Source organism: Lissotriton vulgaris, unplaced genomic scaffold (genome assembly GCF_964263255.1).
Source record: "Lissotriton vulgaris unplaced genomic scaffold, aLisVul1.2 SCAFFOLD_2997, whole genome shotgun sequence".
Classification (NCBI taxonomy): Eukaryota; Metazoa; Chordata; class Amphibia; order Caudata; family Salamandridae; genus Lissotriton; species Lissotriton vulgaris.
The window spans coordinates 27,860-169,301 of NW_028247112.1; the positions used below are offsets into that span (position 1 = coordinate 27,860).

The 141,442-nt window shown below is 52.8% G+C and overlaps 2 protein-coding genes across 6 annotated transcripts in view; both read left to right on the plus strand.

The window, feature by feature from the left end:
• Positions 1 to 4,150: 4,150 nt before the first annotated feature.
• Positions 4,151 to 67,113, plus strand: LOC147665630 (uncharacterized). 3 transcript variants are annotated; one of them, XM_086949630.1, is made up of 4 exons: positions 4,151 to 4,250; positions 65,403 to 65,457; positions 65,674 to 65,742; positions 65,861 to 67,113. In XM_086949630.1, the coding sequence occupies exon 4, from the start codon at positions 65,897 to 65,899 to the stop codon at positions 67,019 to 67,021; it is 1,125 nt and encodes a 374-aa protein (XP_086805756.1). In that variant the 5' UTR covers positions 4,151 to 4,250; positions 65,403 to 65,457; positions 65,674 to 65,742; positions 65,861 to 65,896; the 3' UTR covers positions 67,022 to 67,113. The 3 variants fall into 3 exon arrangements, with proteins under 3 accessions (XP_086805756.1, XP_086805758.1, XP_086805757.1); XM_086949632.1 differs by lacking the exon at positions 65,674 to 65,742; XM_086949631.1 differs by lacking the exon at positions 65,403 to 65,457 and having other exon boundaries at positions 4,180 to 4,250.
• A 56,245-nt stretch (positions 67,114 to 123,358) lies between these two features.
• Positions 123,359 to 141,442, plus strand: part of LOC147665631 (uncharacterized) — a 19,151-nt gene continuing 1,067 nt past the window's right edge. The window contains exons 1-4 of one of the 3 annotated variants that reach the window (XM_086949628.1): positions 123,375 to 123,474; positions 140,649 to 140,703; positions 140,910 to 140,976; positions 141,097 to 141,442. The exon at positions 141,097 to 141,442 is cut by the window's right edge and continues 1,067 nt beyond it. In XM_086949628.1, coding sequence (XP_086805754.1) covers positions 141,169 to 141,442 — 274 coding nt within the window. In that variant the 5' untranslated portion in view covers positions 123,375 to 123,474; positions 140,649 to 140,703; positions 140,910 to 140,976; positions 141,097 to 141,168. Of the gene's footprint in view, positions 123,475 to 140,648; positions 140,704 to 140,909; positions 140,977 to 141,096 lie in introns of all 3 variants that reach the window. The other 2 variants (XM_086949629.1, XM_086949627.1) reach the window with 2 other exon arrangements.

Below are 141,442 nucleotides of genomic sequence, written 5' to 3' on the forward strand. Positions count from 1 at the left end.
GCACCCGTCTCCCCCTAAATTTGTCCTTAACTCCTCTCCCTCTTGCAACACCAACAAGGAAAACTCCCCCCTAACCTCCAACTCACTAACTCCCGATCTCAACCTCCACCTTTCCCCACCTGTGAACACCACACCCTAACTTACCTCCGGTCCCCCCACCTCTCCCTGCCTTCCACCACCAGTTCCACCCCCCCTTGTTTCAATCGAGCCACCCAACCTTTCGTGCTCTGCCTCATTCTCACTGGAAAATACGCTAGGCTCTCTTATCACCTCCATCTCCCAGCTTACAGCTGCCATTTCACTTTTATGCTCTAAGATCTCTACCCCTCCATGCACCTCTACTCATTCCCAACTTCCCACGAGATGCACCTCGCCCCCTCACCCCAATACAGCCAAGCTCAACCTATCGTCTGCAAATTTAGTTAACTCACACAAGCCCTTGAACGCCACCCCTCTTCATCCGGCATACCCTAGCAACCCCACGATCTACACTATTCCGACCATCACCTCTGTCAGAACAAAGCATCCACCTAAACCCTCCCGAGCACCTCCGCATAAGTACAATATCCCGATCACCCTTCAGAGCCCAAGTGCCCCCGTCACCAAAACAGTCTTGACAGAGCTGCGCTGTATGCTTCACAACTGCAGATCTGCAGTAAAACACAAACTTGAAATCTCTGATACCATCACCCTTCACAATATTGACATGCTCTTCCTCACAGAGACCTGGTTCAAAGATACCTCTCACTCTATGTTTGATCTCCTATTACCCACAGGCTATTCTATATTGAGGAATGACAGAACTGACAACAACACGGGGAGAGGTGTTGCAGTCATCTTTAGAAACGCCCTCCAACTTAAGGCTTCTCCTATCAGCTCCTCCCACACCTTTGAATGCCTTTCTCTTGAGCTTCAATTGCAACACCGTTCCCCCCTCAGATTCCATGTCATTTACCGCCCGCCTCGTAGTGGCCCCTCGTTTATGGAAGATCTCACTGACTTCATTAGCGACCAATACTCGCAAAGTGACAATCAGACCTTCGTGGGTGACTTCAATCTCCACTGGGGCGTACCGCAAGACTCCTCTGCGAACTCACTGGCCACCTTCCTCTCTGCAAACGATCTTATTCAACACTGTTCTGAATCAACACACTCTAAGGGTGCAATCCTGGACCTTGTTATTTCTAAAGCAGGCATGCTTTCTACCACTAACCCAATTCTTGTAGATTGGTCTGAACACCTCCTCATCCCATTCTCTCTTCAACTTTCACACTCTATAACTCTTGGCCAACCCAAGAGGGCCATCTCCTGGTTCCGTGACGCCAAAAACATTGATGTTGGTCCCCTCTGTGAATCAGCTTTGTTATCACTTCCAAGGCTAGACCCGAACCTAGCTGTTGACGATCTCACCTCCCAATGCCTCACAGTTCTTGCAGCTGAAATTAATAACGTCGCTCCACTCAAAAGCAAAAGGACAAGGCCCACTCCCTCAGCAACTTGGTTCAACAAATCCCTTTATGAGGAAAGGAAGCAGCTAAGATTCCTGGAGAAACAATGGAGGCAATTCCCCTCCACCGACAATGTGGCCATGCTTCGCTCAGCAAGATCCAAGTACCACAAACACATCTTCCTTGAGAAAGCGGCGCACTTCAAAACCCTCCTTGACTCTGCTTAAAATAGATCCAAAAAACTGTTCGATCTCATCAAGATTCCTAGCTGCTCTCCCTCAACCTCCAAGGTGGAGGATTCTACAAAGAGAGCAGCGGATTTCGCTACTTTCTTCGATGAAAAAGTGAAATCACTTGTGGATCAGGTCGCTCATCCTACCCCTCCAGAGGAGCCCAAATCCTTAGCCATTTGGCAGAGCTTTGACCCCATATCTGAGGATGCCCTTCTCAAGTGCATACGTGAAACAAAGCCCTCCAACCATTCTCTTGACCCTATCCCCAGTGCCATTGCCATTGACTTTTATACCCATTCCCTTTCTATTGGACCACTCTGATCAACCTCTCCCTCTGGCAAGGCTCTCTTCCTGTCTCCGTCAAAACTGGGCAGGTCACCCCTCTGCTTAAATAACCAACTGCTGATACTAATGACCTCAACAACTTCCGCCCCATCACTAACCTTCCCTTTCTTGCGAAGGTCACAGAAAGATGTGTAGCAAAACAACTCTATCGTCATATCAAGGACAATGATCTTCTTGACAACTGTCAATCCGGATTCATCCAAAACTGCAGCACTGAAAAAGCCCTACTGCAAGTGGTTGATGACGCGCTGAGGATACTCGATTCAGGGGGGTCCTGTCTTCTAATTCTCCTTGACCTGTCTGCAGCCTTTGACACTGTCAATCACAATACCCTCCTCAATATTCTTCAACAGAGAATGGGCACGGAGGGTACTGTGCTTAAATGGTTTGCATCGTTCCTCTCGGACAGATCTCAAATGATCAAAATAGCGAACAGTCTTTCTTCTCCTGTGGCGGTAGGTCAAGGTGTTCCCCAAGGCTCTATACTTGCACCCACATTGTTCAATCTCTATTTAGAACCACTGGGAAATCTCCTAAGCAAATCCGGGATTCACTATCATCTCTATGCAGACGACACTCAACTCTACCTCAAGGTTGCCTCCACTCACGATCTCTCCATCCAAAGTTCTACTCTCGACTTCATTCAAAACTGGATGTCAACTCATCAACTGATTCTGAATCCCTCCAAAACTGAATTCCTCCTCTTCTCCTCCTCACTCTCTCCTCCCCCGGTTCAATCATGGATGGATCAGATGAATCTACTAAACAATAAACCCATCATTGTTGACAGCGCAAAATCCCTTGGTGTCATACTAGACAAAAAACTCAATCTAACTCCCCACATCAATTCCATTGCAAAATCTGCTCGATACCAACTGCGCCTTATTTGGGGAATCCGTCGCTTCTTCCCGGAGCAGGACCTTATAACCCTTGTGCAATCGCTGGTCCTCTCCAGACTAGACTACTGCAATTCTCTTCTTACTGGCCTCCCCAAATCTCACCTGTCCTCACTTAAGTCTGTTTTCCATTCTGCAGCTCGCTTCATTTATGGGGCCAAAAGAAGCGAGCACATCACACCGATGTTATCTACCCTCCGCTGGCTTCCCTTCGAGGCTAGAGCTATCCACAAGACCGCTTGTATCACCCACAAAGCCTTGCACTCCTCCTCTCCCCGCTACCTGGCGAATAAACTGAAACTCTCTGGAGGCTCTAGACCTTCACGCAATGCTGAGAATCTACTACTTGAACCTCCCACTTTCAAGAAGGAGAGAACAATGGCCCAATCCTTTTCAGGCAACGCAGTGAGAATCTGGAACTCCTTTCCGCCTCAGCTCCGGACCACCGCCTCCTCCCAGGCCTTCAAAAGGGACCTCAAAGTTCTCCTCCTCTGGAGGCACCTCCAAAAGTAATTCACGTCCTCTTGTTATTTGGAGGAAGGCCTCCCACTACTGATATTTTCTACTCTCCATGACCATGATAGTGCCTTCCCAGTGTATTCCTGGGGTTGGAGTGTCTGCCTTTTTGCAGTATTTTCCATGTACTTGTGTTCGGTGCCCTTTTGTAACATGCACTCACCACTTTGACCCTGCAACACACGGTTTGCTACCTCTCACATGTTTTTACCTTTGATACTTGCACAAGTGCCACATTTGCCTACGTAACGCTTGTTCTTGTGTCTGAGTTATTATATACTTATTGCAGTATTATACCTCAAATTATACTTTGTTTTCTCTTGTAACTGCACACTTGTCACTTTTTCCTCCTGTGCAATTTTTACTACCTCATGTATTTTGTTTGCTCACAATTGTCACTTTTACCTTATGTAACATAACATCTACTTTTGTAATCGGTTCCTGTGTAATGTTCTCATCATGTATCATGTGGCGCTCTGACGCCTTCGGGTAAAGTCCGTGCTATATAAAAATGCATAAATAAATAAATATATAAATAAGAGCCTGACCCCCCCCCCAGGACGCCCCGCTGCCCTTGTTTCCGGTCGCTGGGGGCGTGGCGCGCGCTGATGCGCGTCATCGCTGGAGCGAGCGGGTTCCAGACGGTCTAGTGGTTGGAATCCCTTGTCCGGCGCTGCCTGAGGACGTCACTTCCGGCGCGCCGGTGGGCGAGCTCTGGTTTATTTACCTCCTCGCCCATGCGTCCCGCCATTCTTGCTGCTCGCGCCTGTCCGTCGCTCTGAGCCGTTGCGGTCGGTCCGTCTGTCCGTAGGGTAAGTACCTCCCCCCGCAGGTAGCAGCGCGGCCCGGCTCGCCGCCGGCTGGGGAACGCGTGAGGGGTCGGCAGGAGGGGCCATGCAGTCCCGGGGGGGGGGCACATTAAGCAGGGGGGGGGGGGGGGTGCCTGTGCCTCCTCGCGGGCGGGGGCAGCGCAGGCCCTCCCCGGCACGGCAGAGGGCAGGTCACGTCATATTTTATACGTTGTGTATAGCGCTAGCTAGACCCGGCGGTGTCGGAGTGGTTTACATACACAGGTGCATCACAGAGCACGACCGAGGGACGCAGACGGACCACACCCAAAGATTGGGAGGAGTCAAAGCAAAGCAGGACATAAGGGTGCACGAGGGAGGTCTGTCTGGCAGGGCTTTGGAGCAGGACGTGTATGTGAGCATGCATAGATCATGGGGGGCCTCGCTGTAGGTAGTGTGGGTCTGAGGGTGGTCTGGCAGGGCTTTGGACGTGTATGTGAGCATGCATAGATCATGGGGGGCCTTGCTGTAGGTAGTGTGGGTCTGAGGGTGGTCTGGCAGGGCTTTGGACGTGTATGTGAGCATGCATAGATCATGGGGGGCCTTGCTGTAGGTAGTGTGGGTCTGAGGGTGGTCTGGCAGGGCTTTGGACGTGTATGTGAGCATGCATAGATCATGGGGGGCCTTGCTGTAGGTAGTGTGGGTCTGAGGGTGGTCTGGCAGGGCTTTGGAGCAGGACGTGTATGTGAGCATGCATAGATCATGGGGGGGGGGCCTCGCTGTAGGTGTAGTGTGGGTCTGAGAGTGGTCTGTCTGGCAGGGCTTTGGAGCAGGACGTGTATGTGAGCATGCATAGATCATGGGGGGGGGGCCTCGCTGTAGGTGTAGTGTGGGCCTGAGGGAGGTCTGTCTGGCAGGGCTTTGGAGCAGGACGTGTATGTGAGCATGCATAGATCATGGGGGGCCTCGCTGTAGGTAGTGTGGGTCTGAGGGTGGTCTGGCAGGGCTTTGGACGTGTATGTGAGCATGCATAGATCATGGGGGGCCTCGCTGTAGGTGTAGTGTGGGTCTGAGGGTGGTCTGGTAGGGCTTTGAGCCAGGACGTGTATGTGAACATGCATAGATCATGGGGGGGGGGCTCGCTGTAGGTGTAGTGTGGGTCTGAGAGTGGTCTGTCTGGCAGGGCTTTGGAGCAGGACGTGTATGTGAGCATGCATAGATCATGGGGGGGGGGCCTCGCTGTAGGTGTAGTGTGGGCCTGAGGGAGGTCTGTCTGGCAGGGCTTTGGAGCAGGACGTGTATGTGAGCATGCATAGATCATGGGGGGCCTCGCTGTAGGTAGTGTGGGTCTGAGGGTGGTCTGGTAGGGCTTTGAGCCAGGACGTGTATGTGAGCATGCATAGATCATGGGGGGCCTCGCTGTAGGTAGTGTGGGTCTGAGGGTGGTCTGGCAGGGCTTTGGACGTGTATGTGAGCATGCATAGATCATGGGGGGCCTTGCTGTAGGTAGTGTGGGTCTGAGGGTGGTCTGGTAGGGCTTTGAGCCAGGACGTGTATGTGAACATGCATAGATCATGGGGGGGGGGCTCGCTGTAGGTGTAGTGTGGGTCTGAGAGTGGTCTGTCTGGCAGGGCTTTGGAGCAGGACGTGTATGTGAGCATGCATAGATCATGGGGGGGGGGCTCGCTGTAGGTGTAGTGTGGGTCTGAGAGTGGTCTGTCTGGCAGGGCTTTGGAGCAGGACGTGTATTTGAGCATGCATAGATCATGGGGGGCTTGCTGTGGGTAGTGTGGGTCTGAGAGTGGTCTGTCTGGCAGGGCTTTGGAGCAGGACGTGTATGTGAGCATGCATAGATCATGGGGGGCCTCGCTGTAGGTAGTGTGGGTCTGAGGGTGGTCTGGTAGGGCTTTGAGCCAGGACGTGTATGTGAGCATGCATAGATCATGGGGGGGGCTCGCTGTAGGTAGTGTGGGTCTGAGAGTGGTCTGTCTGGGAGAGCTTTGGACCAGGACGTGTATGTGAGCATGCATAGATCATGGGGGGGGGCTCGCTGTAGGTAGTGTGGGTCTGAGAGTGGTCTGTCTGGGAGGGCTTTGGAGCAGGACGTGTATGTGAGCATGCATAGATCATGGGGGGGGGGCTCGCTGTAGGTGTAGTGTGGGTCTGAGAGTGGTCTGTCTGGCAGGGCTTTGGAGCAGGACGTGTATGTGAGCATGCATAGATCATGGGGGGCTTGCTGTGGGTAGTGTGGGTCTGAGGGTGGTCTGTCTGGCAGGGCTTTGGAGCAGGACGTGTATGTGAGCATGCATAGATCATGGGGGGCTTGCTGTGGGTAGTGTGGGTCTGAGGGAGGTCTGTCTAGCAGGGCTTAGGACGTGTATGTGAGCATGCATAGATCATGGGGGGCCTCGCTGTAGGTAGTGTGGGTCTGAGGGAGGTCTGTCTGGCAGAGGTTTGTACCAGGACGTGTATGTGAGCATGCATAGATCATGGGGGGCCTCGCTGTAGGTAGTGTGGGTCTGAGGGAGGTCTGTCTGGCAGAGCTTTGGAGCAGGACGTGTATGTGAGCATGCATCGATCATGGGGGGGGGGCTCGCTGTGGGTGTAGTGTGGGTCTGAGGGAGGTCTGTCTGGCAGAACTTTGGACCAGGACGTGTATGTGAGCATGCATAGATCATGGGGGAGGGGCCTCGCTGTAGGTAGTGTGGGTCTGAGGGTGGTCTGTCTGGCAGGGCTTTGCACCAGGACGTGTATGTGAGCATGCATAGATCATGGGGGGCCTCGCTGTAGGTGTAGTGTGGGCCTGAGGGAGGTCTGTCTAGCAGGGCTTTGGACGTGTATGTGAGCATGCATAGATCATGAGGAGGGGGGGGGGCTTGCTGTAGGTGTAGTGTGGGCCTGAGGGTGGTCTGTCTGGCAGGGCTTTGAACCAGGACGTGTATGTGAGCACATGCATAGATCATGGGGGGAGGGGCCTCGCTGTAGGTAGTGTGGGTCTGAGGGTGGTCTGTCTGGCAGGGCTTTGCACCAGGACGTGTATGTGAGCATGCATAGATCATGGGGGGCCTCGCTGTAGGTAGTGTGGGTCTGAGGGTGGTCTGTCTGGCAGAGCTTTGCACCAGGACGTGTATGTGAGCATGCATAGATCATGGGGGGCCTTGCTGTAGGTAGTGTGGGTCTGAGGGTGGTCTGTCTGGCAGGGCTTTGAACCAGGACGTGTATGTGAGCATGCATAGATCATGGGGGGCTCGCTGTAGGTAGTGTGGGTCTGAGGGTGGTCTGTCTGGCAGAGCTTTGGACCATGACGTGTATGTGAGCATTCATAGATCATGGGGGGGGGGGGCCTCGCTGTAGGTAGTGTGGGTCTGAGGGTGGTCTGTCTGGGAGGGTTTTGAACCAGGACGTGTATGTGAGCATGCATAGATCATGGGGGGCCTCGCTGTAGGTAGTGTGGGTCTGAGGGTGGTCTGTCTGGCAGAGCTTTGGACCAGGACGTGTATGTGAGCATTCATAGATCATGGGGGGGGGCCTCGCTGTAGGTAGTGTGGGTCTGAGGGAGGTCTGTCTGGCAGAGCTTTGGAGCAGGACGTGTATGTGAGCATGCAAAGATCATGGGGGGGGGCTCGCTGTAGGTGTAGTGTGGGTCTGAGGGAGGTCTGTCTGGGAGGGCTTTGGACCAGGACGTGTATGTGAGCATGCATAGATCATGGGGGGCTGCGCTGTAGGTAGTGTGGGTCTGAGGGTGGTCTGGAAGGGCTTTGAGCCAGGACGTGTATGTAAGCATGCATAGATCATGGGGGGCTGCGCTGTAGGTAGTGTGGGTCTGAGGGTGGTCTGGTAGGGCTTTGAGCCAGGACGTGTATGTGAGCATGCAAAGATCATGGGGGGGCTCGCTGTAGGTGTAGTGTGGGTCTGAGGGGGGTCTGTGGCAGGGCTTTGGAGCAGGACGTGTATGTGAGCATGCATAGATCATGGGGGGCTCGCTGTAGGTGTAGTGTGGGTCTGAGGGAGGTCTGTCTGGGAGGGCTTTGGACCAGGACGTGTATGTGAGCATGCATAGATCATGGGGGGCTGCGATGTAGGTAGTGTGGGTCTGAGGGTGGTCTGGTAGGGCTTTGAGCCAGGACGTGTATGTGAGCATGCATAGATCATGGGGGGGGGGGGCTCGCTGTAGGTAGTGTGGGTCTGAGGGAGGTCTGTCTGGCAGGGCTTTTGACCATGGGGGGCCTTGCTCTAGGTACAGTGTGGGTCTGAGGGTGGTCTGTCTGGCAGGGCTTTGGAACAGGACATGTATGTGAGCATGCATAGATCATGGGGGGGGGCTCGCTGTAGGTGTAGTGTGGGTCTGAGGGGGGTCTGTGGCAGGGCTTTGGAGCAGGACGTGTATGTGAGCATGCATAGATCATGGGGGGCTCGCTGTAGGTAGTGTGGGTCTGAGGGTGGTCTGGTAGGGCTTTGAGCCAGGACGTGTATGTGAGCATGCAAAGATCATGGGGGGGGGGGCTCGCTGTAGGTGTAGTGTGGGTCTGAGGGGGGTCTGTGGCAGGGCTTTGGAGCAGGACGTGTATGTGAGCATGCATAGATCATGGGGGGCTCGCTGTAGGTGTAGTGTGGGTCTGAGGGAGGTCTGTCTGGGAGGGCTTTGGACCAGGACGTGTATGTGAGCATGCATAGATCATGGGGGGCTGCGCTGTAGGTAGTGTGGGTCTGAGGGTGGTCTGGTAGGGCTTTGAGCCAGGACGTGTATGTGAGCATGCATAGATCATGGGGGGGCTCGCTGTAGGTAGTGTGGGTCTGAGAGTGGTCTGTCTGGGAGAGCTTTGGACCAGGACGTGTATGTGAGCATGCATAGGTCATGGGGGGGGCTCGCTGTAGGTAGTGTGGGTCTGAGAGTGGTCTGGTAGGGCTTTGAGCCAGGACGTGTATGTGAGCATGCAAAGATCATGGGGGGGGGGCTCGCTGTAGGTAGTGTGGGTCTGAGGGAGGTCTGTCTGGCAGGGCTTTTGACCATGGGGGGGGCCTTGCTCTAGGTATAGTGTGGGTCTGAGGGTGGTCTGTCTGGCAGGGCTTTGGAACAGGACATGTATGTGAGCATGCATAGATCATGGGGGGGGGCTCGCTGTAGGTGTAGTGTGGGTCTGAGGGGGGTCTGTGGCAGGGCTTTGGAGCAGGACGTGTATGTGAGCATGCATAGATCATGGGGGGCTCGCTGTAGGTAGTGTGGGTCTGAGGGAGGTCTGTCTGGGAGGGCTTTGGACCAGGACGTGTATGTGAGCATGCATAGATCATGGGGGGCTCGCTGTAGGTGTAGTGTGGGTCTGAGGGGGGTCTGTGGCAGGGCTTTGGAGCAGGACGTGTATGTGAGCATGCATAGATCATGGGGGGCTCGCTGTAGGTAGTGTGGGTCTGAGGGAGGTCTGTCTGGGAGGGCTTTGGACCAGGACGTGTATGTGAGCATGCATAGATCATGGGGGGCCTTGCTGTAGGTAGTGTGGGTCTGAGGGTGGTCTGGCAGGGCTTTGAACCAGGACGTGTATGTGAGCATGCATAGATCATGGGAGGGCTCGCTGTAGGTAGTGTGGGTCTGAGAGTGGTCTGTCTGGGAGAGCTTTGGACCAGGACGTGTATGTGAGCATGCATAGGTCATGGGGGGGGCTCGCTGTAGGTAGTGTGGGTCTGAGAGTGGTCTGTCTGGGAGGGTTTTGAACCAGGACGTGTATGTGAGCATGCATCGATCATGGGGGGGGCCTTGCTGTAGGTAGTGTGGGTCTGAGAGTGGTCTGTCTGGGAGGGTTTTGAACCAGGACGTGTATGTGAGCATGCATCGATCATGGGGGGGCCTTGCTGGAGGTAGTGTGGGTCTGAGGGAGGTCTGTCTGGCAGAGCTTTGGAGCAGGACGTGTATATGAGCATGCATCGATCATGGGGGGGGGGCTCGCTGTAGGTGTAGTGTGGGTCTGAGGGAGGTCTGTCTGGCAGGGATTTGGACCAGGACGTGTATGTGAGCATGCATAGATCATGGGGGGCTTGCTGTGGGTAGTGTGGGTCTGAGGGTGGTCTGTCTGGGAGGGTTTTGAACCAGGACGTGTATGTGAGCATGCATAGATCATGGGGGGCCTCGCTGTAGGTAGTGTGGGTCTGAGGGTGGTCTGTCTGGCAGGGCTTTGAACCAGGATGTGTATGTGAGCATGCATAGGTCATGGGGGGCCTTGCTGTAGGTAGTGTGGGTCTGAGGGTGGTCTGTCTGGGAGGGATTTGGACCAGGACGTGTATGTGAGCATGCATAGATCATGGGGGGGGGGGCTCGCTGTAGGTAGTGTGGGTCTGAGGGTGGTCTGTCTGGCAGGGCTTTGGAGCAGGATGTGTATGTGAGCATGCATAGATCATGGGGGGCCTTGCTGTAGGTGTAGTGTGGGTCTGAGGGGGGTCTGTGGCAGGGCTTTGGAGCAGGACGTGTATGTGAGCATGCATAGATCATGGGGGGCTCGCTGTAGGTAGTGTGGGTCTGAGGGAGGTCTGTCTGGGAGGGCTTTGGACCAGGACGTGTATGTGAGCATGCATAGATCATGGGGGGCCTTGCTGTAGGTAGTGTGGGTCTGAGGGTGGTCTGGCAGGGCTTTGAACCAGGACGTGTATGTGAGCATGCATAGATCATGGGAGGGCTCGCTGTAGGTAGTGTGGGTCTGAGAGTGGTCTGTCTGGGAGAGCTTTGGACCAGGACGTGTATGTGAGCATGCATAGGTCATGGGGGGGGCTCGCTGTAGGTAGTGTGGGTCTGAGAGTGGTCTGTCTGGGAGGGTTTTGAACCAGGACGTGTATGTGAGCATGCATCGATCATGGGGGGGCCTTGCTGTAGGTAGTGTGGGTCTGAGAGTGGTCTGTCTGGGAGGGTTTTGAACCAGGACGTGTATGTGAGCATGCATCGATCATGGGGGGGCCTTGCTGGAGGTAGTGTGGGTCTGAGGGAGGTCTGTCTGGCAGAGCTTTGGAGCAGGACGTGTATATGAGCATGCATCGATCATGGGGGGGGGGGGGGCTCGCTGTAGGTGTAGTGTGGGTCTGAGGGAGGTCTGTCTGGCAGGGATTTGGACCAGGACGTGTATGTGAGCATGCATAGATCATGGGGGGCTTGCTGTGGGTAGTGTGGGTCTGAGGGTGGTCTGTCTGGGAGGGTTTTGAACCAGGACGTGTATGTGAGCATGCATAGATCATGGGGGGCCTCGCTGTAGGTAGTGTGGGTCTGAGGGTGGTCTGTCTGGCAGGGCTTTGAACCAGGATGTGTATGTGAGCATGCATAGATCATGGGGGGCCTTGCTGTAGGTAGTGTGGGTCTGAGGGTGGTCTGTCTGGGAGGGATTTGGACCAGGACGTGTATGTGAGCATGCATAGATCATGGGGGGGGGGCTCGCTGTAGGTAGTGTGGGTCTGAGGGTGGTCTGTCTGGCAGGGCTTTGGAGCAGGATGTGTATGTGAGCATGCATAGATCATAGGGGGCTCGCTGTAGGTAGTGTGGGTCTGAGGGTGGTCTGTCTGGCAGGGCTTTGCACCAGGACGTGTATGTGAGCATGCATAGATCATGGGGGGCCTCGCTGTAGGTGTAGTGTGGGCCTGAGGGAGGTCTGTCTAGCAGGGCTTAGGACGTGTATGTGAGCATGCATAGATCATGGGGGGCCTTGCTGTAGGTAGTGTGGGTCTGAGGGTGGTCTGTCTGGCAGGGCTTTGAACCAGGACGTGTATGTGAGCATGCATAGATCATGGGGGGCTCGCTGTAGGTAGTGTGGGTCTGAGGGTGGTCTGTCTGGCAGAGCTTTGGACCATGACGTGTATGTGAGCATTCATAGATCATGGGGGGGGGGCCTCGCTGTAGGTAGTGTGGGTCTGAGGGTGGTCTGTCTGGGAGGGTTTTGAACCAGGACGTGTATGTGAGCATGCATAGATCATGGGGGGCCTCGCTGTAGGTAGTGTGGGTCTGAGGGTGGTCTGTCTGGCAGAGCTTTGGACCAGGACGTGTATGTGAGCATTCATAGATCATGGGGGGGGGGCCTCGCTGTAGGTAGTGTGGGTCTGAGGGAGGTCTGTCTGGCAGAGCTTTGGAGCAGGACGTGTATGTGAGCATTCATAGATCATGGGGGGGGGGCTCGCTGTAGGTAGTGTGGGTCTGAGGGAGGTCTGTCTGGCAGGGCTTTTGACCATGGGGGGGCCTTGCTCTAGGTATAGTGTGGGTCTGAGGGTGGTCTGTCTGGCAGGGCTTTGGAACAGGACATGTATGTGAGCATGCATAGATCATGGGGGGGGTCTGTGGCAGGGCTTTGGAGCAGGACGTGTATGTGAGCATGCATAGATCATGGGGGGCTCGCTGTAGGTAGTGTGGGTCTGAGGGTGGTCTGGTAGGGCTTTGAGCCAGGACGTGTATGTGAGCATGCATAGATCATGGGGGGGGCTCGCTGTAGTGTGGGTCTGAGGGGGGTCTGTGGCAGGGCTTTGGAGCAGGACGTGTATGTGAGCATGCATAGATCATGGGGGGCTCGCTGTAGGTAGTGTGGGTCTGAGGGAGGTCTGTCTGGGAGGGCTTTGGACCAGGACGTGTATGTGAGCATGCATAGATCATGGGGGGCTCGCTGTAGGTGTAGTGTGGGTCTGAGGGGGGTCTGTGGCAGGGCTTTGGAGCAGGACGTGTATGTGAGCATGCATAGATCATGGGGGGCTCGCTGTAGGTAGTGTGGGTCTGAGGGAGGTCTGTCTGGGAGGGCTTTGGACCAGGACGTGTATGTGAGCATGCATAGATCATGGGGGGCCTTGCTGTAGGTAGTGTGGGTCTGAGGGTGGTCTGGCAGGGCTTTGAACCAGGACGTGTATGTGAGCATGCATAGATCATGGGGGGGGGGGCTCGCTGTAGGTAGTGTGGGTCTGAGGGTGGTCTGTCTGGCAGGGCTTTGCACCAGGACGTGTATGTGAGCATGCATAGATCATGGGGGGGGGGGCTCGCTGTAGGTAGTGTGGGTCTGAGGGTGGTCTGTCTGGCAGGGCTTTGCACCAGGACGTGTATGTGAGCATGCATAGATCATGGGGGGGGGGCCTCGCTGTAGGTGTAGTGTGGGCCTGAGGGAGGTCTGTCTAGCAGGGCTTTGGACGTGTATGTGAGCATGCATAGATCATGAGGAGGGGGGGGGGGGCTTGCTGTAGGTGTAGTGTGGGCCTGAGGGTGGTCTGTCTGGCAGGGCTTTGAACCAGGACGTGTATGTGAGCATGCATAGATCATGGGGGGAGGGGCCTCGCTGTAGGTAGTGTGGGTCTGAGGGTGGTCTGTCTGGCAGGGCTTTGCACCAGGACGTGTATGTGAGCATGCATAGATCATGGGGGGCCTCGCTGTAGGTAGTGTGGGTCTGAGGGTGGTCTGTCTGGCAGAGCTTTGCACCAGGACGTGTATGTGAGCATGCATAGATCATGGGGGGCCTTGCTGTAGGTAGTGTGGGTCTGAGGGTGGTCTGTCTGGCAGGGCTTTGAACCAGGACGTGTATGTGAGCATGCATAGATCATGGGGGGCTCGCTGTAGGTAGTGTGGGTCTGAGGGTGGTCTGTCTGGCAGAGCTTTGGACCATGACGTGTATGTGAGCATTCATAGATCATGGGGGGGGGGGGCCTCGCTGTAGGTAGTGTGGGTCTGAGGGTGGTCTGTCTGGGAGGGTTTTGAACCAGGACGTGTATGTGAGCATGCATAGATCATGGGGGGCCTCGCTGTAGGTAGTGTGGGTCTGAGGGTGGTCTGTCTGGCAGAGCTTTGGACCAGGACGTGTATGTGAGCATTCATAGATCATGGGGGGGGGCCTCGCTGTAGGTAGTGTGGGTCTGAGGGAGGTCTGTCTGGCAGAGCTTTGGAGCAGGACGTGTATGTGAGCATGCAAAGATCATGGGGGGGGGGCTCGCTGTAGGTGTAGTGTGGGTCTGAGGGAGGTCTGTCTGGGAGGGCTTTGGACCAGGACGTGTATGTGAGCATGCATAGATCATGGGGGGCTGCGCTGTAGGTAGTGTGGGTCTGAGGGTGGTCTGGAAGGGCTTTGAGCCAGGACGTGTATGTAAGCATGCATAGATCATGGGGGGCTGCGCTGTAGGTAGTGTGGGTCTGAGGGTGGTCTGGTAGGGCTTTGAGCCAGGACGTGTATGTGAGCATGCATAGATCATGGGGGGGGGGGGGCTCGCTGTAGGTAGTGTGGGTCTGAGGGAGGTCTGTCTGGCAGGGCTTTTGACCATGGGGGGGCCTTGCTCTAGGTATAGTGTGGGTCTGAGGGTGGTCTGTCTGGCAGGGCTTTGGAACAGGACATGTATGTGAGCATGCATAGATCATGGGGGGGGGCTCGCTGTAGGTGTAGTGTGGGTCTGAGGGGGGTCTGTGGCAGGGCTTTGGAGCAGGACGTGTATGTGAGCATGCATAGATCATGGGGGGCTCGCTGTAGGTAGTGTGGGTCTGAGGGTGGTCTGGTAGGGCTTTGAGCCAGGACGTGTATGTGAGCATGCAAAGATCATGGGGGGGGGGGGCTCGCTGTAGGTGTAGTGTGGGTCTGAGGGGGGTCTGTGGCAGGGCTTTGGAGCAGGACGTGTATGTGAGCATGCATAGATCATGGGGGGCTCGCTGTAGGTGTAGTGTGGGTCTGAGGGAGGTCTGTCTGGGAGGGCTTTGGACCAGGACGTGTATGTGAGCATGCATAGATCATGGGGGGCTGCGCTGTAGGTAGTGTGGGTCTGAGGGTGGTCTGGTAGGGCTTTGAGCCAGGACGTGTATGTGAGCATGCATAGATCATGGGGGGGCTCGCTGTAGGTAGTGTGGGTCTGAGAGTGGTCTGTCTGGGAGAGCTTTGGACCAGGACGTGTATGTGAGCATGCATAGGTCATGGGGGGGGCTCGCTGTAGGTAGTGTGGGTCTGAGAGTGGTCTGGTAGGGCTTTGAGCCAGGACGTGTATGTGAGCATGCAAAGATCATGGGGGGGGGGGGCTCGCTGTAGGTAGTGTGGGTCTGAGGGAGGTCTGTCTGGCAGGGCTTTTGACCATGGGGGGGGCCTTGCTCTAGGTATAGTGTGGGTCTGAGGGTGGTCTGTCTGGCAGGGCTTTGGAACAGGACATGTATGTGAGCATGCATAGATCATGGGGGGGGGCTCGCTGTAGGTGTAGTGTGGGTCTGAGGGGGGTCTGTGGCAGGGCTTTGGAGCAGGACGTGTATGTGAGCATGCATAGATCATGGGGGGCTCGCTGTAGGTAGTGTGGGTCTGAGGGAGGTCTGTCTGGGAGGGCTTTGGACCAGGACGTGTATGTGAGCATGCATAGATCATGGGGGGCTCGCTGTAGGTGTAGTGTGGGTCTGAGGGGGGTCTGTGGCAGGGCTTTGGAGCAGGACGTGTATGTGAGCATGCATAGATCATGGGGGGCTCGCTGTAGGTAGTGTGGGTCTGAGGGAGGTCTGTCTGGGAGGGCTTTGGACCAGGACGTGTATGTGAGCATGCATAGATCATGGGGGGCCTTGCTGTAGGTAGTGTGGGTCTGAGGGTGGTCTGGCAGGGCTTTGAACCAGGACGTGTATGTGAGCATGCATAGATCATGGGAGGGCTCGCTGTAGGTAGTGTGGGTCTGAGAGTGGTCTGTCTGGGAGAGCTTTGGACCAGGACGTGTATGTGAGCATGCATAGGTCATGGGGGGGGCTCGCTGTAGGTAGTGTGGGTCTGAGAGTGGTCTGTCTGGGAGGGTTTTGAACCAGGACGTGTATGTGAGCATGCATCGATCATGGGGGGGCCTTGCTGTAGGTAGTGTGGGTCTGAGAGTGGTCTGTCTGGGAGGGTTTTGAACCAGGACGTGTATGTGAGCATGCATCGATCATGGGGGGGCCTTGCTGGAGGTAGTGTGGGTCTGAGGGAGGTCTGTCTGGCAGAGCTTTGGAGCAGGACGTGTATATGAGCATGCATCGATCATGGGGGGGGGGGCTCGCTGTAGGTGTAGTGTGGGTCTGAGGGAGGTCTGTCTGGCAGGGATTTGGACCAGGACGTGTATGTGAGCATGCATAGATCATGGGGGGCTTGCTGTGGGTAGTGTGGGTCTGAGGGTGGTCTGTCTGGGAGGGTTTTGAACCAGGACGTGTATGTGAGCATGCATAGATCATGGGGGGCCTCGCTGTAGGTAGTGTGGGTCTGAGGGTGGTCTGTCTGGCAGGGCTTTGAACCAGGATGTGTATGTGAGCATGCATAGGTCATGGGGGGCCTTGCTGGAGGTAGTGTGGGTCTGAGGGAGGTCTGTCTGGCAGAGCTTTGGAGCAGGACGTGTATATGAGCATGCATCGATCATGGGGGGGGGCTCGCTGTAGGTGTAGTGTGGGTCTGAGGGAGGTCTGTCTGGCAGGGATTTGGACCAGGACGTGTATGTGAGCATGCATAGATCATGGGGGGCTTGCTGTGGGTAGTGTGGGTCTGAGGGTGGTCTGTCTGGGAGGGTTTTGAACCAGGACGTGTATGTGAGCATGCATAGATCATGGGGGGCCTCGCTGTAGGTAGTGTGGGTCTGAGGGTGGTCTGTCTGGCAGGGCTTTGAACCAGGATGTGTATGTGAGCATGCATAGGTCATGGGGGGCCTTGCTGTAGGTAGTGTGGGTCTGAGGGTGGTCTGTCTGGGAGGGATTTGGACCAGGACGTGTATGTGAGCATGCATAGATCATGGGGGGGGGGGCTCGCTGTAGGTAGTGTGGGTCTGAGGGTGGTCTGTCTGGCAGGGCTTTGGAGCAGGATGTGTATGTGAGCATGCATAGATCATGGGGGGCCTTGCTGTAGGTGTAGTGTGGGTCTGAGGGGGGTCTGTGGCAGGGCTTTGGAGCAGGACGTGTATGTGAGCATGCATAGATCATGGGGGGCTCGCTGTAGGTAGTGTGGGTCTGAGGGAGGTCTGTCTGGGAGGGCTTTGGACCAGGACGTGTATGTGAGCATGCATAGATCATGGGGGGCCTTGCTGTAGGTAGTGTGGGTCTGAGGGTGGTCTGGCAGGGCTTTGAACCAGGACGTGTATGTGAGCATGCATAGATCATGGGAGGGCTCGCTGTAGGTAGTGTGGGTCTGAGAGTGGTCTGTCTGGGAGAGCTTTGGACCAGGACGTGTATGTGAGCATGCATAGGTCATGGGGGGGGCTCGCTGTAGGTAGTGTGGGTCTGAGAGTGGTCTGTCTGGGAGGGTTTTGAACCAGGACGTGTATGTGAGCATGCATCGATCATGGGGGGGGCCTTGCTGTAGGTAGTGTGGGTCTGAGAGTGGTCTGTCTGGGAGGGTTTTGAACCAGGACGTGTATGTGAGCATGCATCGATCATGGGGGGGCCTTGCTGGAGGTAGTGTGGGTCTGAGGGAGGTCTGTCTGGCAGAGCTTTGGAGCAGGACGTGTATATGAGCATGCATCGATCATGGGGGGGGGGGGGCTCGCTGTAGGTGTAGTGTGGGTCTGAGGGAGGTCTGTCTGGCAGGGATTTGGACCAGGACGTGTATGTGAGCATGCATAGATCATGGGGGGCTTGCTGTGGGTAGTGTGGGTCTGAGGGTGGTCTGTCTGGGAGGGTTTTGAACCAGGACGTGTATGTGAGCATGCATAGATCATGGGGGGGGGGGGCTCGCTGTAGGTAGTGTGGGTCTGAGGGTGGTCTGTCTGGCAGGGCTTTGGAGCAGGATGTGTATGTGAGCATGCATAGATCATAGGGGGCTCGCTGTAGGTAGTGTGGGTCTGAGGGTGGTCTGTCTGGCAGGGCTTTGCACCAGGACGTGTATGTGAGCATGCATAGATCATGGGGGGCCTCGCTGTAGGTGTAGTGTGGGCCTGAGGGAGGTCTGTCTAGCAGGGCTTAGGACGTGTATGTGAGCATGCATAGATCATGGGGGGCCTTGCTGTAGGTAGTGTGGGTCTGAGGGTGGTCTGTCTGGCAGGGCTTTGAACCAGGACGTGTATGTGAGCATGCATAGATCATGGGGGGCTCGCTGTAGGTAGTGTGGGTCTGAGGGTGGTCTGTCTGGCAGAGCTTTGGACCATGACGTGTATGTGAGCATTCATAGATCATGGGGGGGGGGCCTCGCTGTAGGTAGTGTGGGTCTGAGGGTGGTCTGTCTGGGAGGGTTTTGAACCAGGACGTGTATGTGAGCATGCATAGATCATGGGGGGCCTCACTGTAGGTAGTGTGGGTCTGAGGGTGGTCTGTCTGGCAGAGCTTTGGACCAGGACGTGTATGTGAGCATTCATAGATCATGGGGGGGGGGCCTCGCTGTAGGTAGTGTGGGTCTGAGGGAGGTCTGTCTGGCAGAGCTTTGGAGCAGGACGTGTATGTGAGCATTCATAGATCATGGGGGGGGGGCTCGCTGTAGGTAGTGTGGGTCTGAGGGAGGTCTGTCTGGCAGGGCTTTGGAACAGGACATGTATGTGAGCATGCATAGATCATGGGGGGGTCTGTGGCAGGGCTTTGGAGCAGGACGTGTATGTGAGCATGCATAGATCATGGGGGGCTCGCTGTAGGTAGTGTGGGTCTGAGGGTGGTCTGGTAGGGCTTTGAGCCAGGACGTGTATGTGAGCATGCATAGATCATGGGGGGGGCTCGCTGTAGGTGTAGTGTGGGTCTGAGGGGGGTCTGTGGCAGGGCTTTGGAGCAGGACGTGTATGTGAGCATGCATAGATCATGGGGGGCTCGCTGTAGGTAGTGTGGGTCTGAGGGAGGTCTGTCTGGGAGGGCTTTGGACCAGGACGTGTATGTGAGCATGCATAGATCATGGGGGGCTCGCTGTAGGTGTAGTGTGGGTCTGAGGGGGGTCTGTGGCAGGGCTTTGGAGCAGGACGTGTATGTGAGCATGCATAGATCATGGGGGGCTCGCTGTAGGTAGTGTGGGTCTGAGGGAGGTCTGTCTGGGAGGGCTTTGGACCAGGACGTGTATGTGAGCATGCATAGATCATGGGGGGCCTTGCTGTAGGTAGTGTGGGTCTGAGGGTGGTCTGGCAGGGCTTTGAACCAGGACGTGTATGTGAGCATGCATAGATCATGGGGGGGGGGGCTCGCTGTAGGTAGTGTGGGTCTGAGGGTGGTCTGTCTGGCAGGGCTTTGCACCAGGACGTGTATGTGAGCATGCATAGATCATGGGGGGCCTCGCTGTAGGTAGTGTGGGTCTGAGGGAGGTCTGTCTGGCAGAGCTTTGGAGCAGGACGTGTATGTGAGCATGCATAGATCATGGGGGGGGGGGGGCTCGCTGTGGGTGTAGTGTGGGTCTGAGGGAGGTCTGTCTGGCAGAACTTTGGACCAGGACGTGTATGTGAGCATGCATAGATCATGGGGGAGGGGCCTCGCTGTAGGTAGTGTGGGTCTGAGGGTGGTCTGTCTGGCAGGGCTTTGCACCAGGACGTGTATGTGAGCATGCATAGATCATGGGGGGCCTCGCTGTAGGTGTAGTGTGGGCCTGAGGGAGGTCTGTCTAGCAGGGCTTTGGACGTGTATGTGAGCATGCATAGATCATGAGGAGGGGGGGGGGGGCTTGCTGTAGGTGTAGTGTGGGCCTGAGGGTGGTCTGTCTGGCAGGGCTTTGAACCAGGACGTGTATGTGAGCATGCATAGATCATGGGGGGAGGGGCCTCGCTGTAGGTAGTGTGGGTCTGAGGGTGGTCTGTCTGGCAGGGCTTTGCACCAGGACGTGTATGTGAGCATGCATAGATCATGGGGGGCCTCGCTGTAGGTAGTGTGGGTCTGAGGGTGGTCTGTCTGGCAGAGCTTTGCACCAGGACGTGTATGTGAGCATGCATAGATCATGGGGGGCCTTGCTGTAGGTAGTGTGGGTCTGAGGGTGGTCTGTCTGGCAGGGCTTTGAACCAGGACGTGTATGTGAGCATGCATAGATCATGGGGGGCTCGCTGTAGGTAGTGTGGGTCTGAGGGTGGTCTGTCTGGCAGAGCTTTGGACCATGACGTGTATGTGAGCATTCATAGATCATGGGGGGGGGGGGGGGCCTCGCTGTAGGTAGTGTGGGTCTGAGGGTGGTCTGTCTGGGAGGGTTTTGAACCAGGACGTGTATGTGAGCATGCATAGATCATGGGGGGCCTCGCTGTAGGTAGTGTGGGTCTGAGGGTGGTCTGTCTGGCAGAGCTTTGGACCAGGACGTGTATGTGAGCATTCATAGATCATGGGGGGGGGCCTCGCTGTAGGTAGTGTGGGTCTGAGGGAGGTCTGTCTGGCAGAGCTTTAGAGCAGGACGTGTATGTGAGCATGCAAAGATCATGGGGGGGGGCTCGCTGTAGGTGTAGTGTGGGTCTGAGGGAGGTCTGTCTGGGAGGGCTTTGGACCAGGACGTGTATGTGAGCATGCATAGATCATGGGGGGCTGCGCTGTAGGTAGTGTGGGTCTGAGGGTGGTCTGGAAGGGCTTTGAGCCAGGACGTGTATGTAAGCATGCATAGATCATGGGGGGCTGCGCTGTAGGTAGTGTGGGTCTGAGGGTGGTCTGGTAGGGCTTTGAGCCAGGACGTGTATGTGAGCATGCAAAGATCATGGGGGGGCTCGCTGTAGGTGTAGTGTGGGTCTGAGGGGGGTCTGTGGCAGGGCTTTGGAGCAGGACGTGTATGTGAGCATGCATAGATCATGGGGGGCTCGCTGTAGGTGTAGTGTGGGTCTGAGGGAGGTCTGTCTGGGAGGGCTTTGGACCAGGACGTGTATGTGAGCATGCATAGATCATGGGGGGCTGCGATGTAGGTAGTGTGGGTCTGAGGGTGGTCTGGTAGGGCTTTGAGCCAGGACGTGTATGTGAGCATGCATAGATCATGGGGGGGGGGGGCTCGCTGTAGGTAGTGTGGGTCTGAGGGAGGTCTGTCTGGCAGGGCTTTTGACCATGGGGGGGCCTTGCTCTAGGTATAGTGTGGGTCTGAGGGTGGTCTGTCTGGCAGGGCTTTGGAACAGGACATGTATGTGAGCATGCATAGATCATGGGGGGGGGGGCTCGCTGTAGGTGTAGTGTGGGTCTGAGGGGGGTCTGTGGCAGGGCTTTGGAGCAGGACGTGTATGTGAGCATGCATAGATCATGGGGGGCTCGCTGTAGGTAGTGTGGGTCTGAGGGTGGTCTGGTAGGGCTTTGAGCCAGGACGTGTATGTGAGCATGCAAAGATCATGGGGGGGGGGGGGGGGGGGCTCGCTGTAGGTGTAGTGTGGGTCTGAGGGGGGTCTGTGGCAGGGCTTTGGAGCAGGACGTGTATGTGAGCATGCATAGATCATGGGGGGCTCGCTGTAGGTGTAGTGTGGGTCTGAGGGAGGTCTGTCTGGGAGGGCTTTGGACCAGGACGTGTATGTGAGCATGCATAGATCATGGGGGGCTGCGCTGTAGGTAGTGTGGGTCTGAGGGTGGTCTGGTAGGGCTTTGAGCCAGGACGTGTATGTGAGCATGCATAGATCATGGGGGGGCTCGCTGTAGGTAGTGTGGGTCTGAGAGTGGTCTGTCTGGGAGAGCTTTGGACCAGGACGTGTATGTGAGCATGCATAGGTCATGGGGGGGGGCTCGCTGTAGGTAGTGTGGGTCTGAGAGTGGTCTGGTAGGGCTTTGAGCCAGGACGTGTATGTGAGCATGCAAAGATCATGGGGGGGGGGGGCTCGCTGTAGGTAGTGTGGGTCTGAGGGAGGTCTGTCTGGCAGGGCTTTTGACCATGGGGGGGGCCTTGCTCTAGGTATAGTGTGGGTCTGAGGGTGGTCTGTCTGGCAGGGCTTTGGAACAGGACATGTATGTGAGCATGCATAGATCATGGGGGGGGGCTCGCTGTAGGTGTAGTGTGGGTCTGAGGGGGGTCTGTGGCAGGGCTTTGGAGCAGGACGTGTATGTGAGCATGCATAGATCATGGGGGGCTCGCTGTAGGTAGTGTGGGTCTGAGGGAGGTCTGTCTGGGAGGGCTTTGGACCAGGACGTGTATGTGAGCATGCATAGATCATGGGGGGCTCGCTGTAGGTGTAGTGTGGATCTGAGGGGGGTCTGTGGCAGGGCTTTGGAGCAGGACGTGTATGTGAGCATGCATAGATCATGGGGGGCTCGCTGTAGGTAGTGTGGGTCTGAGGGAGGTCTGTCTGGGAGGGCTTTGGACCAGGACGTGTATGTGAGCATGCATAGATCATGGGGGGCCTTGCTGTAGGTAGTGTGGGTCTGAGGGTGGTCTGGCAGGGCTTTGAACCAGGACGTGTATGTGAGCATGCATAGATCATGGGAGGGCTCGCTGTAGGTAGTGTGGGTCTGAGAGTGGTCTGTCTGGGAGAGCTTTGGACCAGGACGTGTATGTGAGCATGCATAGGTCATGGGGGGGCTCGCTGTAGGTAGTGTGGGTCTGAGAGTGGTCTGTCTGGGAGGGTTTTGAACCAGGACGTGTATGTGAGCATGCATCGATCATGGGGGGGGCCTTGCTGTAGGTAGTGTGGGTCTGAGAGTGGTCTGTCTGGGAGGGTTTTGAACCAGGACGTGTATGTGAGCATGCATCGATCATGGGGGGGCCTTGCTGGAGGTAGTGGGTCTGAGGGAGGTCTGTCTGGCAGAGCTTTGGAGCAGGACGTGTATATGAGCATGCATCGATCATGGGGGGGGGGGGGCTCGCTGTAGGTGTAGTGTGGGTCTGAGGGATGTCTGTCTGGCAGGGATTTGGACCAGGACGTGTATGTGAGCATGCATAGATCATGGGGGGCTTGCTGTGGGTAGTGTGGGTCTGAGGGTGGTCTGTCTGGGAGGGTTTTGAACCAGGACGTGTATGTGAGCATGCATAGATCATGGGGGGCCTCGCTGTAGGTAGTGTGGGTCTGAGGGTGGTCTGTCTGGCAGGGCTTTGAACCAGGATGTGTATGTGAGCATGCATAGGTCATGGGGGGCCTTGCTGGAGGTAGTGTGGGTCTGAGGGAGGTCTGTCTGGCAGAGCTTTGGAGCAGGACGTGTATATGAGCATGCATCGATCATGGGGGGGGGGCTCGCTGTAGGTGTAGTGTGGGTCTGAGGGAGGTCTGTCTGGCAGGGATTTGGACCAGGACGTGTATGTGAGCATGCATAGATCATGGGGGGCTTGCTGTGGGTAGTGTGGGTCTGAGGGTGGTCTGTCTGGGAGGGTTTTGAACCAGGACGTGTATGTGAGCATGCATAGATCATGGGGGGCCTCGCTGTAGGTAGTGTGGGTCTGAGGGTGGTCTGTCTGGCAGGGCTTTGAACCAGGATGTGTATGTGAGCATGCATAGGTCATGGGGGGCCTTGCTGTAGGTAGTGTGGGTCTGAGGGTGGTCTGTCTGGGAGGGATTTGGACCAGGACGTGTATGTGAGCATGCATAGATCATGGGGGGGGGGCTCGCTGTAGGTAGTGTGGGTCTGAGGGTGGTCTGTCTGGCAGGGCTTTGGAGCAGGATGTGTATGTGAGCATGCATAGATCATGGGGGGCCTTGCTGTAGGTGTAGTGTGGGTCTGAGGGGGGTCTGTGGCAGGGCTTTGGAGCAGGACGTGTATGTGAGCATGCATAGATCATGGGGGGCTCGCTGTAGGTAGTGTGGGTCTGAGGGAGGTCTGTCTGGGAGGGCTTTGGACCAGGACGTGTATGTGAGCATGCATAGATCATGGGGGGCCTTGCTGTAGGTAGTGTGGGTCTGAGGGTGGTCTGGCAGGGCTTTGAACCAGGACGTGTATGTGAGCATGCATAGATCATGGGAGGGCTCGCTGTAGGTAGTGTGGGTCTGAGAGTGGTCTGTCTGGGAGAGCTTTGGACCAGGACGTGTATGTGAGCATGCATAGGTCATGGGGGGGGCTCGCTGTAGGTAGTGTGGGTCTGAGAGTGGTCTGTCTGGGAGGGTTTTGAACCAGGACGTGTATGTGAGCATGCATCGATCATGGGGGGGCCTTGCTGTAGGTAGTGTGGGTCTGAGAGTGGTCTGTCTGGGAGGGTTTTGAACCAGGACGTGTATGTGAGCATGCATCGATCATGGGGGGGCCTTGCTGGAGGTAGTGTGGGTCTGAGGGAGGTCTGTCTGGCAGAGCTTTGGAGCAGGACGTGTATATGAGCATGCATCGATCATGGGGGGGGGGGGGGGGCTCGCTGTAGGTGTAGTGTGGGTCTGAGGGAGGTCTGTCTGGCAGGGATTTGGACCAGGACGTGTATGTGAGCATGCATAGATCATGGGGGGCTTGCTGTGGGTAGTGTGGGTCTGAGGGTGGTCTGTCTGGGAGGGTTTTGAACCAGGACGTGTATGTGAGCATGCATAGATCATGGGGGGCCTCGCTGTAGGTAGTGTGGGTCTGAGGGTGGTCTGTCTGGCAGGGCTTTGAACCAGGATGTGTATGTGAGCATGCATAGATCATGGGGGGCCTTGCTGTAGGTAGTGTGGGTCTGAGGGTGGTCTGTCTGGGAGGGATTTGGACCAGGACGTGTATGTGAGCATGCATAGATCATGGGGGGGGGGGCTCGCTGTAGGTAGTGTGGGTCTGAGGGTGGTCTGTCTGGCAGGGCTTTGGAGCAGGATGTGTATGTGAGCATGCATAGATCATAGGGGGCTCGCTGTAGGTAGTGTGGGTCTGAGGGTGGTCTGTCTGGCAGGGCTTTGCACCAGGACGTGTATGTGAGCATGCATAGATCATGGGGGACCTCGCTGTAGGTGTAGTGTGGGCCTGAGGGAGGTCTGTCTAGCAGGGCTTAGGACGTGTATGTGAGCATGCATAGATCATGGGGGGCCTTGCTGTAGGTAGTGTGGGTCTGAGGGTGGTCTGTCTGGCAGGGCTTTGAACCAGGACGTGTATGTGAGCATGCATAGATCATGGGGGGCTCGCTGTAGGTAGTGTGGGTCTGAGGGTGGTCTGTCTGGCAGAGCTTTGGACCATGACGTGTATGTGAGCATTCATAGATCATGGGGGGGGGGGCCTCGCTGTAGGTAGTGTGGGTCTGAGGGTGGTCTGTCTGGGAGGGTTTTGAACCAGGACGTGTATGTGAGCATGCATAGATCATGGGGGGCCTCGCTGTAGGTAGTGTGGGTCTGAGGGTGGTCTGTCTGGCAGAGCTTTGGACCAGGACGTGTATGTGAGCATTCATAGATCATGGGGGGGGGGGCCTCGCTGTAGGTAGTGTGGGTCTGAGGGAGGTCTGTCTGGCAGAGCTTTGTAGCAGGACGTGTATGTGAGCATTCATAGATCATGGGGGGGGGGGGCTCGCTGTAGGTAGTGTGGGTCTGAGGGAGGTCTGTCTGGCAGGGCTTTTGACCATGGGGGGGCCTTGCTCTAGGTATAGTGTGGGTCTGAGGGTGGTCTGTCTGGCAGGGCTTTGGATCAGGACATGTATGTGAGCATGCATAGATCATGGGGGGGGTCTGTGGCAGGGCTTTGGAGCAGGACGTGTATGTGAGCATGCATAGATCATGGGGGGCTCGCTGTAGGTAGTGTGGGTCTGAGGGTGGTCTGGTAGGGCTTTGAGCCAGGACGTGTATGTGAGCATGCATAGATCATGGGGGGGGCTCGCTGTAGGTGTAGTGTGGGTCTGAGGGGGGTCTGTGGCAGGGCTTTGGAGCAGGACGTGTATGTGAGCATGCATAGATCATGGGGGGCTCGCTGTAGGTAGTGTGGGTCTGAGGGAGGTCTGTCTGGGAGGGCTTTGGACCAGGACGTGTATGTGAGCATGCATAGATCATGGGGGGCTCGCTGTAGGTGTAGTGTGGGTCTGAGGGGGGTCTGTGGCAGGGCTTTGGAGCAGGACGTGTATGTGAGCATGCATAGATCATGGGGGGCTCGCTGTAGGTAGTGTGGGTCTGAGGGAGGTCTGTCTGGGAGGGCTTTGGACCAGGACGTGTATGTGAGCATGCATAGATCATGGGGGGCCTTGCTGTAGGTAGTGTGGGTCTGAGGGTGGTCTGGCAGGGCTTTGAACCAGGACGTGTATGTGAGCATGCATAGATCATGGGAGGGCTCGCTGTAGGTAGTGTGGGTCTGAGAGTGGTCTGTCTGGGAGAGCTTTGGACCAGGACGTGTATGTGAGCATGCATAGATCATGGGGGGGGGCTCGCTGTAGGTAGTGTGGGTCTGAGAGTGGTCTGTCTGGGAGGGTTTTGAACCAGGACGTGTATGTGAGCATGCATCGATCATGGGGGGGGCCTTGCTGTAGGTAGTGTGGGTCTGAGAGTGGTCTGTCTGGGAGGGTTTTGAACCAGGACGTGTATGTGAGCATGCATCGATCATGGGGGGGCCTTGCTGGAGGTAGTGTGGGTCTGAGGGAGGTCTGTCTGGCAGAGCTTTGGAGCAGGACGTGTATATGAGCATGCATCGATCATGGGGGGGGGGGGGGCTCGCTGTAGGTGTAGTGTGGGTCTGAGGGAGGTCTGTCTGGCAGGGATTTGGACCAGGACGTGTATGTGAGCATGCATAGATCATGGGGGGCTTGCTGTGGGTAGTGTGGGTCTGAGGGTGGTCTGTCTGGGAGGGTTTTGAACCAGGACGTGTATGTGAGCATGCATAGATCATGGGGGGCCTCGCTGTAGGTAGTGTGGGTCTGAGGGTGGTCTGTCTGGCAGGGCTTTGAACCAGGATGTGTATGTGAGCATGCATAGATCATGGGGGGCTCGCTGTAGGTAGTGTGGGTCTGTGGGAGGTCTGTCTGGGAGGGCTTTGGACCAGGACGTGTATGTGAGCATGCATAGATCATGGGGGGCCTTGCTGTAGGTAGTGTGGGTCTGAGGGTGGTCTGGCAGGGCTTTGAACCAGGACGTGTATGTGAGCATGCATAGATCATGGGAGGACTCGCTGTAGGTAGTGTGGGTCTGAGAGTGGTCTGTCTGGGAGAGCTTTGGACCAGGACGTGTATGTGAGCATGCATAGGTCATGGGGGGGGGCTCGCTGTAGGTAGTGTGGGTCTGAGAGTGGTCTGTCTGGGAGGGTTTTGAACCAGGACGTGTATGTGAGCATGCATCGATCATGGGGGGGCCTTGCTGTAGGTAGTGTGGGTCTGAGAGTGGTCTGTCTGGGAGGGTTTTGAACCAGGACGTGTATGTGAGCATGCATCGATCATGGGGGGGCCTTGCTGGAGGTAGTGTGGGTCTGAGGGAGGTCTGTCTGGCAGAGCTTTGGAGCAGGACGTGTATATGAGCATGCATCGATCATGGGGGGGGGGGGGGGCTCGCTGTAGGTGTAGTGTGGGTCTGAGGGAGGTCTGTCTGGCAGGGATTTGGACCAGGACGTGTATGTGAGCATGCATAGATCATGGGGGGCTTGCTGTGGGTAGTGTGGGTCTGAGGGTGGTCTGTCTGGGAGGGTTTTGAACCAGGACGTGTATGTGAGCATGCATAGATCATGGGGGGCCTCGCTGTAGGTAGTGTGGGTCTGAGGGTGGTCTGTCTGGCAGGGCTTTGAACCAGGATGTGTATGTGAGCATGCATAGATCATGGGGGGCCTTGCTGTAGGTAGTGTGGGTCTGAGGGTGGTCTGTCTGGGAGGGATTTGGACCAGGACGTGTATGTGAGCATGCATAGATCATGGGGGGGGGGGGCTCGCTGTAGGTAGTGTGGGTCTGAGGGTGGTCTGTCTGGCAGGGCTTTGGAGCAGGATGTGTATGTGAGCATGCATAGATCATAGGGGGCTCGCTGTAGGTAGTGTGGGTCTGAGGGTGGTCTGTCTGGCAGGGCTTTGCACCAGGACGTGTATGTGAGCATGCATAGATCATGGGGGGCCTCGCTGTAGGTGTAGTGTGGGCCTGAGGGAGGTCTGTCTAGCAGGGCTTAGGACGTGTATGTGAGCATGCATAGATCATGGGGGGCCTTGCTGTAGGTAGTGTGGGTCTGAGGGTGGTCTGTCTGGCAGAGCTTTGGACCATGACGTGTATGTGAGCATTCATAGATCATGGGGGGGGGGGCCTCGCTGTAGGTAGTGTGGGTCTGAGGGTGGTCTGTCTGGGAGGGTTTTGAACCAGGACGTGTATGTGAGCATGCATAGATCATGGGGGGCCTCGCTGTAGGTAGTGTGGGTCTGAGGGTGGTCTGTCTGGCAGAGCTTTGGACCAGGACGTGTATGTGAGCATTCATAGATCATGGGGGGGGGGGCCTCGCTGTAGGTAGTGTGGGTCTGAGGGAGGTCTGTCTGGCAGAGCTTTGGAGCAGGACGTGTATGTGAGCATTCATAGATCATGGGGGGGGGGGGCTCGCTGTAGGTAGTGTGGGTCTGAGGGAGGTCTGTCTGGCAGGGCTTTTGACCATGGGGGGGGGCCTTGCTCTAGGTATAGTGTGGGTCTGAGGGTGGTCTGTCTGGCAGGGCTTTGGAACAGGACATGTATGTGAGCATGCATAGATCATGGGGGGGGCTCGCTGTAGGTGTAGTGTGGGTCTGAGGGGGGTCTGTGGCAGGGCTTTGGAGCAGGACGTGTATGTGAGCATGCATAGATCATGGGGGGCTCGCTGTAGGTAGTGTGGGTCTGAGGGTGGTCTGGTAGGGCTTTGAGCCAGGACGTGTATGTGAGCATGCAAAGATCATGGGGGGGTGCTCGCTGTAGGTGTAGTGTGGGTCTGAGGGGGGTCTGTGGCAGGGCTTTGGAGCAGGACGTGTATGTGAGCATGCATAGATCATGGGGGGCTCGCTGTAGGTGTAGTATGGGTCTGAGGGAGGTCTGTCTGGGAGGGCTTTGGACATGTGAGCATGCATAGATCATGGGGGGCTGCGCTGTAGGTAGTGTGGGTCTGAGGGTGGTCTGGTAGGGCTTTGAGCCAGGACGTGTATGTGAGCATGCATAGATCATGGGGGGGGGGGCTCGCTGTAGGTAGTGTGGGTCTGAGGGAGGTCTGTCTGGCAGGGCTTTTGACCATGGGGGGGGCCTTGCTCTAGGTATAGTGTGGGTCTGAGGGTGGTCTGTCTGGCAGGGCTTTGGAACAGGACATGTATGTGAGCATGCATAGATCATTGGGGGGGCTCGCTGTAGGTGTAGTGTGGGTCTGAGGGGGGTCTGTGGCAGGGCTTTGGAGCAGGACGTGTATGTGAGCATGCATAGATCATGGGGGGCTCGCTGTAGGTAGTGTGGGTCTGAGGGAGGTCTGTCTGGGAGGGCTTTGGACCAGGACGTGTATGTGAGCATGCATAGATCATGGGGGGCTCGCTGTAGGTAGTGTGGGTCTGAGGGAGGTCTGTCTGGGAGGGCTTTGGACCAGGACGTGTATGTGAGCATGCATAGATCATGGGGGGGGGGGCTCGCTGTAGGTAGTGTGGGTCTGAGAGTGGTCTGTCTGGGAGGGTTTTGAACCAGGACGTGTATGTGAGCATGCATCGATCATGGGGGGGCCTTGCTGTAGGTAGTGTGGGTCTGAGAGTGGTCTGTCTGGGAGGGTTTTGAACCAGGACGTGTATGTGAGCATGCATCGATCATGGGGGGGCCTTGCTGGAGGTAGTGTGGGTCTGAGGGAGGTCTGTCTGGCAGAGCTTTGGAGCAGGACGTGTATATGAGCATGCATCGATCATGGGGGGGGGGCTCGCTGTAGGTGTAGTGTGGGTCTGAGGGAGGTCTGTCTGGCAGGGATTTGGACCAGGACGTGTATGTGAGCATGCATAGATCATGGGGGGCTTGCTGTGGGTAGTGTGGGTCTGAGGGTGGTCTGTCTGGGAGGGTTTTGAACCAGGACGTGTATGTGAGCATGCATAGATCATGGGGGGCCTCGCTGTAGGTAGTGTGGGTCTGAGGGTGGTCTGTCTGGCAGGGCTTTGAACCAGGATGTGTATGTGAGCATGCATAGATCATGGGGGGCCTTGCTGTAGGTAGTGTGGGTCTGAGGGTGGTCTGTCTGGGAGGGATTTGGACCAGGACGTGTATGTGAGCATGCATAGATCATGGGGGGGGGGGGCCTCGCTGTAGGTAGTGTGGGTCTGAGGGTGGTCTGTCTGGCAGAGCTTTGGACCAGGACGTGTATGTGAGCATTCATAGATCATGGGGGGGGGGGGCCTCGCTGTAGGTAGTGTGGGTCTGAGGGAGGTCTGTCTGGCAGAGCTTTGGAGCAGGACGTGTATGTGAGCATTCATAGATCATGGGGGGGGGGGGCTCGCTGTAGGTAGTGTGGGTCTGAGGGAGGTCTGTCTGGCAGGGCTTTTGACCATGGGGGGGCCTTGCTCTAGGTATAGTGTGGGTCTGAGGGTGGTCTGTCTGGCAGGGCTTTGGAACAGGACATGTATGTGAGCATGCATAGATCATGGGGGGGGGGCTCGCTGTAGGTGTAGTGTGGGTCTGAGGGGGGTCTGTGGCAGGGCTTTGGAGCAGGACGTGTATGTGAGCATGCATAGATCATGGGGGGCTCGCTGTAGGTAGTGTGGGTCTGAGGGTGGTCTGGTAGGGCTTTGAGCCAGGACGTGTATGTGAGCATGCAAAGATCATGGGGGGGGGGGGGGCTCGCTGTAGGTGTAGTGTGGGTCTGAGGGGGGTCTGTGGCAGGGCTTTGGAGCAGGACGTGTATGTGAGCATGCATAGATCATGGGGGGCTCGCTGTAGGTGTAGTGTGGGTCTGAGGGAGGTCTGTCTGGGAGGGCTTTGGACCAGGACGTGTATGTGAGCATGCATAGATCATGGGGGGCTGCGCTGTAGGTAGTGTGGGTCTGAGGGTGGTCTGGTAGGGCTTTGAGCCAGGACGTGTATGTGAGCATGCATAGATCATGGGGGGGGGCTCGCTGTAGGTAGTGTGGGTCTGAGGGAGGTCTGTCTGGCAGGGCTTTTGACCATGGGGGGGGCCTTGCTCTAGGTATAGTGTGGGTCTGAGGGTGGTCTGTCTGGCAGGGCTTTGGAACAGGACATGTATGTGAGCATGCATAGATCATGGGGGGGGGGGCTCGCTGTAGGTGTAGTGTGGGTCTGAGGGGGGTCTGTGGCAGGGCTTTGGAGCAGGACGTGTATGTGAGCATGCATAGATCATGGGGGGCTCGCTGTAGGTAGTGTGGGTCTGAGGGAGGTCTGTCTGGGAGGGCTTTGGACCAGGACGTGTATGTGAGCATGCATAGATCATGGGGGGCTCGCTGTAGGTGTAGTGTGGGTCTGAGGGGGGTCTGTGGCAGGGCTTTGGAGCAGGACGTGTATGTGAGCATGCATAGATCATGGGGGGCTCGCTGTAGGTAGTGTGGGTCTGAGGGAGGTCTGTCTGGGAGGGCTTTGGACCAGGACGTGTATGTGAGCATGCATAGATCATGGGGGGCCTTGCTGTAGGTAGTGTGGGTCTGAGGGTGGTCTGGCAGGGCTTTGAACCAGGACGTGTATGTGAGCATGCATAGATCATGGGAGGGCTCGCTGTAGGTAGTGTGGGTCTGAGAGTGGTCTGTCTGGGAGAGCTTTGGACCAGGACGTGTATGTGAGCATGCATAGATCATGGGGGGGGGCTCGCTGTAGGTAGTGTGGGTCTGAGAGTGGTCTGTCTGGGAGGGTTTTGAACCAGGACGTGTATGTGAGCATGCATAGGTCATGGGGGGGGCTCGCTGTAGGTAGTGTGGGTCTGAGAGTGGTCTGGTAGGGCTTTGAGCCAGGACGTGTATGTGAGCATGCAAAGATCATGGGGGGGGGGGGCTCGCTGTAGGTAGTGTGGGTCTGAGGGAGGTCTGTCTGGCAGGGCTTTTGACCATGGGGGGGGCCTTGCTCTAGGTATAGTGTGGGTCTGAGGGTGGTCTGTCTGGCAGGGCTTTGGAACAGGACATGTATGTGAGCATGCATAGATCATGGGGGGGGGCTCGCTGTAGGTGTAGTGTGGGTCTGAGGGGGGTCTGTGGCAGGGCTTTGGAGCAGGACGTGTATGTGAGCATGCATAGATCATGGGGGGCTCGCTGTAGGTAGTGTGGGTCTGAGGGAGGTCTGTCTGGGAGGGCTTTGGACCAGGACGTGTATGTGAGCATGCATAGATCATGGGGGGCTCGCTGTAGGTGTAGTGTGGGTCTGAGGGGGGTCTGTGGCAGGGCTTTGGAGCAGGACGTGTATGTGAGCATGCATAGATCATGGGGGGCTCGCTGTAGGTAGTGTGGGTCTGAGGGAGGTCTGTCTGGGAGGGCTTTGGACCAGGACGTGTATGTGAGCATGCATAGATCATGGGGGGCCTTGCTGTAGGTAGTGTGGGTCTGAGGGTGGTCTGGCAGGGCTTTGAACCAGGACGTGTATGTGAGCATGCATAGATCATGGGAGGGCTCGCTGTAGGTAGTGTGGGTCTGAGAGTGGTCTGTCTGGGAGAGCTTTGGACCAGGACGTGTATGTGAGCATGCATAGGTCATGGGGGGGGCTCGCTGTAGGTAGTGTGGGTCTGAGAGTGGTCTGTCTGGGAGGGTTTTGAACCAGGACGTGTATGTGAGCATGCATCGATCATGGGGGGGCCTTGCTGTAGGTAGTGTGGGTCTGAGAGTGGTCTGTCTGGGAGGGTTTTGAACCAGGACGTGTATGTGAGCATGCATCGATCATGGGGGGGCCTTGCTGGAGGTAGTGTGGGTCTGAGGGAGGTCTGTCTGGCAGAGCTTTGGAGCAGGACGTGTATATGAGCATGCATCGATCATGGGGGGGGGCTCGCTGTAGGTGTAGTGTGGGTCTGAGGGAGGTCTGTCTGGCAGGGATTTGGACCAGGACGTGTATGTGAGCATGCATAGATCATGGGGGGCTTGCTGTGGGTAGTGTGGGTCTGAGGGTGGTCTGTCTGGGAGGGTTTTGAACCAGGACGTGTATGTGAGCATGCATAGATCATGGGGGGCCTCGCTGTAGGTAGTGTGGGTCTGAGGGTGGTCTGTCTGGCAGGGCTTTGAACCAGGATGTGTATGTGAGCATGCATAGGTCATGGGGGGCCTTGCTGTAGGTAGTGTGGGTCTGAGGGTGGTCTGTCTGGGAGGGATTTGGACCAGGACGTGTATGTGAGCATGCATAGATCATGGGGGGGGGGGCTCGCTGTAGGTAGTGTGGGTCTGAGGGTGGTCTGTCTGGCAGGGCTTTGGAGCAGGATGTGTATGTGAGCATGCATAGATCATGGGGGGCCTTGCTGTAGGTGTAGTGTGGGTCTGAGGGGGGTCTGTGGCAGGGCTTTGGAGCAGGACGTGTATGTGAGCATGCATAGATCATGGGGGGCTCGCTGTAGGTAGTGTGGGTCTGAGGGAGGTCTGTCTGGGAGGGCTTTGGACCAGGACGTGTATGTGAGCATGCATAGATCATGGGGGGCCTTGCTGTAGGTAGTGTGGGTCTGAGGGTGGTCTGGCAGGGCTTTGAACCAGGACGTGTATGTGAGCATGCATAGATCATGGGAGGGCTCGCTGTAGGTAGTGTGGGTCTGAGAGTGGTCTGTCTGGGAGAGCTTTGGACCAGGACGTGTATGTGAGCATGCATAGGTCATGGGGGGGGCTCGCTGTAGGTAGTGTGGGTCTGAGAGTGGTCTGTCTGGGAGGGTTTTGAACCAGGACGTGTATGTGAGCATGCATCGATCATGGGGGGGGCCTTGCTGTAGGTAGTGTGGGTCTGAGAGTGGTCTGTCTGGGAGGGTTTTGAACCAGGACGTGTATGTGAGCATGCATCGATCATGGGGGGGCCTTGCTGGAGGTAGTGTGGGTCTGAGGGAGGTCTGTCTGGCAGAGCTTTGGAGCAGGACGTGTATATGAGCATGCATCGATCATGGGGGGGGGGGCTCGCTGTAGGTGTAGTGTGGGTCTGAGGGAGGTCTGTCTGGCAGGGATTTGGACCAGGACGTGTATGTGAGCATGCATAGATCATGGGGGGCTTGCTGTGGGTAGTGTGGGTCTGAGGGTGGTCTGTCTGGGAGGGTTTTGAACCAGGACGTGTATGTGAGCATGCATAGATCATGGGGGGGGGGGGCTCGCTGTAGGTAGTGTGGGTCTGAGGGTGGTCTGTCTGGCAGGGCTTTGGAGCAGGATGTGTATGTGAGCATGCATAGATCATAGGGGGCTCGCTGTAGGTAGTGTGGGTCTGAGGGTGGTCTGTCTGGCAGGGCTTTGCACCAGGACGTGTATGTGAGCATGCATAGATCATGGGGGGCCTCGCTGTAGGTGTAGTGTGGGCCTGAGGGAGGTCTGTCTAGCAGGGCTTAGGACGTGTATGTGAGCATGCATAGATCATGGGGGGCCTTGCTGTAGGTAGTGTGGGTCTGAGGGTGGTCTGTCTGGCAGGGCTTTGAACCAGGACGTGTATGTGAGCATGCATAGATCATGGGGGGCTCGCTGTAGGTAGTGTGGGTCTGAGGGTGGTCTGTCTGGCAGAGCTTTGGACCATGACGTGTATGTGAGCATTCATAGATCATGGGGGGGGGGCCTCGCTGTAGGTAGTGTGGGTCTGAGGGTGGTCTGTCTGGGAGGGTTTTGAACCAGGACGTGTATGTGAGCATGCATAGATCATGGGGGGCCTCACTGTAGGTAGTGTGGGTCTGAGGGTGGTCTGTCTGGCAGAGCTTTGGACCAGGACGTGTATGTGAGCTGTTGGACTTGGCCCGTCTGGCAGGTCCGCCCCTGAAGTTTGGTGCTTAGTATATGTGTCCGGGGAATGGTGATTCCCCCTCTGAGTGTGTGTGTGGTGAGAGAGACCTGCCTCCCATAGGAATGCATGGGGAATGGATGTGGCCCTGGTAGTTCCTGATGCGTGGGGGCGTGCCGGGTCGTGTTTGGTATGTGTGCGCTCGTGAGGTTGAATGCTACAAGATGATGTATGCATCATGTGTGTGACTAGAAGGGAAGTGCCACTTCTAGACTTGGGTGCATGTGTGCAGTAGGTGTGCTGGTGTATGATTGGCTAAAGCCGCCTGGGCCTTCCCCACCAGGCTGGCCCCACCCCCTAGGGTGCGTCCAGTGCCCCTGGCCTGGCCAGTAGCATGAAATTCCTTATAACCAGTTCTGGCTGGTTCTCTCCCTGCCTGCCCCTTTTGGAGACAAAGGGAGCTCCTGTATAAAAGGGGGGTGGGCCCTCTTCTCTCTCTCTTCCTCTCTTCCTGCTCGTCCTGCCTGGAACCCTCCCAGGGTCGTGCTGCTGCGTGGGCTCAGGGTTGGCTGGCCTCCCTGGGCCCTGCCCTGCTCCTGCACTGCTGATGTCCCTTTTTCCCTTCTACAAGCTGATGTGCTCCCCCCTGAACTCCTGGACTTCCTATGGACCCTGCTTTCTATGGCCCTAGCGCTTGAGAGCGTTCTCCTGCTATCCTAGTGCCTTGTGGCGCTCATTCCCGCTTCTAGCGCTTGGGAGCGCTTTCCTGTCGTCTTAGCGCCTTGGGGCGGTGCCATCCGGCTGTCCTAGCGCCTCGAGGCGCTGCCGTTCTGCCCCCAGCGCTAGGAGCGCTCTATTCCTCCAGCCGGTGCCCACCCGGCATATGCCTGTCGTGGGAGGGGGCCCGAGCCCCCAGCGAGTGCCTACCTCGCGTTATTGCCTTCCTGGCTGCCTTATCGAGGGAGCCGGGCCCTCGTCAATTTCCCCTGTGTTTCACCGCCGCAGCCCGGGACCCTGCGTGAAGCCCGCCCCCGGGCCGCGCTCTGATTGGCTGTCGGCCCGGGCTGAGCTGATGACGTTTCCCCGGGCCGCGCTCTGATTGGCCGGCGGCCCGGGGAGCTGTGGGGACGACCGGAGAGAGCCACGAAGGCAGGGGTCGGCGGGAGCCTACTCCGCGCCCCTGCGTTCCACCCGAACCACTGCCGCTTCCCCCCCGGGGGCCCCCAGGAGCGAGAGGGAGCCCCGGAGAGCGAGGAGGACCGGCGCGTCTGCCCGCCGACGGTGAGTGCTGCCGGAGGGGAGGCGGGGCGTCGGAGCACATTGTCGGTGCTCGCCCCTCCCCTCCAGCGCGAGCACGCGTGTGCCTCGAGGCCCGAAGGGCCCCCAGTGATGCCGGGTCCCCCGAGGGGGGCCCCGCCTGCCCAGTTCTGATCCCGAGCCCGCGAGGCTCCGTCACGGCCCCCATTGATGCCGGGTCCCCCGAGGGGGGGCCCCGCCTGCCCAGTTCTTGCCCTGAGCCCCGTGAGGCTCCGTCACGGCCCCTGGGGCCCCCAGTGATGCCGGGTCCCCCGAGGGGGGCCCCGCCTGCCTGCAGTTCTTGTCCCTAGCCCTGCCTGGGCCCCGAGTGGCCCCACCACGTGTCCCTGGCCCTGCCTGGGCCCCGAGTGGCCCCACCACGTGTCCCGGACCCTGCTATGTCCAAGTCCCCCAGCGGCCCAGCACTTAGTGGGCCGCTGCCACGTTTAGGTTTGCCCTGGGCCCCTTGCCGCCCACTCAGGACTCCGAGACTCTAAGGCGCCCTCGCCCCAGGAAGGCCATCTGGCCTAGGGGGCGCTACTGACTATTATCAATGTGTTGCTGAGACTGATTATGTGTTGCCCTGCTGATGGGGGCCTCTGTTGTGTTATGTACCTTGCCATTCCTTCCCTCCTGTATAACCTTGCCTCATGTATGTCTATGCTGGTTAGAGTGAGTTCTATTGCTGGTTCTATGAGACCCCGGGGCGGGACGTATTCTATGCTAAGCTCCTGGTGATTGTGTCCTAGTCCTAGTCCGAGGAAGCTCCCAGTGAACATGTGTTCTAATGCTAGATCGATCATGTGCCTACTCCTGGCAGGGGCCCCTTGGCCCTGCCCTGTTCTTTCCCCTTGTAACCCCTGCCGTACCTCGAGCCCCTTGTAAGGTGTATGTTCCTATGTGTCCTTCGTAATACAAAGACTATTTTCATATATATATTTGGTGTGGAGTTCCTTTTGTGGGGGGGCCCGGGAGGTTGTTGTTGGTGGGTGCGTGCGCAAATGCTTCACACATGTCCTCCGAGATAGGCCTGACTGCCCGCGCCGCGTTACCTAGAGGGCGAGCAGGGGTCGACTTTACATAGGAGTGGTGGTCTCTGACTGGCTGTGGCGCAAGCCCTGGCCGGCCGGGGGTCCCATTTCCTACACTGGTGGCAGCGGTGGGATCCGGACTTGTGTTTGCGCAGTACCACAACGATAACTGGCCTCCCTACAAAACTCTGCATTGTAAATGGTCGCAAAGAAAGGAGATTATTGCTTTTAAGAGGTTACTTAAATGTCTGTTCTGTGAAAAATGTATTCTGGTACGCTATGGGTTAGGTGGCCCTAGCTCGGGAGGGTAGATCAACTCCCTAGTGCAATGGGTTTTTCTGGATTCACCAGAAGGGTGGGATCCAGTGGTGGCAGCGTAATTGTGTTCAATGTGCATGGTCCCTGTCCCTTCCCTGGAGTAATGATACCTGTGCCACATGGGTCGGGTCAGGTTGCTGAAAATGTCTGTTCTGTGGAAATGTTTAATGATTAATAGAAATACCCGTTCTGTGGAGAGTTTTTTTAAGGTTACTTAAATGTCCGTTCTGTGGAAAAATGTGTGCGTATGCACTGTGAGTTAGGTGCCCCTAGCTTGGGAGGGTAAATCATCTCCCTAGTGTAATTTGGTTTTCTGGATTCACCAGGAGGGTGGGATCCAGTGGTGGTTGTGTAATTGTGTTCAAATGTGAAGGGTCCTTGTCCCTAGAGTAATGGTACCTGTGCCCCGAGGGTCGGGTTGAGGAATCAGGGGCGGTGGAAAACTGTCTTACCAGTCTAGGGGACGGTGTGTGGATGAATGTTGAGGTGCACGGAGTAATGGAGTGTAAGTTCTCTGGGATGGGGAGCTTGCTGAATCACCGATAATCCTGTCCTTCCTTACCCCGTTGAATGTGGTTGACGCATCATGTGTTCCGTATCCCGCTGGATGCGTTTTAGGCGTCAGGTGTCGCCCTGGCTGAATTTATCTTAAGTGGTATCCCTGTTGTGTTCTAGGCGTCAGGTGTCGCCCTGGCTGAATGTATGTTAAGTTGTATCCCGGACAAGGAAGACCTGCTGGCGCGGCCGCGGCTTGCCTTGGGGAGAGCTGAACACTGAGACTCCTCTTGTTGCGTTTTAGGCGTCAGGTGTCGCCCTGGCTGAATTTATCTTAAGTGGTATCCCTGTTGTGTTCTAGGCGTCAGGTGTCGCCCTGGCTGAATGTATGTTAAGTTGTATCCCGGACAAGGAAGACCTGCTGGCGCGGCCGCGGCTTGCCTTGGGGAGAGCTGAACACTGAGACTCCTCTTGTTGCGTTTTAGGCGTCAGGTGTCGCCCTGGCTGAATTTATCTTAAGTGGTATTCCTGTTGTGTTTTAGGCGTCAGGTGTCGCCCTGGCTGAATGTATGTTAAGTTGTATCCCGGACAAGGAAGACCTGCTGGCGCGGCCGCGGCTTGCCTTGGGGAGAGCTGAACGCTTAGTTCCCAGGTGGAAGACCAGTGGAGGGAGGAAGTTCCAAGACTGGTAGGAAAGTGTGTTCTGAGGGTGTTTCTCCTGGGAGAACGCGGAACCTCAGAAGTAGAGGTAGGGTGGGGCATTCTTGCCCGTGACCTCTGGCAAGCCTGGGGGTGCGGACCCTAGGTGGAAGGAACAGTGGTAGTCGTGGCTACCCTGAGAAAGGGAGTGGAGAAGGGCTATTGTGGGCCCGGGGTTACCACCCCCCACTTCGGATTAGCAGGGACCAGTGGTATCTGGATGGCTTAGGGCCTGGTCCTAGTCATGGACAACTCAGGAGTACCAGGTGGGTAGCCTGGTTGGGCCTATGTCTTCATTTTTTTTCCTTTTTTTTTTTTTTTTTGTTGTTGTTTTGTTTTGTTAACTTTTATTATTTTTAGTCTGTGTATGTCTATCGGTCCGGCGGTGCGGGCCGCGTCCAAATTCTATCGCCCTGCAGCAGGGAAGTCCATCACGGTAGTGATTGGTCTGCCCTGCGTTTGGGCTGGGAGGGGCATGTGTTGGACTTGGCCCGTCTGGCAGGTCCGCCCCTGAAGTTTGGTGCTTAGTATATGTGTCCGGGGAATGGTGATTCCCCCTCTGAGTGTGTGTGTGGTGAGAGAGACCTGCCTCCCATAGGAATGCATGGGGAATGGATGTGGCCCTGGTAGTTCCTGATGCGTGGGGGCGTGCCGGGTCGTGTTTGGTATGTGTGCGCTCGTGAGGTTGAATGCTACAAGATGATGTATGCATCATGTGTGTGACTAGAAGGGAAGTGCCACTTCTAGACTTGGGTGCATGTGTGCAGTAGGTGTGCTGGTGTATGATTGGCTAAAGCCGCCTGGGCCTTCCCCACCAGGCTGGCCCCACCCCCTAGGGTGCGTCCAGTGCCCCTGGCCTGGCCAGTAGCATGAAATTCCTTATAACCAGTTCTGGCTGGTTCTCTCCCTGCCTGCCCCTTTTGGAGACAAAGGGAGCTCCTGTATAAAAGGGGGGTGGGCCCTCTTCTCTCTCTCTTCCTCTCTTCCTGCTCGTCCTGCCTGGAACCCTCCCAGGGTCGTGCTGCTGCGTGGGCTCAGGGTTGGCTGGCCTCCCTGGGCCCTGCCCTGCTCCTGCACTGCTGATGTCCCTTTTTCCCTTCTACAAGCTGATGTGCTCCCCCCTGAACTCCTGGACTTCCTATGGACCCTGCTTTCTATGGCCCTAGCGCTTGAGAGCGTTCTCCTGCTATCCTAGTGCCTTGTGGCGCTCATTCCCGCTTCTAGCGCTTGGGAGCGCTTTCCTGTCGTCTTAGCGCCTTGGGGCGGTGCCATCCGGCTGTCCTAGCGCCTCGAGGCGCTGCCGTTCTGCCCCCAGCGCTAGGAGCGCTCTATTCCTCCAGCCGGTGCCCACCCGGCATATGCCTGTCGTGGGAGGGGGCCCGAGCCCCCAGCGAGTGCCTACCTCGCGTTATTGCCTTCCTGGCTGCCTTATCGAGGGAGCCGGGCCCTCGTCAATTTCCCCTGTGTTTCACCGCCGCAGCCCGGGACCCTGCGTGAAGCCCGCCCCCGGGCCGCGCTCTGATTGGCTGTCGGCCCGGGCTGAGCTGATGACGTTTCCCCGGGCCGCGCTCTGATTGGCCGGCGGCCCGGGGAGCTGTGGGGACGACCGGAGAGAGCCACGAAGGCAGGGGTCGGCGGGAGCCTACTCCGCGCCCCTGCGTTCCACCCGAACCACTGCCGCTTCCCCCCCGGGGGCCCCCAGGAGCGAGAGGGAGCCCCGGAGAGCGAGGAGGACCGGCGCGTCTGCCCGCCGACGGTGAGTGCTGCCGGAGGGGAGGCGGGGCGTCGGAGCACATTGTCGGTGCTCGCCCCTCCCCTCCAGCGCGAGCACGCGTGTGCCTCGAGGCCCGAAGGGCCCCCAGTGATGCCGGGTCCCCCGAGGGGGGCCCCGCCTGCCCAGTTCTGATCCCGAGCCCGCGAGGCTCCGTCACGGCCCCCATTGATGCCGGGTCCCCCGAGGGGGGGCCCCGCCTGCCCAGTTCTTGCCCTGAGCCCCGTGAGGCTCCGTCACGGCCCCTGGGGCCCCCAGTGATGCCGGGTCCCCCGAGGGGGGCCCCGCCTGCCTGCAGTTCTTGTCCCTAGCCCTGCCTGGGCCCCGAGTGGCCCCACCACGTGTCCCTGGCCCTGCCTGGGCCCCGAGTGGCCCCACCACGTGTCCCGGACCCTGCTATGTCCAAGTCCCCCAGCGGCCCAGCACTTAGTGGGCCGCTGCCACGTTTAGGTTTGCCCTGGGCCCCTTGCCGCCCACTCAGGACTCCGAGACTCTAAGGCGCCCTCGCCCCAGGAAGGCCATCTGGCCTAGGGGGCGCTACTGACTATTATCAATGTGTTGCTGAGACTGATTATGTGTTGCCCTGCTGATGGGGGCCTCTGTTGTGTTATGTACCTTGCCATTCCTTCCCTCCTGTATAACCTTGCCTCATGTATGTCTATGCTGGTTAGAGTGAGTTCTATTGCTGGTTCTATGAGACCCCGGGGCGGGACGTATTCTATGCTAAGCTCCTGGTGATTGTGTCCTAGTCCTAGTCCGAGGAAGCTCCCAGTGAACATGTGTTCTAATGCTAGATCGATCATGTGCCTACTCCTGGCAGGGGCCCCTTGGCCCTGCCCTGTTCTTTCCCCTTGTAACCCCTGCCGTACCTCGAGCCCCTTGTAAGGTGTATGTTCCTATGTGTCCTTCGTAATACAAAGACTATTTTCATATATATATTTGGTGTGGAGTTCCTTTTGTGGGGGGGCCCGGGAGGTTGTTGTTGGTGGGTGCGTGCGCAAATGCTTCACACATGTCCTCCGAGATAGGCCTGACTGCCCGCGCCGCGTTACCTAGAGGGCGAGCAGGGGTCGACTTTACATAGGAGTGGTGGTCTCTGACTGGCTGTGGCGCAAGCCCTGGCCGGCCGGGGGTCCCATTTCCTACATGAGCATTCATAGATCATGGGGGGGGGGCCTCGCTGTAGGTAGTGTGGGTCTGAGGGAGGTCTGTCTGGCAGAGCTTTGGAGCAGGACGTGTATGTGAGCATTCATAGATCATGGGGGGGGGGCTCGCTGTAGGTAGTGTGGGTCTGAGGGAGGTCTGTCTGGCAGGGCTTTGGAACAGGACATGTATGTGAGCATGCATAGATCATGGGGGGGTCTGTGGCAGGGCTTTGGAGCAGGACGTGTATGTGAGCATGCATAGATCATGGGGGGCTCGCTGTAGGTAGTGTGGGTCTGAGGGTGGTCTGGTAGGGCTTTGAGCCAGGACGTGTATGTGAGCATGCATAGATCATGGGGGGGGCTCGCTGTAGGTGTAGTGTGGGTCTGAGGGGGGTCTGTGGCAGGGCTTTGGAGCAGGACGTGTATGTGAGCATGCATAGATCATGGGGGGCTCGCTGTAGGTAGTGTGGGTCTGAGGGAGGTCTGTCTGGGAGGGCTTTGGACCAGGACGTGTATGTGAGCATGCATAGATCATGGGGGGCTCGCTGTAGGTGTAGTGTGGGTCTGAGGGGGGTCTGTGGCAGGGCTTTGGAGCAGGACGTGTATGTGAGCATGCATAGATCATGGGGGGCTCGCTGTAGGTAGTGTGGGTCTGAGGGAGGTCTGTCTGGGAGGGCTTTGGACCAGGACGTGTATGTGAGCATGCATAGATCATGGGGGGCCTTGCTGTAGGTAGTGTGGGTCTGAGGGTGGTCTGGCAGGGCTTTGAACCAGGACGTGTATGTGAGCATGCATAGATCATGGGGGGGGGGGCTCGCTGTAGGTAGTGTGGGTCTGAGGGTGGTCTGTCTGGCAGGGCTTTGCACCAGGACGTGTATGTGAGCATGCATAGATCATGGGGGGCCTCGCTGTAGGTAGTGTGGGTCTGAGGGAGGTCTGTCTGGCAGAGCTTTGGAGCAGGACGTGTATGTGAGCATGCATAGATCATGGGGGGGGGGGGGGCTCGCTGTGGGTGTAGTGTGGGTCTGAGGGAGGTCTGTCTGGCAGAACTTTGGACCAGGACGTGTATGTGAGCATGCATAGATCATGGGGGAGGGGCCTCGCTGTAGGTAGTGTGGGTCTGAGGGTGGTCTGTCTGGCAGGGCTTTGCACCAGGACGTGTATGTGAGCATGCATAGATCATGGGGGGCCTCGCTGTAGGTGTAGTGTGGGCCTGAGGGAGGTCTGTCTAGCAGGGCTTTGGACGTGTATGTGAGCATGCATAGATCATGAGGAGGGGGGGGGGGGCTTGCTGTAGGTGTAGTGTGGGCCTGAGGGTGGTCTGTCTGGCAGGGCTTTGAACCAGGACGTGTATGTGAGCATGCATAGATCATGGGGGGAGGGGCCTCGCTGTAGGTAGTGTGGGTCTGAGGGTGGTCTGTCTGGCAGGGCTTTGCACCAGGACGTGTATGTGAGCATGCATAGATCATGGGGGGCCTCGCTGTAGGTAGTGTGGGTCTGAGGGTGGTCTGTCTGGCAGAGCTTTGCACCAGGACGTGTATGTGAGCATGCATAGATCATGGGGGGCCTTGCTGTAGGTAGTGTGGGTCTGAGGGTGGTCTGTCTGGCAGGGCTTTGAACCAGGACGTGTATGTGAGCATGCATAGATCATGGGGGGCTCGCTGTAGGTAGTGTGGGTCTGAGGGTGGTCTGTCTGGCAGAGCTTTGGACCATGACGTGTATGTGAGCATTCATAGATCATGGGGGGGGGGGGCCTCGCTGTAGGTAGTGTGGGTCTGAGGGTGGTCTGTCTGGGAGGGTTTTGAACCAGGACGTGTATGTGAGCATGCATAGATCATGGGGGGCCTCGCTGTAGGTAGTGTGGGTCTGAGGGTGGTCTGTCTGGCAGAGCTTTGGACCAGGACGTGTATGTGAGCATTCATAGATCATGGGGGGGGGCCTCGCTGTAGGTAGTGTGGGTCTGAGGGAGGTCTGTCTGGCAGAGCTTTAGAGCAGGACGTGTATGTGAGCATGCAAAGATCATGGGGGGGGGCTCGCTGTAGGTGTAGTGTGGGTCTGAGGGAGGTCTGTCTGGGAGGGCTTTGGACCAGGACGTGTATGTGAGCATGCATAGATCATGGGGGGCTGCGCTGTAGGTAGTGTGGGTCTGAGGGTGGTCTGGAAGGGCTTTGAGCCAGGACGTGTATGTAAGCATGCATAGATCATGGGGGGCTGCGCTGTAGGTAGTGTGGGTCTGAGGGTGGTCTGGTAGGGCTTTGAGCCAGGACGTGTATGTGAGCATGCAAAGATCATGGGGGGGCTCGCTGTAGGTGTAGTGTGGGTCTGAGGGGGGTCTGTGGCAGGGCTTTGGAGCAGGACGTGTATGTGAGCATGCATAGATCATGGGGGGCTCGCTGTAGGTGTAGTGTGGGTCTGAGGGAGGTCTGTCTGGGAGGGCTTTGGACCAGGACGTGTATGTGAGCATGCATAGATCATGGGGGGCTGCGATGTAGGTAGTGTGGGTCTGAGGGTGGTCTGGTAGGGCTTTGAGCCAGGACGTGTATGTGAGCATGCATAGATCATGGGGGGGGGGGGCTCGCTGTAGGTAGTGTGGGTCTGAGGGAGGTCTGTCTGGCAGGGCTTTTGACCATGGGGGGGCCTTGCTCTAGGTATAGTGTGGGTCTGAGGGTGGTCTGTCTGGCAGGGCTTTGGAACAGGACATGTATGTGAGCATGCATAGATCATGGGGGGGGGGGCTCGCTGTAGGTGTAGTGTGGGTCTGAGGGGGGTCTGTGGCAGGGCTTTGGAGCAGGACGTGTATGTGAGCATGCATAGATCATGGGGGGCTCGCTGTAGGTAGTGTGGGTCTGAGGGTGGTCTGGTAGGGCTTTGAGCCAGGACGTGTATGTGAGCATGCAAAGATCATGGGGGGGGGGGGGGGCTCGCTGTAGGTGTAGTGTGGGTCTGAGGGGGGTCTGTGGCAGGGCTTTGGAGCAGGACGTGTATGTGAGCATGCATAGATCATGGGGGGCTCGCTGTAGGTGTAGTGTGGGTCTGAGGGAGGTCTGTCTGGGAGGGCTTTGGACCAGGACGTGTATGTGAGCATGCATAGATCATGGGGGGCTGCGCTGTAGGTAGTGTGGGTCTGAGGGTGGTCTGGTAGGGCTTTGAGCCAGGACGTGTATGTGAGCATGCATAGATCATGGGGGGGCTCGCTGTAGGTAGTGTGGGTCTGAGAGTGGTCTGTCTGGGAGAGCTTTGGACCAGGACGTGTATGTGAGCATGCATAGGTCATGGGGGGGGGCTCGCTGTAGGTAGTGTGGGTCTGAGAGTGGTCTGGTAGGGCTTTGAGCCAGGACGTGTATGTGAGCATGCAAAGATCATGGGGGGGGGGGGCTCGCTGTAGGTAGTGTGGGTCTGAGGGAGGTCTGTCTGGCAGGGCTTTTGACCATGGGGGGGGCCTTGCTCTAGGTATAGTGTGGGTCTGAGGGTGGTCTGTCTGGCAGGGCTTTGGAACAGGACATGTATGTGAGCATGCATAGATCATGGGGGGGGGCTCGCTGTAGGTGTAGTGTGGGTCTGAGGGGGGTCTGTGGCAGGGCTTTGGAGCAGGACGTGTATGTGAGCATGCATAGATCATGGGGGGCTCGCTGTAGGTAGTGTGGGTCTGAGGGAGGTCTGTCTGGGAGGGCTTTGGACCAGGACGTGTATGTGAGCATGCATAGATCATGGGGGGCTCGCTGTAGGTGTAGTGTGGATCTGAGGGGGGTCTGTGGCAGGGCTTTGGAGCAGGACGTGTATGTGAGCATGCATAGATCATGGGGGGCTCGCTGTAGGTAGTGTGGGTCTGAGGGAGGTCTGTCTGGGAGGGCTTTGGACCAGGACGTGTATGTGAGCATGCATAGATCATGGGGGGCCTTGCTGTAGGTAGTGTGGGTCTGAGGGTGGTCTGGCAGGGCTTTGAACCAGGACGTGTATGTGAGCATGCATAGATCATGGGAGGGCTCGCTGTAGGTAGTGTGGGTCTGAGAGTGGTCTGTCTGGGAGAGCTTTGGACCAGGACGTGTATGTGAGCATGCATAGGTCATGGGGGGGCTCGCTGTAGGTAGTGTGGGTCTGAGAGTGGTCTGTCTGGGAGGGTTTTGAACCAGGACGTGTATGTGAGCATGCATCGATCATGGGGGGGGCCTTGCTGTAGGTAGTGTGGGTCTGAGAGTGGTCTGTCTGGGAGGGTTTTGAACCAGGACGTGTATGTGAGCATGCATCGATCATGGGGGGGCCTTGCTGGAGGTAGTGGGTCTGAGGGAGGTCTGTCTGGCAGAGCTTTGGAGCAGGACGTGTATATGAGCATGCATCGATCATGGGGGGGGGGGGGCTCGCTGTAGGTGTAGTGTGGGTCTGAGGGATGTCTGTCTGGCAGGGATTTGGACCAGGACGTGTATGTGAGCATGCATAGATCATGGGGGGCTTGCTGTGGGTAGTGTGGGTCTGAGGGTGGTCTGTCTGGGAGGGTTTTGAACCAGGACGTGTATGTGAGCATGCATAGATCATGGGGGGCCTCGCTGTAGGTAGTGTGGGTCTGAGGGTGGTCTGTCTGGCAGGGCTTTGAACCAGGATGTGTATGTGAGCATGCATAGGTCATGGGGGGCCTTGCTGGAGGTAGTGTGGGTCTGAGGGAGGTCTGTCTGGCAGAGCTTTGGAGCAGGACGTGTATATGAGCATGCATCGATCATGGGGGGGGGGCTCGCTGTAGGTGTAGTGTGGGTCTGAGGGAGGTCTGTCTGGCAGGGATTTGGACCAGGACGTGTATGTGAGCATGCATAGATCATGGGGGGCTTGCTGTGGGTAGTGTGGGTCTGAGGGTGGTCTGTCTGGGAGGGTTTTGAACCAGGACGTGTATGTGAGCATGCATAGATCATGGGGGGCCTCGCTGTAGGTAGTGTGGGTCTGAGGGTGGTCTGTCTGGCAGGGCTTTGAACCAGGATGTGTATGTGAGCATGCATAGGTCATGGGGGGCCTTGCTGTAGGTAGTGTGGGTCTGAGGGTGGTCTGTCTGGGAGGGATTTGGACCAGGACGTGTATGTGAGCATGCATAGATCATGGGGGGGGGGCTCGCTGTAGGTAGTGTGGGTCTGAGGGTGGTCTGTCTGGCAGGGCTTTGGAGCAGGATGTGTATGTGAGCATGCATAGATCATGGGGGGCCTTGCTGTAGGTGTAGTGTGGGTCTGAGGGGGGTCTGTGGCAGGGCTTTGGAGCAGGACGTGTATGTGAGCATGCATAGATCATGGGGGGCTCGCTGTAGGTAGTGTGGGTCTGAGGGAGGTCTGTCTGGGAGGGCTTTGGACCAGGACGTGTATGTGAGCATGCATAGATCATGGGGGGCCTTGCTGTAGGTAGTGTGGGTCTGAGGGTGGTCTGGCAGGGCTTTGAACCAGGACGTGTATGTGAGCATGCATAGATCATGGGAGGGCTCGCTGTAGGTAGTGTGGGTCTGAGAGTGGTCTGTCTGGGAGAGCTTTGGACCAGGACGTGTATGTGAGCATGCATAGGTCATGGGGGGGGCTCGCTGTAGGTAGTGTGGGTCTGAGAGTGGTCTGTCTGGGAGGGTTTTGAACCAGGACGTGTATGTGAGCATGCATCGATCATGGGGGGGCCTTGCTGTAGGTAGTGTGGGTCTGAGAGTGGTCTGTCTGGGAGGGTTTTGAACCAGGACGTGTATGTGAGCATGCATCGATCATGGGGGGGCCTTGCTGGAGGTAGTGTGGGTCTGAGGGAGGTCTGTCTGGCAGAGCTTTGGAGCAGGACGTGTATATGAGCATGCATCGATCATGGGGGGGGGGGGGGGGCTCGCTGTAGGTGTAGTGTGGGTCTGAGGGAGGTCTGTCTGGCAGGGATTTGGACCAGGACGTGTATGTGAGCATGCATAGATCATGGGGGGCTTGCTGTGGGTAGTGTGGGTCTGAGGGTGGTCTGTCTGGGAGGGTTTTGAACCAGGACGTGTATGTGAGCATGCATAGATCATGGGGGGCCTCGCTGTAGGTAGTGTGGGTCTGAGGGTGGTCTGTCTGGCAGGGCTTTGAACCAGGATGTGTATGTGAGCATGCATAGATCATGGGGGGCCTTGCTGTAGGTAGTGTGGGTCTGAGGGTGGTCTGTCTGGGAGGGATTTGGACCAGGACGTGTATGTGAGCATGCATAGATCATGGGGGGGGGGGCTCGCTGTAGGTAGTGTGGGTCTGAGGGTGGTCTGTCTGGCAGGGCTTTGGAGCAGGATGTGTATGTGAGCATGCATAGATCATAGGGGGCTCGCTGTAGGTAGTGTGGGTCTGAGGGTGGTCTGTCTGGCAGGGCTTTGCACCAGGACGTGTATGTGAGCATGCATAGATCATGGGGGACCTCGCTGTAGGTGTAGTGTGGGCCTGAGGGAGGTCTGTCTAGCAGGGCTTAGGACGTGTATGTGAGCATGCATAGATCATGGGGGGCCTTGCTGTAGGTAGTGTGGGTCTGAGGGTGGTCTGTCTGGCAGGGCTTTGAACCAGGACGTGTATGTGAGCATGCATAGATCATGGGGGGCTCGCTGTAGGTAGTGTGGGTCTGAGGGTGGTCTGTCTGGCAGAGCTTTGGACCATGACGTGTATGTGAGCATTCATAGATCATGGGGGGGGGGGCCTCGCTGTAGGTAGTGTGGGTCTGAGGGTGGTCTGTCTGGGAGGGTTTTGAACCAGGACGTGTATGTGAGCATGCATAGATCATGGGGGGCCTCGCTGTAGGTAGTGTGGGTCTGAGGGTGGTCTGTCTGGCAGAGCTTTGGACCAGGACGTGTATGTGAGCATTCATAGATCATGGGGGGGGGGGCCTCGCTGTAGGTAGTGTGGGTCTGAGGGAGGTCTGTCTGGCAGAGCTTTGTAGCAGGACGTGTATGTGAGCATTCATAGATCATGGGGGGGGGGGGCTCGCTGTAGGTAGTGTGGGTCTGAGGGAGGTCTGTCTGGCAGGGCTTTTGACCATGGGGGGGCCTTGCTCTAGGTATAGTGTGGGTCTGAGGGTGGTCTGTCTGGCAGGGCTTTGGATCAGGACATGTATGTGAGCATGCATAGATCATGGGGGGGGTCTGTGGCAGGGCTTTGGAGCAGGACGTGTATGTGAGCATGCATAGATCATGGGGGGCTCGCTGTAGGTAGTGTGGGTCTGAGGGTGGTCTGGTAGGGCTTTGAGCCAGGACGTGTATGTGAGCATGCATAGATCATGGGGGGGGCTCGCTGTAGGTGTAGTGTGGGTCTGAGGGGGGTCTGTGGCAGGGCTTTGGAGCAGGACGTGTATGTGAGCATGCATAGATCATGGGGGGCTCGCTGTAGGTAGTGTGGGTCTGAGGGAGGTCTGTCTGGGAGGGCTTTGGACCAGGACGTGTATGTGAGCATGCATAGATCATGGGGGGCTCGCTGTAGGTGTAGTGTGGGTCTGAGGGGGGTCTGTGGCAGGGCTTTGGAGCAGGACGTGTATGTGAGCATGCATAGATCATGGGGGGCTCGCTGTAGGTAGTGTGGGTCTGAGGGAGGTCTGTCTGGGAGGGCTTTGGACCAGGACGTGTATGTGAGCATGCATAGATCATGGGGGGCCTTGCTGTAGGTAGTGTGGGTCTGAGGGTGGTCTGGCAGGGCTTTGAACCAGGACGTGTATGTGAGCATGCATAGATCATGGGAGGGCTCGCTGTAGGTAGTGTGGGTCTGAGAGTGGTCTGTCTGGGAGAGCTTTGGACCAGGACGTGTATGTGAGCATGCATAGATCATGGGGGGGGGCTCGCTGTAGGTAGTGTGGGTCTGAGAGTGGTCTGTCTGGGAGGGTTTTGAACCAGGACGTGTATGTGAGCATGCATCGATCATGGGGGGGGCCTTGCTGTAGGTAGTGTGGGTCTGAGAGTGGTCTGTCTGGGAGGGTTTTGAACCAGGACGTGTATGTGAGCATGCATCGATCATGGGGGGGCCTTGCTGGAGGTAGTGTGGGTCTGAGGGAGGTCTGTCTGGCAGAGCTTTGGAGCAGGACGTGTATATGAGCATGCATCGATCATGGGGGGGGGGGGGGCTCGCTGTAGGTGTAGTGTGGGTCTGAGGGAGGTCTGTCTGGCAGGGATTTGGACCAGGACGTGTATGTGAGCATGCATAGATCATGGGGGGCTTGCTGTGGGTAGTGTGGGTCTGAGGGTGGTCTGTCTGGGAGGGTTTTGAACCAGGACGTGTATGTGAGCATGCATAGATCATGGGGGGCCTCGCTGTAGGTAGTGTGGGTCTGAGGGTGGTCTGTCTGGCAGGGCTTTGAACCAGGATGTGTATGTGAGCATGCATAGATCATGGGGGGCTCGCTGTAGGTAGTGTGGGTCTGTGGGAGGTCTGTCTGGGAGGGCTTTGGACCAGGACGTGTATGTGAGCATGCATAGATCATGGGGGGCCTTGCTGTAGGTAGTGTGGGTCTGAGGGTGGTCTGGCAGGGCTTTGAACCAGGACGTGTATGTGAGCATGCATAGATCATGGGAGGACTCGCTGTAGGTAGTGTGGGTCTGAGAGTGGTCTGTCTGGGAGAGCTTTGGACCAGGACGTGTATGTGAGCATGCATAGGTCATGGGGGGGGGCTCGCTGTAGGTAGTGTGGGTCTGAGAGTGGTCTGTCTGGGAGGGTTTTGAACCAGGACGTGTATGTGAGCATGCATCGATCATGGGGGGGCCTTGCTGTAGGTAGTGTGGGTCTGAGAGTGGTCTGTCTGGGAGGGTTTTGAACCAGGACGTGTATGTGAGCATGCATCGATCATGGGGGGGCCTTGCTGGAGGTAGTGTGGGTCTGAGGGAGGTCTGTCTGGCAGAGCTTTGGAGCAGGACGTGTATATGAGCATGCATCGATCATGGGGGGGGGGGGGGGCTCGCTGTAGGTGTAGTGTGGGTCTGAGGGAGGTCTGTCTGGCAGGGATTTGGACCAGGACGTGTATGTGAGCATGCATAGATCATGGGGGGCTTGCTGTGGGTAGTGTGGGTCTGAGGGTGGTCTGTCTGGGAGGGTTTTGAACCAGGACGTGTATGTGAGCATGCATAGATCATGGGGGGCCTCGCTGTAGGTAGTGTGGGTCTGAGGGTGGTCTGTCTGGCAGGGCTTTGAACCAGGATGTGTATGTGAGCATGCATAGATCATGGGGGGCCTTGCTGTAGGTAGTGTGGGTCTGAGGGTGGTCTGTCTGGGAGGGATTTGGACCAGGACGTGTATGTGAGCATGCATAGATCATGGGGGGGGGGGGCTCGCTGTAGGTAGTGTGGGTCTGAGGGTGGTCTGTCTGGCAGGGCTTTGGAGCAGGATGTGTATGTGAGCATGCATAGATCATAGGGGGCTCGCTGTAGGTAGTGTGGGTCTGAGGGTGGTCTGTCTGGCAGGGCTTTGCACCAGGACGTGTATGTGAGCATGCATAGATCATGGGGGGCCTCGCTGTAGGTGTAGTGTGGGCCTGAGGGAGGTCTGTCTAGCAGGGCTTAGGACGTGTATGTGAGCATGCATAGATCATGGGGGGCCTTGCTGTAGGTAGTGTGGGTCTGAGGGTGGTCTGTCTGGCAGAGCTTTGGACCATGACGTGTATGTGAGCATTCATAGATCATGGGGGGGGGGGCCTCGCTGTAGGTAGTGTGGGTCTGAGGGTGGTCTGTCTGGGAGGGTTTTGAACCAGGACGTGTATGTGAGCATGCATAGATCATGGGGGGCCTCGCTGTAGGTAGTGTGGGTCTGAGGGTGGTCTGTCTGGCAGAGCTTTGGACCAGGACGTGTATGTGAGCATTCATAGATCATGGGGGGGGGGGCCTCGCTGTAGGTAGTGTGGGTCTGAGGGAGGTCTGTCTGGCAGAGCTTTGGAGCAGGACGTGTATGTGAGCATTCATAGATCATGGGGGGGGGGGGCTCGCTGTAGGTAGTGTGGGTCTGAGGGAGGTCTGTCTGGCAGGGCTTTTGACCATGGGGGGGGGCCTTGCTCTAGGTATAGTGTGGGTCTGAGGGTGGTCTGTCTGGCAGGGCTTTGGAACAGGACATGTATGTGAGCATGCATAGATCATGGGGGGGGCTCGCTGTAGGTGTAGTGTGGGTCTGAGGGGGGTCTGTGGCAGGGCTTTGGAGCAGGACGTGTATGTGAGCATGCATAGATCATGGGGGGCTCGCTGTAGGTAGTGTGGGTCTGAGGGTGGTCTGGTAGGGCTTTGAGCCAGGACGTGTATGTGAGCATGCAAAGATCATGGGGGGGTGCTCGCTGTAGGTGTAGTGTGGGTCTGAGGGGGGTCTGTGGCAGGGCTTTGGAGCAGGACGTGTATGTGAGCATGCATAGATCATGGGGGGCTCGCTGTAGGTGTAGTATGGGTCTGAGGGAGGTCTGTCTGGGAGGGCTTTGGACATGTGAGCATGCATAGATCATGGGGGGCTGCGCTGTAGGTAGTGTGGGTCTGAGGGTGGTCTGGTAGGGCTTTGAGCCAGGACGTGTATGTGAGCATGCATAGATCATGGGGGGGGGGGCTCGCTGTAGGTAGTGTGGGTCTGAGGGAGGTCTGTCTGGCAGGGCTTTTGACCATGGGGGGGGCCTTGCTCTAGGTATAGTGTGGGTCTGAGGGTGGTCTGTCTGGCAGGGCTTTGGAACAGGACATGTATGTGAGCATGCATAGATCATTGGGGGGGCTCGCTGTAGGTGTAGTGTGGGTCTGAGGGGGGTCTGTGGCAGGGCTTTGGAGCAGGACGTGTATGTGAGCATGCATAGATCATGGGGGGCTCGCTGTAGGTAGTGTGGGTCTGAGGGAGGTCTGTCTGGGAGGGCTTTGGACCAGGACGTGTATGTGAGCATGCATAGATCATGGGGGGCTCGCTGTAGGTAGTGTGGGTCTGAGGGAGGTCTGTCTGGGAGGGCTTTGGACCAGGACGTGTATGTGAGCATGCATAGATCATGGGGGGCCTCGCTGTAGGTGTAGTGTGGGCCTGAGGGAGGTCTGTCTAGCAGGGCTTAGGACGTGTATGTGAGCATGCATAGATCATGGGGGGCCTTGCTGTAGGTAGTGTGGGTCTGAGGGTGGTCTGTCTGGCAGAGCTTTGGACCATGACGTGTATGTGAGCATTCATAGATCATGGGGGGGGGGGCCTCGCTGTAGGTAGTGTGGGTCTGAGGGTGGTCTGTCTGGGAGGGTTTTGAACCAGGACGTGTATGTGAGCATGCATAGATCATGGGGGGCCTCGCTGTAGGTAGTGTGGGTCTGAGGGTGGTCTGTCTGGCAGAGCTTTGGACCAGGACGTGTATGTGAGCATTCATAGATCATGGGGGGGGGGGCCTCGCTGTAGGTAGTGTGGGTCTGAGGGAGGTCTGTCTGGCAGAGCTTTGGAGCAGGACGTGTATGTGAGCATTCATAGATCATGGGGGGGGGGGGCTCGCTGTAGGTAGTGTGGGTCTGAGGGAGGTCTGTCTGGCAGGGCTTTTGACCATGGGGGGGGGCCTTGCTCTAGGTATAGTGTGGGTCTGAGGGTGGTCTGTCTGGCAGGGCTTTGGAACAGGACATGTATGTGAGCATGCATAGATCATGGGGGGGGCTCGCTGTAGGTGTAGTGTGGGTCTGAGGGGGGTCTGTGGCAGGGCTTTGGAGCAGGACGTGTATGTGAGCATGCATAGATCATGGGGGGCTCGCTGTAGGTAGTGTGGGTCTGAGGGTGGTCTGGTAGGGCTTTGAGCCAGGACGTGTATGTGAGCATGCAAAGATCATGGGGGGGTGCTCGCTGTAGGTGTAGTGTGGGTCTGAGGGGGGTCTGTGGCAGGGCTTTGGAGCAGGACGTGTATGTGAGCATGCATAGATCATGGGGGGCTCGCTGTAGGTGTAGTATGGGTCTGAGGGAGGTCTGTCTGGGAGGGCTTTGGACATGTGAGCATGCATAGATCATGGGGGGCTGCGCTGTAGGTAGTGTGGGTCTGAGGGTGGTCTGGTAGGGCTTTGAGCCAGGACGTGTATGTGAGCATGCATAGATCATGGGGGGGGGGGCTCGCTGTAGGTAGTGTGGGTCTGAGGGAGGTCTGTCTGGCAGGGCTTTTGACCATGGGGGGGGCCTTGCTCTAGGTATAGTGTGGGTCTGAGGGTGGTCTGTCTGGCAGGGCTTTGGAACAGGACATGTATGTGAGCATGCATAGATCATTGGGGGGGCTCGCTGTAGGTGTAGTGTGGGTCTGAGGGGGGTCTGTGGCAGGGCTTTGGAGCAGGACGTGTATGTGAGCATGCATAGATCATGGGGGGCTCGCTGTAGGTAGTGTGGGTCTGAGGGAGGTCTGTCTGGGAGGGCTTTGGACCAGGACGTGTATGTGAGCATGCATAGATCATGGGGGGCTCGCTGTAGGTAGTGTGGGTCTGAGGGAGGTCTGTCTGGGAGGGCTTTGGACCAGGACGTGTATGTGAGCATGCATAGATCATGGGGGGGGGGGCTCGCTGTAGGTAGTGTGGGTCTGAGAGTGGTCTGTCTGGGAGGGTTTTGAACCAGGACGTGTATGTGAGCATGCATCGATCATGGGGGGGCCTTGCTGTAGGTAGTGTGGGTCTGAGAGTGGTCTGTCTGGGAGGGTTTTGAACCAGGACGTGTATGTGAGCATGCATCGATCATGGGGGGGCCTTGCTGGAGGTAGTGTGGGTCTGAGGGAGGTCTGTCTGGCAGAGCTTTGGAGCAGGACGTGTATATGAGCATGCATCGATCATGGGGGGGGGGCTCGCTGTAGGTGTAGTGTGGGTCTGAGGGAGGTCTGTCTGGCAGGGATTTGGACCAGGACGTGTATGTGAGCATGCATAGATCATGGGGGGCTTGCTGTGGGTAGTGTGGGTCTGAGGGTGGTCTGTCTGGGAGGGTTTTGAACCAGGACGTGTATGTGAGCATGCATAGATCATGGGGGGCCTCGCTGTAGGTAGTGTGGGTCTGAGGGTGGTCTGTCTGGCAGGGCTTTGAACCAGGATGTGTATGTGAGCATGCATAGATCATGGGGGGCCTTGCTGTAGGTAGTGTGGGTCTGAGGGTGGTCTGTCTGGGAGGGATTTGGACCAGGACGTGTATGTGAGCATGCATAGATCATGGGGGGGGGGGGCCTCGCTGTAGGTAGTGTGGGTCTGAGGGTGGTCTGTCTGGCAGAGCTTTGGACCAGGACGTGTATGTGAGCATTCATAGATCATGGGGGGGGGGGGCCTCGCTGTAGGTAGTGTGGGTCTGAGGGAGGTCTGTCTGGCAGAGCTTTGGAGCAGGACGTGTATGTGAGCATTCATAGATCATGGGGGGGGGGGGCTCGCTGTAGGTAGTGTGGGTCTGAGGGAGGTCTGTCTGGCAGGGCTTTTGACCATGGGGGGGCCTTGCTCTAGGTATAGTGTGGGTCTGAGGGTGGTCTGTCTGGCAGGGCTTTGGAACAGGACATGTATGTGAGCATGCATAGATCATGGGGGGGGGGCTCGCTGTAGGTGTAGTGTGGGTCTGAGGGGGGTCTGTGGCAGGGCTTTGGAGCAGGACGTGTATGTGAGCATGCATAGATCATGGGGGGCTCGCTGTAGGTAGTGTGGGTCTGAGGGTGGTCTGGTAGGGCTTTGAGCCAGGACGTGTATGTGAGCATGCAAAGATCATGGGGGGGGGGGGGGGCTCGCTGTAGGTGTAGTGTGGGTCTGAGGGGGGTCTGTGGCAGGGCTTTGGAGCAGGACGTGTATGTGAGCATGCATAGATCATGGGGGGCTCGCTGTAGGTGTAGTGTGGGTCTGAGGGAGGTCTGTCTGGGAGGGCTTTGGACCAGGACGTGTATGTGAGCATGCATAGATCATGGGGGGCTGCGCTGTAGGTAGTGTGGGTCTGAGGGTGGTCTGGTAGGGCTTTGAGCCAGGACGTGTATGTGAGCATGCATAGATCATGGGGGGGGGCTCGCTGTAGGTAGTGTGGGTCTGAGGGAGGTCTGTCTGGCAGGGCTTTTGACCATGGGGGGGGCCTTGCTCTAGGTATAGTGTGGGTCTGAGGGTGGTCTGTCTGGCAGGGCTTTGGAACAGGACATGTATGTGAGCATGCATAGATCATGGGGGGGGGGGCTCGCTGTAGGTGTAGTGTGGGTCTGAGGGGGGTCTGTGGCAGGGCTTTGGAGCAGGACGTGTATGTGAGCATGCATAGATCATGGGGGGCTCGCTGTAGGTAGTGTGGGTCTGAGGGAGGTCTGTCTGGGAGGGCTTTGGACCAGGACGTGTATGTGAGCATGCATAGATCATGGGGGGCTCGCTGTAGGTGTAGTGTGGGTCTGAGGGGGGTCTGTGGCAGGGCTTTGGAGCAGGACGTGTATGTGAGCATGCATAGATCATGGGGGGCTCGCTGTAGGTAGTGTGGGTCTGAGGGAGGTCTGTCTGGGAGGGCTTTGGACCAGGACGTGTATGTGAGCATGCATAGATCATGGGGGGCCTTGCTGTAGGTAGTGTGGGTCTGAGGGTGGTCTGGCAGGGCTTTGAACCAGGACGTGTATGTGAGCATGCATAGATCATGGGAGGGCTCGCTGTAGGTAGTGTGGGTCTGAGAGTGGTCTGTCTGGGAGAGCTTTGGACCAGGACGTGTATGTGAGCATGCATAGATCATGGGGGGGGGCTCGCTGTAGGTAGTGTGGGTCTGAGAGTGGTCTGTCTGGGAGGGTTTTGAACCAGGACGTGTATGTGAGCATGCATCGATCATGGGGGGGGGGCCTTGCTGTAGGTAGTGTGGGTCTGAGAGTGGTCTGTCTGGGAGGGTTTTGAACCAGGACGTGTATGTGAGCATGCATCGATCATGGGGGGGCCTTGCTGGAGGTAGTGTGGGTCTGAGGGAGGTCTGTCTGGCAGAGCTTTGGAGCAGGACGTGTATATGAGCATGCATCGATCATGGGGGGGGGGGGGGGCTCGCTGTAGGTGTAGTGTGGGTCTGAGGGAGGTCTGTCTGGCAGGGATTTGGACCAGGCCGTGTATGTGAGCATGCATAGATCATGGGGGGCTTGCTGTGGGTAGTGTGGGTCTGAGGGTGGTCTGTCTGGGAGGGTTTTGAACCAGGACGTGTATGTGAGCATGCATAGATCATGGGGGGCCTCGCTGTAGGTAGTGTGGGTCTGAGGGTGGTCTGTCTGGCAGGGCTTTGAACCAGGATGTGTATGTGAGCATGCATAGATCATGGGGGGCTCGCTGTAGGTAGTGTGGGTCTGAGGGAGGTCTGTCTGGGAGGGCTTTGGACCAGGACGTGTATGTGAGCATGCATAGATCATGGGGGGCCTTGCTGTAGGTAGTGTGGGTCTGAGGGTGGTCTGGCAGGGCTTTGAACCAGGACGTGTATGTGAGCATGCATAGATCATGGGAGGACTCGCTGTAGGTAGTGTGGGTCTGAGAGTGGTCTGTCTGGGAGAGCTTTGGACCAGGACGTGTATGTGAGCATGCATAGGTCATGGGGGGGGGGGCTCGCTGTAGGTAGTGTGCGTCTGAGGGAGGTCTGTCTGGCAGGGCTTTTGACCATGGGGGGGGCCTTGCTCTAGGTATAGTGTGGGTCTGAGGGTGGTCTGTCTGGCAGGGCTTTGAACCAGGACGTGTATGTGAGCATGCATAGATCATGGGGGGGGGGGCTCGCTGTAGGTAGTGTGCGTCTGAGGGAGGTCTGTCTGGCAGGGCTTTTGACCATGGGGGGGGCCTTGCTCTAGGTATAGTGTGGGTCTGAGGGTGGTCTGTCTGGCAGGGCTTTGGAACAGGACATGTATGTGAGCATGCATAGATCATGGGGGGGGGGCTCGCTGTAGGTGTAGTGTGGGTCTGAGGGGGGTCTGTGGCAGGGCTTTGGAGCAGGACGTGTATGTGAGCATTCATAGATCATGGGGGGGGCCTCGCTGTAGGTAGTGTGGGTCTGAGGGTGGTCTGTCTGGGAGGGTTTTGAACCAGGACGTGTATGTGAGCATGCATAGATCATGGGGGGCCTCGCTGTAGGTAGTGTGGGTCTGAGAGTGGTCTGTCTGGGAGGGTTTTGAACCAGGACGTGTATGTGAGCATGCATCGATCATGGGGGGGCCTTGCTGGAGGTAGTGTGGGTCTGAGGGAGGTCTGTCTGGCAGAGCTTTGGAGCAGGACGTGTATATGAGCATGCATCGATCATGGGGGGGGGGGGGCTCGCTGTAGGTGTAGTGTGGGTCTGAGGGAGGTCTGTCTGGCAGGGATTTGGACCAGGACGTGTATGTGAGCATGCATAGATCATGGGGGGCTTGCTGTGGGTAGTGTGGGTCTGAGGGTGGTCTGTCTGGGAGGGTTTTGAACCAGGACGTGTATGTGAGCATGCATAGATCATGGGGGGCCTCGCTGTAGGTAGTGTGGGTCTGAGGGTGGTCTGTCTGGCAGGGCTTTGAACCAGGATGTGTATGTGAGCATGCATAGATCATGGGGGGCCTTGCTGTAGGTAGTGTGGGTCTGAGGGTGGTCTGTCTGGGAGGGATTTGGACCAGGACGTGTATGTGAGCATGCATAGATCATGGGGGGGGGGGCTCGCTGTAGGTAGTGTGGGTCTGAGGGAGGTCTGTCTGGCAGGGATTTGGACCAGGACGTGTATGTGAGCATGCATAGATCATGGGGGGCTTGCTGTGGGTAGTGTGGGTCTGAGGGTGGTCTGTCTGGGAGGGTTTTGAACCAGGACGTGTATGTGAGCATGCATAGATCATGGGGGGCCTCGCTGTAGGTAGTGTGGGTCTGAGGGTGGTCTGTCTGGCAGGGCTTTGAACCAGGATGTGTATGTGAGCATGCATAGATCATGGGGGGCCTTGCTGTAGGTAGTGTGGGTCTGAGGGTGGTCTGTCTGGGAGGGATTTGGACCAGGACGTGTATGTGAGCATGCATAGATCATGGGGGGGGGGCTCGCTGTAGGTAGTGTGGGTCTGAGGGTGGTCTGTCTGGCAGGGCTTTGGAGCAGGATGTGTATGTGAGCATGCATAGATCATAGGGGGCTCGCTGTAGGTAGTGTGGGTCTGAGGGTGGTCTGTCTGGCAGGGCTTTGCACCAGGACGTGTATGTGAGCATGCATAGATCATGGGGGGCCTCGCTGTAGGTGTAGTGTGGGCCTGAGGGAGGTCTGTCTAGCAGGGCTTAGGACGTGTATGTGAGCATGCATAGATCATGGGGGGCCTTGCTGTAGGTAGTGTGGGTCTGAGGGTGGTCTGTCTGGCAGGGCTTTGAACCAGGACGTGTATGTGAGCATGCATAGATCATGGGGGGCTCGCTGTAGGTAGTGTGGGTCTGAGGGTGGTCTGTCTGGCAGAGCTTTGGACCATGACGTGTATGTGAGCATTCATAGATCATGGGGGGGGCCTCGCTGTAGGTAGTGTGGGTCTGAGGGTGGTCTGTCTGGGAGGGTTTTGAACCAGGACGTGTATGTGAGCATGCATAGATCATGGGGGGCCTCGCTGTAGGTAGTGTGGGTCTGAGGGTGGTCTGTCTGGCAGAGCTTTGGACCAGGACGTGTATGTGAGCATTCATAGATCATGGGGGGGGGGCCTCGCTGTAGGTAGTGTGGGTCTGAGGGAGGTCTGTCTGGCAGAGCTTTGGAGCAGGACGTGTATGTGAGCATTCATAGATCATGGGGCGGGGGGGGCTCGCTGTAGGTAGTGTGGGTCTGAGGGAGGTCTGTCTGGCAGGGCTTTTGACCATGGGGGGGGGCCTTGCTCTAGGTATAGTGTGGGTCTGAGGGTGGTCTGTCTGGCAGGGCTTTTGAACAGGACATGTATGTGAGCATGCATAGATCATGGGGGGGGCTCGCTGTAGGTGTAGTGTGGGTCTGAGGGGGGTCTGTGGCAGGGCTTTGGAGCAGGACGTGTATGTGAGCATGCATAGATCATGGGGGGCTCGCTGTAGGTAGTGTGGGTCTGAGGGTGGTCTGGTAGGGCTTTGAGCCAGGACGTGTATGTGAGCATGCAAAGATCATGGGGGGGGGCTCGCTGTAGGTGTAGTGTGGGTCTGAGGGGGGTCTGTGGCAGGGCTTTGGAGCAGGACGTGTATGTGAGCATGCATAGATCATGGGGGGCTCGCTGTAGGTGTAGTATGGGTCTGAGGGAGGTCTGTCTGGGAGGGCTTTGGACCAGGACGTGTATGTGAGCATGCATAGATCATGGGGGGCTGCGCTGTAGGTAGTGTGGGTCTGAGGGTGGTCTGGTAGGGCTTTGAGCCAGGACGTGTATGTGAGCATGCATAGATCATGGGGGGGGGGGCTCGCTGTAGGTAGTGTGCGTCTGAGGGAGGTCTGTCTGGCAGGGCTTTTGACCATGGGGGGGGCCTTGCTCTAGGTATAGTGTGGGTCTGAGGGTGGTCTGTCTGGCAGGGCTTTGGAACAGGACATGTATGTGAGCATGCATAGATCATGGGGGGGGGGCTCGCTGTAGGTGTAGTGTGGGTCTGAGGGGGGTCTGTGGCAGGGCTTTGGAGCAGGACGTGTATGTGAGCATGCATAGATCATGGGGGGCTCGCTGTAGGTAGTGTGGGTCTGAGGGAGGTCTGTCTGGGAGGGCTTTGGACCAGGACGTGTATGTGAGCATGCATAGATCATGGGGGGCTCGCTGTAGGTGTAGTGTGGGTCTGAGGGGGGTCTGTGGCAGGGCTTTGGAGCAGGACGTGTATGTGAGCATGCATAGATCATGGGGGGCTCGCTGTAGGTAGTGTGGGTCTGAGGGAGGTCTGTCTGGGAGGGCTTTGGACCAGGACGTGTATGTGAGCATGCATAGATCATGGGGGGCCTTGCTGTAGGTAGTGTGGGTCTGAGGGTGGTCTGGCAGGGCTTTGAACCAGGACGTGTATGTGAGCATGCATAGATCATGGGGGGGGGGCTCGCTGTAGGTAGTGTGGGTCTGAGTGATCTGTCTGGGAGGGTTTTGAACCAGGACGTGTATGTGAGCATGCATCGATCATGGGGGGGCCTTGCTGTAGGTAGTGTGGGTCTGAGAGTGGTCTGTCTGGGAGGGTTTTGAACCAGGACGTGTATGTGAGCATGCATCGATCATGGGGGGGCCTTGCTGGAGGTAGTGTGGGTCTGAGGGAGGTCTGTCTGGCAGAGCTTTGGAGCAGGACGTGTATATGAGCATGCATCGATCATGGGGGGGGGGGGGCTCGCTGTAGGTGTAGTGTGGGTCTGAGGGAGGTCTGTCTGGCAGGGATTTGGACCAGGACGTGTATGTGAGCATGCATAGATCATGGGGGGCTTGCTGTGGGTAGTGTGGGTCTGAGGGTGGTCTGTCTGGGAGGGTTTTGAACCAGGACGTGTATGTGAGCATGCATAGATCATGGGGGGCCTCGCTGTAGGTAGTGTGGGTCTGAGGGTGGTCTGTCTGGCAGGGCTTTGAACCAGGATGTGTATGTGAGCATGCATAGATCATGGGGGGCCTTGCTGTAGGTAGTGTGGGTCTGAGGGTGGTCTGTCTGGGAGGGATTTGGACCAGGACGTGTATGTGAGCATGCATAGATCATGGGGGGGGGGGCTCGCTGTAGGTAGTGTGGGTCTGAGGGTGGTCTGTCTGGCAGGGCTTTGGAGCAGGATGTGTATGTGAGCATGCATAGATCATAGGGGGCTCGCTGTAGGTAGTGTGGGTCTGAGGGTGGTCTGTCTGGCAGGGCTTTGCACCAGGACGTGTATGTGAGCATGCATAGATCATGGGGGGCCTCGCTGTAGGTAGTGTGGGTCTGAGGGTGGTCTGTCTGGCAGGGCTTTGAACCAGGACGTGTATGTGAGCATGCATAGATCATGGGGGGCTCGCTGTAGGTAGTGTGGGTCTGAGGGTGGTCTGTCTGGCAGAGCTTTGGACCATGACGTGTATGTGAGCATTCATAGATCATGGGGGGGGGCCTCGCTGTAGGTAGTGTGGGTCTGAGGGTGGTCTGTCTGGGAGGGTTTTGAACCAGGACGTGTATGTGAGCATGCATAGATCATGGGGGGCCTCGCTGTAGGTAGTGTGGGTCTGAGGGTGGTCTGTCTGGCAGAGCTTTGGACCAGGACGTGTATGTGAGCATTCATAGATCATGGGGGGGGGGGCCTCGCTGTAGGTAGTGTGGGTCTGAGGGAGGTCTGTCTGGCAGAGCTTTGGAGCAGGACGTGTATGTGAGCATTCATAGATCATGGGGGGGGGGGGGCTCGCTGTAGGTAGTGTGGGTCTGAGGGAGGTCTGTCTGGCAGGGCTTTTGACCATGGGGGGGGGCCTTGCTCTAGGTATAGTGTGGGTCTGAGGGTGGTCTGTCTGGCAGGGCTTTTGAACAGGACATGTATGTGAGCATGCATAGATCATGGGGGGGGCTCGCTGTAGGTGTAGTGTGGGTCTGAGGGGGGTCTGTGGCAGGGCTTTGGAGCAGGACGTGTATGTGAGCATGCATAGATCATGGGGGGCTCGCTGTAGGTAGTGTGGGTCTGAGGGTGGTCTGGTAGGGCTTTGAGCCAGGACGTGTATGTGAGCATGCAAAGATCATGGGGGGGGGCTCGCTGTAGGTGTAGTGTGGGTCTGAGGGGGGTCTGTGGCAGGGCTTTGGAGCAGGACGTGTATGTGAGCATGCATCGATCATGGGGGGCTCGCTGTAGGTGTAGTATGGGTCTGAGGGAGGTCTGTCTGGGAGGGCTTTGGACCAGGACGTGTATGTGAGCATGCATAGATCATGGGGGGCTGCGCTGTAGGTAGTGTGGGTCTGAGGGTGGTCTGGTAGGGCTTTGAGCCAGGACGTGTATGTGAGCATGCATAGATCATGGGGGGGGGGCTCGCTGTAGGTAGTGTGCGTCTGAGGGAGGTCTGTCTGGCAGGGCTTTTGACCATGGGGGGGGCCTTGCTCTAGGTATAGTGTGGGTCTGAGGGTGGTCTGTCTGGCAGGGCTTTGGAACAGGACATGTATGTGAGCATGCATAGATCATGGGGGGGGGCTCGCTGTAGGTGTAGTGTGGGTCTGAGGGGGGTCTGTGGCAGGGCTTTGGAGCAGGACGTGTATGTGAGCATGCATAGATCATGGGGGGCTCGCTGTAGGTAGTGTGGGTCTGAGGGAGGTCTGTCTGGGAGGGCTTTGGACCAGGACGTGTATGTGAGCATGCATAGATCATGGGGGGCTCGCTGTAGGTGTAGTGTGGGTCTGAGGGGGGTCTGTGGCAGGGCTTTGGAGCAGGACGTGTATGTGAGCATGCATAGATCATGGGGGGCTCGCTGTAGGTAGTGTGGGTCTGAGGGAGGTCTGTCTGGGAGGGCTTTGGACCAGGACGTGTATGTGAGCATGCATAGATCATGGGGGGCCTTGCTGTAGGTAGTGTGGGTCTGAGGGTGGTCTGGCAGGGCTTTGAACCAGGACGTGTATGTGAGCATGCATAGATCATGGGGGGGGGCTCGCTGTAGGTAGTGTGGGTCTGAGAGTGGTCTGTCTGGGAGGGTTTTGAACCAGGACGTGTATGTGAGCATGCATCGATCATGGGGGGGCCTTGCTGTAGGTAGTGTGGGTCTGAGAGTGGTCTGTCTGGGAGGGTTTTGAACCAGGACGTGTATGTGAGCATGCATCGATCATGGGGGGGCCTTGCTGGAGGTAGTGTGGGTCTGAGGGAGGTCTGTCTGGCAGAGCTTTGGAGCAGGACGTGTATATGAGCATGCATCGATCATGGGGGGGGGGGGGCTCGCTGTAGGTGTAGTGTGGGTCTGAGGGAGGTCTGTCTGGCAGGGATTTGGACCAGGACGTGTATGTGAGCATGCATAGATCATGGGGGGCTTGCTGTGGGTAGTGTGGGTCTGAGGGTGGTCTGTCTGGGAGGGTTTTGAACCAGGACGTGTATGTGAGCATGCATAGATCATGGGGGGGGCCTCGCTGTAGGTAGTGTGGGTCTGAGGGTGGTCTGTCTGGCAGGGCTTTGAACCAGGATGTGTATGTGAGCATGCATAGATCATGGGGGGCCTTGCTGTAGGTAGTGTGGGTCTGAGGGTGGTCTGTCTGGGAGGGATTTGGACCAGGACGTGTATGTGAGCATGCATAGATCATGGGGGGGGGGGCTCGCTGTAGGTAGTGTGGGTCTGAGGGTGGTCTGTCTGGCGGGGCTTTGGAGCAGGATGTGTATGTGAGCATGCATAGATCATAGGGGGCTCGCTGTAGGTAGTGTGGGTCTGAGGGTGGTCTGTCTGGGAGGGTTTTGAACCAGGACGTGTATGTGAGCATGCATAGATCATGGGGGGGGGCTCGCTGTAGGTAGTGTGGGTCAGAGGGTGGTCTGTCTGGGAGGGTTTTGAACCACGACGTGTATGTGAGCATGCATAGATCATGGGGGGGCTCGCTGTAGGTAGTGTGGGTCTGAGGGAGTTTGTCTGGGAGGGCTTTGAACCAGGACGTGTATGTGAGCATGCATAGATCATGGGGGGGCCTTGCTGTAGGTAGTGTGGGTCTGAGGGTGGTCTGTCTGGCAGGGCTTTGAACCAGGACGTGTATGTGAGCATGCATAGATCATGGGGGGCCTTGCTGTAGGTAGTGTGGGTCTGAGGGTGGTCTGTCTGGGAGGGTTTTGAACCAGGACGTGTATGTGAGCATGCATAGATCATGGGGGGGCTCGCTGTAGGTAGTGTGGGTCTGAGGGAGGTCTGTCTGGGAGGGTTTTGAACCAGGACATGTATGTGAGCATGCATAGATCATGGGGGGGGGGGGGAGGGGCTCGCTGTAGGTAGTGTGGGTCTGAGGGTGGTCTGTCTGGCAGGGCTTTGAACCAGGACGTGTATGTGAGCATGCATAGATCATGGGGGGGCCTTGCTGTAGGTGTAGTGTGGGTCTGACGGAGGTCTGTCTGGCAGGGCTTTGGAGCAGGACGTGTATGTGAGCATGCATAGATCAGGGGGGGGGCTCGCTGTAGGTGTAGTGTGGGTCTGAGGGTGGTCTGGCAGGGCTTTGGAGCAGGACGTGTATGTGAGCATGCATAGATCATGGGGGGGCCTCGCTGTAGGTAGTGTGGGTCTGAGGGTGGTCTGTCTGGCAGGGCTTTGGAGCAGGACGTGTATGTGAGCATGCATAGATCAGGGGGGTGGGGCTCGCTGTAGGTAGTGTGGACCTGAGGGTGGTCTGTCTGAGCTTTGGAGCAGGACGTGTATGTGAGCATGCATAGATCATGGGGGGGCCTTGCTGTAGGTAGTGTGGGTCTGAGGGAGGTCTGGCAGGGCTTTGAACCAGGACGTGTATGTGAACATGGATAGATCATGGGGGGCTGCGCTGTAGGTGTAGTGTGGGTCTGAGGGTGGTCTGGCAGGGCTTTGGACCAGGACGTGTATGTGAGCATGCATAGATCATGGGGGGGCCTTGCTGTAGGTAGTGTGGGTCTGAGGGAGGTCTGGCAGGGCTTTGGACCAGGACGTGTATGTGAACATGGATAGATCATGGGGGGCTGCGCTGTAGGTGTAGTGTGGGTCTGAGGGTGGTCTGGCAGGGCTTTGGACCAGGACGTGTATGTGAGCATGCATAGATCATGGGGGGGCTCGCTGCAGGTATAGTGTGGGTCTGAGGGAGGTCTGTCTGGCAGAGCTTTGGACCAGGACGTGTATGTGAACATGGATAGATCACGGGGGGCTCGCTGTAGGTATAGTGTGGGTCTGAGGGTGGTCTGTCTGGCAGAGCTTTGGACCAGGACGTTCTCCATTCTTGGCGTGGGGTCTGAATGGCCAGTTCAAGGTTTTGGGACTAGGGAGATAAAGCAAAAACTCATCACCAGGGACTGCCTGTCCGCCGGGTGATGTCTCGTGGCTGCTTCCCCAGTAAACAGTTAGGCCTGGGAGGGGTGTAGAGGACAAGGCCCTCCCTGCGTGGTAGCTGCAGGCGGGTGCAGGATACCTCCAGCACCTTGCGCACGGGAGGGGGAGTTGAGCATTAACTGTTATCTTTATTTCACCAACTAGCGTTTGCGGTCCTGCACTGATCAAGGTTGCCACAGCAGGTATAAGTTGAGCGTTGTGGAAACACCCTGCAACGCTAACAGCGGCGTAGGGAGGGCAATATGGGTCAGGCAAAGGGACTTGAGGGAATTTAGTAATCAAATAATTTATTACAGGAGCAGCACATCCAAGAGGAGTGACCCAGGATAAAGCGGCCATCTCACAGGAAAGGTAAATCACAGGGGTTTCCCCAGGTATGCGTATGCAGGCGCGCAAGGCGGGGGTAGTGAGAGCAAGCGACTACCCCAGAACACCGTACGGGGAGGGCGGAGTGGTGTGGCAGGAGAGAACGAGCAGGGCGTTAACAACCCTGTTAGACCAATGTAGAGTGGCTGCACAAGAGCGGGGATTAAGTGGCTAATGTGTGCTTTTCATCTTCGCATTCAGATTAATCGTTGACCTTTCAGTAGGGCGAACACCAGCATCGGGTTACAACAAAGTCAATACACGGAATAAGTAAGTACAGGGAAGCGGGGCGTGAGAGCGTGGTGGAGACGTGGGTCGCACTTTGGGCCAGTCTGCATCAGCCGTGAAAGTGTGGGTTTTGTCTTACATGCAGTTTTTTCTCCCTCAGATTGCTCGGGTGGTGTCCTTCGTCCCAAAGAGTGGCATGGATAGCCAGGGTTCCCCCTCCCTATTTTCCCAGATGTCCCCGGTGGAGGATTCACTCCCAGACACGTCACAGGATGCTCTACGGGCTGCTTTCATGCAGCTTGCCAAGACCAAGGGGATGGTGTGGGTTAAGGGACTCTTGAACTTACACGAGCAGGAAGATTCGGGGGTTGTCGTCGACGGTCCTGTCCCCGAGCAGCAGACTGACACAGACTCTGGTCCTTCTAGGCCGAAATGGCCACGCATACCCACCAACAAAGACTTTCCCACTGAACCACTGGCACCTAGAGGCATAGCACAACCGACCCCTCGGGAAGTTACCCCATCAACGACAAGCCCCCCATCCTCATGGCTGGGGTCAGGGGCCAGGATGGACAGTGCTGACCCCCAGGTGGTATTGCCGTCTGCACCAGTCCCCCCACCTCCCATTACTGTTGCCCCCAAAATGTCTGCTGCTTTTTCCCTTGCATCGCAGATCCCCCAGGCAGCCAAGGAAGGGATATGGCGACGGGAGTTCATTAACATCTTCACACTTCTGATGCATGGGTCGGATGGTTTGGACACGAGGACGATGGGCGGGAAGGAGGGGCAGAAAAGGGTCCAACATGAAGTCTGGCCAGAGAAGACCATCGAAAACTGGCTTCATGCTTTTAACATAATGTCTGCAGTAATAGCGGAAAAAAACCCTGAATTGAGCCTAGGTTTATTCGAATACTCCCAGGATATACGGAAGGTGGCTCGCAAATGGGGAGGCATTGGTTGGTATAAATACGATCAGGAGTTTAGACGAATGATGGCCATATTCCCCCAGATGAGATGGGACCAGTATGAGGTGAATTTATGGCTGAAGTATATGGGGCGGCACATTCCGCCGGACAGGGAATACGAAGACCAATTTCCAGGAGGTTACTCAGTACGAAGACATCCCTTTCGAGGCGCACAGGAGGGAGGGAGCCAGAGGGGAGGTTTCAAACGCACATACTCTGGGATTTGTAGGCTGTTCAACGCTGGAGCCTGCTCTTGGGGCAAGTCGTGTAAATTTGCACACACATGCAACAAGTGTGGGGCTTCTTCAGGAGGAGAACAACAAGGGTGCAAATGCCAAACCCCAGGAAGTCCTTAGGGGAGGGCTCCGGAGGAACGATGGCGCCCTATTGGTCTTTCAGGGGGTTGTAAACCTGAGCAACATGATGTGAGGGATTTAACCCCCCCCCCCCCCCCCCAAAAAAATTGGTGAGCACCGATGGGTAGGCCATAGTGAAATTTGACTCTTAAGGTGGGCCGGGCAGCTTAGGAGTGTCTGCTGCTTGCTCTTGGCTCGCCTGTATGTTGATCCATCATGTTTGCATATTTCTAATGCAAATAAACCTGCAGAAATGCTTTCTTCAAACAATGTCTTGCGTGTTCTTTGTGATGAGTGTGTTGTGGGTGGGCTCTGTTGCTGATATTGGCACTAAGAAACCCTTTGGAACAAGGCCACTAAGTGAGAGCTGTGGCCAATGCTTTGTCATTACAAGAGCACTTTGATGTGCGTGCTCTGCCCATGGTCTGGTTACTGGTTGAATCTGCTCTGGGAATATTTGCATGCATGGAGCTGTGAAATTGAAGAATTTCTTGACAGCCGTGTCTAGGGATTTTCTACAGATTGGACGGGCACTGGTTTGTGGTGCATCTTGAAGATGGCTTTGAAGCTGTTCAGGGGTGCACATGGCATCATCGCTAGCAGCAGTTCCCAGTAGGCTCCTGACCGTAATGTATGCAGGGCTGGAGGTGTCTTGCAGCTTCTCTGAGCCAGTGCCTTGTGGCCCAAGCCCCCTATTTCGACGATGCCTGTGAAGAGCCTGTCTAGCGCTTGATTTCAGAAATGTGATTGTGGCACAGCCGCATTAACAGTGGTACTTCCCACAGGTGTCTCGTTCTGGTAGCATGGGGCGAGTATACAGCCAGTGCACAGGCTGTAGTTGTTTCTTAATGAGCCTTTCAGAAAAGGAACCATATCGGTGGGCAGCTGTGGTCATGTGAATCGCTTGTCCAGTGTCCTTCACCTTATAGTGCTTTCTCCTACTTGTGTGATATCACAATGCATACATAGGCTTTCAGATCTCATTTGAAATGTGACTAAGAAGGTGTGTTTGTGTCCTGGCAATAGCCAGAAAATTTATTAAAAAGTGGGCAAATGGTGCTTTTTCGTTCAAATTTGAGAAAGCAGGAAAGTGAATAAAGCAATTGTGAATCTGTTCTAACAAAGACATTGACTGGCAAAACTGGGTGTAAGGTTAGGTTTGTGCCTGACACAAGAATATAGTCGTGCACAAATTGGCACATGCCCCAGGGATTTATGGCACAAAAAGGGCGGGTGCACGCACTGCCGGCCCTTTCAACCATGCACAAAGTCCACCTGCTACCTTGCTGAATATGAGGTATACAAAAATCTGTTCAGGAAGGCAGAATTGTGAATGGTAAAACAATCATGCAATTCAGCCGGTCTCTGTGCATTGAACTCAGGTGGGACCGCACTCCTCAGCGTGCCAAAAGCCAACAGAAAATAAGATGAGTCATGTGTTTTTCCTTTCAGCACTTTGAGGTAAAATCTTACGTTGCACTGTACAAGGTGTTGAACATGGTAAAATTTGGGGTGCTATGTTAAGAACCAAAAATGGTAATTTTGCTCAGAAATTGGTAAAACAAGGTTTATAAAAAGTGTTATGCACTAAGTCGAGATTATGTAAACTGTGAAGATATGAACTGAGACCATTGTGAAGACACGACACCCCACCAAGTGTATTGTGGTGAATTACAGGACAAAACCAACTATGAAGACAGACACAATGAACCGTCATGCTATTAATAATGGGACCGAGACAACTGTGAAGACGTGGAACCCATCAACTGTGAGGTCACAACATCACCAAGTGTCATTTTTACAGACTAATGCACACTATAATAAACCATGCCTACTTTGGCATCACTGACGCCAACCAAGTGTGACAATCAAAGAACACTAAAACAGTCATTTATTTTTGTGACACTTTCAACTTGACCGTTTACATTTAACATTTGGTAGAGTATGCCAGCAAAATGCTGCGTTTATTTTTGTTTCCCATCACAGAAACCCCAATCCTGCGGCGACATTGGTAACAGTGAAGTTAATAATTTGTACTCTTCACTTAATCTTTTACAAAGTACGCTCACTTTGCGTTCAGGGAAATAAAAGTAAACGCCCAATTTCCAAACAAGCAGCAATTGTGGGAAGACAGTCTGACATTTGATGAGGAGGAAGCAAACTGTGTGCAAGAGCTGATGGCAGATAAGGACAGAGCACACAAGGAAACACCACAGAAGGAGGAAGAGCAGTATGACTGGGGGCAGATAAGGAGAGCACACCGTGACTACAGTACACTAACCTGTAAGGACTGGGTGCACCAGAACTAACTGCAGATAAAAAGAGGGCATCAGGACAGGCTGCAGCTAAAAAGACTGTGTACAAGGGAGGACAGCAAATAAAGACATATGTATATGTCTGCCTTATCTGCTGTCAGTCCTTGTACACTGTCTTTTTAGCTGCAGTTATATACATATGTCTGCAGTTTAAAGGAGTGTACAAGGGCTGACCGCACATGAGGACAGAGTGCACTAGAAGTAACAGTCTGTACCAGGACTGGTTGAAACTTAAATGACAGTGTAAAAGGGCTGACTGCAGCAGAAAGAGTGCACTACAGTTGGGGACAGATAAGGGCATTTGCTGGGGACCGAGAAGGACAGAGTTTGAGGAGCAGCTGCAGAGGGAGCAAGAAGCGGACCATGTGCAGCTCCATTATTGCACACAGCACACACCTGCAGCCACATTTCTGGGACGGATGTAAATAAACCAGAATAAGTTCAAATAATTAACAGGGCAGTCTAAGGCGTAAGGACAGGATGTGGCAGCGCATGCCCAGGGCGCCGGAATGCTGGGTTGGGGTACCACAGGGCGCGGGAGGTCAGTGTCCTGTCAGAGGGGAAGGGTGGTCTGTGTCAACAGTCACACACCTGAGATGAGGTGTGTTTATTAACTCTCACCCGAGTGGAGCAGAGCGCAAGCTGCATTATCCGCACAGGTGCCTAAGGAGCTGTGCAGCCACTACAGTTCTCACAGGCGCTGGTGTTGCCACTCCCTCCCAATGTGCTGCCCCCGGTGCTGAAGGAGGTGCATCACTCTTACAGAGAGCTTTAAGTGGGCCGCGTCCTGCTGGTGCTCGTCTAAAGGTCTCCCTCTCCTGTCTACACATACATCTGGCGTACGAACTGGGCAGCACCGATGTCATTCTGAGACACACCCACCATTTGCAGGTGACAGAGTTTAGAAAGCTCTGCCGTAGGTTGTGTTGGAGGGGGCACGTTAACTTGAACCGGGGTGCCCAGTCTAAAACGAGGGAATGCACCTGTGAGGCAGGAACTGAATCAAGAGTTTGCCTGTACTTTATTACAACGAAACCATTTCAAGAAGTAGTGAATAGACACACCGATCAATGGTTATGCTGTCTCAGCAAAGACTGTATCAAACACACTTTTAAAGTACAAAACTCATGCAATGCAAACATTTCTAAACCGTGTTTTACGAATGGATCAAAAAACCAGTATACGCCAGTCTCACTCTGGGGCATATTAGCAAGGGCAATATCGCAGCTTTAGCAGCACTTTTTGCCGCTAAAGCAGCAATATTTTTATCGCCCTATTAGCAAGCTGTCGCTAACAGCAGTTAGCCACAGCTTTTAGGCGATAGCCTAATAAACGACTTACCTGTTTATCCAATGGGAGGTGGATTGTCAGGTTAAGTCCCCATTGGCGTTAATGCGTGAATATCGCTGGATTTCCAGCGATATTCGCGCATTTTGCCGCTATCGCTGGATATTTTAGCACAATGGAGAAAAGCGTTGCTAATAGCATGTTTTCTCTGCTAAAATATCCAGGGATAGGCAGTGATGTTCGTCTCCAATGTACACAAAGAAAAGCGGGGTGTGCTTTCTCACTTTGTTTAACTTCCCACCACATGAAACTGAAGTAGTTTAAATCTGATATCAACTTTACAAGGTTTTTATAACGGACCAATCTTGCATTCTGCCAAAATAAGGGCCTCATTAAGACGTCCTCGTTAACTTTGAGGGGGATACCAGCAGGTGACTCCCCAGGATTGAACAGGGGACCCCCCCCAAGTGAACTACAGAGAAACTGAAAACTTAGCCGGGGCTTCCAGTACAGAATTAACAAGAACATTGGGACCTTGCAAGGGTGTGCACCCGTGTGGGGCCTTGTCCCTAATGTGAATGAGGCCGGTTGGAGGCTCCTCGCCAGCTGGCACTGGTCGGCCTGTTGGCGGCGCTGTTGCTGTGGGATCAGCTGGTGTTCAGCTGCACTCTTCGACATGCTCTATCCCAACTGAGACATAAGGCGAAGAGAGCCCCAGAGACGTCTGAAAATGCATAAATATGTACACACAATATTTATGGAGATAATTGAATGAGGAGAAAAATGGCTGTAAAATCAGAACTTAATTATCCCAGTTAATTACGTCCTCCTCTCTTCCGTCCCCCGTTTTGTTTTTTCTCTTTAACCAATTAATTCTCTCACCCTTAGTTTGCCATTTTGCGCTCTGGTTTTTGCCCCACACCTTTTCACTTTCCCCTCAGGCTCTCTACACCCCCTCGCCTCCCCCACCCCACCTCCTGTGCTGGGGGTCACCCAGCATGTTGCTGCTGTGTTTCAGCCTTCAAACAGTGGACAGGGGTTCAAATCCTTCCTTGCACTCAGGTATTAGGTCATGTAATTTCTGTGTGTATTAAGGTATGCTTGGATTGTCTTTTCTTTACCTAGATAGGTAGGTCTCTGCTGCTCTAGTGTCTTTTTTTGCAAATATTACCAGTAGTCCACTTAAGGTCCCAAAGGCGAGGCCTATTAGTTATGCCAATGCTTGTTTTAATTTGGTGTTACTCTATTCAGTAGTTTTGGAGTCCATTAAGAAAAAGGTATCTAGATATCTAGGGACGCGGGTCCTCCAAAGCTCCATGCAGCACTAGCAATGCTGTGATTGGCTGGCTGCAACATGAGAGGAAAGTTGCAGCCACCTTTTTATATATCTGGACATGGTCCGGGGCATGAAAATAAAAGTGAAAACTGATGGAATGGGTCACAGTAGAGGTACCCTGTCCCCACGGGTGTGATAGAGGGGGTCAGTCAATTGCTCAAAAACTTTTAGAATTACACGCACGAGGATCCACAGATCCATTGCGCAGCTCGGCGCCGTGTGGATCCACATATCCAGGGGCCAATGAAAAGCAGCTTTCGGGACAGCTCCAACCCGGCTATGACAAATGGGATACTATTGGGCATTCCGTGGTCAGGGATTTGATTAAAAAAGGTTAGAACCTAAAGGTTTGAAGAGCTTCGAGGACAATACGAAATGGCCCAAGGGGAAATGTTCAGGTACCTGCAAATTAGACACGCCCTCACCACAGCTTTCCCCGTTCTCACAGACATACCGGAGTCGTCACCGCTAGAAGATCGATTGCTTGATGGACCGCTACACTCAAAAGCCATATTGCTGACCTACAAGAAACAATGCAACAACCTACCTGACATGTTCCACAAACTTATAGAGCAGTGGCAGGGAGACCTAGGACCCATGGGCGATGAAGACTGGCAATCCGCACTAATGTCCCCTGGGGAAGCGGCTATCACCCTCCGCTTTATACTGATACAACTCAGAATTCTACATGGATCATACTTAACAGGGTCACCTTGGTGAAGATTGGCGCTAGGTCAGATGCAGTTTGCCTTAGGAGATGCCAGCAAACCGCTACCTTCTAGCACACTATTTGGGAATGCCCTAAGCTACAGCGAATATGGGAAGGGGCCACGACTCATATCCAGAATGCTCTGGGAAAATAACTAATCCTTACACCAAGACTAGGCCTACTCAACATTTGGGCACCGACTAACCTCATGGAGGTGGAGCAACAACTGACAACACCAGGCTATACTCTGGTTAAGTAGCAAATAGCAAGGGGTGGGGTGGGGTAAGGCAGATGCATCTTCTACCCAAATGTGGGTGAAAGAGTTAGACAAGTGTATGATTGCAGTAACGGAAGAATTTAAAACACGAGGATGTCCAAGGAAATGGGGCAAGTGGAATGTCTATTGATGAAACCTGTGTATATCCCCTTCGGTGAAACTTGAAATGCAGCGTGGTGGAGAGCGAAATATTGTAATTATTGCTTTTCTCCCCCTAGATATTGTAATTAATCAGTATGTGGTTATTTGAAATAGCAAATGGAATGTGTATGTGCTTATGCTGTTGAAATTAATCCATCTATACTATTATTATAAAGAGAGAACTGTGTCCTTTGAGCCAGGTAAACTCGAAAAGAACACCACCAATCGCAACACCCAATACAGCGTTGGAAAGGGGGGGGGGTCCAGCAGATGGACATAGGCTATAAAAAAAATAAACGTTATTTAAAAAATAAACAATAAAAAAAGTAGTCCCAACGTGCGTGCTGACCTCATCGGAGGACAGGAACGAGAGGAGGAGCGGACAACAGCGCGGGGAGAAGCGGAAAACTTAGCCAGACTGGAAGGAATAAGGTACGTGAACCGCGGGGAAGAGCGGCGAAGTAAGGCGGACTGGAGCGGAATGGAGGACAACAGCGCATGGAGGAGCGGAGAACGTAGCAAGACTGCAGCGCCATGAGGTATGTGAAACGCGGGGAGGAGCAGTGAAGTACGCGGGGAGGAGCAGTAAGTGAGGCGGAATGGAGCGGGATAGCAGACTGCAGCGGGCGTGTAGACTGACTTGCTGTAGTGGCGGGCGGTGAAGTGAGGCGGACTAGAGCGGGATAGCAAAATAAATGATAGGTTTTAAAACAGCTTTCACATTTGGTGCAGACATTTAAGTGAGAGTAGTGGGGGGCGGTGAAATGAGGCGTACTGGAGCGGGGGCCTGGGTTTGTGCGACTGGGACCAAGCGCTGAGGTAAGGTGCACGCAAGCATGAAATGCTGCCCCCAACCCCCTTCTGCCCCGGGCAACGCTGGGGCGGGCTGCTAGTACTAATATAATAAAGAGAGAGCCCAAACCTTTGAGGCGGGTAATCTCCGGAACCACAGCACCAATCACAACACCCAATACAGCATTGGAAAGGGCAGTTGCAGCAGAAGGACATAGGCTATGCAGATGCCCACCATATACATTTAAAAGGTAAAAGAACAGTGCCAGAAAAGTATTCCCTTGTGGGCGTGTCTGCATTATGCTTTGGGCGAGTGCTGTAGGCGTGACAAATGCTGGGGGCGTTTGGTATTTTCCGCCCTTCATGCCATGTCTCATATCTTGTGCTAATCCCACCCTGCTCCCTTTAAATACCCCTGCACCCTATAATCATAACCCACCCTTACTCGTTAAAATACCCCAACACCAACCCATCTTAACCCTATAAATACACCCTGTACCCTGAGGTAATAGAAAATTCAGGTAGCCAATGTGTCCCCAACTCGCACCCTATCCATGTACCCATGTTCCTTGTATGTCGTGTAACTTCTGTTCTGTTCATGCTAGAAAGACGCATATGGATTTGCGTTGATCCTTAACATGTTAGCTATCCAGTCATGCATGAATATCCAGTTAATTAGGTTTCTAAACCTATGGTGCCAACGTCTTTACATGGTGCACTTTTGGATTTCAGCTCACGTTTTTTCCATGTTTCCTGGCCCAGTCGAGCTTGGCCCTTAAACGAGGCCCCGAGCCTCATCTCTCCTGTCTCTGAAAACTGTATGCATCCCTGACCTCTACCTTACATCCTGCACAGACGAGCGGTGCCCGGCTCGGCCTGTTTGCCTGCCAAAACGTTATTTTGCCTACAGTTATCTGATCAGCCTCCGCGAAAACACATTCCAGTCTAGTGAAATAGGTAAACATATTCCCGGCTGCAGAGCAAAGGGCCCTGCCTTCCTGTCTCCATGCAAGTAATTTACTGCTCCCGTTACCATGGTAGGCCTATGGCCCCCGCACTCTACATGAAGATCCCTTTGCACGCACTAGCATTCAGTGATGAACGGCCTCTGCCCGAGAGACCTTTTACTTCAGACTCTACATCCTCCAAACATGAGATACCAGATATGCTATAGGTGCAGGTCGTTCTGACACCCCAGACATTAGTCTCCTCTACTCGTGCAAAAGTCAAAGCCCCCAGTTCTCCCCAGTTACACGTCATGCTCAGTTGCGCGCGCATATAGGTTAGAAGTTTCTGCCGACTCTGTAAACTTTCACTAAGCATCCACCCACTTGTGACGTTTCATGTTACGTTTCTCTGACATATCAAGTGCACGCTCATGTGTGCGCCTTCTTACGCGCCTCCTGTTACGTACATGTGTTCTTATCTCTCTCTTTTCACCTGTTACGCCTACTGTTTTGGCTCCAATTGTACCGTTTTACTATATATAATGTGTACTGTTAATAAAAAGTTGAATGTCCCTTCCTGAACCTTAGTGGTGATGGAACATGATGTCCCATCCTCGAGGATTGTCCATTAAAGCCCGTATGACTCAGATCCCACGGACTCTGCCTCTCATTTGAATGAGCTGTCTCGTATTGATAATTATATGGCAAAAATGATTCGGTAAAATTATTTACCACATAATTTGGTGCCCGAACAGGGACCCCACTCGCCGGTGATGACCCACAGGCCTTGACCCCTTCTGCGGCTGCGACGGAACTAGTGCACTTCCGCGGGTTTTCCTGCTATTCTCCCTCGGGCCTACGGAGGAGACGGTGACTGCGGCCCAGCATCCAGACGAGGCGGTGAGGAATGCGGAGGATCCCGACCAGAGCCCCTAGTCGAGAGAGCAAAGTCCGAGGTGTCCAGAGACCCACCTGTTCCGAAGCGCATGCGTAGGAGAATCGTCACCTGACGCAGTCCAGTCCAGTTTCCGAGGCCTTCAGTTTCTGCTTCCCGGTGAGTACCGTTATTGGGAACGCATCTAGACGGGTTCATTAATTTGTGCCCGGTCAAGACAGGTCTGGGTACACAGACCTGGTCCGGACGTGTTTATTTAGGTAAATACGACAACACGTGTCTCTTTATGGGACCGGTCTGTACTGTTTTAGCAGTGCATCTAGAAATCCAGCGCATCTAGTATATAGAGTTTCGAGAATAATCCAGTATTGTGTTTTCATGTAACTGTTCGAAAATGTTTTAATGTGTTTCATGTCGTGGTATGAATGATTGTTTGCAATCCATTACTGTGTTTATTGTGTTCACGCTCGAATCCGTCTCATTATGCCGCTGTTCTCAAAGTTACGTCAGATAGGAACTAGGAAAGGGATACTCGAAGAAGCAGTTCCCGTCCCGCCTAGGGACACTCCTGGACATTTTATGTATAATAAGCATGGCTTAGATGCCATACTGTACCTAGATTTGTGGGTTGATTACACTAAGGGTCTGGAAGAAAAGTATAGATGGCCTGTCTCAGGGACATGGGATGCTGATTGCATCATGAGAGTAGAAGAAGCATTGTGGAAAAAGAAAGCCAGAAAATCCCAGAAAGATGCCATAGAATTATGGCGTAAAGAAGCGCATAGACGAAATGAAAAAGAAATCAGGAAAGCAGAGAGAAGTAGAGAAGAATCCGAAAAAGCTAGAGAAAAAGAGTTACTAGAAGAAGGAGAACGAGTCAGAATAGAACAACAAGACAGACAGAGAAATGCCCTTATTACAGGACTGTATCCAGTTCTAGCCGAGGGCCTGCCCAAGGCGACCCCGGAAGTACCACGTAACTTGCCACCACCATTGGTTCCGACTAAGCTCTGTCACAAACAAACCGCAGCAGACATTTTCCTTTCTAGCTATTTAGACGATGTAGCTCCAGCATATACTAATATACCCGTACCACCCGTTAACAATGCACAGCAGCCTTCTCCGACTGTTCAACCTACTGTTCAAGCCACGACCCCTCCACGTTCCCAAGTCACGCTTCCCGCATCGGTTACTTCCCCTATTGCTACTGCTTCTGTAACTGTCCCACCTACTATTGGTCCCCTTAATCCTTTCGCGACAGATGTGGCACAGAGTGCACATCCGTTACAATTGACACCTATACCCGCTATGACGTCATCTGCAGCTACTGCCCAGTCAGGCCGTGCCCACGCTTCCGCTTCAGGAGGTGCTGTAGGCCACCTTCGCACCCCACCTCCAATTAGACGAATGACAGCCAGAGAATTCGCAATGCAACGTACGCCGAAAGCGACTGCATACGAAAACCTTAAACAGTATCTAACAGATTGTAGATATGACCCAGTACCTGGCAAGGAAGGAGACATGATGTTAGTCTCGTTACGTCTACGACGTGTTCCAGGATATTTGATGCTTTTACCAGAAATGACTAACCATCTAGATAAAATATATCATTTCATTAGAATAGGGGAGGGACCAGGAAGTATTCGCGAGGCCATGGCATACCAGAAGGTTGAGACACAGAGTATGATCTTACGGTTTTTGATTAATTGTTTGATAAGGGAACGAGATCGGCCAGGTGCTGTCAAAGAAGAGATGGACGCATTGATGAAATGGAGTAATAATATTGCAGATTGTAAACATGATAAACAAAATTGCATAGATGCCATGTACAGAAAGATTCGCAGAGACATAGTGATAATGCACGAAAAAGAGAAAGAAGCTAGGGGAGACGAGAAAGAGAGTGAAACCGAGGAAGAAGAGAATGAGGATCAAGAGTTAGATGAGCCAGATCCCCCCAAGACGATGGCATACGTAGGTAGAGTGAAACTCCCTAAACAGTATTCTTCTGATAGACCTTTCGATAGACCTATACGCCTAGAAAATAAAAGACGTTTTCTTACTCCCATACCAGAAAAATGTTCTCTTGAACATTTATTCCAAGCCACTGATAAAATCCTGAAAGATAGAATAGGTTACAACGAACTTAGTACAATGCGTGAACAAGAACTAGCACGGTCCGCAGTACAGTGGGCTGATAATAACAGCGTATATAAAGATGATTCAGTAGCGCAAACATTTTTGAGTCTTACTCCAACTGAACAACGTTTAGCTGGTATGTACATGATCCAGCATATCATTATGCTATATGAGAGTCAGCATTCTGATCCAGGTCCCCTATACAACATATTAGATGAATTACTCCTGAATAGATGGAGAGGCCTAGGTACCGATTTGATTAATGTGATTCTTGAACAACGTCATAAATACAGAGCATTTTTGACTCCACATTTTGTTTCAGTTCCACCCCCAGTAAACCATCCTTTTCACATAGACAGACAGAATCCTTTACGAGAAGTTCATCCCGTCCAGGCTCCAGGGGGTACGCTTCAACGCGTATTTGTATACACGCCCTTAAGTAAAATGGAATTATTGGAAAAGAAGAAAATAGTGCCTTGTCATGATAAAGATCCAGCAGGGTTTCACCGTGAATTAAAAGACATGTTACTCATGGGAGATTACACATATCCCGATATTATGAAAATGTTAAAAGTACTGTTGCCTGCAGGTATTTACGAGAAACTCAAAGAAAAAGAATGGGAGGTGGGAGATAAAAAGATTAATTGGACTGAATTAGAAAACGAGGAAAACACACGTACTCCAGGTTTAGGTCTTGGGGACAAAACTAAAGCATTACCAGGATTATTAGTACAGGTTTTGCCGAGGTTATTGACCACTAAAAAGGAAGACTGGGATGCAATCTCAGCCTGCAAACAGAAACAGGACGAAGACACTAGTGATTTTTATTCCAGATTTGAGAAATGTTTTGTTATTAATAGTGGCCTGAAAACAAGTAGTGAATCTTATCCACATCTTTTTGTGACCAAATTAGTTGAGAATTCCTTACCCCAAGTCAAGAATAGAGTCCTGAAATTCGAAAGCACATGGCAAGCAAATACACCTTCCCAAATGTTACAAATGTTACAGTACCACCAAAACCGAATTAGAGAGGAACATGATCATGAACAGAGACGTATGAAAGACACGAAAATGAAAGTACTAGTAGCCCAGACTGTTCCAGCAGACGGTCAAAGAAAGGGTACAGCTCCTCCAGGTCAGTCTGCAGCTCCCGTTAAAGGGAATTGCAATTACTGCAAACAGCCAGGTCACTATATTAGTGAATGTTTGGTTTTGAAACACAATATTGCTACCGGTAGGACGAAAGAAAGGCCGCGTCCTCCTAGACAGGAACACGTTCCACAGCATGTCCCACAGAATACACAACAGCAGCCACAGCAAGCACAACAGACAGTAGCTCAACCCCAACCCCAACCTCAACCACAGCCTATTGCTGCCACTCAACATGTCACGCAACAAATGTACCAGTATGCACAGTCAGATTACCCCGATTACCAGCAGTACACATGAAACAGCCTAGAGAGGGAGGTTGGCTTGCCTCTTATTGAGGTTCCTGTAGATCAAGATGGTCCCTATGTACATAGTCAGATATTAGGGAAAGACAGAAAATTTTTGATTGACACAGGGGAAAGTAGAACGACCATCAGTCATGACGAAGTTCCAGGGGCACCCCTCTCAGGCTCACAGAATGTTTCCCTGGGTTTTTCAGGAAAGCCTATTGTTAATGAAGTATCAAAGCCAGTTTCCCTAGAAGTTGGTCCATTATCATGAACTACTGACCTGTTACTTACGAAAACATGTCCTGAAAATCTGCTTGGTATTAAAACGTTGAAAGCTTTAGGAGCTGTGATATGTTGTTCTCCGGAAGGAGTGAGATTGTTCTTACGTGACTTCAAGGGTCACTATGTGTTACGAGATTTTGATCCAAGATTGAAAAATGTACCAGCACATTTATGGGCAAAAGGTCCAACTGATGTAGGTTGTATGCACATTACACCTTATTGTGTCACTCTCAAGCAAGGTGTTGTACTGCCCCGAATCCGACAATACAAATTGCCCCCGAGGCTGTAGTGGCCTTATTGAAAATTATTGACGAATTGATTGCCCAAGGAGTAGTTATAGAAACTGACTCTAATGTATGTAATTCTCCAATCATTCCGATTCTTAAACGAACTGACCCAAATGCACCGACTGGTGATCGATCTTCGCGAGCTAAATAAATGCATCGTTCCCCAGTATCCAGTAGTGCCAGACATATCTTCTTTGTTGACTGCCATTGATTCCGAATCTGCGTTCTTTACTGTAATTGATCTTAAGAACGCCTTCTTTAGTGTCCCCATACACCCGGAAAGCCAATTTTTGTTCGGATTCTCATTAAATGGCCGAAGTTTTAAATTTGCACGTGCACCTCAAGGGTTCACGGAAAGTCCCAGTATTTACAGTCAAGCCCTGAAAAGACAACTAGACAGTATTCACATGCCTGCTGACACTGCTCTGCTCCAATATGTAGATGACTTGTTGATAACTGCACGGACCGAACGTGACTGCGAGCACGCGTCATTGATTGTCCTATGTTTCTTGGCCGAAAAGGGGCATAAAGTGTCCCCTTCAAAGCTGCAATTCTGTGCCCAGCAAGTGGTATACCTTGGGCACTTGCTGTCCAAATGGGGGAGACAACTGACACCAGAACGTATACAGTTAATCGCACATCTGCCACAACCCAAGACACAAAAGGAGGTACGGGCCTTTATTGGCCTCACTTCTTACTGCAGACAATGGATTCCTCAGTATGCATATCTAGCCTAACCACTCATACAGTTGACAACACAGGAGGCAGCGACTTCGACTGTCCTCCCTTGGACTCAGGAACACACACAAGCTTTTGACGAGTTAAAGAAAGCCTTATGTCAAGCACCTGTTTTAGCGACACCATGTTACAGCAAGCCTTTTACACTTTTTGTTACAGAACGCGATGGCACAGCATTGTCTGTTCTCACACAAGATCAAGCAGGACACCACAAGCCTTGTGCTTATTTTTCGAGTACATTAGATCCAGTGGCCCAGGCTCTTCCTGTGTGCCTCAAATCAGTTGCAGCAACAGCTCTAGCGATCAGACAAAGCGATTCAATAGTGTTAGGACATCCCCTGACAGTACAAGTTCCACACTCTGTGGAAGTTCTTTTGAACAGAACCCAGACTCAACATCTGACCATAGCAAGACTGACTGGATATGAATTGACATTGTTTCAGCCACACATAGAAATCAGACGCTGCAGCATTCTAAATCCTGCCACATTGTTACCCTCAAGTATGATTGACCCGACACCACATGACTGCGTAGAAGTCATCAATACTGTAACGAAGCCCAGACAAGACTTGACAGACATTGCATTACCCGATCCAGACCTGACACTTTACTTGAATGGTTCATGTATGAGAGCAAGCACAGGAGAGTTAGTGGCCGCCTATGCAGTGACCACTGAAACTGAAGTCTTAGAAACACATCGCATTGACACACTGTCTGCCCAAGCAGCAGAGCTCATCGCTCTGACCCAAGCCTGTATACTAGCCAAGAACAAGAAAGTAAACATATACACAGATTCACAGTATGCATTCGGAGTCGTTCACGACTTCGGTGTCCTTTGGGAAGAAAGAGGTTTTTTAACTTCTCACGGTACCAAGATCAAGCATGGTCCCCTTATTCAAGCTCTGTTAGAAGCAATACACTTACCTGCATCCATTGCTATCATGAAGTGCAAAGCACATACGAAAGTTACTGATACTATTTCACAGGGTAACGACCTGGCAGATCAAACAGCTAAACTTACAGCTCAGACTCAGACAAACCTGACAAAGACCATAGCACCAACACAGACACATTGTATGACAGTGAAGGATCCCATACTGGAAGTACTCGATATACAGACACATGCCACACCAGACGAAATCAAGAAATGGACTGAACAAGGAGGGATCCAAACAGATCAGGGATGGATGACGAAGGGAAGAGCCACATGGTTCCTCCCCGACTCTATGGTTCAAGTTATCATTAACACTGCACATAGTCCAGCACACTTAGGAGAAAAAGCTATGTTAGACAGCATCCAGAATCTATGGTTCAACAAACATTTACGAGCAGCAGCAAAACAGAAAGTGCGTACCTGCATGATCTGTTGTCAGTTCAATCCAGGCAAAGGTGTTCCCGTGGAACAAGGTGGTTTACACCCTCCCGATCATCCTTTTGAAGTCCTACAGATGGATTATATCCAGATGGACCGATGTAGAGGATTTAAATATGTCCTTGTAGTTGTATGTGCCCTCTCCAGATGGACAGAAGCATATCCAGTCCCAGATTACACTGCCCCGACCACTGCCAAGCAGCTGGTTCGTGAATTTTTCCCGCGATACGGCTTGCCCCGTGTCGTGTACTCAGATAATGGACAGCCATTCTCGTCCGAGCTCATGAAACAGGTATCGCTCCTGTTAGGTTACCAGTGGAAGTTCCACTGTGTACGACATCCCGAAGCAGCTGGTTTGGTCGAAAGACACAACCAGACCCTGAAAACACAGTTAGCCAAAATATGTGCAGAAAAAGGTGTAGATTGGATCGTATCACTGCCAGTTGCACTCTTCTATATGCGTATGGTAGCTCACTCCAGAACAGGATTGTCACCATATGAAGTAGTTTTTGGGCGGCCTCCCAATATGTGGGGTACGCCTATGCCGAAGAAAATCACTGATGTTGACAGTTTTATGCTGACAGATTATTTGGCCTCCTTGATGTCTGCACTACAATCTTGTCGTTCACAGGTCGCAGCTGCTTTCCCAGACAACACCCAAGTGAAACTGCATGACGTTGTCCCCGGCGAGCATGTCCTCGTGAGAAACTTCGACAGGAAAAGTCCGCTGGAGCCCAGATGGAAACAGCCTAAGTTGGTGCTGATGACGACGAGGACCGCTGTGAAGCTGGAAGGAAGAAAGGGGTGGCTGCATTCCAGCCACATAAAGAAGATTCATGGACTGTGCCCAGATACTCTGAATAAAGACTGCCCCCTCCCGGACATTGACTCAAAACTTCCCATGATAGAGAAAACTCCCCAAGAGGAGTACCGTTTAAAACTAAGGTCTAGTAAGTCAGACAGCGTTTAATTGTTTAAGTCCCCCTCGGGTGAAGCGGTTAGACAGGTTTCTGACATGAATAAGATAGACCCCAGTAGTCAGAGAGATAGGCGTATCAAAAAGAGAGAACAGTATTGTAAAAACTTGCACAGTCGTTGTGTGATAACATTAATTCTCATGTTTCTTCTGAGCATCTTGATAATATGTGCAAGCTTCTGGTTACATGATTTCTTTCCTTTCAATTCACATGTACATGCTTCCTCTAATGATTCCGCAGAGCACACTTTCAGCGACCTGCCACCACATGAGCTATCCTATCGACTAGCAATGCGCAATAATACCTTCATTCGTATGTTACACCATACTCACCAGACCAGCAATGCCACTAATTGTTGGGTATGTGGCCGACTCCCACCTTACCAGAAATACAAGGGAGCTCTGCCTCTCTTTCCTTACCCGTTCACACATAATGGTTCATGTGGTGCATGGTTCACTTTAATGTCTTCCCTAGATAGTAAGTCCAAAGTTTCCCAAGACAATTGGATATGGGGGAACCTGAATACAGTCATGAATAAAGCATGTTTCCCAGATGCTGACGGTCTCCCACAAAGGGTAGGGACTGATCTAGAAAATGAAGTGTATGCATTAGGTAACTTTTCCCTCAATCTCATGATCCTGAACGTCCAGTCCGAGACTAATTCGAACTTGCCGTCTATTTCAGTCTTACCAGTGAAAGGTAAATTATGTGTTAAAAAGAGTGGTTCAGTACATCTAGGACACAGTGATTGTGATACTGTGGTCGAATTCAGCGATAAGGGAAAATCTACTTTCAAAGCCTCACGCCATTCTTATTTTATTTGTGGACATACAGCTTATGTTCATCTGCCCCCTGATTGGGATGGGACGTGTTATATTGCGTTCCTATTGCCACCTGTTTTTCTAGCCCTGCCTGATTATCATCGAAATTCACGGCTTGTGAATATAAGACATAGAAGGGAGATCAAGACCCCAATTGTCGATCAGACTGAGACCACATGGGAACAATATACAGATTTCAATAAAGGATTCTTTTTCTTTGTAGGTCCTGTCCAGAATAGTAAAGAAATACGCAAATTAACAAGAACACTTGAAGCGGTAGTGAACGAAACTACCTCTGCCTTAGGTAACCTGACTGAAGAACAATCTGCTATGAGACTCGTAGTTCTTCAAAATCGCCTTGTCCTTGACGTCATACTGGCCGATAGGGGCGGGGCTTGTAGAGTCATCGGATCCAGTTGTTGCGTTTTTATTCCAAACAACGCGCCATCCGTGTATAAGGCTATTACTAGGCTCCACGAAATAGCTCACCTGATTCACCAGAATCCAGGCACCTGGACTTGGTCCGGTTGGCTCTGGAGTGTGTTGTCCGCCTGGGGATGGAGATTGCTATCCTTCCTAGGAATGATACTGCTTATTGTATTCAGTTGTTGTCTATGTCTGCAATGTGGGCCAGCGATTTGCGGCTTGTGCGCCACAGCTTGTATTCCCCGTCCAAGTTCCCGTTCCCGTTCCCGAATAAAAAAAGAAGAGCAAATGATGTTATATGAACAGATAGATGGTCTCATGAATATAGATATATCCTAAAGGGTGAAGTAGGGGCCAAGGAGGGAATGAGGTAATAGAAAATTCAGGTAGCCAATGTGTCCCCAACTCGCACCCTATCCATGTACCCATGTTCCTTGTATGTCGTGTAACTTCTGTTCTGTTCATGCTAGAAAGACGCATATGGATTTGCGTTGATCCTTAACATGTTAGCTATCCAGTCATGCATGAATATCCAGTTAATTAGGTTTCTAAACCTATGGTGCCAACGTCTTTACATGGTGCACTTTTGGATTTCAGCTCACGTTTTTTCCATGTTTCCTGGCCCAGTCGAGCTAGGCCCTTAAACGAGGCCCCGAGCCTCATCTCTCCTGTCTCTGAAAACTGTATGCATCCCTGACCTCTACCTTACATCCTGCACAGACGAGCGGTGCCCGGCTCGGCCTGTTTGCCTGCCAAAACGTTATTTTGCCTACAGTTATCTGTTCAGCCTCCGCGAAAACACATTCCAGTCTAGTGAAATAGGTAAACATATTCCCGGCTGCAGAGCAAAGGGCCCTGCCTTCCTGTCTCCATGCAAGTAATTTACTGCTCCCGTTACCATGGTAGGCCCATGGCCCCCGCACTCTACATGAAGATCCCTTTGCACGCACTAGCATTCAGTGATGAACGGCCTCTGCCCGAGAGACCTTTTACTTCAGACACTACATCCTCCAAACATGAGATACCAGATATGCTATAGGTGCAGGTCGTTCTGACACCCCAGACATTAGTCTCCTCTACTCGTGCAAAAGTCAAAGCCCCCAGTTCTCCCCAGTTACACGTCCTGCTCAGTTGCGCGCGCATATAGGTTAGAAGTTTCTGCCGACTCTGCAAACTTTCACTAAGCATCCACCCACTTGTGACGTTTCATGTTACGTTTCTCTGACATATCAAGTGCACGCTCATGTGTACGCCTTCTTACACGCCTCCTGTTACGTACATGTGTTCTTATCTCTCTCTTTTCACCTGTTACGCCTACTGTATTGGCTCCAATTGTACCGTTTTACTATATATAATGTGTACTGTTAATAAAAAGTTGAATGTCCCTTCCTGAACCTTAGTGGTGATGGAACATGATGTCCCATCCTCGAGGATTGTCCATTAAAGCCTGTATGACTCAGATCCCACGGACTCTGCCTCTCATTTGAATGAGCTGTCTCGTATTGATAATTATATGGCAAAAATGATTCGGTAAAATTATTTACCACAACCCTAAAAATACCCCTGTACCCCAAAACTAGCCCTGAACCCTAAAAATACCCCTGTACCCCAAAACCTAACCATGAACCCTTAAAATACCCCTGTACCCCAAAACCCAAACCTACCCCTGATCCCTAAAAATACCCCTATACCTCAAAACACAAACCTAGCCCTGAACCCTAAAAATACCCCTGTACCCCAAATCCCATACCTATCCCTAAACCCTAAAACTACCCCTGTACCCCATAACCCAAAACTATATCTGAACCCATAAAATACCCAAACACCCCAAAACATATACCTCAGTACCCCAAAACATATATCCCTATACCCATACTTACCTTATCCAAACATAAAAAACATGCTTTTACCATTCATGCATTTACAACGAATTTCGTTGTAAATGTATGCGTGGTAAAAGCATATGAAATGTAATGCCATGCGTTATAATGGCATTCCGGAGTCATGGTACTTTCGTAATGAAAGTATGCGGAGTGATGGTATGCGGAAAGAAAGTTGTGAAATAATGGGTGTATACCCTCCCCCGGTAAGTACATTGGTGGCACGGCGGCCCACATCTCCAGCAACATACTCATATTTTTCACCACCCATTTGATAAATGCACAGGTCTCTCTCATTGATGGCCAGCACCGACATACACTTTTAGACACACCTCCTCCACAAGTTCTAGAATTGTGAACTTTAGAGTTGGGGAGCTACGTTCGAATCTCGGCATCAGCTCAACATCCTGTGATTCCAGGCAAATCACTTTGTGTCCCTGTGCCTACCACAAATAAATGTGTTCTTCTGTAATGTAAATTGTGCTCATGCCATGTTGTCGAGTTCGCGCTATATAATATTGGAAGGAAAAATAAAGTAGGGAAATTCGAGAACTATTTTGTCTGATGCCTGATGGAGCTACCTGGTTTAGCTACAGGGGAGATGGGCCGTGGATTCCCTCCTTGGTCGTCACCTACCAGTCGGTCTTTAGACAGACTTCCTTTCGTCTCTACGGTTTTTCTCTTCCCTTATCCTCACTTTCCCTCCTCCCCTACCCCCCACTACTCTCTTTCTCCTTTTTCTCCATCTCCTTTCTCTCCTCCCCTAATGTATTGCTGATTGTTTGATATATTGTTTACTTATTGATCTTTTTCTGGTATATTGTTGAACCACATTGTTGCACTTCCTTTCGTCTCTCCTACCGCATCCTCCCTCTATTTATGTCTCTCCTTCCCTCCTCTCTCAATGTATTGAGACTGAACTATTTTGTCTGATGCCCGATGGAGCTACTTGGTTTAGCTATAGGGGAGATGGGCCGTGGATTCCCTCCTTGGACGTCACCTACCCAGTCGGTCTTTAGGCAGACTTCTTTTCGTCTCTGCTTATTGTCTCTTCCCTAGCTACTATCCTCTCTCCCCGAAATCTCTCCCCCTGCCTGCTACTCACCCTAAACCCCTGTCCTTTGTACCCTTTGACTAAGCACTCCTCCTCCCCTTGTTGGGGAAAGACCCAATATTTATACTCTGGAGTCTCAGCGAACCCGCTGAGTGAGTCCATGGCGCCAAGGGAGCAACTCACACTTGAGGTATGGTATGGCACCCCTTGCCAAAGCACTCTCCCCTTTTTGGGGAAGGATCCAGTGTGTAGGCCTTGGAGTCTTAGAGACCCTTCTGAGAGAGTCCACTGCGTAAAGGGGGGCTCTCACAACAGAGATAGGGAAGTGATACCACTTCCCCAGGGATCACAGCTTACTGGACTTTGCCTTGACTTGTCTACTGGTTTGTGTCCCCGTCACCCTTCCCCTCCTCTTCCCATGCTGTGTCTCTCACCCTCCCCTCCTCTTTCCCGCCTTCATTACCTGTCTACTTCTCCTGCTCCAACCCCCCCTCCCCTGAATCTCTCACCTTGCCTGCTGTTTCCCCTTACGTATTTGTGCTTATTGTTTATCTCTACCTTACAAGTAACCATGTTGCCATGCTCTAAGAAATGTGTAACCTTTGTAACGATGTAACCTGTAACTATGATCTGATGCTCATGTAAAGTGCTCTGATACCTCCGGGTCTAGCCAGCGCTATATAAAACTTTAAATAAATAAACGCGCACTCTTAAGTGCATCAGCAGTGCACTTTGAATCGGAGCGTTTCACAGGCCTGTAACAGATAAGAAATGCTATCAAAACGAAATCCTACAAAACAATATACTACTGGCCGGCAGCAATTCATACCCAGACAACGTCGGGACGGGCTGCTAGTAAAGAGATAAAAAAAATAGACTGGGGGTACTGCTCTCCGGATCTGCACTTGCTGGTGCGGAAAAAAAATGAACTGAAGTCGGTGCGCGTGAGTGGCACCTAGGTAGCTGCCGCGACGGCATCTGTGTGACGTGCAGGGGTACTGCTGACGAAAACTTTCAGAATACAGTCTGACGCCTGGGGGCAATTCTAAGGTAAGGAATCTATCACTATGTGTTTCTTTCAAATACGTGACGTCATCAACAGTGCATTGGCGGGGCGCGAGTTATAGTTCACTCGATCGAAAACAAGAGAAATTTAACAGTTCTCGTTAGTTGAGCTAACTGTCCAACTAACTAGATCGACCCTGAAACCTGTGGTTTTTCAATGAATATCTGTGCCACGAACAAACTGCATGATGGGATTTGCAGTCTTTAAACACTGAACTGCTTGAGTGTTCTCCGATGAAATGTGGCTCAGGTGTGCACCCGCTACTTTAGAAGCAGGGGCCAAATATGAAAGACTTAAAAAAAGAAACCCCAAGCACCTGAGGCATTTGAGGGAGGTTATAGCCGAAACGGGTCATGCCAGCATTCTGAGTAAATGGCTTCATGAAGCACGCCGTGTCTACTTCTAAAGGAGGAGGTGATTTTTTTGATATTTAGTGGGCAGCCAGTCACACGCAGGGGGGACCTTCCAAAAAGAGTTCCGGATTCAGTGACTTTAACCTGGAACCACCGTCCGACCCAAGGAAGCAGAGGCACTGCTGTCATCTGACAGTCCATGACCACATAAAGAGACGTAGTCACTGAACCGGTGTCTCCAGGCATGCCACCAGTGGGAAAGTGTGACTGGAAGAGAGGGCTCAGAGACGGTCTGTTTTCCAGCACAGTACTACGGTTTCAACCTAACCGCATTCAAAATCAGCCTCTTCAAGTAATTAAAAAATTCAGCTGACAGACACTCATCCGAGCCACGAACAAACTGCATGATGGGATTTGCAGTCTTTAACCACTGAACTGCTTGAGTGTTCTCTGATTAAATGTGGCTCAGGTGTGCACCCGCTACTTTAGGAGGGGCCAAATATGAATGACTGAACAAAAGATACCCCAAGCACCAGAGGCCATCACTGAAGCGCGTCATGCCAGAATTCTGAATAAATGGTTTCATGAAGCCCCGCTGTGACCCCTGGTCTCATTCTAAAGGCGGAGGGGATGTTATTTCATATATAGGACTAAAAAGAAAAGTTAAAATGACATATTTAGGTGACAATATGGGTTAAAACATACCGTTTTAATGGGGGGGGGGGACACAAATTCACCAGTTATAGTTAACTCAAGTAACTATGACACATGCCCCATACTTCCTATACTTGTAATCAATTATGTAATGTCTGGAGGAGGAGCTACGACAGCAAGCAAGATGGCCGCATAGTCTCTCGGCTCCGCTGACCTTCGTCTTACGCTCCAAGATCCTGTCACTTATCCCGATTTCCTGCCCCGGATCCGTGTGTGTGAACTAATCCGCACTCCGATGGTGTGATCCCGGGGTTTTTCTGACATTGTGGAGAGGAGTAACGTTGAGGACCGATTTGTGGCCTAACCCAGTCTGGAAGCCGGGGTCTCGAGTGCTGGCCTAGCCGGGTCCGAGTTGAACGACAGCGGACTGTTGAGGACGTCCGGGTCCGGTCTCTGGAACTTTCGGAATTTTTGGATTGCTTTGCTACCATCTGCAGCCTGGTGTTGTGTTGGAGACGAGTGACGCACAGTGCTGTGTTGCAGGGGTCCCTGACCCGGAGGCCCGGCACTTACATCGCCGGCGCACCTTGGGTTGGAGTCTCGTCGCGCACTAATGCATGCTGCCGGTTGGTCCCTCACGGCTCAGTCCTGCTCCGGCTGATCTTACCCCGGAGAAGGCGCCTCTCCGTGGAGATCATTATGCCTGAGGAAATATGGAACCGGGCGGAGCAGGCCCAAAGTGGCACGTCATTGCGGGCGGTGCTGGCGGCCCTAGAAGCACTTCAGGCGACTGTGGCAGCCCAGACTGCAGCCTGTTGGCGGCGGCAGATGGAATTAAAGGACTGAGACCGGAGCCTGACTGGATGCCTGAGACCCGGCAGCCAGCTTGCCTTTTGATCGATGCCCCAGTGGCGCACTTAGACCCGGTGCTGGAAGCTGTGCCTGCCCCTACAGAAGTGGATCTACTCGAATGGGCTGTGATCGGTGACTTAACTAATCTTTTGGAATCCCCGGTTTTGCAGCTGTCGGAACATTCAACTGCTGTCCCTATCCTGGAACCTTTTAATTGGTACTGTGAACTGTTTTGGATTGTGTCGAACCCCCTCCCCAGTCGGTTTATCAAGATGGCGGATGTGATAATGCCGGGCTTCGGAGACGGGGAGGGGCATCATTGGTACCAGCTGATTACTTTGGGATCTGCTGTTCTTTTTCCATCTACTGAACCATGTTCCGACCACTTCTGTGTATCTTTTGACATTTTGATGATGGAGCTTTATTCGTCTGAGGGACTTGGCGAATTTGATCGACGGGGCCAAGGCTGAGTTTATTGTTTGGGTTGTTCATTGTGGTTTTATCGGTAACGGGACTGCTTCATTAGATTAACGGAGTCCGGGGCAGGGTTGGCGGTTCCCCCCGGGGTGCTTTTTCAGTTTGGACTATTCAAATGCAACAGTTTCGGGGGGACCCCTTTGTTAGGGCGGGGGGGGGAGAGACCGGAAGCACGTAGAAGATAGCCCTCCTCCATTTCCCCTCTTTGGGTGGGGTTTAATTTCTTTCTGTCTTTCTCTGGGTCTTTCTATATTTCGGGTTTCAGTTCTTGGGCGACAGGCACGCTGCTAGGGGGGTAGGCCGTAGTCATCTGCAGGGGTGCAGGGTGGGGGGTTGGGGGATGGGAGTTTTGTTTTTCGTTTTTTTTCTATGGCCTTTTTTCTTCTTATCTTTCTTTGTCCTTTTCTTTTCTTCTTTTCCGGGTCAGTGTAATGGGTTCATTTTTATGTCCATCTCTGCTTTTTCATATGTACCTCAATTCTCGCGATGTTTCAGTGCTACTGGGCGGACATTTAGCTGGCGCAAACTGTACTTGTACGCTCGCTTATCCTGTATAGTATGTCTTAACGCCGCTGACTTACACGAAGATGATTTCACTGTGGACATATTGCTATTTCGCCCCCCCCTTTTTCGCAACTTGAGATATTGTATGGCACCTGATCCTTCTATCTTATATTATAAAATGGAACCTTTTGTATCCTGTTACCAACTTGATATGTTTTACAACCAGTACGTATTGTGGACGTGGCGAATCTGCTCCCCGGGATGCTGAGTCTGGGTTTTATTTTGTTGCAACTGTTTAGCGGCCTGCCCTGGGGGTTGTAGGCCCGTCTTTGTACCTGGTTGAAATGTCCAATAAAGGTTTCCCGCCCCCCCCCAAAAATTTTTTTTTATGTAATGTCTGATGTTATCAGTGTTGTCATGAGTCATGTAATATGGGAGGTAATTAGCAGTGTATGTGGCCAGGCCCTGCATCCAGCTTCTCGTTCATTTAAAAGTCAGTTTTTATGTGGGAGGGGAGTGAGGGCATAAAGACCTTTCTTCCACAGCCTTCTGAAGGTCCCAGGAACCCAATTACCCCGGGGCAGATCGGTTTTTGATTCTTTTATGGATCGGGGTACCCACAGCAACTCAAGTTGTTTTGGCCTTGGAGTCCCCAGGGTCTCACACTGGCTAGTGGAGAGGCACCGCATGCCCCCCCCCCTCCCCAAATAACATTGTGCCAACCCCCCCCTGGACAATGGCCCACATCAGGAGTCATATATTAAAGGGGCTTTTTTTTTAATTATAAATAAAGGGAACACTGATTTGCGGTCCTATTAAAAAAATATAGATTTTCTTGGCCCCCACCAGGCCTATGGGGCATCTTTGTTGATGTGGTGGCAGCAATTCAAATCATATTTTTAGATCTGTCACCTCCACAGACTCTATGATGTGATATACACACACATTTTGAACCTTAATTTCTCAAAAACGAATTAACGGATTTACTCCAGATGACTGTGGCGCCTCGGGGTCGCCCTGCTCGGTGGCCGTATGTGTAGTCGGGGGCGTGGGAGTGGGCGGGGCTACCGTCCCCTCAAAGAGACTAACAGACACTGGTAATCGGGGTAACGCCGGCTTTATTAACTTAAAAGTGCGCTTCCGATGAATGGTCTTTCTATAGTAAGGAAGTGCTGTCTCTGCCTCTTCCGTGAGTCTTTGCAGGCGTTTCTCAGCTGCTGTTTTCCTCTCGTCCCGGTGCCTTCTGGGACTGGGAGTTCGACCCTTCTCCTCCGCGGTGTCGGGCCGTCACGTCCGTGTAGGAAGAAAAGATAGCAGAGTTTTAGGCTACTGGTCAGACCGATAGCACAGGGGAAAAGGAGTGAGGAATCACACGTGCACAACTCTCCTTCTTGTTATCTAGCGTGCTGGGTAGTGAGGGAGGGGTGAAGTGCTTAGGGTGTGAGTGTGAATTCGCTATGGGGGTTTCGCCCACTTAAAGCCCGCCCAGCCCGCAAGCCGTGACCGTACCTCTGGTAGCCACACTTCCCTCGATGAAGTGTGACTTGGCGAAGAGCCTTCCTGTTGGCCTCCTGGCTTTCCCCGTCGTCCTCTCTCCGCCTCTCTCGTCTCCTCTCCCGCCTCCTGCCTCCGATGGTAACTCGTCTCCTCGCCCGTCTCCTGCCTCCGATGGTAACTCGTCTCCTCTCCCATCTCCTGCCTCCGATGGTAACCAGCCTCCTCTCCTGTCTCTGTCTCCTGCCTCTGGCGTTCCTCTCCTCCTACACCTTCTCTCCTCCGCTCCCGCCTCTCAGTCTCCGTTCCCGGTCTCCTCTCGTCCTCTCCTCCACTTCGCTCGCCGTCGCTCTCTCCTTCACCTCCTCCGAGTGCATAACACACCTGAGTGTTCCTGGTCGGCATTTACCTGAGCCGATGGGGCATTTCCGGTGACGATGTCGTTGTCCAGCTCCGCCCAATTAAAGAAACAGGGTCCACGGATCTCGTCCGTGTCCGTCTCTTCCAGTTCTTCAGCTCCTCTCCAGGCCCCTGTATGCTGGTCAAAGAGAGGTGAGACAGGTAAGCCACGCGGACCCGAGTCCTCCCCGTCACACACCTCCCCCCTACTTTTCTCCCGATCGGGGAGAGGAAACCTGGATAGAAAGTCCGCACTAGTATTGTCTTTCCCTTTTCTGTGCAAGACTTGGAAGGAAAAGGGTTGCAATGATAAGAACCACCTCATGACTCTCGGGTTATTGGATGCGTTGCGGCTCATCCACTGGAGAGGGGCATGATCGGTGTACAGTTTAAAGGTGTGACCCTCGAGGTAATACCGCAGTTTATCCACCGCCCACTTGATCGCCAGGCATTCTTTTTCGATCGTAGGGTACCTCACCTCCCTAGGGAACAATTTCCTGCTTATGAACAGAATGGGGTGTTCTAGCCCTTCCCCCGTCACTTGAGACAAGACTGCCCCGATCCCGAAATCGGAGGCGTCGGTGTGTAATATGAAGGGTTTGGTGAAGTCGGGAGACGTAAGCACCGGGTGTGAGGTTATCGTCTTTTTGAGGGAATGAAAGGCCCTTCTCATCTCAGGGGTGGGATTCTGAAACTCGGTTTTCGGGGTTTGTTTCCTCAAGGTATCCGTGAGGGGCGCTGCAACGTCCGAAAAGGAGGGTATGAATCTTCTGTAGTAACCCACCAACCCCAGGAAGGCCCTCATGTCTCGGAGGTTGGTGTCTGCGATGGCCCGGACCTTCTCGTCTTGGGGCTCAATGAGTCCATGCCCCAACACGTATCCTAAGTATTTTACCTTTTGGAATCCGATCCTTGATTTTTTTGAATTGACGTGGAGGCCTGCTTTGGTTAACTGAAGCAGGACGGTTTCTAGGTGTCGGAGGTGTGTCTCCCAGTCGGGGCTGAAGATGATGATGTCGTCCAAGTAAGCTGAACTGTAGGCCTGGTGTTCCCGGAGCACCTCATTCATCAGCCTCTGGAACGTTGCAGGGGCTCCGTGCAGTCCGAACGGAAGTACGGTAAATTCGTATAAACCGTTGGGGGTTGAAAAAGCGGTTTTCTTGTGGTCTTCTTCGCGCAATGGCACCTGCCAGTAACCCTTGGTGAGATCCAGGGTACTGATAAATCTGGCTTCCCCCAACTTCTCGATTAACTCATCGATCCTTGGAATCGGGTAGGCATCGAAGGATGATACCGCGTTCAGGGCCCTGAAGTCCATGCAGAACCTACTGCTCCCGTCTGGTTTAGGCACCATCACAATGGGCGACGACCATTCGCTTTTTGATGGACGAACGACTCCTAGGCGGATCATTTCCTTTACCTCCCTGCTTATGGCCTCCCTTTTGGCGGCTGGTATTCGATAGGGTCTTTGTTTGACGATGATCCCTTTCGGGGTCTCGATTCTGTGTTCGGCCAGGTTCGTGGACCCCGGGAGGTCGGAGAAGACGTCCGCACATTTTTGTAGGACTCTTTGTAAACCTTCTTGTTGTTCTTGGTATATCTCTTCGTTGATGACCAGGTTTTGTACCGTGCTTTCCTTCTTGTAGTCTTTATCGGGGATGGTATATGCGGTGAGGGGAGGCGCCCCTAGCCATTTTTTTAGGACATTGATGTGGAAGATCTGACTCTTCCTTCCTGGTAACCGTAGCCGGTAGGTGGTGTTACCGATGGTGTCCAGGACTTGGTATGGCCCCTGCCACTCTGTTTGAAACCTCTTTGTGGTTGAGGGTAACAACACTAAGGCCCAATCGTTGATCTCTAGTTTTCTCCACTTCTTCCCCTTATCATAGTGGGTTTTTTGTTTGTTTTGACTTTTCTCCAGTTGGGAATAAGCCAGTTCCCTTATTTTTCCGATCTGATTTCTGAGAGTCTGGCTGTATTCAAGTAGCGTTTTCGTGTCTCTTGTGGGTTCGGCCTCCCAATACTCCTTGGTCATGTCGAGCAGGCTCCTGGGCTGTCGTCCATATAACATTTCAAAGGAAGAACAGCCAAGACTGCTCTGTTTTTGCCCTCGGATAACGTAGAGGGCCAGGGGAAGCAACCGGTCCCAATCGGTCTGGTTGGCCGCAAGCATCTTCTTTAAAATGCTTTTTAGTGTCCCATTATAACGCTCCACAAGACCGTCCGTTTGGGGATGGTAAATCGATGTCTTGATTTGATGGAGGTCTAGCATGAGGCACACCTCTTTCATTACACAGGACATAAAGGGAGTTCCCTGGTCAGTGAGTACCTCCTTCGGGAATCCCACCCGAGAAAACAGTTCCAGGAACTTCTCCGCAATGTTCTTGGAGGTGGGTGCTTTAAGTGGAAAAGCCTCGGGGTATCTGGTGGTGTAATCCACAATGACCAGGGCGTATTGGTTTCCTCTACCGGTCTTTGGTAGAGGGCCGATGAGGTCCATCGCCACCCTCTCAAATGGGGTCCCTATGATCGGTAGCGGCTACAGTGGAGCGGCCGGGGGTCTGTGTACGTTCTTGCGTTGACACACGTCACAGGTTTGGCAGTGGGTCTTGGTATCCTGATAGACTCCTGGCCAGTAGAAATTCCTTAAGATGTTCTGAGTGGTTTTCTCACTGCCGGTGTGTCCTGCTAGGAGATGCGTGTGGGCATAGAACATAACCTGTTCTCTGAAACAAACCGGGACAAGAAGCTGTTTAGGTTCATCCTGCTTCCCCTGCCTATAAAGTAAGTCCTCCTGTATCAGAAACCGGGAATATCTAGGATTTGGGTTATCCTGGTCTGCATGAGCCTGTTCCCAGGCATTAAACAACGTAGAGTCGTTGGCTTGGGCGAATTGAAAGCTTCCGTCGCCCTCCCAGGGTTCAGGGGCTATGAGCACTGTCTTTGGGCTCGTCCTCCCTCTTTTCAGGGTCTCGGCAAAAAGGTCCAGGAAGTGGGGGTTATCGGCCCCTAATATGAGCTCCTCTGGTAAGCTGTCCAACATCCCCACCTTCACCACTATCTGCCGCCCTCCCCCTAACTCTAAGGGGACACAAGCAACCCGGTAGCTCTTTACATCCCCATGGACGCATTTAATATGCACTAGGGATTCTGGTATTACCTGGGAGTCACACACAAACTTACCCTGCATCACCGATTGTTTGCAGCCCGAGTCCAACAGAGCCTTGACGTTCCTACCATTCATTCGGACACTTACGTGGTATGCCCCTCCCAGCTCCGCGGAAAACATCACCGCTCGGGGTAGATAGCCGACGTCCATGGGTTCCTCTTGCATTCTCTTCTTTGGGCAAAATCTAGCAATATGCCCCCATGTGCCGCAATCGAAGCATTGAGGGCCTCTCAATGGGGCTACGTCTGGATGCAGTGGTCGGGGTGCCGGTAGCCCGGGAGGGGGTCGGGGTTTCCGGTCCACTCGCAGAGGAACTCTTAAGTTTTTTTCGGATTCCATAGGGTGTAGCCGGGGTTGGGCCCTTGAAAACGTTGATGCCATTTCTATAGCTTGGGCTGTGGTCAGGTTGGAGTGCTGCCTTAACCAACGTTGTGTCCCGAATGGCAGCGCCTCCAGATATTGCTCTAGATAAATTTTGTCCATTATGGCCTCCTTATTGCTCTGGGCGGGGGTTAGCCACTTATCGGCTGCAGCCTTCAGGCGAAAGAACAGGGTCTTGGGGTTCTCGCCTGGGGTCCCTCTTTCCTTGCGGAAGCGTACGCGATATGCTTCCGCGTCTAACCCTAAATGGTCCAGGATAATGACTTTAATCTGTGCATAGGGTGTCTGCCCATTCCCATTGGCGACCTGATAGGCGGCCTGGGCTTCACCTGTCAGCAGAGGGGCCAGAAAAAACGGCCATTTCTCCAAAGGCCATCCACACGCGAGGGCAACTCTCTCGAAATTTACGAGGAAGGCGTCAGGGTCCTCTCCTGCAATATACTTTTGTAGGGATATGCCTGAAGGGGTGGGGGGTTGTCTCACTTCCCGCACTGGGTTGCCAGCTTGATCAATCCGTATCGGCTGTAGCTCCCCCAGGCTCTTCACTACAGAGTCTCTGAGTGCGTCTCGGTCTGCTTGTGCGGTGGCTATCTGCTGTTCTATCGCCCACCCCAACTGCTCCTGCCCTTTCACTAGCCGCTGCAGCAATTCCCCCATCTTCGTGTCCCAGATGGCTAGAGATGTGCCCGCATTCTCCACCACTTGTGGCGCCTCGGGGTCGCCCTGCTCGGTGGCCGTATGTGTAGTCGGGGGCGTGGGAGTGGGCGGGGCTACCGTCCCCTCAAAGAGACTAACAGACACTGGTAATCGGGGTAACGCCGGCTTTATTAACTTAAAAGTGCGCTTCCGATGAATGTTCTTTCTATAGTAAGGAAGTGCTGTCTCTGCCTCTTCCGTGAGTCTTTGCAGGCGTTTCTCAGCTGCTGTTTTCCTCTCGTCCCGGTGCCTTCTGGGACTGGGAGTTCGATCCTTCTCCTCCGCGGTGTCGGGCCGTCACGTCCGTGTAGGAAGAAAAGATAGCAGAGTTTTAGGCTACTGGTCAGACCGATAGCACAGGGGAAAAGGAGTGAGGAATCACACGTGCACAACTCTCCTTCTTGTTATCTAGCGTGCTGGGTAGTGAGGGAGGGGTGAAGTGCTTAGGGTGTGAGTGTGAATTCGCTATGGGGGTTTCGCCCACTTAAAGCCCGCCCAGCCCGCAAGCCGTGACCGTACCTCTGGTAGCCACACTTCCCTCGATGAAGTGTGGCTGGGCGAAGAGCCTTCCTGTTGGCCTCCTGGCTTTCCCCGTCGTCCTCTCTCCGCCTCTCTCGTCTCCTCTCCCGCCTCCTGCCTCCGATGGTAACTTGTCTCCTCTCCCGTCTCCTGCCTCCGATGGTAACTCGTCTCCTCTCCCGTCTCCTGCCTCCGATGGTAACCAGCCTCCTCTCCTGTCTCTGTCTCCTGCCTCCGCCGTTCCTCTCCTCCTTCACCGTCTCTCCTCCGCTCCCGCCTCTCCGTCTCCGTTCCCGGTCTCCTCTCGTCCTCTCCTCCACTTCGCTCGCCGTCGCTCTCTCCTTCACCTCCATCGAGTGCATAACACACCTGAGTGTGTTCCTGGTCGGCATTTACCTGAGCCGAGGGGGCGTGTCCGGTGACAATGTTGTTGTCCAGCTCCGCCCAATTAAAGAAACAGGGTCCACCGATCTCGTCCGTGTCTGTCTCTTCCAGTTCTTCAGCTCCTCTCCAGGCCCCTGTATGCTGGTCAAAGAGAGGTGAGACAGGTAAGCCAGGCGGACCCGAGTCCTCCCCGTCACAATGACAAAATTCACTTTCTGGACCAAGATTCAGCTTTCTGCCAAATTCGGGGCAATTCAGTTCAGCCGTTTGTTTTTGCAGCGTTGCTGTTCAATATTCCTATGTAAAAGTGCATAGGGAAAGGGCATTTTGGGATCCTCTCTCATCCACAGCTTGACTGAATATCTTAAAGCTTTCCAGGAAGAAGCTGAGGTGGGTGCGACGTTTTTGGAAAGTTTGGTGAAGATTCGTCAACAGCGCCAGAGTTATTAGCAAACCAAAAAAAATCTGTTCCCTAAGGAAACCTGGTCCTGACCATTTGTGTTTGTATGTGTCCTTATATTTGAAAACATCAAAATATTCTCTACCCATCCATGAACAGATGAGCCGCTTCCACTCTGCCCCTCAGTGAACATATAACAAACTGATGAGGCCACCTGTTTTGTTTACCCTACCAGTCTACAAGTCCTAATCTTACTATGTATTGTTACAGTTTGTTTTCTGTAAAGTGTTCCAACACACACTAGCTTTGCACAAGCTCCGTAAAACAAAAAAACACATTCCATGCCCTCAACCAATTTATGTTTCTTTTTTTATTTCACTCGTTGGAGTTCTACATTTCCTGTGTTTGTGAGACACACACTTTCTCCTAAAGTCCAGATTTGCTGGTTAAGCCAGCTTACTAAAGGCTAGCCAAGGTTGCCTTATGAAAAATAAAAACGATTTGCTTTTACGAATCGCACTTTAAGACATATATTGAAGGGATGGCTCCAACACTGGCATATGATGTGGAATCCTGGGACCTAGAGGAGATTACCATGCCTTCCATGGAGAAGGAAGAGGCTGGCGTTACTCTATATGTTCCTGTTTTTCAATAAATCGCTCGGAGTGCTTATCAGTCTCGCTCTGCAGAACAGGAGGTATTGGAATACTTAATAAGGATTACAAACCAGCACATAGTGTTGCTCTAGATCAGGGGTACTCATAGTACGGCCCGCGGGCCGGTGGCGGCCCGGCAAGCCTGCCCTGGCGGCCCGCGGGCCTTGCAGACATCGTACCCGTGTTTTAAGAACACATTTTTAAAGAATGTCTGCAAACACTGACGGGTGCAGCAGCGACACTCAGAGAGACTCTGCTGCTCTGTGGGGGCCGGGTGATTCAAACCAGCGATAGGCAGAGCAGCAGAGTCTCTCACACACACACAGCCGCACCCGAGCACTTCACACGTCTTTAGAAAGACCATTTGCATGTTAGTAAAGCTTTGTGAATTTCACCTCTTCTTAGGCCCCTGCAGCTCCGCTCTGAGGGCGCCGGGTGATTAATTCCAGTGATAGGCAGAGCAGAGCTGCAGGGGCCTAAGAAGAGGTGAAATTCACAAAGCTTTACTAACATGCAAATGGTCTTTCTAAAGACGTGTGAAGTGCTCGGGTGCGGCTGGAAGCGGGAAGCTGTCTCAGCCCTGGCAGACACAGTCTGTTAGCATTCTACAAAAGGTGACATTTTACCACAGAGCTGCACTGCTCTAAATGTAATGCAGCTAATTCCTTCAGTATCGAGTGAAGGGCAGTTTCCGATATGGTGGTGGGGGTCATGCGCTTCTTCATCCTGCTTGGGAGTGCCCAAGAAGAGCATTTGTCTATGCTGCTTTTTGAGAGACATGCAATGATTTTAGCATAGAATATAATGCATCATAGTGTGGCAAGGGTCTCGGAACACCTCAGGGTTCACAAGGTTGGTGGCACTCTGTATGGAGTGAGGGCACGTAAGAGATGCTACTTCCAGAAAGTGAAATGAATCAAGATTAGCCACTGCTGAGAATTAGTCCTATTGAATAGGAGTTCATGGGGCAAGAGCATTCTGAAGGTAGTGAAACTCTTTACGTCAAGGGAGGTAGAGGGAGGGAGACTGAGACAGAGGGAGAGGGTGGGAGACAGAGAAATGGAGACAGAGAAAGGGAGACAGACAGCCGGCGGAGGTCGACAGAGGGAGGGAGGCGGGGGAGGGAAGCAGAAGTGAGGGAGTGAGGGAGGCGGGGGAGGGAAGCAGAAGTGAGGGAGTGAGGGAGGTGGGGGAGGGATGCAGAAGTGAGGGAGTGGGGAAAGGGGAGTGAGGGAGTGAGGGAAGGGGAGAGAGTGAGGGAGGCAGAGGGAAAGGGAAAGGGAAAGAGAGGGAAGGGGATTGAGGGAGGTAGGGTAGGGGAGAGAGGGAAGGGGAGTGACGGAGGGAGAGAGGGAAGGGGAGAGAGGGAGGGAGAGGTAAGAGGAGGGAGGGAGAGAGGGAATGGGAGAGAGGGAGGGGGAAGGGGAGTGAGAGGGAGAGGGGAGGAGAGAGGGAAGGAGAGAGAGGGGAAGAGAGAGGGAAGGAGAGAGAGGGAAGGAGAGAGAGGGATGGAGAGAGAGAGGGAAGGGGAGTGAGGGAGGGAGAGGGGAGGAAAGGGAAGGAGAGAGAGGGAAGGAGAGAGAGGGAAGGAGAGAGAGGGGAGGAGAGAGAGGGAAGGAGAGAGGGGGAAGGAGAGAGAGGGAAGGAGAGAGAGGGAAGGAGAGAGAGACAGTCAGAGTGAGGGAGAGGCAGTCAGAGTGAGGGAGAGACAGTCAGAGTGAGGGAGAGAGAGTCAGAGTGAGGGAGAGAGAGTCAGAGTGAGGGAGAGAGAGTCAGAGTGGGTGAGACAGAGACAGTCAGAGTGAGGGAGGGAGAGTCAGAGTGGGTGAGACAGAGGGAGACAGTCAGAGTGAGGTAGAGACAGTGCTTAATTTGTGCCGGTGCTTTCCGGTGCTTAGCACCGGCACTTAATTCTCAGGGCCGGGTCTACCCTCCACATGGGTCTTTCCGGTAAATGCCGTAAAAAAAATTAATTGGATGACTAATGAGGCGCATTCATGCTCCGGCCTAAGGCTGCTGAACATCGTTTTCTCCGGTTGCAATGTAGTTCTTTCCTCTGTCCTGCTTAAAAAACTGCGTAGTCTCCGAGGCGAACTGAGCCTTCCGGAACATGCACCTTCCCCCACTCTCTACCTTCCGCCCGCCTCTCCGCTTCCTGCCCCTGACATCACTCAATAGTATCCAAGTTGTAGAGGAACGTGGCGCCGAAATTAAACGGATGTCACTGCAGCAGTGCCCACTGGTGAAGTTAATTGACTTCCTGCTGCCCGCGCTTTCGAAGTTCTGCAAAGCTCCGGCTCCTCCTGACCTCGCCGGGCTCACCGCAGCAGGGAGGCAGGATGAGGTGATAATCGCTCTTGTGTATTGGCGCTTTTGTTTTTGAGCCGAGAGTACCTTCAAATAATCACTGCATCAATGCAGGGCAGGCCCGCCCTGCAGTCGGCTTCCTTATTTTATCGGGGGCTGGGACAGCAGATTGAGGAGGTCTGCTCCCAGACTCCAAGGGTCGAGACCCCGGGGAGTTCGAGGCAGTAAATTTATTTGAACAGCGTGTCACTGATAGCCAAGGAGACGCCGGTATAAACTGCCAACCATTTGCTCACTTTAGTTCAAAACGGAGGTCTGGTCACTGGAGCCCTGATTCCACGCAGGTATGTGTAATGAAGGACAGGAATAACTTCATTTATTTTGGGCTTCGCTGGAACACCCGATATTTAAAAAGTGGTGCCGTGCTTGTGCTAATAGCATTGCTCATCAAACTCTTTCTGTGGCGCATAATTCAGTCTAATTCTTTTAAGTGTTTATTGGCTCTCCAGTCCTTACCCATGCCGGAGTCTCGTCTGTTTTGCTGAATATTCACAAATCCATGCGTTTTCATGCCCTGGTAGAGCTGAGCTTCTGAAAGGGTAGTAGTCTTAAGTATATGTACTCATTTTTTGCCTAGTCCAAAACACTGCTTCCAAGAATATCTGCTACATAATTAAATCACCAAAATATGTTTCAAAACTCTGAAAGGAAACCCACCGTTCCTCCGTCTTTTTAAGTATATGCATTTATGTTTTGCCTATTCCTGAGCACTTACTTCCAAGATTTTTAAGATCATCTTAGAGTTTCTAGTTCTCAAATGGGTGTAATTTCGTATAATTATAGGTTTCCCTCCTCTTCATTGCTGGATTTTGCTTGCGAGGAACAGTCACTCATAGTCATTGAAATGTCAGTCATATTTACAGTGAAATTATGAAATTGTCACACATAGCAATCTGAAACCTTGGCAGCTTTAATAATGCAGTGGCTCCTGACCTGCTCCTCCCGAACCCTCTCTGCCACTTTCTTCTAAATCGCAGACACACTTTTGGACTCAGAAACCCTGGTCTAATCAAAGACTGTGAGTGTCTCTCTTTGGCCCCAGGGGTCACCTGCCTGCGGGTAGCTATTCTCCTGTAGTTTCTCTCCCTGCGCCAGTGTCATCCTAAACCCAGAAGGCGGTCTCAGGAGATTCCATGCTGCACGTAGGGAGACCGGCCTTCGTGGTGTCTTTCACTTTCAATAAACCGTGAGTTGTGTTTGTGGACTAGAGGCCTGTCGTGTTTGTTTCTGATGTGCAGTGAGGGAAGGGAACGAGGTCTAGTCGTGGGCACAGGGAATGTTCTCAAAGATGGGTGCAGGGGCAGTAATTGAAAGCGCGGGAGAGCCGGTAAGTTTGTCTTTAATTCAATCTGTTTACGCGTTAATGGTTCTAGGAGGGAGTCCTCTTGGTTATTGTGTGAATGAGTAAAAATACAGGGGAGTGTGAAAAACTGGGACTTTGAATTCTAAAGGCGAGAAGAATTCAAAGTGCCATCTATTCACAGTAGGGGAAGTCACTTTAAAGCAGATTGGCTGACATGTAAATATTTGCTTGTGTTTAAATTTCTCTGCACACCACGTACATGGTGTCACCTTGTTGTCCGTTGCTTCGCAGCAGAGGACGTTTCAAGCATAATTACATTGATAAACATCTCCAAGGAGAGCAGCATGAAAAAGAGTCCCCATTGGAGGGGCAAGTCAATTGTGATGGGTTGTTTAGCCGGGCACAGAATGTGACGAAGGGGCCTTGAGATTCCCAAATCAGCAATGTAGCTTCCATTGATGCAGCGGGCCAGAGGCACGAGGGGCCACTGCACTTTAATGAAATAATGTATTTTAACATTCGAAAAGCAGCCAGAGGCCCGTTCCCTTTTTTGCACTAGGGCCCACAACACACTGGCTACACTACTCAACTGTATCACACAATTTTTCATTGGTCTCCGATTTCATGGGTAGAGTTGCCATGTCTTAACTCCCTTGCATGTACGGGTGCAGGCTCAATTTGAAGTGGAACAGGATGTTTTTTATTTGATTAATAAAGTGTAATGCTGCCATACTGGGCGGGTGGTGTTTGTGCTGGTTTTCACGTCGTAGTTGTGTTTCTCTACCATTCTATTCTGCCCTGCATTAACTGTGGGAGTCCTATGCTTTCGTTACCAGAGTAAAGCAAGTTTACTGTTGAGGTGCATTAGCAAAGGAGCTGCGTGTCGGTGTCATGTTTTGATGCTGGACACGATTGAAGTGCATTGTGCTCAATGCTTGTCTTCTAAACTATTAAGCATAAGGGTCTCAAGGATTTCTAGGGCCTGTCGGCGCAGCCCAATGGCAAGGTTCCTTAATTTTCCTCATTCCTCTTTCTGCACCTTGCTCCACTTCTGTTCATATTTCTCGCTCTTGCAAGTGCTCTATTCTTCACAGTCCTTTTCCCCAATCATCACAACCCCCTTATTTCTCCCTATTCTGCCCCTCTCTTTCTATTTCTGAGGCCAGCACTGCCCCTTACTCAGTGAAATAAATATTCCTTTACTTGAACTTAATTTCTAATTCTGGAAGGTTAAATACAAACTTGTGTACAGTCCTCTCCCTGTCTCACCTTTTTACACGTCTGTTCTGTTTTTGTTTGCCTTACTAATCATTTATGGATAGATGAGACAGGTCTAAAACAGATTTGAATTGTATATTTTTTATTTAAAGTATGTTACAAAAGGGAAAACGCCGGTTTTGGATGATTTGCTCACATTTGTTTTCTTTCTCTCTATTTTTATTAACCTTAAAATTAAAATCCCAACCATGCCTGCAAAATATTGCCCACAAGAGCACAGCAACTGTGTTTAATAAGTCAGAATACATTAAAAAAAAGCCTGAATTGTATCACTTTTAGGAGTGAGATGGTATGTAGTTGTGTTGGAACTCTCATTGGCAGCGCTGGCATGAGCAATGTGTGGTGCAGGCTGTCGTGATCTCCCGAAAAGGGCCCTGGCATTTATTTTGACAAATTAAGCACTGGGGTGGAGTAAGTGGGTGGAGCCATTGGTTAAAGTGGGTGGAGCCAAGGGAAGTGGGTGGAGCCAAGGGAAGTGGGTTAGAGCACCTGCACTTCATATTTTACAAATTAAGCACTGGGTAGAGAGAGTCAGAGTGGGTGAGATAGAGGGAGACAGGGAGACAGAGAGACCGTCAGAGTGAGGGAGAGAGTCAGAGTGGGGGAGACAGGGATGGAGGGAGGGAGACAGAGAGAGAGAGAGAGAGATATAGAGGGAGTGTGACCGAGATAGAGGGATGGAGGGAGGAAGACAGAGAGAGAGAGAGAAACAGATAGAGAGAAAGATGTGTGTATGCCGGGTCTGGTGGCTCAGTGGACGAAGGCGTCCGCTGCAGGGACCTGTGTTCAACCTCATGGCCACAGTTTTTGTTGTTGTTGCTCTAGCCCTGCCCCTCCCCCTCAGACCCCGCCCCCACCGGTGCGGCCCTCTGACCCAAACCACAATGTAAATTTGGCCCCCGAGAGAAAGTTTGTGAGTACCCATGCTCTAGATGCACTGAACCCAAAGGACTCCAAACCACAGTCCTAGGAGATGTTATGCAGCAACACAACTATCTGGTCACATGCAAGGATGGGTCAGATGACAGACTGACTGGTGGCCAAAGGTTTTTTTGAAACAGATCTGTTCCTTTTACTTAAAGGAAGTATCTTTGGCTTTATTAAGTAGAGGAAACTGGATTGTACAGAACTCACACCACCCAACTGGGAGTAGAAAATAGCTCTCACTAGATTGTAAGCCAAGACGGAGAGAGCAGGTTATATCTTTGGCTTTTACAACATTTAGTAAACTTGTGTCTTAAGCAGCCAGGGCGAAAAGTGGTAGGGGTGGGTGATTGTCATAGGACTCTCTGCCGTCTGACAGGCAGGTGGGCTAGGCAGTGCGCTGCTAGGAGACGGCACTTTGTTTATGAGTCGATGAGTGCTGGTGGAAGAGTCCTTGTCCAGGCACCGTGGTCGACTTGGTCATCTCCCCCTTTCTCCAGCTGCACCACCAAATGAAAGCCACAGCTCCCATCTGAAGATCTCACTGATGCCCTTAAATGAACTCAGATACTTTGTATGGAATAAAAAGAAGGGCAGACCCCCATGTAGCGCCACATGGTAAGGGAACTTCACTAGATAGTGTCTGATTTTAGACCGAATCAATCCAACTCTCAGCTGTCAACAGAAAAAGAAGAATAAGGGCCCAAGTCTTGGAAAATCCTTCGAATGATCCTGTTTGGGGGAGATGAGAAGACTGGTTGGGTAACTGTCAAACAGGGCAGGTTCACATCCTAGTTTGATGATGAAATATGTTTATCGTTACAAGGTAAGTTCTTCATTTCTGGCTGACAGACCACATACCGAATGTCTTTAGCGGACACACTCGCCACATTCAAGATGGTACCTCAGAAATTAGACAGGAACCATAAAACCATTAGGGCAGCCAATACGTCCTTGGATGTGGGCTCCTGCGCACGTTGCAAGCATCCCGGCCCCCTCCATGAGACAACTGTCCGACACGGACATGGACCGCAGAGGGGGGCACCAGCCGCCATGTTAGTCAATTTGGCCCCGTCCCTCTTCACCGCACTCAGGGACCAGACACCAGTGCGGGGCTCCATGGGACAGACCACCGGGGCTCAAAACAGTGAGGCAGGCTCCCCAAAGGAGAGTCACCAAAAGGCTAAAATCCCTGCCGCACCCCGGGAGTCTCCCGCCTATATCGGGGGCAATCCTTGGCTATGCCCGGGCAAAGGGTTTGGGGAGGGGGCAGGAGTCATGCGCCCCCTCTGACCCTGCTTCGCCACATTGCCCCTCAAGGGTCACCGTCAAGTGGACCGGGCCTTCGCCGCTTTCAGCGGCCCTTCAAGTCAACGGCACCCTCCGGCCGGCTCTTCACCGCCACCCACGGCCGTTGTTGTTGCAGTCGCGGCCGGATGCACGTCCAGGTCAACGCCCCGGTCTCTTCACCACGTGGGCCGCAGAGCAGTCGGGGACAGTTCTCAGGGCCTACCGCACGCAGGAGCCTCAGGAGCAGACGGTAAGTGCTCGTTATTCTTCTCCTACTAAAGTATGCCTCCGTAGCTCAGGATAAACGCCAGGATATACGTGTGGGGCGAAAGGGTTCACGGAGCTGAGCGATTATGCGGCCATTTCGGATGCCCGCTTGGCTCCTCCTCTCTGACCTTGTATTCTTGATCTCACAAGCTATCCCTCACATCCTCTGGCCACTGAATTATGTTTTCCCCTTACCGATGACTATGAACATGAATAGGAAAAATCATACATTTTAAAGCAAACTCTCAAAATCTGGTCACTTGTGTAGAACCAAAAAAGATCAGGACTGCCAAGTTATTGTAGGCAGCATGACCTGTTCTCTGGTTGTAGGATAGCATCTCCGTAGTTTATGAATCTTCAAATACCCCTTGATGTGCATCAGGGGAAAGCTGTGGTACCAGGGCTCTGCATGACCTGTTAATTGAGAAGATAGCAGAGTCCATTTGGCTCAAGGACAACTTTATCCAGTGTTTAAGAAAAGTTCTATTCTGGATTGCAGTGCCCTCTCAGAGATTCCTATGAAGCAGATATTATTTCAAGAACCCTTCACCTCTCTGTTGTAGCAATAGTGCACCGATCACTGGCTTTTTGACAACATCTAGCTTTTTGACATGGACTATGGCTATAGACCTGGTTTTATCACTCCAACCTTCTCACAATAGTAGTCTAGAAGTCTGGTAGCATAAGTTGATTTTTGTTGTCGTAGGACCGCTGTGGAGTTAGTTACTACTGACAGAATGTCTTTCATAGAAGGCTGAGAGTCAGCTGTCAATGTTGTGGAAGTCAGTGCCTCATTTGGTGTCCTCCCTTCCTCTCCCCTCTATCCTGTGACTCTTTTAAAAAAAGTATACTAGGCCTTTAGATTAGGTTATGTTGGCATAGCCCCCATCTGTGCACATTTTTGGGACCCTTTGTAGTCACAGGTGTTGTGCTCAACGCTACTACTTTAGGAGTGTAGCCAAAGGACAATCTATCTAGAATGTAAAACTGAATAAAGTTACAGGTTTGCTAAGTTCTTCTGGAAGACTATTAGGGATCATAAATGATGCAATAGTCGCCAGTAGGTGTTTATAGTTAGGACCTAGTTTCTAGGCCTGGGCGTAGTTCGCAGAGTTTTGCCACGTGGAACTCCGCGAAGTTACAAATTTCCGCAAACTTCTGCGAGTGGCGTAGTGCAGTGCGAACTGCAGTTTGTGATGGTTTTTATGCTGCTCGGGTAGAAATTCTACCTGAGTGGCAGCTCGCGAACTTACTGTTCGCGAGCAGGGAAAAAACTCTGCTGCACATCCCGAAGCGGAGTTTTCTGCACTCTGCGAGCTCCGCGGAGTGCAGAAAACTCCACAAACGCCGCGAACAGAGCGAGGTTAACTGCCCAGGCCTACTGGTTTCCATAGGAAAAACTTTTTTTCTTTTGCCAATATATTTGGTGCCGTTTGATAAATCTTCGCGAAATTTTCAAAACTAATGGTCTACTCAGATCAGCTCTTGTCTTGATAATTTCGGGGTGATTCGTCGAGCGGGGGCCGAGAAAAAAGGGGGGTCCCAAAACACGTTTTCTTCATGTTAATGTCAGGATTCCCCGGCCGCTGGTAGATCACTGCCTGCAGTCCGAGTCTGTAATGGGCTTGAAAACTACAATACCCATGATTCCTAGCGCGGCCTGTCGGAATGACGCTATGCGACCGGAAATGGGATATCCCGGCACTCGCGGAGAGAACGCTGCCGATTATTCCTACCGGCGAGCAAGTGGGATTGCTCGAGTTACCTGTTCCTAGTCGGTGCCTTGTTGCGGTGGGCTGACTTAAGCTCACGCCGTTTGCTCCGTGGACCTTGTGGATTACTTTGGAGGGGCTTAGGAAGCGCCCGCATCGAGAGTTGAGAACTTCGTATCAGGTTTCCTCCGGTTTGGGGGGGTGCTTGTGTTGTGTACATTCTGGCGAAAACTACGTTTCGTACAAAGCTCACTCTATTGAGAGAGAGCACCTCTGTGCACAACAAAAAGGACCCGTAGGTCTAGTTCATTTAAACATCAACGGGTAATGAAGATTAAACGACGAATTGTTCATAAAGTATTCACTGTTTATTCAACAGTTGTTGAAATTGCTGCTTCATAATTCAATCAACGTAAGATATCCAAAATTAAAATTCCATCATCAGATAAGTCATTTTGAAGCAGATTATCACAAATCCCAATGCATTTCGGGCCACGCCCTTCTTCAGGGGATTACTCTTTTGCCTTTTTGTATATTTTTCACCGTAGTTGGATGAGCTACCACCTTGTGTCAACCGGCTTCAAAGAGAACAGATCTCTTTGAAGCCGGTTGACACAAGGTGGTAGCTCATCCAACTACGGTGAAAAATATGAATTATGAAGCAGCAATTTCAACAACTGTTGAATAAACAGTGAATACTTTATGAACAATTCGTCGTTTAATCTTCATTACCCTTTGATGTTTAAATGAACTAGACCTACGGGTCCTTTTTGTTGTGCACAGAGGTGCTCTCTCTCAATAGAGTGAGCTTTGTACGAGTTCCTTGGATTTCACACTGCTTGGCCAGACAGTGTTTCCTCTCGTAGCACACTACACATGTACAAAACGGATCACCTTCAAAAACCTAAGCTGTGCGAGCTCCCCCTTCACTCTCGAAAACTAAGTTTCCTCTGCTCTATAACCAAAGTAGGGGTTGGATCCTATCCCTACCGGACACCTAGGTTGAGGTGCCTCTTGACTTGTGAGGAAGTTTAGTCCTTGCTTGCGCATGCAGAGACGTATCTGCATTGACGCTGAGTTTACTCCATTTGCTTTGTGCTGGGCAGCTTTTCTTTTGTTAAATTGTGTTCAGGAAAGTACATTACTGACTCCATTTAGGTGGTTTATGAAACATGTAGGGTGTTAGAAACATTTAAGGCTTCTGTTCTGACCCCTGACGGTGCTGTTCGTTTATCCACCTCGGAGGGGAAAATATTTATGTGAACAGTATTTAAGTAACTGGAAAAGAGTGATAGGTGATTATTATTCATCCAGGGGCTTTCTGGTCTTCATCATTCCCCTTTGGGTAGGTGTACCTATATATCCTATTCTCTTGAACACTCTGACCAGAGGTGGGAAGGAAGTGGTATATTTATGTTTTTTCTTTGTTTATTTAAGTAGGAAAACCTGGGGATTGAGAAGACGCCCATTCTATTACTCTTTGCTTCAGCATACCTGTAAGATATTTCAGGTGAGGAAAAGCGTGGCATATTGTGTGGATAGGGTATCATTCTAGGGTTACAATTCCACTTATCCCTTGCTTTATATATTTACAGGTTTCCAGTTCCAGCCGCCCAGCTGTTCCCTTCCGGACCTATCTTTTTTCCCCCGCTTGATCTCCTTAATAGACTGCGAACTTGATAGCCAGACTTGTGATGATCTAGAGGAGGGCCCCCTTTATAGCATCAATCCAATCCTGAGGGACAACAACGAAAGACCTGACAGAATAATCGGCCCAAGAGTTCTTATCCTCCTGGTTGGATTGATCAAAGGGATGGCCTCCTTAGATGACGTGCTGGCAGCGTTAGGCCTAGTGCAAACGGAATTAGCCTCCTCTCGTCAGGAAACAGCCGCGCTGCAAGCTTGGGTGGACGCCTTACAGCGAAACCCTTTTGACGTAGGGCCCCCTCAACCTGCCTCAGTAGTGGTAGAGATGCCTTCCCCTGTTCCGTTGGTTCCCCCTGAACGATTTCTGGGAGATAGAAAAAAGGTGCAAGTATTCATGACCCAGGTGCTGTTACATTTCACATGTAAACCCAAATGTTTGTTAACCAACCAAGCCAGGGTTTCTTTTCTGATTTCATATCTGGGTGGAGAAGCAGCTCAGTGGGCGGTCCCTATAGTCAAGAGTAATGACGCAATCCTTTATGATTGGGATCTGTTTCGAACAGAATTCGAAAAGACCTTTGACCGGAGAGCGGAAACCTTTTCCGCTAATAAGGAATTGCTTGTCCTCAAACAGGGTACTTCCGATTTAGTCACATACTTGAATCACTTTAGGAGGTAGATAGCGGAAACAGATTGGCCTGAGGCAAAGCAAACAGTCCTGTTCTACCAGGGACTCACAGAGAATCTAAAAGATGTCATAGCCCAGGTTGAACCCCAACCTACGACGTGTGCTGCTCTTATTGATTTGGCCTTGCGTTTGGACCACAGGTTACGCAAAAGAAAAGGAGAGCAAGGAAGAAAAGACAGACCGTTACTATTGGGGGACAAACCGGCCAGTGGGGAAAAGCATGAGGGAAAGACAAAACCAATGGAAATCGGAGTGTTACGCGCGTCCCTAACCCCGAGCGAAAGAGATCATCGCCACAAATTTGGGCTCTGTCTTTATTGTGGGAAAAAAGGACACTTCTTACGTGAATGCCCAGTGAAGCCTAAGGGAGGTCGCTATCGTACAGGACAAGTAGCAGTATCCACAGTTGAAAAGGAGTCAGAAAACTCCAACGCTTGAGTTTAAAGGAAGGGAGGAACTTGAGCATGCACTTCATCCCTTCAGTAACAGAAGAGGACTTCGTGGGAAACCATCTATTCTTTCTGGACATGGAATTGTGGATAGACCAAACTCCCAAGAACATCAGAGCCATGGTAGACTCAGGAGCCACAGGTTGTTTTATGGGTTTAGCGGAGGCTCGTCGATTGGGGGTGACTCCTGTCACAAAACCTGTCCCTGAAGCTGTCTTTGCGGTGGATGGACATGAACTGGAATCTGGCCCTATCAACCAACATACGCCTGAGTACGAGCTGTGGTATGGGGGTTACCATACAGAGCGTCTTTCGTTCAACCTTATTCATGCCCCTAATTATGGGGTGATTCTGGGACTCCCATGGTTGAAGAAACATGAACCCACCATCCGGTGGACGGATCAGTCTTTGGATTTCATCTCCCCTTATTGTCAAGAACAATGCCTCAGAGAGACTCCCCGACCTTCCACGGTTCTGGCCACTACACATCTAATTTCTACCGCAGCAGAAAAGGATGTAGTATTACCTTGTTGTTACCAGGAATATGGGGAGGTTTTCAGTAAAATAAAGGCCGAGGTGCTCCCTCCACATCGAGAATATGACTGCCGTATCGAGTTAACGCCGGGGTCTGTGATTCCATGTGGCAGGATATACGCTCTATCACAACCCGAAACTGAACATCTCCGGGAATACCTGGACAACCTCCTTAACTTGGGATTCATCCGACCTTCCAGGTCTCCAGCGGCTTCCCCGCTTTTCTTTATCCCTAAAGCTAATGGGGAATTACGCTGTTGCATTGACTACAGGGCATTAAATGCCATAACTATAAAGAACCAATACCCGCTCCCCTTGATACCAGTGTTATTGGAGCAAGTGAGATCAGCTAACATCTACACCAAATTGGACCTTAGAGGGGCCTATCATTTAGTACGCATGCGAAGCGGCGACGAGTGGAAGACTGCCTTTAAGACGAGGTATGGGCTTTTTGAGTACCTGGTGATGCCCTTTGGGCTCTGTAACGCCCCAGCTTCCTTCCAATTCTTCCTGAATGAGGTTTTAAGGGACTTCTTAGACATCTCTGTAGTAGTCTACATAGATGATATCCTGATATAATCCAACGATGAACCAGAACACCAACGACATGTATGTCAAGTGCTTCACGCTTTACAACAGAACCATCTGTACTGCAAATTAACAAAGTGCGAATTCCATGTTACCACTGTCGAATTCTTAGGAGTCATGCTCACTCCCTCAGGTCAAGTGATGGCAGAAAGAAAAATCCGTGCAATTGTGGAGTGGCCTAGACCCAACAGCGTCAAGGACATTCAAAGACTCCTTGGATTTGCAAACTTCTATAGGAGATTCATTTCCCACTTCTCTGACATGGTAACTCCACTCACTAAGTTGACCAGGAAGAACACCCCTTTTGTGTGGGGCATAGCCGAACAAACCGCCTTTGACCGAAAAAAAACTGCGTTCACTTCCGCACCGGTACTAACCCATGCCGATCCGAAACTCCCCTTTGTGGTGGAAGCCGATGCTTCAGACCTGGCAGTCGGGCGGTTCTCTCCCAAAGGAACGAGAGTACAGGTCATCTTCATCCCATTGCCTTCATGTCTCGCAAATTGAACATCGCGGAACGCAACTACACCATTGCGGAAAAAGAACTGTTAGCAATCAAGGACGCCTTCACTGAATGGAGGCATTGGTTGATGGGCGCTTCTCAGCAAATCACGGTGTACACTGACCATCGTAACCTGCAGTTTATGCGAGCAGCACGCCATCTCACCCCCAGACAACTTCGATGGATGCTGTTTTTTGCTGAATTTAATTTCGTGGTTACATTTCGTCCGGGATGTGACAACCGGAAGGCGGATGCTCTCACGCGTCAGGAAAATAACCCAGTGGTCACATTAACACCAGAGAAAAGCATCATTGAACCCAAGAAGGTGGTGGGAGTGATACACACCGAGGAGTTTCTTCTCAAGGTCAAGAGGGGTATACAAACCTTTGCTTGGAAAACATGGATCCGTCTACATCCGGAGTGGAGAATCCGACAAGGGTTGCCAAGAAAAGGCCCGCAGTTGCTCCTTCCTACGCTAGCCTTGAGACAACAGGCTTTCAAATGGTGTCACGATCTGCCATGTGCTGGACACACTGGAGGAAAGAAAACCCTAGAGAAGATGCTACGCACTTACTGGTGGCCTACTATCCGCCCTGATGTGTTTGCATGGGTACAACGGTGTGCCACTTGTTCTCAGGCCAAGAGCGATCGTCGTCCTGCACAAGGTCTTCTGCAAAGTATGCCCACTCCTGTGAGTCCTTGGGAGAGCTTTTCTGTGGACTTTGTAGTGGGTCTCCCTAAAGATCAAGGCATGACAGCTATTGTAGTAGTAGTGGACTACTTAACTAAAATGGGACACTTCATTGCTTGCAAAGGGGTTCCAACAGCTAGCCAGCTTGCACATTTATTGCTCCTTCATATAGTCAGGTTGCATGGACTTCCAAGGGTCATTGTTTCGGACAGGGGAGCCCAGTTCACAGCTAAGTTTTGGAAGGTCTGGTGTGACAGGTTAGGCATTGCTTCTTCCTTATCCACCAGCTTTCACCCCAAACGGACGGTCAAACCGAACGGTTAAATCAAACCCTTAAACAATACCTGAGATGTTTTGTAGATACCACTACTGAGGCATGGGTTGACTGGTTATGGACGGCGGAGGTAGCATATAACGATGCTACACATTCCTCTACTTCGTACACCCCGTTTTTCTGTACCTACGGGTTTCACCCTAGATTTGCCCCTTTGAGTGTCCCGTCCACAGAGGTTCAGATTCCTCAGTTGCAGTCTCGATTGGTGCAGTTACGGAAAACCGTTCTGCTAGCCAGGAAGAACCTTGAGAAAGCCAAACAGAAATATAAGGCACAGGCTGATAAACATTGCAGGTTTTGTCCTGAATATAGGAAAGGGGATTGGGTTTGGTTGCCCACTCGTAACATCCGTTTCCGCAAGTATAGTGTCTTCAACCCTAGGTTTTTTAGGACCATACCAAGTGATTCGCCACATCAACCCTGTGGCTGTGAAACTGAGTCTTCCAGCACATTTTAGGGTACATCCGGTGTTCCATGTATCACTGCTCAAACCGGCGAAGTGTCCCCGTTCTAAAACCCCTGCGCCTGTGAGAGTACAACAGGATGTGGAGTACGAAGTGAGGGGCATCTTGGATGCACGTAGAGTGCGGGGCAAGCTCCAGTACTTGTTGTCCTGGAAAGGATATGGACCTGAGGAAGACTCCTGGGAGCCTGTAGGTGCTGTACATGCCCCTAGACTTGTGAGGAAGTTCCACCTGTCTCATCCTGGCAAACCTGGTGGCAGTCAGTGAATGTTGCAAGTGGGGGTGTCCTGTCAGGATTCCCCGGCCGCTGGTAGATCACTGCCTGCAGTCCGAGTCTGTAATGGGCTTGAAAACTACAATACCCATGATTCCTAGCGCGGCGCGTCGGAATGACGCTATGCGACCGGAAATGGGATATCCCGGCACTCGCGGAGAGAACGCTGCCGATTATTCCTCCCGGCGAGCAAGTGGGATTGCTCGAGTTACCCGTTCCTAGTCAGTGCCTTGTTGCGGTGGGCTGAGTTAAGCTGACGCCGTTTGCTCCGTGGACCTTGTGGATTACTATGGAGGGGCTTAGGAAGCGCCCGTGTTCTGGGTATCTGCGAGCCCGCTTCTTGGAGATTTTGTGTCACCTCCACCGATGTGACACAGTACCTTGGATTACTTTGGAGGGGCTTAGGAAGCGCCCGCATCGAGAGTTGAGAACTTCGTATCAGGTTTCCTCCGGTTTAGGGGGGTGCTTGTGTTGTGTACATTCTGGCGAAAACTACGTTTCCTCTGCTCTATAACCAAAGTAGGGGTTGGATCCTATCCCTACCGGACACCAAGGTTGAGGTGCCTCTTGACTTGTGAGGAAGTTTAGTCCTTGCTTGCGCATGCAGAGACGTATCTGCATTGACGCTGAGTTTACTCCATTTGCTTTGTGCTGGGCAGCTTTTCTTTTGTTAAATTGTGTTCAGGAAAGTACATTACTGACTCCATTTAGGTGGTTTATGAAACATGTAGGGTGTTAGAAACATTTAAGGCTTCTGTTCTGACCCCTGACGGTGCTGTTCGTTTATCCACCTCGGAGGGGAAAATATTTACGTGAACAGTATTTAAGTAACTGGAAAAGAGTGATAGGTGATTATTATTCATCCAGGGGCTTTCTGGTCTTCATCATTCCCCTTTGGGTAGGTGTACCTATATATCCTATTCTCTTGAACACTTTGACCAGAGGTGGGAAGGAAGTGGTATATTTATGTTTTTTCTTTGTTTATTTAAGTAGGAAAACCTGGGGATTGAGAAGACGCCCATTCTATTACTCTTTGCTTCAGCATACCTGTAAGATATTTCAGGTGAGGAAAAGCGTAGCATATTGTGTGGATAGGGTATCATTCTAGGGTTACAATTCCACTTATCCCTTGCTTTATATATTTACAGGTTTCCAGTTCCAGCCGCCCAGCTGTTCCCCTCCGGACCTATCTTTTTTCCCCCGCTTGATCTCCTTAATAGTCCGCGAACTTGATAGCCAGACTTGGGATGATCTAGAGGAGGGCCCCCAGCATCAATCCAATCCCGAGGGACAACAACGAAAGACCTGACAGTTAATTTCCATAGGAAATTTTAGACAACCCAAACTGCTGAACGGAATTACCCCAAATTTGGCAAAAAGGGTAGCTCTTGGTTCAGAAAGCGTTCTGTTTGTTAAAAGGTGTAAATCCATTCAGTAGTTCCTGAGAACTTAAAAAAATTAAAAATATCGATACCTGGTGACCATGGTGGATCTGCGAACCCTCCCGATCACGAGCTTGTCTCTGGCAGCCATCTTGTGACACGGTACTGAGTCACAAGAAAAAGGGAAGAAAGGGATTAAAAAAAGAAAAGGGGGCATGCTAGAAACACCCTGCCCCCTAGGCCTGGTCAGGAGGTCCCTGGGACCCTTAGAGCCAAAAAAGCATTTTTTTCAAATATTTTTGGCAGGATTCGTGAATACCGCAGAAAATGTTTTACAAAATGAAGCGCGGACTTCCGCGCTATGTTGTTTTTAAGCCCCCGGGTGGGCCACATCCCGGGGAAATGTATGATTGTGATACTGGATGGCCGTAGGAGGATCTGTTGGCCAAGGAGTTGAAATGATCTGGTTGTTCCCCCCACTTGCTTTCCTCCCCCTAGAGCTGTGTGATTCAGCCTCCATCCCCTCCCCAACTCGCAGGCAGAGAGCCGTTCAAGCGGTGCCTACTTTGAAGTGGCTCTGGAGCGCTGCTGCTGATACCCCGGTGGGTACGGTGGTGGGGGTCTTCTGGGTGAGGGACCGGGATTCTGGACAGAAGGGGCAGGTGCGTCTAGAAATCTTCTTTGGGTGAAGTCTTTGGGCAATCACTACTCGCTGGTCACAGGGGAGGCTTTGGACATGGAGAGTGTGCCTCAGTAAACCCTAGAACTGGTGTTTACAGATCTGGGGACCCCCCGTGGGCACACAGAAGAAAGTGGTTGTGAACATTTCTGACATCACTGACAACCCTCTGCGGTTCTCGCACCCCTCCTTAAGTTCCCAAATCAAGGAGAATAACAAGCCTGGCGCTCTGCTATGCACTGTGTTCGCCTCGGACCAGGACTACAAAGTTTGCATCACATACACCATAGCGGAGCGGCACCTGGACGGCTCCCCGTCTCCTCCTTCACCTAGATCAGCTCCAATATGGGCAACATCAACAACAAAAGCATTCAGATTCTGCAGGTCACTGGGGTCGCAAAGGACGCTGGGAGTCCGAAACTTGGATCCAACATGTCCGTGGACAATTATATCTGGGATCAAAACGACAACCCCCCTGTGGTGATGTACCCCGTGCCCTCCAACGAGCTCACACTTGATCAAAGAATCTGGCCCTCTTTCCCCGTAGTGTTCCTGGTCAGCTAGGTGATGGCGGTGGACGCGGACTCCGGCCACAACGCCTGGCTTTCCTACAGCCTACTGCAGTGTACAGACCCATCTCTGTTCCGGATATCCCTGTACATCAGAGAGCTCTGGGCTGCCAGGGGCTTCCAAGAGAGAGATAACCTAACCCAATGAATCCTCATCCTGGTCAAGGACAACGGGACCCGCCGCTGTCCACCACTGTCACCATTGCTGCTGTCCCTGGAAGACGACATCCGGGAAGAGAGCCACACGTCTTGCGATTTCAAGATCAATCCCAGGGGTAAATCAGATATGACGCTCTACTTAATCATTTCTTTAGTGGCCCTGAGTGTGCTGGCACTGCTGACCTTCATAGCCTTGTCAGCTAAGTGCATCTTGAAGGACAACACTGTGGCCTCTGGCTGCTACCCTGAGAAGCCACAGCCAGCAGACTTCCAGAAGCAAGTAGCCACCCCACCCTTACCCTGAACCCCGATGGCACCTTGACGTTTGTGGATGTCAATGTGAGGCCGAGTGACCCTCATGCTCAGCACTATGGGGCCTATCTGCCCCCCGAATCGGACACAAGTGAGTTCACATTTAAGCGACCCCTGAACTTTCCTGAGCTCGTAGAATTAGTGAATGAAACTGAGTCTTGTGTCTCTGATCTAGATGGGTCAAATGAGTCCTGCCAGGTGAGATGGTAACCTGCCATTGTTGTCTCAAACATAGGATTGTAGCCCTCTGGGTCAACGCGTGCCCCCTGTTCTAGGCCATTGAGTGTCGCTGGATCAACAAAAACTGCACAATGGTATAGTCCGTCAGTGACCAGTGCCAGAAGAAGGTGTCCATTAAAAGATTACCACACACCAGCAATATACACAGACGTCGAGACACACTGGTCAATAGAATGTGCATGTTGTAAATAAACGTAGCGTAGTCCTTGTAGTTACTTTATTCATGTAAGATGGTAAGTTAAGAATAAGATAGGGAAACCCCACCAGGAACAGCCTCCTGCCACTCAGCCCTTCATCCAACTGACCGTCTTACACACTCAACATTCCAACAAGCTCTCACACCAACATTCTAGGCTGAGCAGCAGGAATAAGTACAACAGTGCAGTTGTTGTATTGCACTTTCATTTACACCTGCTCTTTAGCAAAAATATCACTTTAGTAGGTGTGAAGGAGGGTGTTATCGTTTTTTAATTGACAATGTTACTGTTGTAGAAATACTAATATACATGATAGCCTGCTAGCAATTGTTTTTGTTTGTTTATGAGTTATTTTTAAGGTTGTTTTTTAGATCGATTCTTTTTATTTTTTTAAATAGACTTTACCTTTCTGCACTGTTTTGTGGGTCAGATTAAGTAAGATTGCGTGCAGGGACACGGTGTAAGGTGGATGAAGCCGGCTGCTCTCCTGGTTTTCAGGCAGCTCTTTTTGAGAATTTAAATGGTTTAATTTGCTAAAGAGTCCCTTATCCTTTCATTAAAGGACACGTGTTAAGATGGCGCCACCCTTTCCTCGTCGGTGACCTCGAGTCTGCGTGATGATGTCACGGCTCACGTCAGCCATGACGTCAGGCCGTCTGTACCTGCGGCAGGTGCACCTGAGAGCAGTCACTGTCATGCGAGGGCCCGGGCATCAAACCGGTGCTGGCAGAGAGAGGGGGCCCCGGGCCCCATGAGACGCTGTGACTGCTCCTCGCCCCATCTGCACCATCCCGTTACTCCAATCTCTTCTCCTCCCCCATATTTCTCCCCATCACCTCCCTTTTTAGTCCACCTCTCCTCCAACCCTCTCCCCCAATGAACTTTCCATATGCTCCCCTTATCCCTCCTTCCATCCCCTCGTTATTCACCCCGTTTTCTCCACAATCCCACTGCATCTCTCTCCTCCCTCCTACTCCTCCAGTAATGCTGCACTACTCCCTTTCCCCTCCTAGTAACCCCTTCCACTTCCCTCCCCCGGGCCCAGCAGTACCACTTCCTTTCCTCAACTTCCCTTTCTCTCAACCCCCCTCACTCTGCCAGATGCCCGTTCCCTCACAGCCGCCTCTCCTAACTGACAGGACCTCCACACCCACTGCACTTCTTTTACTCCCAAACCTCCCACATTCCCATGACTCCACACAGGCCTCCCCTCTCCTTCTTCCCTACCGCCGTGTTCCGCACCCGTCTCCCCCTAAATTTGTCCTTAACTCCTCTCCCTCTTGCAACACCAACAAGGAAAACTCCCCCCTAACCTCCAACTCACTAACTCCCGATCTCAACCTCCACCTTTCCCCACCTGTGAACACCACACCCTAACTTACCTCCGGTCCCCCCACCTCTCCCTGCCTTCCACCACCAGTTCCACCCCCCCTTGTTTCAATCGAGCCACCCAACCTTTCGTGCTCTGCCTCATTCTCACTGGAAAATACGCTAGGCTCTCTTATCACCTCCATCTCCCAGCTTACAGCTGCCATTTCACTTTTATGCTCTAAGATCTCTACCCCTCCATGCACCTCTACTCATTCCCAACTTCCCACGAGATGCACCTCGCCCCCTCACCCCAATACAGCCAAGCTCAACCTATCGTCTGCAAATTTAGTTAACTCACACAAGCCCTTGAACGCCACCCCTCTTCATCCGGCATACCCTAGCAACCCCACGATCTACACTATTCCGACCATCACCTCTGTCAGAACAAAGCATCCACCTAAACCCTCCCGAGCACCTCCGCATAAGTACAATATCCCGATCACCCTTCAGAGCCCAAGTGCCCCCGTCACCAAAACAGTCTTGACAGAGCTGCGCTGTATGCTTCACAACTGCAGATCTGCAGTAAAACACAAACTTGAAATCTCTGATACCATCACCCTTCACAATATTGACATGCTCTTCCTCACAGAGACCTGGTTCAAAGATACCTCTCACTCTATGTTTGATCTCCTATTACCCACAGGCTATTCTATATTGAGGAATGACAGAACTGACAACAACACGGGGAGAGGTGTTGCAGTCATCTTTAGAAACGCCCTCCAACTTAAGGCTTCTCCTATCAGCTCCTCCCACACCTTTGAATGCCTTTCTCTTGAGCTTCAATTGCAACACCGTTCCCCCCTCAGATTCCATGTCATTTACCGCCCGCCTCGTAGTGGCCCCTCGTTTATGGAAGATCTCACTGACTTCATTAGCGACCAATACTCGCAAAGTGACAATCAGACCTTCGTGGGTGACTTCAATCTCCACTGGGGCGTACCGCAAGACTCCTCTGCGAACTCACTGGCCACCTTCCTCTCTGCAAACGATCTTATTCAACACTGTTCTGAATCAACACACTCTAAGGGTGCAATCCTGGACCTTGTTATTTCTAAAGCAGGCATGCTTTCTACCACTAACCCAATTCTTGTAGATTGGTCTGAACACCTCCTCATCCCATTCTCTCTTCAACTTTCACACTCTATAACTCTTGGCCAACCCAAGAGGGCCATCTCCTGGTTCCGTGACGCCAAAAACATTGATGTTGGTCCCCTCTGTGAATCAGCTTTGTTATCACTTCCAAGGCTAGACCCGAACCTAGCTGTTGACGATCTCACCTCCCAATGCCTCACAGTTCTTGCAGCTGAAATTAATAACGTCGCTCCACTCAAAAGCAAAAGGACAAGGCCCACTCCCTCAGCAACTTGGTTCAACAAATCCCTTTATGAGGAAAGGAAGCAGCTAAGATTCCTGGAGAAACAATGGAGGCAATTCCCCTCCACCGACAATGTGGCCATGCTTCGCTCAGCAAGATCCAAGTACCACAAACACATCTTCCTTGAGAAAGCGGCGCACTTCAAAACCCTCCTTGACTCTGCTTAAAATAGATCCAAAAAACTGTTCGATCTCATCAAGATTCCTAGCTGCTCTCCCTCAACCTCCAAGGTGGAGGATTCTACAAAGAGAGCAGCGGATTTCGCTACTTTCTTCGATGAAAAAGTGAAATCACTTGTGGATCAGGTCGCTCATCCTACCCCTCCAGAGGAGCCCAAATCCTTAGCCATTTGGCAGAGCTTTGACCCCATATCTGAGGATGCCCTTCTCAAGTGCATACGTGAAACAAAGCCCTCCAACCATTCTCTTGACCCTATCCCCAGTGCCATTGCCATTGACTTTTATACCCATTCCCTTTCTATTGGACCACTCTGATCAACCTCTCCCTCTGGCAAGGCTCTCTTCCTGTCTCCGTCAAAACTGGGCAGGTCACCCCTCTGCTTAAATAACCAACTGCTGATACTAATGACCTCAACAACTTCCGCCCCATCACTAACCTTCCCTTTCTTGCGAAGGTCACAGAAAGATGTGTAGCAAAACAACTCTATCGTCATATCAAGGACAATGATCTTCTTGACAACTGTCAATCCGGATTCATCCAAAACTGCAGCACTGAAAAAGCCCTACTGCAAGTGGTTGATGACGCGCTGAGGATACTCGATTCAGGGGGGTCCTGTCTTCTAATTCTCCTTGACCTGTCTGCAGCCTTTGACACTGTCAATCACAATACCCTCCTCAATATTCTTCAACAGAGAATGGGCACGGAGGGTACTGTGCTTAAATGGTTTGCATCGTTCCTCTCGGACAGATCTCAAATGATCAAAATAGCGAACAGTCTTTCTTCTCCTGTGGCGGTAGGTCAAGGTGTTCCCCAAGGCTCTATACTTGCACCCACATTGTTCAATCTCTATTTAGAACCACTGGGAAATCTCCTAAGCAAATCCGGGATTCACTATCATCTCTATGCAGACGACACTCAACTCTACCTCAAGGTTGCCTCCACTCACGATCTCTCCATCCAAAGTTCTACTCTCGACTTCATTCAAAACTGGATGTCAACTCATCAACTGATTCTGAATCCCTCCAAAACTGAATTCCTCCTCTTCTCCTCCTCACTCTCTCCTCCCCCGGTTCAATCATGGATGGATCAGATGAATCTACTAAACAATAAACCCATCATTGTTGACAGCGCAAAATCCCTTGGTGTCATACTAGACAAAAAACTCAATCTAACTCCCCACATCAATTCCATTGCAAAATCTGCTCGATACCAACTGCGCCTTATTTGGGGAATCCGTCGCTTCTTCCCGGAGCAGGACCTTATAACCCTTGTGCAATCGCTGGTCCTCTCCAGACTAGACTACTGCAATTCTCTTCTTACTGGCCTCCCCAAATCTCACCTGTCCTCACTTAAGTCTGTTTTCCATTCTGCAGCTCGCTTCATTTATGGGGCCAAAAGAAGCGAGCACATCACACCGATGTTATCTACCCTCCGCTGGCTTCCCTTCGAGGCTAGAGCTATCCACAAGACCGCTTGTATCACCCACAAAGCCTTGCACTCCTCCTCTCCCCGCTACCTGGCGAATAAACTGAAACTCTCTGGAGGCTCTAGACCTTCACGCAATGCTGAGAATCTACTACTTGAACCTCCCACTTTCAAGAAGGAGAGAACAATGGCCCAATCCTTTTCAGGCAACGCAGTGAGAATCTGGAACTCCTTTCCGCCTCAGCTCCGGACCACCGCCTCCTCCCAGGCCTTCAAAAGGGACCTCAAAGTTCTCCTCCTCTGGAGGCACCTCCAAAAGTAATTCACGTCCTCTTGTTATTTGGAGGAAGGCCTCCCACTACTGATATTTTCTACTCTCCATGACCATGATAGTGCCTTCCCAGTGTATTCCTGGGGTTGGAGTGTCTGCCTTTTTGCAGTATTTTCCATGTACTTGTGTTCGGTGCCCTTTTGTAACATGCACTCACCACTTTGACCCTGCAACACACGGTTTGCTACCTCTCACATGTTTTTACCTTTGATACTTGCACAAGTGCCACATTTGCCTACGTAACGCTTGTTGTTGTGTCTGAGTTATTATATACTTATTGCAGTATTATACCTCAAATTATACTTTGTTTTCTCTTGTAACTGCACACTTGTCACTTTTTCCTCCTGTGCAATTTTTACTACCTCATGTATTTTGTTTGCTCACAATTGTCACTTTTACCTTATGTAACATAACATCTACTTTTGTAATCGGTTCCTGTGTAATGTTCTCATCATGTATCATGTGGCGCTCTGACGCCTTCGGGTAAAGTCCGTGCTATATAAAAATGCATAAATAAATAAATATATAAATAAGAGCCTGACCCCCCCCCCAGGACGCCCCGCTGCCCTTGTTTCCGGTCGCTGGGGGCGTGGCGCGCGCTGATGCGCGTCATCGCTGGAGCGAGCGGGTTCCAGACGGTCTAGTGGTTGGAATCCCTTGTCCGGCGCTGCCTGAGGACGTCACTTCCGGCGCGCCGGTGGGCGAGCTCTGGTTTATTTACCTCCTCGCCCATGCGTCCCGCCATTCTTGCTGCTCGCGCCTGTCCGTCGCTCTGAGCCGTTGCGGTCGGTCCGTCTGTCCGTAGGGTAAGTACCTCCCCCCGCAGGTAGCAGCGCGGCCCGGCTCGCCGCCGGCTGGGGAACGCGTGAGGGGTCGGCAGGAGGGGCCATGCAGTCCCGGGGGGGGGGCACATTAAGCAGGGGGGGGGGGGGGGTGCCTGTGCCTCCTCGCGGGCGGGGGCAGCGCAGGCCCTCCCCGGCACGGCAGAGGGCAGGTCACGTCATATTTTATACGTTGTGTATAGCGCTAGCTAGACCCGGCGGTGTCGGAGTGGTTTACATACACAGGTGCATCACAGAGCACGACCGAGGGACGCAGACGGACCACACCCAAAGATTGGGAGGAGTCAAAGCAAAGCAGGACATAAGGGTGCACGAGGGAGGTCTGTCTGGCAGGGCTTTGGAGCAGGACGTGTATGTGAGCATGCATAGATCATGGGGGGCCTCGCTGTAGGTAGTGTGGGTCTGAGGGTGGTCTGGCAGGGCTTTGGACGTGTATGTGAGCATGCATAGATCATGGGGGGCCTTGCTGTAGGTAGTGTGGGTCTGAGGGTGGTCTGGCAGGGCTTTGGAGCAGGACGTGTATGTGAGCATGCATAGATCATGGGGGGGGGGCCTCGCTGTAGGTGTAGTGTGGGCCTGAGGGAGGTCTGTCTGGCAGGGCTTTGGAGCAGGACGTGTATGTGAGCATGCATAGATCATGGGGGGGGGCTCGCTGTAGGTGTAGTGTGGGTCTGAGAGTGGTCTGTCTGGCAGGGCTTTGGAGCAGGACGTGTATTTGAGCATGCATAGATCATGGGGGGCTTGCTGTGGGTAGTGTGGGTCTGAGGGTGGTCTGTCTGGCAGGGCTTTGGAGCAGGACGTGTATGTGAGCATGCATAGATCATGGGGGGCTTGCTGTGGGTAGTGTGGGTCTGAGGGAGGTCTGTCTAGCAGGGCTTAGGACGTGTATGTGAGCATGCATAGATCATGGGGGGCCTCGCTGTAGGTAGTGTGGGTCTGAGGGAGGTCTGTCTGGCAGAGGTTTGTACCAGGACGTGTATGTGAGCATGCATAGATCATGGGGGGCCTCGCTGTAGGTAGTGTGGGTCTGAGGGAGGTCTGTCTGGCAGAGGTTTGTACCAGGACGTGTATGTGAGCATGCATAGATCATGGGGGGGGGGGGGCTCGCTGTAGGTAGTGTGGGTCTGAGGGTGGTCTGTCTGGCAGGGCTTTGCACCAGGACGTGTATGTGAGCATGCATAGATCATGGGGGGCCTCGCTGTAGGTAGTGTGGGTCTGAGGGAGGTCTGTCTGGCAGAGCTTTGGAGCAGGACGTGTATGTGAGCATGCATAGATCATGGGGGGGGGGGCTCGCTGTGGGTGTAGTGTGGGTCTGAGGGAGGTCTGTCTGGCAGAACTTTGGACCAGGACGTGTATGTGAGCATGCATAGATCATGGGGGGCCTTGCTGTAGGTAGTGTGGGTCTGAGGGTGGTCTGTCTGGCAGGGCTTTGAACCAGGACGTGTATGTGAACATGCATAGATCATGGGGGGGCCTCGCTGTAGGTATAGTGTGGGTCTGAGGGTGGTCTGTCTGGCAGAGCTTTGGACCAGGACGTGTATGTGAACATGCATAGATCATGGAGGGGCCTCGCTGTAGGTATAGTGTGGGTCTGAGGGAGGTCTGTCTGGCAGGGCTTTAAACCAGGACGTGTATGTGAGCATGCATAGATCATGGGGGGGCTCTCTGTAGGTATAGTGTGGGTCTGAGGGTGGTCTGTCTGGCAGGGCTTTGAACCAGGACGTGTATGTGAGCATGCATAGATCATGGGGGGCTCGCTGTAGGTAGTGTGGGTCTGAGGGAGGTCTGTCTGGGAGGGCTTTGGACCAGGACGTGTATGTGAGCATGCATAGATCATGGGGGGAGGGGGCTCGCTGTAGGTATAGTGTGGGTCTGAGGGTGGTCTGTCTGGCAGGGCTTTGGAGCAGGACGTGTATGTGAGCATGCATAGATCATGGGGGGCTTGCTGTGGGTAGTGTGGGTCTGAGGGAGGTCTGTCTGGCAGGGCTTTAAACCAGGACGTGTATGTGAGCATGCATAGATCATGGGGGGGCTCTCTGTAGGTATAGTGTGGGTCTGAGGGTGGTCTGTCTGGCAGGGCTTTGAACCAGGACGTGTATGTGAACATGCATAGATCATGGGGGGGCCTCGCTGTAGGTATAGTGTGGGTCTGAGGGTGGTCTGTCTGGCAGAGCTTTGGACCAGGACGTGTATGTGAACATGCATAGATCATGGAGGGGCCTCGCTGTAGGTATAGTGTGGGTCTGAGGGAGGTCTGTCTGGCAGGGCTTTAAACCAGGACGTGTATGTGAGCATGCATAGATCATGGGGGGGGCTCTCTGTAGGTATAGTGTGGGTCTGAGGGTGGTCTGTCTGGCAGGGCTTTGAACCAGGACGTGTATGTGAGCATGCATAGATCATGGGGGGCTCGCTGTAGGTAGTGTGGGTCTGAGGGAGGTCTGTCTGGGAGGGCTTTGGACCAGGACGTGTATGTGAGCATGCATAGATCATGGGGGGAGGGGGCTCGCTGTAGGTATAGTGTGGGTCTGAGGGTGGTCTGTCTGGCAGGGCTTTGGACCAGGACGTGTATGTGAGCATGCATAGATCATGGGGGGAGGGGGCTCGCTGTAGGTATAGTGTGGGTCTGAGGGTGGTCTGTCTGGCAGAGCTTTGGACCAGGACGTGTATGTGAACATGCATAGATCATGGAGGGGCCTCGCTGTAGGTATAGTGTGGGTCTGAGGGAGGTCTGTCTGGCAGGGCTTTAAACCAGGACGTGTATGTGAGCATGCATAGATCATGGGGGGGCTCTCTGTAGGTATAGTGTGGGTCTGAGGGTGGTCTGTCTGGCAGGGCTTTGAACCAGGACGTGTATGTGAACATGCATAGATCATGGGGGGGGCCTCGCTGTAGGTATAGTGTGGGTCTGAGGGTGGTCTGTCTGGCAGAGCTTTGGACCAGGACGTGTATGTGAACATGCATAGATCATGGAGGGGCCTCGCTGTAGGTATAGTGTGGGTCTGAGGGAGGTCTGTCTGGCAGGGCTTTAAACCAGGACGTGTATGTGAGCATGCATAGATCATGGGGGGGCTCTCTGTAGGTATAGTGTGGGTCTGAGGGTGGTCTGTCTGGCAGGGCTTTGAACCAGGACGTGTATGTGAGCATGCATAGATCATGGGGGGGCCTCGCTGTAGGTAGTGTGGGTCTGAGGGTGGTCTGTCTGGCAGGGCTTTGGACCAGGACGTGTATGTGAGCATGCATAGATCATGGGGGGAGGGGGCTCGCTGTAGGTATAGTGTGGGTCTGAGGGAGGTCTGTCTGGCAGAGACCAGGACGTGTATGTGAGCATGCATAGATCATGGGGAGTTGCTCACTGTGGGTGTAGTGTGGTTCTGAGGGTGGTCTGTCTGGCAGGGCTTTGGAGCAGGACGTGTATGTGAGCATGCATAGATCATGGGGGGGCCTTGCTGTAGGTAGTGTGGGTCTGAGGGTGGTCTGGCAGGGCTTTGCACCAGGACGTGTATGTGAGCATGCATAGATCATGGGGGGGGCTCTCTGTAGGTATAGTGTGGGTCTGAGGGTGGTCTGTCTGGCAGGGCTTTGAACCAGGACGTGTATGTGAGCATGCATAGATCATGGGGGGGGCCTCGCTGTAGGTATAGTGTGGGTCTGAGGGTGGTCTGTCTGGCAGGGCTTTGGACCAGGACGTGTATGTGAGCATACATAGATCATGGGGGGGGGGCCTCGCTGTAGGTATAGTGTGGGTCTGAGGGTGGTCTGTCTGGCAGGGCTTTGAACCAGGACGTGTATGTGAGCATGCATAGATCATGGGGGGGCCTCGCTGTAGGTAGTGTGGGTCTGAGGGTGGCCTGTGGCTGAGCTTTGGACCAGGACGTGTATGTGAACATGCATAGATCATGGAGGGGCCTCGCTGTAGGTATAGTGTGGGTCTGAGGGTGGTCTGTCTGGCAGAGCTTTGGACCAGGACGTGTATGTGAACATGCATAGATCATGGAGGGGCCTCGCTGTAGGTATAGTGTGGGTCTGAGGGTGCTCTGTCTGGCAGGGCTTTGGACCAGGACGTGTATGTGAGCATGCATAGATCATGGGGGGGCCTTGCTGTAGGTAGTGTGGGTCTGAGGGTGGTCTGTCTGGCAGAGACCAGGGCTTTGGACCAGGACGTGTATGTGAGCATGCATAGATCATGGGGGGGCCTCGCTGTTGGTAGTGTGGGTCTGAGGGTGGTCTGTCTGGCAGGGCTTTGGACCAGGACGTGTATGTGAGCATGCATAGATCATGGGGGGGCCTCGCTGTAGGTAGTGTGGGTCTGAGGGTGGCCTGTCTGGCAGGGCTTTGGACCAGGACGTGTATGTGAGCATGCATAGATCATGGGGGGGCCTCGCTGTAGGTAGTGTGGGTCTGAGGGTGGTCTGTCAGGCAGGGCTTTGGACCAGGACGTGTATGTGAGCATGCATAGATCATGGGGGGGAGCCTCGCTGTAGGTAGTGTGGGTCTGAGGGTGGTCTGTCTGGGAGGGCTTTGGACCAGGACGTGTATGTGAGCATGCATAGATCATGGGGAGGCTCGCTGTAGGTAGTGTGGGTCTGAGGATGGTCTGTCTGGCAGGGCTTTGGACCAGGACGTGTATGTGAGCATGCATAGATCATGGGGAGGCTCGCTGTAGGTAGTGTGGGTCTGAGGATGGTCTGTCTGGCAGGCCTTTGGACCAGGACGTGTATGTGAGCATGCATAGATCATGGGGGTCCTCGCTGTAGGTAGTGTGGGTCTGAGGGAGGTCTGTCTGGGAGGGCTTTGGACCAGGACGTGTATGTGAGCATGCATAGATCATGGGGGGCCTTGCTGTAGGTAGTGTGGGTCTGAGGGTGGTCTGTCTGGCAGGGCTTTGGACCAGGAGGTGTATGTGAGCATGCATAGATCATGGGGGGGGCCTCGCTGTAGGTAGTGTGGGTCTGAGGGTGGCCTGTCTAGCAGGGCTTTGGACCAGGACGTGTATGTGAGCATGCATAGATCATGGGGGGGCCTCGCTGTTGGTAGTGTATTTATTTATTTATGCATTTTCATATAGCGCGGACTTTACCCGAAGGCGTCAGAGCGCTTCACATTCGGAACAGAAATGAAACATAATGAGAAACATTACAAAAGAGCAGATTACTAAAACGTACGTTACTTACATAAGGTAATAGTGACAATTGTGAGCAAACAAAAAACATGAGGTAGTAAGGGTAATAATGACAATTGTGAGCAAACAAAATACTTGAGGTAGTAAAAAATGATGAACAACCAAAAATACATGAGGTAGTCAAAAGTGCACAAGAGGAAAAGTGACAAGTGTGCAGTTATAAGAGAAAACAGAGTATAATTTGAGGTATAATACTGCAATAAGTGCTCGGCACAAGAACAGGCGTTACGTAGGCAAGGTGGCACTTGTGCAAGTATCAGAGGTAAAAACATGTGAGAGGTAAAAACATGTGTGGGTCTGAGGGTGGTCTGTCTGGCAGGGCTTTGGACCAGGACGTGTATGTGAGCATGCATAGATCATGGGGGGGCCTCGCTGTTGGTAGTGTGGGTCTGAGGGTGGTCTGTCTGGCAGGGCTTTGGACCAGGACGTGTATGTGAGCATGCATAGATCATGGGGGGGCCTCGCTGTAGGTAGTGTGGGTCTGAGGGTGGTCTGTCTGGCAGGGCTTTGGACCAGGACGTGTATGTGAGCATGCATAGATCATGGGGGGGCCTCGCTGTAGGTAGTGTGGGTCTGAGGGTGGTCTGTCTGGCAGGGCTTTGGACCAGGACGTGTATGTGAGCATGCATAGATCATGGGGGGGGGGCCTCGCTGTAGGTAGTGTGGGTCTGAGGGTGGTCTGTCTGGGAGGGCTTTGGACCAGGACGTGTATGTGAGCATGCATATATCATGGGGAGGCTCGCTGTAGGTAGTGTGGGTCTGAGGATGGTCTGTCTGGCAGGGCTTTGGACCAGGACGTGTATGTGAGCATGCATAGATCATGGGGAGGCTCGCTGTAGGTAGTGTGGGTCTGAGGATGGTCTGTCTGGCAGGCCTTTGGACCAGGACGTGTATGTGAGCATGCATAGATCATGGGGGGCCTCGCTGTAGGTAGTGTGGGTCTGAGGGAGGTCTGTCTGGGAGGGCTTTGGACCAGGACGTGTATGTGAGCATGCATAGATCATGGGGGGCCTTGCTGTAGGTATAGTGTGGGTCTGAGGGTGGTCTGGCAGGGGTTTGGACCAGGACGTGTATGTGAGCATGCATAGATCATGGGGGGGGGGCCTCGCTGTAGGTAGTGTGGGTCTGAGGGTGGTCTGTCTGGCAGAGCTTTGGACCAGGACATGTATGTCAGCATGCATAGATCATGGGGGGCCTTGCTGTAGGTATAGTGTGGGTCTGAGGGTGGTCTGTCTGGGAGGGCTTTGGACCAGGACGTGTATGTGAGCATGCATAGATTTATTTATTTTTTTATTTTTAAAGTTTTATATAGCGCGAACAAGATCTTTGCAGATATCAGAGCGCTTTACAGAAACAGTAGGTAGGATAAACAAGACTCTTAAATCAATATGAGATTCCGTAGACAGTGAGTTGCAAAAATAGGGTATCAATCATACAAGAGTATACAGAGTAATGACAATCAAGAAACAATAATATGGAAGCAGTACAATGTCTACGCGGATAAGATTATAGCACCCCAGCGGGTGAGTAAACGCAATGTTGAAAGCAAAGCATTAGTCAGTAGTGGGTGCGTTGCAGGTTATTGAGGTCGATAATGTGGGAGCCAAATACTGTCATTGTTCCAGTATCAATAGTGTTTAGGTGTATTTAGCCATAAGGATGGCCTTCACCTCTTTCTTGAAGAGTATAGTGGACGGGATAAGCCTGGTTTCTGGCGGGAGTGCATTCCAGATCCTAGGTGCCATTCCAGAGAAGGAGCGTTTGTATGTTTTTTCCTTCCGGAATCTCCGTGGTTTCAGGAGGAGAGTGTTTGTGCTTCTGTTGGATCTTGAGCCTCCTGATATGGTCAGCTTATGAGAGAGGTAGTTGAGTGCCTTGTGGTGTACGGCCGAGTGTGTCATACAGGCAATTTTCAACTGAATTCTGGCTTCAATAGGCAGCCAGTTCAGGGCTTTTAAGTCAGGGGATATATGCGAGTGTTTTCTTGAGCCAGTGATGAGTCTCGCGGCCGCGTTCAGGGAGGCTCTTAGGGGAGCCGTTGTTGTCAGGGGGAGCCCGCTGAGAGCCACAATTCCGTATTCTATGCGAGGAATGACTAAGGCTTGTACCACAGTTTGGAAGTCCTTGGGTGGTAGGAAGGGTTTGAGTTTTCTCAACGTGTTGATTTGGAAGTTGGCTCCTTTAGTTGCTATGCTAATATGCTGCTGCATGTCGAGATTGCAGTCCAGTGTGATGCCAAGGGATTTCGCGGAGTCCACGATGGTGGGTTGGACATTGAGTGCGGTTAGATGATTGAGCCAGGTTTGGGTGATGGCCTTTTTTGCAGGAGAAGAGATCAGAAGGAACTCAGTTTTCAGAGCATTTAGTTTGAGGTGATTGTCGGCCAGCCAAGCTTGGGTGTTTCTTAGTGTGGCATTCAACAGTTTGATGTCTTCAGGGGATTGAAGCTTGAGGTAGAGCTGAGTGTCATCGGCGTACATATGGAAATGTACCTTAGACAGACCCCCCAGATTATTGCGGCATAGATTTGCAAATTTAGCGGCACAAAAATGGAAATTTAGCGGCACAAAAATGGAAATTTAGCGGCATTATTGCGGCACTTTATTTTGCTTGCAATCATTCTTTTTCAGCCTTAAATCAATAGAAACTGTTTCAGCAGAGTATTCCACTTTGAAATAGGCATGTTTAAAGTGCCTGCAACTCTACGGAAGCACAACTCTAATCCTAACCTCGTGCAAGGGGACCCTATTTCTCCCTGGAATGATTAAGCGCCCATGTAGGCACCACTACCGGGGCACCGCTGCCCCCTGGACCCATGAGACATGACACCTCTTCATCAGGTGCCATAGGACGCAGGATGGTAGTTATTGGAGGTGCACTGCCATGGATTGGTTGAGATCAACAATGCCAGGAAGATGCAGCTGTCCTTGGGGCTGTTTACTAACAACGTTTCCTAGGTTTTATTACGAAGTTTTCAAAACATGCCTATTACTTTTCAGAAAAACCCAATTAATCAAAACCAAATAAAGTACTGAGTATATAAAACAATGCGAAAATGCCCACTTTGTCTTGCTTACATGTTAAACCAAGTCTCTAGTGCCACCATCATGAAGTACAATTTAAAATAAATCTGGATTGAGGTACCATTTCACATTACAATTTTTTAACCTTATGCGACTTAAAGTTTTCAGCTTCAGGTATATTTAGCTCAAAATAGGTATCACTTCTTACAAACATAATATTTTAAGGGGCAGAAACCTGTGGCCTATGTAGGAAGTCAATGGGCCTGTCAAGACATCGTTTAAGTTCAATACGTAGTCCAGCAGATGGAAAGGATGCAGCAAAAATGTTAAGAGCCTCATTTCCGTATATCAAAACACCATACAGTCCTGCTGTATATATAGTCAATCACTCTTTGCTTTCTGGGACCTGTAGTTTCATTGCCATTAGACGGGTGCCCCTCCAATTGATCACGTTCAAATTGCTGTGGGCTAAGAACTATACTAGTCAAATGGGCCACACATGTCGTGGGGTCTCTTAACAGTTTTTGTGCTGTAGTTTAGGCTCCAGTCCTTCCAAACAGCAGGGTTCCCTTGCTCTCTTGCAGCTCCCAGTCCCACACTTCCCCAAATAAAGGACAGAGTCCAGGAGGGGCGACCTGAGACTACAAACGGCCTCACAATTCATTCTTGCACAGTGAATACGTATTACCACTTCTAAAAATGTTGCTAACATTCCTGTCAGGTACATTAGATGGCCTTAATTGGCCCAGGGCCAAACATGTGCAGGTGAAACAGGTTTTCGGTGTGCTTACTGTGAGCTTGTGGTAGCATGTGGGGCCCACTGGCACTCATTTGGGAAGAGACCCAAACTTCTAATATCAGACATTAACACTGAACAAGAGACAGAAAGGCATAACAAGTGGAAAAAAGAGTGAAGAGAAAGTTGGAAGAAAATAAAAAAGGGAGAAAACAGGATGAAAAAGAACCTGCAAGAGAGAGATAAGGGGCACAGAGTGTATTAGTGTTAATGAAAGAGGCGTGAGGTGAAATCTAGACTACACAGACTGGATGTTCGTAGCCCTGACATTTGACAGTGGGCTTATAAGGAAAACTTTGGGCCCTGCACTTACCCGATTACAAATTAAGTAAGCCCCGCTGGTTCTGGAAGTGATCATTACTCATTGTATTAACCTCTGCAGGATGAGTGGATATGGTTGTGCTGTCTTTAGGGTGGTGCAACTGGTGCAGTCGCACCTGGCGCTCACCTGGGCAGAGGGGGGTGTGTTTAAAAATAATTAATGGATTTAAAGCACATGCTGAGAGTTCCTTGCACGTCCAGCAGTCAGCACGTGCTGCAGAGTTCTTTGCCAGTCAAGTAGCACTGTTGGAGGGTAGTACTCGCAGGGCTTAAATTGAACCAGTGGTTTCCGGTGCTCTGAACCTTCACATAATTGTCACCATCTGCACTGATGACAGTCTGCCACATGTTGGTGATGTGGTACCGCACAGTGTCACACCCTATGCTAAGAGAAACTGTCACATAACTTCTAGTGGATCAGAAATGACAGGCACACGCAGCTGCAAACTATGCTGGACTAGCATGACATATATATTAGAAATGAACATTAAGTTTATAAATAGGAAACAGGGACATGAGCAGGGCAGGCATTTAATAGCTGAAAGGATCATAATTAAAGGGACGAGTTCTAGGGGCTTTGGGAAAGGAAAGAAAGCCTGACTTTTATTTCTTTGTAATTAGCTCAAGCTCATATGGCATCCGCAGCCGTGCTGAACAAAATGAAATGCACCTTTAGACCCAGTTGAATTTCAATGTGCACTACCCCCGGGTGCAAAACTTCTCGAAGGAGCCGATGGATTCTAGCCAGTGCTTAGTCAACCCCCACATTAGCCAAGTTAGTGCAACTTTAACTGCCCATCGTGTAGCATTTTAGCTTTGTAAGAGCTGTAAAGATGATCGACTTTAAATTTCAGACTACCGCGACTATTCCTTAAATATACCACCTTCCTCGCTAGGCTAACTACAGATATATTTTTAACGTACACTTCTGTCACATTGCCCATGCCGCTTAAGGCTAAGATTACAAAAGTCAAGGCTGTACACCCGTCCCCCCCCCCCCCCCCCCCCCGCCCCAGCTCGGCGTTAAAAAGAAAAAAAAACTGTCACTAAAAACGAGTCCAACTACACTCAGCAGGCGCACACGAGGCCGCAAAACTAGACCCCTCCAACCACACTACCCGTACCATTTCCTTGAAGAGAGAGACGACTTGTAAAAGATGCACTTCGGCCCATTAGGAAGCAGCTACTGTACGGCTGCATGGCAGCACACAGTGACGTGTGCGCGCGTGCAACCAATAGGAAGCCATCATTTTTTCCTTTCTTCTGGGAGACCGTTTTTAGCGGCCACGATAGCAAATATCGCGGGCATCGCGCTAATCTGCCGATTTCGCGATTTTTTCGCGAATCGCGAAATCGCGAAATGCTGGAGGGTCTGCTTAGAAGATTGAAGCAAGGTGGTGAGTGGTTCCATGACGAGGTTGAACAATGTGGGGAATAGGGAGGAGCCTTGCGGGACGCCCAGTGTTACTGGCACAGGCGAGGACAGTGCGTTGTTGATCTTGAACCTCTGAGAATGGTTGTGCAGAAAGGACGTGAACCATTTGAGAACCGTCCCGGATATGCCCATTCTGGTATTTAGGAGCTCCAGTAGATTCTCGTGTTTGACCGTATCAAATGCTGAAGAAAGGTCAAGAAGGATGAGGAGGCAAGACTCATTGTGATCAAGGATTTGGAGGGCATCATCTATTATGTGTGTCATGGCCGTTTCCGTGCTATGCTTTGCTCTGAATCCGGATTGGTGAGAGTTGAGGAGGTCAAACTGCTCAATGTGTTTTGTCAGTTGGAGTTGCACGCATTTTTCTAACAGTTTTGCTAGAGTGGTGATATTGGTGATAGGACAATAGTTGTTTAGGTCGGCCGGGTCAGCTGTGGGTTTCTTGAGTATAGGCGTGACTTGCCCAATCTTGAGGGAGTCTGGGATGAGCCCTTGTTACAGGGAGCAGTTGATGATTTTAGCCCAGAGTGGGAGGAACAGGGGGGTGATGACTTTAACAGCATTGGCAGGTAGGGGGTCTGTGTGATGATTGGCGGGTTTCAAGGTGACCAGCAGCTTGTGAATTGATTCTTCGGAATAGGTGTCGAAGGATGTCCATGAAGCGTTGTTTTTAGCATGAGTGTTAGTTATGCATATGGAGCCGGCGAATCGACGTGCATCCTTGATGAGATCGCTTCTTATAGTGTCGTTCTTTTGCTTGAAGAAAGCAGAGAAGTCTTCGCAACTTGGGATAGCCTTTGTTAAGTTGTTGGGTTGTGGAGGTTGCATTTTGGTTTGGGTTTTGACTAACTCGAACAGTTTTTTTTGGTCGGCTTTTAGCTTGATCCAGCTGTTGGCTAAAGAATATTGATTTCGAGCGTTTGATTTTTCTGAAGTAAGCGTTTCTCTTACTCTTAAGCGTTCTAAGGTTCAGTGCTGAGGGGTCCGATCTCCACGCACGCTCAGCTAAGCGCATCACACGTCTGTCTTCATTGAGTCTGCCATCGTACCATGGGTTCGAGTTCTTGGTGGAGACTCTCTTCAATTGCAAGGGTGCGGCTTCATTGATTATTGTAGACATGGAGTCTAGGTAGAGGTTGGTCAATGAATGCACATCAGAGACGTCCGTCGGGGGAAGAAGGAGACTGCCTGTGTGGGCAGGCAAGGACTTTGGGTTAAGGTTCTTCAGGTCCCTCTTCCAAATCTTGGTTTTGGCAGGTTGCGCCGGGTTAAGTTTGACTTTTTCGTTGATGAAGAAGGTGATGATGTGGTGGTCTGACCAGTCACATGGTTCGATTGCGACTAGTTGGGTAGAGTCTTCTTTGGCGATGATAAGGTCAATGATAGAGCCTTTTTCATGTGTCGGACCGTTGCAGATTTGGGTGAGGTCAAGCGCGTCGAGGAACGTCTTAAGGCTCTTCACCACAGTGTCTTTCCGGTCATTCCAGTGGAGGTTGAAGTCTCCCAGGTAAATTTGATTGAGCTGTCGACCGGCGTTGGTGGATATCGTGTCCATTATTGTTGGGAGAAGATGAAGTTGTCACCGGGTGGGTGGTAAATAACATGAAGGGAGCACACAGGTTTGCCCTCACTAGTATCTCAAGGCAGATGAGTTCGCAGGAGGAGAGGGAGGGGCCTTCAGTGACAGCTAGGTTGCTCCTGTAGATGCATGCGATTCCCCCGCCCGTCTTGCCATTCCTGTCGAGTCTAATAATGCAATAGTTGGGGGGGACTAGTATGTCAATTATAGGTGTGGATGTTTCAGTTAACCACGTTTCAGTCAGAATGGCTAGATCAATGCCCCTTGATAAGATGAGCTCCGCGATGCCAGAGGAGTGTCTCCGGGCCGATCTGCAGTTGAGCAGGATACACTTTAGTCTAGGGGTGAGGAGGGTGGGAGAATGTTCTAAGGAGAGGGGGATATTTTTGAGATTACAGGGGACAGAACTTCTGTTGCTCAGTGTGGGTGGCCTGAGGGGATTTGTGCGAATCGTGGGTATGGGGAGGTGTGTTGTGGGTGAGCGTTTTGTGGGACCTGGGCCATAAGAGCAGAGGAGATTGTGTAAGTCTCGGCCCGAAAGGGTGTTTAGGGTGCGACGGGGACGGCCGGTGGCCTTGCTATCAGGGATAGAGGGCCAGCGCGGGGAGAGCAGGGTGGAACGGTTTGAGGGGCGAATGGAGTCCTTGTTGGGCGGGGAAGTGTAGGGAAGTGGGTGCCTGGGGTGTGTGAGAAGAAGTTCTTTGATGGTGTGGAGCTCTTCCTTGACTTGTAGGAGGGTGGAGATGATCATGTCCAGTGTTGGATTGGGGATGGAATTTGAAGTGAGAGCAGTGGGTGAGTGTTTGAGTCGGGTAATGGGGTGGGAACTGGATCGAATGTGACGGGATGTGCGTGCGATGGAGCAGGGCTCTGCGGTCCGAGTAGGTGGGGTAGCGTTCGAAGGATGAGAGTTTGTGAAACGGGGGCGGGGATGAGGACAGGGGGCGGTTGATAGCGTGAGAGATGGCGCTTGTGGTAGGCGGTGTGGGTGAGTTGAGGGATGAATGTAGACTGGAGAGGGAAGGAGTGACAATACGGGGATGAGGGCTAAGAATGGGAGGGGATAAAGGATAAGGGGATATGTTGAGGGAGGTGGTGTGTTCCGTGAGTCTGGCCGATGGGGTGGGGTAGTGGGGAGTGAGAGTGGGGGGGGAGAGAGGGTGAGGGTTGGTCATGTCGCGGGACGCGGGAGGTATGCTCAAGGTGGTGGAGGTGGGTTCTGCGCGACTTGTGTGAGGAGTGGGGTCGGGAGTAAGGAGGGTGGGGGTATTGGTGATGTGTGAAGGGGGATGATAATCGCCAATGCATGAGGGGTGTGGGGAAGTGAGATCGGATGGGTGATCGATTACAGCAGCATCTGCGACGTTCGCAGAGGTTGTGTGGTGGGGGGTGAGGAGGGTGGGGATAACGGGAGTGAGCAAAGGGGGGTGATCTTCGCTAGTGCATGGAGGAATTTCGGGGATATGAACGGGTGGTATGCAATGGGAAGTATGATCAGGAGGGTGACTGATTACCGCGGATTGGGGAGGGGAGAGCTGTGAGATGTTCCTCAGCTGTGATGGGGTGCGGCTGGTGTATATGGGGGAGAGGTCTATGTCTGTGATTGAGAGGTGTGGGGCAGCTACAATAGGTTGGTGGGTGATTACGGTGCAGGGGGTAGAGGGGGAGAGATCTATGTCTGTGATTAAGGAGTGTGGGGTAGCTACAGAAGGTGGGTGATTAAGGTGCTGTGGGTAGCGGAGAGGTGCGTGTCGTTTTGGAGCTGAGCTATGTTAGCTGGGTTGTGATTGGAGGCTGTGCGGTTAGGGATGAGAGGACTGGGGGTGCTGTGAGTGGGGGTCCGTGGATTGGAGAGGTGCTGTTTGAAGGTGGGGAACATGTTGTCTAGTAGTTCCAGGTTCCTGTCTGTGGATTGAATTAGGACAATCCCGTTATTGTAGATAGTGATGGTGGTTCTGCCTGGGAAGAGTTGAGATGGTGTGATGGAGAGTGTTGAGCCATGAGCGGATTTCCTGGTAGAGGAGACGGTGAGTAAGGTGCAGAACACTTTTCTCCATTGGACTCTTCGTGTGGAAGATGATGTCAATATTCATGGATCCATTCACCGGTGAGAAATAGGTGTCGACAAAGGGGGTTTCAGGGTGGGTCCTAAGGAAGTTATGTTTAAAGCGCTTAGCGGCTTTTTTGTTGGGTAATGGTGGGTAGATGATTTTATATGTGTGTTTTCCGATGAGATCCATGTTGGGTAGAGGTAGGCGTAGGAGGGTGTACAATAATAACAGGAGCAAAAACAAGTGCAAACAACAAATTACATGTAACAATAGTGACAATGGTGAGCAGACTGAGTATATGAGGTAGCAGTCAGAATCAAAAATGACATTAGTGAGCAATCAAAATATGAGGTAGCAATCGGTACGCTGTAAGCTGCAAATGGGTGCAGCTTACAAAAGGAAAAAGATATATATATAAATATATGAGGTAGTAATCGGTGCAATACAAAAATAGAGGCAAACGGAAGTTACATGGAAACAGAAGTGACACTAGTGAGCAGCCAACATAATCAAAATATAGGAGGTAGCAATTGGTGCAGTCCAGGGAAAAAAGTGAAATGGGTGCAACTTACAAAAAGAAAAAAAAAAATATATATATATATATATATATATATATATATATATAAAAATATGAGGTGGTAATCGGTGCAATACAAAAATAGAAAGTGAAATGGGTGCAACTTATAACAATTGTACAGTATACAAGTAGAAGTATAATACTAATGATATACTGGAACAAAATACAGGTGCAAACAAAGAGCTAAATGAGTCAAAAATGAGACTGGAGAGCAGCAAGAAATATGAGCTAATGATCGGTGCGTTAAATACAAGTAGAAGTATAATACTGCACTAAAAGGCAGGCATTCGCTAGTTGAGAATAGCCTAAAGAGGCCAGTTCTTAGAGTGTGGTCGACTAGTGAAAAAGACTAGTCCATGATGGCCGACAAAGAGAGAGAGAGAGACCAGTCTAAAATGGCCGCCAAATTGTAGTGATTACAGAGTATAGTTTCCCTTTCTACTCTGGGAGGGTCGAGTTAGTCCATCTTCCATGTTGCTTGAAGGGGAGGATAGAGTTCAGCTTCTATGCTGCTAGATGGTGAGGAGAGAGGCTTATCTCTGTTTTGCTGATCCCTGACCGCGTTGGTATGTAGCCTCATGGTCATCTGGTGGGCAGGGGGGCGATTTATGGCTCCAGTTTATGGCCCCAGCCCTATTAGCCAATGGAGACTGAAAAACCACCGCGAAGCCCGCGAAAATATAAATCACGCAGATATCAGCTTAAAATTCCGGGCATAGAGTGAAAAACCGGCATAAGTATTTAAGATGATAGATTTGCGTGCAGTTACCTTCCGAGTCTCCCCTGACGCTGCTCAAATAGTTTTGCGTGCAGTATGCAAAGAGTGAAAAATCGGCATGAGAATTTGGAATAAAAGCTTTGCTTGCAGTTACCTTCCGAGTCGCCACTGACGCTGCTGCTCAAATCAGGCACCTCCAGAGTTGCGCAGTGGTTGCCCAAAACACACAAGCAGACAAACAAGGCACACCGGAGCCGCTCTAGATGTCAATTGCTCCGTTCTTGTTGATCCACTGGGAGGGGGGGAAGCCTCCCGCCGGAACGCTGCCCAGAACACCCAGCCAGTGCACACCGGAGCCGTTCTAGGTGCCGATTGCACCATTCTCTTTGATCCTCTGGTAGGGGGGGGGGGGGGGGGGGAGCCTCCCGCCGGAGCGCTGCCCAAAACACCCAAACAGGGCACACCGGAGCCGTTCTAGGTGCCGATTGCACCATTCTCTTTGATCCTCTGGTAGGGGGGGAAGCCTCCCGCCGGAGCGCTGCCCTAAACACCCAAACAGGGCACACCGGAGCCGTTCTAGGTGCCGATTGCACCGTTCTTGTTGATCCACGGGGAGGGGGGGAAGCCTCCCGCCGGCCCGCTCTGTCACCCGCACCTCATCGGTCAGCGCCAACTCCCGTCCAGGGTGGGCCTTGGGGGGCCTTGCTGTAGGTATAGTGTGGGTCTGAGGGTGGTCTGTCTGGGAGGGCTTTGGACCAGGACGTGTATGTGAGCATGCATAGATCATGGGGGGCCTTGCTGTAGGTATAGTGTGGGTCTGAGGGTGGTCTGTCTGGGAGGGGTTTGGACCAGGACGTGTATGTGAGCATGCATAGATCATGGGGGGGCTTGCTGTAGGTATAGTGTGGGTCTGAGGGTGGTCTGTCTGGCAGGGCTTTGGACCAGGACGTGTATGTGAGCATGCATAGATCATGGGGGGGCTCGCTGTAGGTGTAGTGCTGACCTGGGGGTGGTCTGTCTGGCAGGGCTTTGGGCCAGGACGTTCTCCTTTCTTGGCGTGGGGTCTGAATGGCCAGTTCAAGGTTTTGGGACTAGGGAGATAATGCAAAAACTCATCACCAGGGACTGCCTGTCTGCCGGGTGATGTCTCTTGGCTGCTTCCCCAGTGAACAGTTAGGCCTGGGAGGGGTGCAGAGAGGACAAGGCCCTCCCTTTGGGTAGCTGGCGGCGGGTGCAGGATACCTCCAGCACCTTGCGCACGGGAGAGGGAGTTGAGCATTAATTGTTATCTTTATTCCACCAACTAGCGTTTGCGGTCCTGCACTGATCAAGGTTGCCACAGCAGGTACAAGTTGAGCGTCGTGGAAACACCCTGCAATGCTAACAGCAGCTTAGGGAGGGCAGTATGGGTCAGGCAAAGGGACTTGAGGGAATTTAGTAATCAAATAATCTATTACAGGAGCAGCACATCCAAGAGGAGTGACCCAGGATAAAGCGGCCATCTAACAGGAGAGGTAAATCACAGGGGTTTTCCCAGGTATGCGTTTGCAGGCGCGCAAGGCCGGGGTGGTGAGAGCAAGCGACTGCCCCAGAACACTGGCTGAGTGGTGTGGCGGGAGAGAACGAGCAGGGCGTTAGCAACCCTGTTAGACCAATACAGAGTGGCTGCACAAGAGCAGGGATGAAGTGCCTAATGTGTGCTTTTCATCTTCGCATTCAGATTAATCGTTGACCTTTCAGTAGGGCGAACACCAGCATCAGGTTACGACAGTCAATACACGGAATAAGTAAGTACAGGGAAGCGGGGCGTGAGAGTGTGGTGGAGACGTGGGTCGCACTTTGGGTCAGTCTGTATCAGCCGTGCAAGTGTGGGTTTTCTCTTACATGCAGTTTTTTTTCTCCCTCAGATTGGTCGGGTGGTGTCCTTCGTCCCAAAGAGTGGCGTGGATAGCCAGGGTTCCCCCTCCCTATTTTCCCAGATGTCCCCGGTGGAGGATTCACTCCCAGACACGACACAGGATGCTCTATGGGCTGCTTTCGTGCAGCTTGCCAAGACCAAGGGGTTGGCGTGGGTTAAGGGACTCTTGAACTTGCATGAGCAGGAAGATTTGGGGGTTGTCGTCGACTGTCCTGTCCCCGAGCAGCAGACTGACACAGACTCTGGTCCTTCTAGGCCGAAATGGCCACGCAGACCCACCAACAAAGACTTCCCCACGGAACCACTGGCACCTAGAGGCATAGCACAACCGACCC

Coding starts and splice junctions, on each gene's coding strand:
- LOC147665630 (XM_086949630.1), top strand. CDS start 65,897: ATGGATAGCCAGGGTTCCCCCTCCCTATTTTCCCAGATGTCCCCGGTG.